This window comes from Diceros bicornis, chromosome 23 (assembly GCF_020826845.1).
Source record: "Diceros bicornis minor isolate mBicDic1 chromosome 23, mDicBic1.mat.cur, whole genome shotgun sequence".
Classification (NCBI taxonomy): Eukaryota; Metazoa; Chordata; class Mammalia; order Perissodactyla; family Rhinocerotidae; genus Diceros; species Diceros bicornis.
Genome location: NC_080762.1, coordinates 3888417 through 4032595, shown reverse-complemented (window position 1 = coordinate 4032595; position 144179 = coordinate 3888417). Strand labels below are relative to the sequence as shown.

Genomic DNA, 144179 nt, shown 5'->3' with positions numbered 1-144179 from the left:
TTCGGTGTTAGCTATTACAATTACTGGTACCATTTTCTATAGAGAAACAAACCAACAGATCAGAAGAAATGCACCAACAGGATAAAAGAGACTATCTAGGGCTATGGTGGGCACATGTTATTTTTATCTGCTTTTCTGCCTCCTGCTTTGGGAACAGCACGGCCCCTTCTTTTGAGGACTTTTCCCAAATACTCAATCCACATGATTCAGGGCAGCTGTCATTCATGGAGTTCTGCTCTCCTGGCCACCAGTGTGGGCATGTGGGCCCAGCCAGGCCAGACCCAGCACTTCTCTGGGATTTATGGATCCCAGAGTGGAAGAGAAAAGTCCCTCCTTCTTTTGAGGAAAATGAAGCAAAATGAAATTAAATAGTCTAAAATCACATTGGCCAATCCATTTGGAAAAAAATTAAGTTAGATTGCTATCTCATGCCATTTGCAAAAATAAATTTGCACATAAATCAAAGACTTACAAAACTATAAAAGTATTAAAAGAAAAAAAGAATATAATTTAGTAAAGGGGAGGCCTTCTTAAATATTATAGAAGATGCACAATCCATAAAGAAAAATGGTGGACACATTTAATTTTATCAAAATTTTAAACTTCTATATTATAAACATCATTGCAAATAAGGTTACAAGACAACTAATAGACTGGGAGGAAATATTTGCAACATACATAATCATTGGATCAATATCCAAAATTTACAAAGAACTCATAGTCCATTAAGTAAAAGACAAACAGTATGAACAGACAATCCACAGAAGAGGTTATACAAATGATCAGCAAATATATAGAAAGACGCTCAATTGTACATATATCAGGGTAATGCCAAAACACAAACTTCAACCAAATACTGTACTTTCTTTACCCATCATATTGCAAAAAATGTTAAAATCTGATAATAGTAATTGTTAGCAAGTGTATGGGTAAGGCAGACTGTATCATGCGCTATTGGTGGGAGTAAAAAATTCCATAACATAGAGTGCAATTTTAAAATTAAAATTAAAAAATTTTATGACCCAGAAATTCAAATTCTTAGTGTTTATTCTAGAGAAATATTTGGACGTGTGCACAAGGACACATGTTTAAGGTTGCGCATTACAGAATTGTATGTAATAGGGAAAACTTGGAAGCAGCCTAAATGCCTAACAACAGAGGTTAAAAGAAAAAAAAAAAAAAAAGGCATGTCCACCTACCATAACCATGAAGCAGTTTTTAAAGCATTGTGTTTAAATATCTGAGATGGAAGGATTACAAGAGACACTGTTGTGAAAAAGTGAGTCACAGAAGAGAATGTGTGGCATGATAACATCCATGTAAAACAAACAAAAAAACTACAAATCCACATGTGCATATGTGCACATAATATAACTATGGATGATATAAATATAAACATAACGTGATGCACTCTAAAAGACAAAACCAAGCTAGTGATAGCAATTATCTCTATGAGGGATGACAATTAGGGATAACGATTGAGAATCACTTTCATCTGAATTGTCTGAATTTTTATAAAAGGAATATATTCAGTTACTGCTTTTATACTTAAAATAAGTAATTAAAAATAAAGGGAAATATTGAACATGGGTTTTGATTTGTTTTTTAAAGAGAATTATTTCATTCACGTGCCCAACCCTATTCAAATGTGGGTCTCGTATAGCTCCTCTCTCTGTTTTCCCTCAGTTGCTCTCTGACTCAAGGACCCTCCTGTTGACACCTGGTTGTCCCACCTTCTTCACTGTGACTCTGAACTCTCCCATCTTCTCAGCCTTGTCAAGGCGTACCAGTCCTTTGATCCATTTCTTCAGGTGGTTAGCTAACTACTACCATAGATTAACTCCCTCCAGGGGACCCACAGTAACAGCTTAGTGTGTCACCTCTCGCAGATAAATGGTGTACTGTAACAGGGGTCTTTGATGCCTCATCTTAAAGAACAGATTAGTGGTGGCAATTTTAGGAAAGTTGATGTGAAAGATATTTGGGAGAAGAGAGATTTTAGAATTCCCTTCATCAAATTACAGAGTCTGCTTTCTCTCCTTATGAATGACCTTCATTTTATTGACTGATATATGGTAAATCGTAAGATTTGCAAAGATATTCTTGCATTATTTTGATCACTATAAATAGGAAATAAAATTTATTTTGCACTATATATATATGCATTTCCTTAGTTTTTTCAGTCTTTAAGATAGGGAGACTCTGAATAAGCTATACAGTTTATACTTATTCCTTCAGTGTGGATAAGCTTCCCATAGAGATTCTTTCAAGAGACTTAAAGCAGAATCATTTTATAACAAATACAGCTGGTACCACTTTTTTCAAATGCTTGGTATGTGCCTCTGACATTCTAAAACATCAGCATGCCCTAGAAAAATTGTGTCGGGAAGGTTTGAAGTAAGCTCATAGTTTGAAGAATTGGCTTGGTAGACCATTTAATATGGTAGGTAGTAGCCAATACACTCATACTAGTATTACTTAATTAATTTTATAAAAAAAATACTCATTGTAGATAATTCAAATGCAGCAGAAAAACACACACACAAAAATAAATATTTCCAAAATCAGACAATCCAGAATCCATCATATCTTAAAGAAAAAGAAATCAATCTTTTTTACTCTGATGAGGAGCAGAGCCAATCTTTTATCATAATACTAAGTTAGATTAAGGTACATGCACTTGGAGATTAACCCAGCCTAAGTGACCTGAGGCCCCCACAGAGGACACTGGCTGAGGTTTCTAAAGCAATGGGATGTTTTGGTTAGGCAGGAGCCTAGGGCTCAGATAGTTTTGCAAATTATCCCCAAATCCTTGACACAAGCCTCTCAGCTGTTGGCGTTACCATCCCGTTTAGTGTCCACACAGCAGCCGCTCAAGTCCGCAGTGAGTGACAGCAGGAAGGTCACTCTCCGGGTTTCCCTTCCCGAGTTATCCTGGAGAATCTCCAGAGATGCATCCGCGTTGGGCCAAGAAATGTGGTGCAGTCGTGGCTGGTCATCTGCCTGCAGCTGCTGCTGGCTCTCCTCGGCCCGTCGCGGCTCTGCGCTGACGCTCCGCGACTCAGCGACGCGGACACGGCCCAGCCTAACGCCGCACGGCGCAGCTCACCCTGCCCCCACGGCTAACAGAGCTTTTCCTACGGCCTGGAAATAATAGCAGAGAATGACGGGTGAGAAAAAGGAAAACCACCTGAAGCTGCAGGGCCCGCTCCTGGGGTCCGCAGCCGGGCCTGCCGTGGAGGGGCTCCCCAACCCGCTCTTCCTGTGGTGCCCATCCCTCTGACCTGCGGCGGGGACGACTCCACCCCCCACCTCCCCACCCGGAGGGTTATAGAACAAGCCTCTTCCACAAGGGAAAAATCAAAAGCATATTCACAAGAGGAAACAATTGCTGTGGAGTAGCAATACCCCAGGAGCATTTTTGACATTAATATGTGGAATAAGTCAGTTCCTCATTCTCTCTAACCTTCAGTTTCAGAAGCCAATCTTTTCTTTACATTTGCTTAACCAGCGGCTCTGTTAAATTGCTTTTTCCTATAAAAAGGAAATAATAAGATGAAAAAGAAAAACATGCAGCAGTAAATCCAAGCTTCCCTGTTTGGGAAGCTTGGATTGGAGAAACAGGAAAACTACTAGCAGGTTTGAAACAGTGTTTTCCTCTTGCTTATAAGGTGTCAAAAATGCCAGCGTCCAGTCTCAGAAAGATAGGTTAGGTCTTGGCTGCTGTTGTCAGGCTGGGTTGAGATGGTCCTGCCTTCCATCTACCTACCTTTATCTACAACCTTATACAGGAGTCCCATCCTGAAAAAGAGCTGGGAACTTGAACTTTTTGAGGGTCCGGGATTACCTACATGACTTACGGACTAGGGTGGCTTCTGAAAGAGAACACGTTAGAGGGGAATCAGGAGCCTGACCCAGTAAGTCAGACCCAGACCCGAGGCCTGAGACTGAAACAAGGATCGTTGTTGCAGGTACATCCTGTGGCTGATGTTGAAATCCAGCTTGTCTCTGTCCCTCTGGAAGGACAAAGCTGTGTGTATCTGAATTAAAAGAACCCAAATATGCAGGCCCAGGCTGCTGGCCCACAGGCCCCCTCGCCTCACACAAAGGGATGGGACAGTATTCCCCTCTCGTTTCCAAAGGGATAATCTGAGTATCTAGCATCTGAGGAGCGGTCGTGGTGTTAGACCATCTGTGCAATGAGGATCAAGACGAGCACTATTGTGTGAATTGGTAAAACTGCTTTAGAAACTGGCAGTGTCTACCCAAATGGAACATAAACCTTATATTCCAGTAATCGACTGATCAGTCAATATTATCTATAACTGTATGTACCTATGTGTACATACTCCCTGTACATGCAGTGGTTCTACTCTTAAGTGTATATCCAGGAGAAATGAGTGCATGTGTACCAAGAAGGGCATGTACGAAAATATTCAGAGAAGTTTTATTTTTAAACTGGAAACAACACAAATATCTATCAACACTGTAATGGGTAATCATGATATAGTCACAGAATGGAATACTATTTAGCAGTAAAAAAGAATAAAATCATATTATGCATAGCAACATTGATGAATCCCAGAGAAATATTATCCAGTGGAAGAAGCCAGGCAGAAAAGAGTACTTGCTGTTTGATTCCCTGGACACAGAGGCCACGAAACCTCTGCTGACAGACCTCATTGTAGTGATTATCTTTGGTGATTGACGGGGAGAAGCTCAGGGAGGCTTCAGAGCACTGAAAACATTGCATACCTTGATCTTGGTTGGGGTTTCATGTGTACGTGTGTGTGTGTGTGTGTGTGTGTATCCACTAATCTGTACAGTTATGACTTGTGCAATTTACAGCACGTAAGTTAAAAATTCTTTTTTTAAATAAGCTGAGGACAATGGGGAATTCCCTACAACTAGCATCTTGCCTTGAGGAGTCTGGCCTTCAGAGTAAATTGTGATTGTCCATTTCCCCAACAGATGGCAAAGGAAACTGATTCACAGACACACATAAGACCCAGGAACTCTTCAAAATGTCTGCGGAGATGAACTCCAGGAAAAGACTAGATTTCTAGTTAATCGAGCAGATGGGGGCTTGGAGTATCAAGATTTGCTCTAAGTGTTAATGTAGAGTGATCTCATTTGTAACAACTGGCCGAGCAGACTCTCTCTGGGTCAGCTAAAAATCAGAAGAACCACGTTTGACCATATCCAGCTCAGCTATAAAACTGGCTCGGCACATTTCTGATCTTTTAAAAAGCATTAGTAAGATGATTCATCAGCCAAATGCTTTCGTGGGAATGAACAACTGATTAAGAGAAATAGCTTGGTTGGTTTCTGCTTCTTCATTTACAGGTTTTTAAAAATTGCCCTTTCTGTCAAATACCTCATTTCTCTCCTTGATGTTTTTTCTTTCATATTCACTTTATGCTGCTGTAGTGTCTGACAATTTACTGAAGGAGATCTGATTCTAAGCCAGTGAACCAGGCAAAAAGTTCCTGCAATGGCCAGATGGCTCATCTTGGATACAAGGCTTCTGCGTCTTCCAGTAACTCATGTTTGTGTTTAGAGCTGCCAGGGACTTTTGTCAATGTGTAGAGACAGAGCTACTGGTCTACCTCCAGTTCCTCAGTGTAGTCATCCAGTAACAATAACGACAACAACAACAACAACAGAAGCCGCAGCCTTAGCAGCGAATCCTGTAATAAAATTGTCACTTAAGGAAGGAGGAGTTGTTTTGCAGTACCTTGTTTCTACTTGTGAGGAGCACAGTTTCTTAACCTAAATATTTCTGCATTCCAATCTTGGATCAGCCGTGCATTTATTAGTTATACGACTTTGGGCAAGTTATCTAACATCACTGAGTCTAAGTTTTTTTTTTTTTAGTGAGGAAGATTGGCCCTGAGCTAACATCCGTTCCCATCTTTCTCTACTTTAGATATGGGACATCGCCACAGCATGGCTTGATGAGCAGTGTGAAGGTCTGCGCCTGGGATTGGAACCTGAGAACCCTAGGCCAGTGAAGCAGAACATATGAACTTAACCACTATATCACCGGGCCAGCCCCATAAGTTTTTTCATCTTAAAAGTGGAGAAAACAATATCCCTCAAGGATTTTGTGAGTTGAAAGTGTCCTAATACTGTAGGCGTGTCTAGTGCATAAAAGGCAGCACACAGATATGTTTTCTTTCCCTTGTTCCAGCTAGAAGACTGTCCTGACAGCTTTATCTATGAAGGCAACATCCAACTCTTCCCCAGTCCACACTCAGTGGTACTGCTTTCAGACTGCCATAGACTCAGCTGAGGAACAGATATTTCAGGATCTTGCATGGGGTCACTGCTTGCCCCCCCAAAAGATCGGTTTGGACTCCTTATAAAGTGTATGTGCAGCAGGGTGGATGAAATTTCTGAAATATTTTACTGTATCAGACCTTATTATTTTATAAACTAATTGTAAAATGAAAATATGAAAGTTAGGAGATCGGTTTATAAACAAAAAAAGATAGGTCTTATAAACAACACATTTGGAACAAAGACGTAAATCATTAGTCATGCCAAAATCTGTGCAATCTCCAGTTTTGATGAGATATTCATTGATCTATGGTAGTTCATTCATGAATGAAAAGAAAATTAAAGAACATTTGTGATATGCTGGAGCTGCATCATTGTGTCTAAAGGCAAGTTGCAGGTAAGATTTCTATGAAATTTTTAGGTTTTTGGAACCGCCTTGTATGTGAAATTAAAGGACTGGCTATAACGACTTCATTCATCATATATTTAATTAGGGAGTCAAAGATTCCTCAATTTCGCCTCAGGTCCAATTGAAAGATGGAATTCCTCAATAAATAAATTAAAAATCTTTACTGTGGACTGACTATGCATAAAATACCCAGCAATGTTTCTCAAGAGGAAGCAAGTACCATTTTAGGAGCCATCTTGGTAGGAGAATTTTCCACTTCAGTCTCTTGCTGATCCTCTCCTGCAGACAGAGGCTGAATCCTTTCCTGGCTGGTAGAACAGCAGTAACGGCCTAAAAAAGAAATCTAAGAGGATTTACATGAATTAGGGGGACTTCTCAAAATGCCAGCACCAAATCCTCTTAGAACACTTGTCGTCTCCTGGGAAATTTGCTTCCCACTTTGTTACTGCAGTAATACAAAAACTTGTCAAAGAGAGTGAAGACAAGTTCTCAGAAGCCCCAAGTGGAGGGAGGGTCTTAAAGACACACTGGCCCATTATAGAAGGAAGCCGTGTGAACGTTCAAGGGTCTCTTAAGGAGTCCCATGGGGAGCAGGTCCTCGGCAGCAGTGGAAGAATTGAGTCTAATTGAACTCCCTTTGAGGTGAAGAGGCCAATTTAAAGTAAGATCAGTAATTTTAGCTCAGGCCCTGTGATTGGTCTCATGTGGTGGCTCAAAATTATCCTCAGGGTCGCCTGAGGGCCAGGCACTTTTCTCACCCGAGGAGGCATTTCCTTTATCCTGCGCTGGCCTGATTAGGTCTCTCTTCTTTCTTTTCTTCCTTCTTCCCCCACTAAACACAGAAATAGACACCCTTTCCCACTCCCTTATAGAAAAAGTGATTGCTAATCTAAATAAATGTTTCCAAAGTATATTCTATGGAAGGTCTTCTCCTGCCCAGTGCCTTTCATTCTCCCGAGCAACCCAGGGCACCCGGTTACCGTTTCCCAGGCTTATCAGGGTCCTCCTGGAGCAAATTCATCAATGGAGTGCACACCTTCCTTGTGTTCAGATGCAATGTGCTCACAGCTTTTGTATGTTCCAGTGATTCTCGCTTGAATCCTTCTCCCTCCAAGCACCCTGCATTGAAAGAAAACTTAGCAAGTTATTTTAAAATATTTGTGATTCTGCCCTATTTAGTGTTCCCCTGCAGAGAAAATTTTCTCCATTATGGAAGAAAACAATGTTAATTCTACTTTTGCACGAGAAACTGGCCATCAGAGTTATGAACCTAAGAGTTCATGAGTGATCACCAGCGTCACTCAGATTCAGGCCAAATGCTTCCAGGCGGAACATTCAGTTACTGGAGACTGGTGGCAACAATTCCACTCATTTCTTTTCACGGTTGTGGCACAGGCTCAAACCATTTCATATTCTTGGTTGGAATTTCTTTCTTTGCCATTGGAAGACCATGAGGACGTTAGGTTGGGAATGGGGAGCTGCCGGGCCGTCCCCTGAGACGCACGCACCAGGGAGCCTCCAGGGAGGCTAGATGTCCTTGCGCAGGGGACCATGGGCATATACCCGTGTGAGCTAATAAAACGGCCTCCCGTGAGGAGCAAAAGCAACCCATGTGCGACAGACTGTCTCCAGCTTATCAACAGGGCAGTACTGACCTTCCCCAGTGAACCATGGAACGGAGCAACCTACGTTTCTCAGACACACCATAAACCATCGAACTGTTCTTTATGAAATATGTGGCTTCACAGGAACATTTATGCAATGGGACACAAATGCAGAATTCTGGAAAACAAGCTGGGGGTGGTGCTACGTTACTTGGACAGGAATGTAGCCTGGAAAACGCTTGGAAGAGAGCACTGTGAAAGGAGATAGAGTTACCTCCATGGGAAAACTAAAATGTTTGGGATAAAGACACCAGGAAGCAAGATTCTGAAAGCCCTGGGGGGCACAAATAGACTGAATCCTGGATTGTCTTGACTGCCTGGGACTATTGTTATTATTACTAATTTAGAAAGTCCATGAGTCCAAAAAAGATGTAATAATTAATTAATATAATTAAGTTAATTCAGAATGTCAGAGGTCATTTGTAGCTGTAGCTAATTTAAATTCAGCTTTTCTTACTTACAATGACACACCACTCTTCCTTGTCTCTATCTGAACAATTTGGTCCAAAACCATCAGGTGAGGTCGAGCAAGGCGGATGTCCACACAGGGCAGGGTGGGGAGGTACAGCAGGGTGACCGAGTGTGAAGGGTGTCCACGGGAGGGAGTGGCAGCTCAGTGTGAGTGCTGGAGCCCGTGTGAGGTTAGAAGGGTGCCCCTGTAGGAGGGTGACCCGACTTGGGGCATCAGAGCCTGAGGAAGGTGAGGAGGACACCCATGCAAGGGAGGGTTTGGTAGGTGTGTACAGGGAGTTGATCCAATGAGTAAATACTTTAAGGATAAAGAGAGCAGGTTTCTCACTGTTGGAGCAAGGAGTTACAGTTATGATGGGGAGAAAACTAGAGTGAACTGAACTGGAATTAGAGATATCAGTGTAAATTTTTTTTTAAATCTAGATAGATAGATGAGAGATAGAGAGAGAGAGCCAGAGACAGAGAGGGAGGGAAGGAGAGAGAGAGAAAGTCGCTGGCTCTGTCCACTGAGAGGTCCTGGGAGCAGTGAAACCCCAGGACCTAGCAAAGCAATGAGGACACCTGGCTCCCAATCTTAGTCTCTAAACATCATTCTCCACAAAAGGAACCAGAGCTTTTTGGAAAAATGGCTAATTCCAGGGTTAGGTCAACATCTCTTTGGCAGAAAGTAAAGCAACTCTCAGAGAATATGGAGACATGTCAAAGCACATAGCAATCAGATTGAAGGGGCTCCCACATACCAAATCTGGGACAAGTGAGCACCAGAATAGATATGTGATATGTTCTAATGATAGTAATGTTACAACCTGTTAAATAGAATAAGAAACAATGAGTATATTCTGAAATGAATGAATGAATTAGAAGTTTGACGAGGAATGGTGTATCTACATAGCCTCCGTCTCCCCCTAACACATACCAAATACTTATCAATGATAAGGAATAAAGAGTAATTTTACCGTGGAGAAGCCTTTTAAAGCCACCTTAACAAGTGATCAAGTTAATATTATGAGGACTAGGACAATTTGAAATTGTGTGTCATCTAATAGAAGGCAGTAAGAACACGTCATTTCTGTGATATTCCTGCCAAAGGTGTGCAATCTGAATGCACTCATGTGGAAGCATCAGACAAACTGACAGCGAGAGATGTCCTACAAAACAACTGGCCTGAGCTCTAATCGGTCAAGGTCACGAGATTCCAGGAAGGGATGAGGAACTATTCCAGATTGAAGAATACAAAGAGATGTGACAACTAAATGCAAGACATGATTCTGAACAGATTCTTTTGCTCTAAAGGACGTTGGGACAAAAGCCAAAACTTGATGAGGTCCAAGGATTAGGCGATGGTAAAGTATCAGTGTCAATTTCCTGATTTTGGTGGTCAATTGTGGTTAGGTAGGAGAATAGCTTAGTTTGTAGGAAATACATGCTAAAATATTTGGGGGTCATGGGGCAACAAGTCAGTTGCTTTCTCTGAAGTAATTCAGGAAAAAAGGTTTTTGTATTCAACCTGCAATTTTTCTCTAACTTTGAGATTGTTTCAAAATGTTAAGGGCCTGCCCTGTGGCTTAGTGGTTGAGTGCTCGCGTTCCGATACTGGCGGCCCAGGTTCGGATCCCGGGCGCGCACCGATGCACCGCTTCTGGGGCCATGCTGAGGCCACGTCCCACATACAGCAACTAGAAGGATGTGCAACTATGACATACAACTATCTACTGGGGCTTTCGGGGGGTGGAAAGGAGGAGGATTGGCAATAGATGTTAGCGCAGAGCCAGTCTTCCTCAGCAAAAAATAGAGGAGGATTAGCATGGATGTTAGCTTAGGGCTGATCTTCCTCACACACACACAAAAAATGTTAAATAAAATAAAGTAGAATGATGCACCCAACAACAATACAAAGAGCATTCTTCCATCTTTGAGTTTTGAAGGACTGCCCAGGGTAGGCAAGAAGGCTTGAATGAAACGGCTTGAATGGATCTTACAGATTAAGTACCTGGTTTCAAAGATGGGATCAAGCTCCCAGGGAGGCCAGATTTGCTCCTGATCTGACCTGCCCTGGACCCCTTTCTCTGCAAAGTTTCTAACTGGAAGTCCCTTTACACAGGTGACAATGGAACAGTTTCTCTTTCCTCTATTTTGCCAGGTTATAAGACCTACTTAATAATTGGTCATTATTACTAAGGTAACTTTTCAACTTGAAAAACAAAATTCTCCACATACAATTTAAAAAGATTGACAAAGCCAACCAAAGTAAGTAGATTTCCACTGTTTAAGTAGCAAACACAAATGAGTTGGAAAAGAATCAAGACTGCGCTATAAGTAGCAGCGTGTCCTGGGTAAGAAAGAGCCCAGAGTGTAGAAGGAGACTCCCGGGACCAAATCCTGGCTCTGTCACTTCCAGTTATGTGACCTGGGGCCACCTACTCATCCTACCGTGTCTCAGTATTGGCCTCTGTGGAAAAGTTTACGATGTATACCCTCCTAATACGGTTTGTAAATGTAAAACACTCAGAATTGTAACTGGTAGATGGTAATTCCTCAGTAAGTATTAACTATTATGAGTATTACTATGAATATTTTAAATATTTGTACCTTAGGATTTAGCCCTTCCCCTTCTAAGCTTCACTTCAAAGAAACAGAGGAACACCCATGTACAAGAATGCCCATTGCAGCAACGTTTGTAGTAGAGAAAAATGTAACATCTTAAATATCCATACATCAGAGGTTAGCTAAAGCTCAATGACATATTCTACCATAATTTTTTATACTAGAATTTAAATGCGTAATCTTCATGTCATATTTTGAAGTGAAAGAGCAGGTGAGTACACACGATATGATATTTATGTGGAAAATACAGTAAATAATGCTATATATTTTTGTAGGTCTACATAAATATATGTCATGCTTAGAGAAGTATCTGGAAGGATGCACAAAAATTGTTAACCATTTATTACCTTTTGGAGAAAGGAACTAGATTAAAGCTATGATCAAAGGGAATTTAGCTTTACATGTAAATCCTAATTTTCTACAAGGAGAATATGTATTATCTGTATAATTAAAGCTTGATAATAAAAATCATGTCACAGTATTCCCGTGCTATAGAAATAAATCTTTTAAGCACATGAACAATTCTTGATTAGCGTCAGAAAGGGAAAGGAACAAAATACTTCTATCTGAAATATTGAGTTGGAGAGGAAATTCAACATATTTTACTCTGGGAGATAGTAAATGTTATTTGCTTGTTTGCTTTTTCTCCAGCTGATTTCCAGTTCTGCATTTTATAGAGACTAAGAATAAAAGTCGTCTTCTTTTCCTAACCAGATGCCAACAGATGACCTCCAGCCCTGCTGGGAAGGGACACTAGTCTGGGGGTGTAAACGAGCTATGGATCACTCATAAGCTTCAGCTGAAAGGTGACTATTTCTTTCTTTACTCTTTCCTGTGGCTGCTGCTGTCACAGCCCGCAGCGCTGGACCAGTAAGGTTTTGTTCCAGGCGTGCTTGTGTGGAATGACCTTTGGAAGGGAACGGGTTAGGTTTTCTCAGACAGGCTTTTCCTGCACTGTGCTCTTAGTCGCTGTGAGTACACGTTTTGGAGTAAGGAGCAAACTTGTGGTCGTGAAGGATTAAAGCTCAGACCTTGCCATATTTATCGAGTGATCCCGCAGTTGCCCTTCTGCAGGTTCTGCACCAACAACAGGAGTTCGCTTGCAGCCAGGAAGGGGGAATGACCTTGTGGCTAAAGTGGAGACCGGCCGCCAAGAGCAATGGCTTCCAGTCCTGGCTGGGGAGATTGCTTGTGCTCTAGGACATTTCACCTCTCACTTTTCCCACTTGTAAAACAAGAACGATAATAACACCGAGAAATGTAACCCGAGGCCCCATTTACACAGCACTTAGGACTCTTGGATAAGAAACAACTTAGAAAATGCCTCTGCATTACTCATTGGGATAATGGACCAGCAATCTGCTTCCTTTGAAAAAGTTAAACTAATAACATTTTTACTGGTTATTTGATCTCAATATTTGTGCCAAATGCAATGGAGATAATACAATTTCTTATGCTGCTTACATTTTTATTACTTAGGCCATAGAAAGTTCAAAATCAAACCTCTACCTATTTTTGGAGATGGAGGAAAGCAAAATAAAGCAATTATCTATATACCCACAATAAAATTACAGACTTTGACTTCAAAGAAAATACAATACTTATATTCACTTAGTCAAATGCCTTAAAATAAAACTGATTCAAAGGGCATGAAGTTGGGGAGTTGGCAAAAATTAGAGACAAGTGGGATGCCAGATTGCCTAACGGGCTCCAAGGAGAAAATGGGATGGAAGAAGCCAGAAATCAAAGGCTTCAGTGCGAAGCAGAAATAATTCATCCACAGGAGGTCTCAGAAAAGATGAGCTTGAGGGACAACAGCCACCTCCAGGGTCTGCTGGCACTGCTGCTCCCGGACCCTAAGGAATTATCCTAGATTCCTGGGCTTTTCCTCCTGGAAAATTAGCTGAGGATTACTAATAGCTTATTTTATTTTTTCTCTCTAGAATTTGGATGCAACTCAGTGCAATTGGTCTGTAATTTTAGGCACACTCAGGGCTGGCATGAACCGTCTGCAGAAAGAATGTTATGATCTTGCCACGTACTTGTGTGCTAGCAGATGAGGACTTGCTCTCCACTCGAGCCTGGTAACTGTGCCACATCAGCATCAACACGGATTTGCATCTGCAGTGACTTACTCTATCCTAACAGGGTGATCCTAGTTTGGGGAACTGTTATCCTAGTGACCTTGATGTAGGTGCTAGTAGCAGGTGTGTCCTGGCTGCTCTGGACGGCACAGAAGTGGTCCTGCCATCTGTGATTGCTTTAAATGGCCCTGGACAAATGAGAGCCTCTCCTATTTATTCTAATTATCAGATCTAAGGAAGGATTTTATTTTCAGCCAGCCCCAAGAATGAGTCCCAGAGTTTACAACCCACAAGGCACACTGTTGGGAGATTCTTCCTGTGACGAGACCCCTGCCCTCTCGCCTGTGAATTTGGGTGGGCTGGTGGGATGTGGTGAAGAAGGACAAGGGATGTCATTTTCCAAGATGTGCCCTACGCTGAGCTGGCAGATGCTGTGACACTGGTTTAGAATAAATGTTATGGGGCTTTTCCCAGAGAATTCCTTCATCCTAGTTTCCCGGAGGATTCTGCTGTGACACATCAGTGGCTAATGGGGCCTCTAAGAGGAAGGGATTCATCTCCTTGTTTCTCCTGGAGGTAGCCTCTCCGAGCAAGTGAACCACAGACGTGGCATCTCCATATCACGATTCCTTAAAATAGTCAAGTGAATGGCTTTTCCGTTTTCTTTCTTTCTAGAATCCGATCCTAGAACTCTTTCTAGTTAGTTCAAAGAACTACAAGAAAATTCATGTTTAAGTAATAAAGTTTAGGCAGAAAATTTAAATGGTAGATAATAATAGGTTATGTCTGCAAAGCACTTTTATACACCTCCAAATTGTTGTATTTTATTTTCCACATCCCTGAGAGACCAACAGAAGTGTAAAATATTTAGAGTTGGAAGAAAATGTGGGGGTTACCTGCCCAGGTCCCTACCTGATACAGGAATTTCCAGTACAGTCTGCCCCCAAATGTAGTTACCAAGTGTGATGGTTAATTTTATGTATCTACTTGAGTAGGCTACAGGCTGCCCGGGTAGCTGGCAAAAGACTATTACCGGGTGTGTCCGTGAAAGTGTTTTCTGGAGAGATTAGCGTTTGAATTGGTGGAATGAGTGGAGAAGAGCATCCTCACCAATGCCAGTGCATCATCCGATCTGCCTGAGCAGAACAGAAGGTGGAGGAAGTGTGAATTTGTCTCTCTGCTAGAGCTGGGACGCCCATCTTCTCCTGCCCTTGGACATTGGAGCTCCTGGTTCTTGCCTTCAGACTCGACTGAATTACATCACTGGTTTTTCTGGTTCTCCAGCCTGCAGCCGGCAGATGGTGGGACTTTTCAGCCTGCGTAATCACATGAGCCAATTCCCATAACAAATCTCCTTGTATGCGTGTCTCTATGTATCCTATTGGTTCTGTTTCTCCAGAGAACCCTGCCTGACGCTTGGAGCCACAGCATGGTCCCCCTAGCTCTCAAGATCTCACTCCCTCCTCAGATTGCTTCCAAGTCGGGCTCCCTTTGATTTCCACCCAGTTCTAGCTCTGTCCTGCTGCACGGCACAGCAAGATAAGGCTAACTCCTCTTCCGCACGAGATGTTTGTGAACTGCTATCATGCTCTCTGTCTGCTCACCCCCTCACTCCCCTCTCAAGCTAAATACCACCCCACACTCCTCCTTTTCCAGGTAGATAGCCGCAGTTTTTGCCGTTGGAACCTGGTCTCGGTACATTTCCCATCCTGCTCATTTTAATCCGAATGGTTTTCTTGAAATATCCTGCCGGAAACAAAACCTTCTCCTGGTATTGCCTCATCAGTAAAAAACTGAAACTGTTTTCCTTTTGGACACCGTATTTCTGTTAATCAGCCTAAGAGCACGTTTGATTTTTGGAAGCTTCATTTGCACTGGACTCATATTGAGATTGCAATCAATTAAATTGTCTAATTTTCACATGTACTGTTAAACTCAACTTTTTCGATTTTATAGTTGTGAAGTTAATTCTTTGGACTTTTATCTGAAACTTTATAATTTTTTACCAGTTTTCATCTCATTTGATTCTTTCAGTAGTCTTTTTGAATTCTGACTCTGTTGTGTATCATGTCATAGCTCCTTTTTCAGTCTCAAGTTGTCATTTCAGGCTATTGACATCCTTTGCTTATTTGTTTGTTTGTTTTGATTGACCAGTTGACATTGACCCAACTATTATCACCCCAGCTTTTCTAAAGCAGAGATGTTTTTAAAATGTCTGGAAGCTATTATACAAGTGAGTTGCTCATTCATTCATTCAACAAACATTTTTTGAGCAGTTACCATACGCCAGCATCTGGGTGCTAGCGATTCAACAGAGACGAAGTAGACAGAGTCTCTGCCTTCAGGGGGCTTATATTCTAAGAAGAGACATAAATGAATAATTGCAAAGCATGGTGTGATAAAGTAAGTGAATCTATTGGGGAGACAGAATAATTTATAGGGCAGCTATTTTAGGTAGAGTGGAGGGAGCACATCTTCACCAAAACGTCGGGAGGTGAGGCAGCCTCCAGGAAGAGGGAGGGCCAGTGGGAAGCCCCGGGACCCGTCAGAGCTGACCAATATGTCCAGGTCCCAAGATTCCAGGTCTGGTTTCCGTCCATCTGGTTCTGGCTCTGACCTTGGCCCCCAGCACAGGACTTCTTGGGTTTGCCCGTGGCTTCACGTACTGGGCGCGGTGATAAGTCTTTCCCACAGCACAGCCCCGAGTGAAGAACACTGGCCGCGCAGCCGGCCCTCACCAACCCTCACCAGCAAGTGCGGGACTCCTCTCTTAGGGGCCATTTCTCAGGGACTTTCATTTGGAAGAACACGTGGATTCAGGAATTACAGACTGAGCAGGCACAGAAATAATGCAGTGGCTGTGAGAGCTTGGTGTGTGTATGCATGTGAGTGCAAATGCTTGTGAGTGCAAATGCGTGTCAGTGCAATACATGTGAGTGCAAATGCATGCGAGGGCAAATGCATGCGAGTGCACATATACGCGAGTGCAAATGCGTGTGCACTGTGCCTGCTTTGTGGTATGTGTGTGTTGAAGGCGTAGTCCTTCCACTGACCTTATTACCTGCTGTCAGTCTTCTAATGTCACAGAGCAATGCCAACTCAGCCGCAGAGCCATCTGGAAAATTAATATCGAGGTCTAGTGACACTAGCCTCTTGCCCAGACTAGCTTTGGCTTCCAATTTTCCTTCTTCCCGTGTGTATTAAATGATGAAAACACAAACCAAGGAGGAACCACCCAGTGGGCCCTCCTCAGAAGTCCATGATGCAGAAAGAAAAATGACAAAAATGTGGTCAGAACTTCAGAAGAAAGAAATATTAATAAACACTTAGTAAATACATATTTTCCCAAAGCAGACAATATATAAAATAATATGCACTTATTTTAACAGAGCTGTTTTAAATCTAGTAAAGTTCTACTGAAAATTCTAGTAACCCTCCTAAGTTCCTCTGTAAAAATGAAGATTGACTTGAGCAGTCTTCAATCTCCTGACGCCCCGCAGAGTAGAGGTTTATGACTGCTCGTTGACGGGATGCCATAAAAGATGAAATACATTCAGGTCAGACGGGAGCATGTTCTGTTCCCATTGGTCACTCTTCTGACTGGGAAGTGATGGAAATATAAGGGCCCCTGGGGTCAGCAAGACCTGACTCGAATTCTGTGTCTGCCTTTCACAGCTCTATGGAAAAGTTATTTATTCTTGCTCTGTAACTCGGGGACCACAGTCCTCACCTGATTAAATAAGATAATGAATCTACAGGACTTAACACATAGGTAGACTTCAACAACTGTTAACTCTTTAATCCTTCCCTCCCCTCTGAGGTATTCGAGTTGTGTGTATGAGTGTGTATGTGCTAATAGGACAGAAAACTCTTATAACTGGAATAACATTTGATATATTTCCTCTGCTCAGACATACAATAGGGGAATTATCTGAAAGATTGGCCGTATGGCAAGACTTCCAACAATATTGACAAGATGTTTCTGTTAACGTTGCTTAGATATTCAGAAGTATCTGTTCTTTCTGATGGTGTCTAAAGAGACACAACCCAGAGAGTTAAGAGTCATGGGTTTTAGTTCCATTTCTCCTTTTAATTATTCATGAGACCTAAGCTAGCCAATTATGCTTTGCCTCTTCTGTCCTCTGGCCAATTGGATTTATAACACCTGCCTTCGCCCAGCTCTTGGGGCTAGTAAATGGGAATTTAGATACAGCCACTTGATGCCTTTGACACATGATTAGCTTGTGTTTGGATTCAAACATCATAATGCTCTATACTGTGTTCTCAAAACTTCCAATTTTCTCTTATTTTTGACCCACTTTACATTTTTTTCTCGTTATTTTAAACATTATGTACTATTTTTGGGGTCAGTGTAGTGTGAGCAATGCATTAAAAACATATGACCTTTGATCATTTAGGCAAAGTATTTATCACCTATTATATGCCATGCATTGTAAAAGTCATGACTTTCCCCTTTTGGGGTTGGTATTATTATTTCTACTTTACAGAAAATAAAGAGTGAGTGTCAGGGAGACAAAATCATTTGCTGAGGATCACAAGCATATTAGGGATCCCAGGATTCAGACCCAGTGTTTCTACTGCTTCACAAGGCCGTGCTGTAACACGGAGGGAGCTTCTTTCTTCCTCCCACCGACTATCAGGTTCAGACAAAAGAGCTTCAAGATCTTCCACCGTAAACCCACTGCCCCCAAACACCCAGATATACATGAGGACAAAGTAGACTCTTGCTGATTTGCAAAAAAATAAAAAACCCAAGGAAACAAATATTCCCATTTCCTGGGCTAAGTGAGGCGGCACGTTTGTGTGGTTACTTAACTATCATGTCTCTCTTGGACTGGATTGCAAATTCCATGAAGGCAGGAACCGTGTTCCTTTCCGCTCATCATTGTATCTCTAGCACTAGGCATGGTACCTAACTCTGAAAAATACTCTGTAGGTTTTTATAGAAGCAATGGTATGTGTACAAATGAATGAACGATAAGAAAAGTCTCAGATGTGGACTCAGCAATTCTAAGGACAACTTACAGGCAAATCAACAAGGAAAGAGATGTCTCCAACAACATCGCCAGCCTTTCCTCCTGTGCTAAATAACAGCTGGTTTAGAAGACAAACCCTGGGTTGCAATTCTGAGGAGGGCAGCTATATAGGGGGAAGTATTCCAGGTAAAATATGGGTTTGGGACCTGAAATTTGGCTTTTTTGGGGGGAGTAGGGAGTCATGACTTATGAAAATAAATTTCACCCGCAAAACCTCATATAAAAATTTTTTACAAATCAGAAATCTGAAAGAAATATACTGAGCGTGAGTAGAAGGCCTGAGTAACAGACATGTATGTAACACATCTAATATTGACCACCTGAGATGTTGCATAGAAACATCAGCATCATTGTGTCCACTGGGTGGCGCTGCACACTGATGTTGATGTGATTTCACAACTAAAGGGCGTCAGGAAATTGTTAGGACAGTAATTCCTTATATGTAAGAGCTCCTTCTTTCATTTGATTCTCACAGTAGCTCGATGAAGAATGTAGAGCATGTGCTGTTATCTCTTAAATACAGACCTTAGACACCATTAGACTAAGAAACTGCCTCTCAGGAGAGTTGTAACAGACTTAATAGAGCTGTTCACATTAAAATGGTCCGTTCATATTGGAGCTGCATATTCCAAAGTTATTTACTGGAGACCTTTGGTTCTTTTCTCCAGTTTCAAATGTCTGTCTCATCAAAAGGCAATCTCTGTGGAAGGGAGACTGAAATAGCCGGCCTCTGCTCCCTGGTGGTGGCTCTTGTGCTCACTGCTCGGTAATCACGCCATGATGCCGGAAGGAGGCCGTGGAGAGAGAAAAGTGGTGTCAGAAGCCACGAGTTCAGTTCTGACCCTTCCACTGACTCCACGGGAGTCTATTCATCTAAACTTTTCAGAGCCTCAATTTTAGCATATGTTTTTAAAAGAGAAGAGAAATATTTTACTTGTTTGCCTCGCTAGTCTGATAAGATGCAATGAGTTAACATGTGATGATGTCAAGTGTTCTGTGAATGTAGGTTATTATTACTTTCTCCGGAAGCTTACTCCACGTTCATGAAAATCCTTCCCATTCTTTCAATCCTGCTCAAACATGATTCCCATACAGAAGACTCTTAGCCTCTCGAACAGTATGGAGACCACCAGTACACCAGTTGAGGGGAGCTTGATATGCCTGTTCGTGAATTAGCTGATCACTGACTCGATATTCTTTGATATTTTCTTTTATCAGCTTTATAGTTTTATCTTTCAGGTCTTTAATCCATTTGATGTTTATTTTTAAAGGTTATGTGAAGTAGAGACCCAACTTATTTTTCTTCACATAATGAGCTAAATTTCCTATCATTTGCTAAATAATCCATAGTTTCTCCATTCGTCTGCAGTGTCCTAATCTCATCATCTGTATGCCATCCCTTCAGTCCTGTTTGTCCATTTGTCTGTCCAGATGCCAATAGCATGCTGTTAATGTCTTTGTAATATGTTTTAAGATCTGGTAGATCTGATTTTCCCCTCCCTACTCTCCATTGTCTGTTATAGTGGATCAATTCTTTCATGTAAATTTTATATGAACGATTAGTGGATCTTACTCTTTCCTATACATTTCACAATTAATTTTTCAATTCCTCCCAAAAAATCCTTTTAGGATTTTCATTAGAAATTTACTGAGACCTATAAATAAATTTTGGAAGAATCAACGTCTTTGCAAAGTTATGACATCCTACCCGTTGACATAATATATCTTTTCACATAGTCAGTCCGTTTAATAGAGTTAGTTTTTTTTTTTAATTAATTAATTTATGTTTTGTGAGGAAGATTGGCCCTGACCTAACATCTGCCAATCCTCCTCTTTTTTTGCTGAGGAACACTGGCCCTGGGCTAACATCCGTGCCCATCTTCCTTTATATGGGACGCCGCCACAGCCTGGCTTGACAAGCCGTGCGTCAGTGCGCGCCAAGGATCCTAACCGGTGAACTCCGGGCCGCCGAAGCAGAGTGTGTGCACTTAACCGCTTGTGCCACCGGTCTGGCCCTAGAGTTAGTTTTTTATCTGTACAAAATTCTTGTGCATTCAGTGTTAGGTTAATTAATTCCTAGACATTTTATAATTTTTGCTGTAACTATAAACAAAACCTTTTTTTCTGTTGTATTTTCTACCTTTTATTGCTGGGTAGAGAAACACATTATTGATTTGCGTAGGTAAATTCTGGATGAGGCAGCCTTGCTGAACTCCCTGTTTTGGTCTTCCAATTTGTTGATTTCCTTGGTGTTTCTTATAAATAATCACATCATCTGCATCAGTGACAATTTTGTCTTTTCTTTCCTGATCCTGATAACTCTTATTTCTTTTTCTTGTCTTTTGTGTGGCTGGGACCTCTAAAACTATGTTGAACATGTTGAATAGTGATAAGATTCATGTTATCAGGATCTCTCTCTCTCTCATCTCTATCTCTATCTGTATCTCGAAAGTGTGATTTTCAATTAAATAACACTTAAAGAACAGTGAAATAATGACTTGGATATCCTTTATTTAGTAATATCTTTTATACCTTATATTTTAAATTGCTTGTTCACGTATAAGATTTCATCATGTTAAGAATTAGCAAGATGGAGAACAATTCTTAATCTCTGCATTCAGGGATTTAATTCCTTGAAAAAGTTTCCTGCTTTTAAACGGGAAAAATTTTCAAAGGCAATTGAAATAAACATATGCATTGAGTTGTGTTTAAAAATGGGCTTCTACTAAGTAACAAAACTCTCAACAGGACAATCTATTAGGAAAGTTGTAAAAGACTCCTAGAGGCCTCAAGTCTTAAAAAACTGTGTAAATAGGTGCAGTTTTAGACGTGGTGTTTCCTGGGAAGCGAGTGAAACTAGTTGATCACGTCCCGTCAGTGAAGACCATTCTCACGCGTCGTCTCTCTGCTGGAACTTTGCGTTGGCCTGTCAGGAAGGCAGAGCAGGTGCTAGCATCCCCACTTTATGGAAAGGAGACTTACCCAGACGGCAGAGGTAGACTCTGAACCAACTTCTCTGGTTTAGATCCGCATATGCTCCCAACAACCCTGGGTTTCTTCAGCAGACGTGACCGCACTGCCGTTATCAATGATGAAAAAGTAAGAACACAGCTTCTGTGGGACGTCACCCCCCGCCTCCTTTAAAGGAAGGGTCGACGTGGTGCAGAGTCGGGCTACTGTAGCATGAGGCCGCTCTGTTTTGTGGATTTTATGGTGTGTTTAGGAAACCTAAAAGGAACTGTATTTTAAAAGTTTAATCATCCTTTGGGATAATGAGAAACACCTTGAACTCCACAAAACCAGGACATGGGAATATTGACTCAACTTCCCCTTCAGGATCTGCGTGTTGCAGCTGGAAAGGTGGACTGGCCTAAGGGCTGTTCTCTATGCTTTTAAAGATGCGCACCTGGAGGAGCTGACTGGAAGCAGTGTTTTAAGTTCTGAAGCATACAGAAGGTCCGAGTGGTCCCAGCACCCAGCTCCCCAGTCAAGTGCCAATAGCACGGTTATTTACTTACTTGTTAAATTACAACACATTTTTCTGCATCCCAACACGTACTACCTCAGACCCTCTACAGTACAAAAGAAGTGATTTTAGTCCCCACTTGAGAAACAAGAAACCAAGACTCAGAGACACAAAGAAGTGGAGCTGGGTTTTAAAAACCAGAGATTTTCCTAATTTACTCTGCTGCCTCCCTCAACGTATCTTTTCTTGGCTTCCTGTTCATTGTAACTTGGGATGGCTTGGCCAAGCTGATACCTTGCCCTTTTATGGAAGACAGAAAATTCTTCAGATTATTATAAACAGTGTGTGCGTGAGTGAGTGGTCTGCCAGAAAGGGGGCCTGATCAATGCTCCTGAGTAATACAGCTGCTTCCTTTCCAAAACTGACTGTGGAATTCTGATGGAAGTTGGGGCCACCAGTGTGTGAATATGATGAGAAGTTGGGGACAGTCGCTGTCAACCTGGAGGGATGGACCTTGTGTTGTCTAATGCCAAACGAGTGTCCTCGTAAGCCCGTTCCTTCCTTCCTGTTAACATAGTTGGGAGAAGCAGAGCTTTCACCTTTTGTTTAGGGTTTGTTTTTTGATGTGTTGCTCAGAGATAAGAAATGGACAAGAATGAAGAGAGGGAGACTCATTGAATTTTACGTAATTGCATATGAGATTAGACTAGAAAATTTGCAGATGTTTCTGGCCACAGACTCATTTTATTTGGCCAACACAGGAGTTTTTGATCTTAATTATTAAACTACAATGCTTTTGAGAGAAAATGCATTATCTATGGCTCCTACTGTCTTATTCTAACATGGTTTACAAGCCTGCCTCCTGAAGTCACTGAGGTTATGACCTCTGGACCTGGTCTTTCCCACCCAGATGTTTTTATGATCCTACGACATTGGAAAGGACAAGAGAATTGATAGGGAGAGTGACTTAAAGGAATCTGGGGATGGTTGCAAGGGAAAGGATCATTCCCCTACTCAGATAATCTTGGGAAAGCACTCAGGTATGCCCCAGGCCTGAAGCAGCTCTTTAGTGACTGGAAAATCAAGATGTTTCCAGCTGTTTTAGATAGAGTGTAGCTAGAAGGATGTTGCTGAGCTGTTAGGTTCTGAAGACACTGAGCAAGGCAGAAATCACACGTAGTTGCAAGCGGCAACTGTGGAGGCCAAGTCTGTGTCTCAGTGAGGGCACCACTGCGTTTGTTTGTTCTGCAACGTGAAACCAGACTGCTGTCTTCACTCAGCTCCAGATGAAAAAGTCGACATGCAATGTAAGAGTTAGGTTGCACCAAAAATGTTGGAACACTGGAATCACACAGGTGAAATTTTGAACTTTTTAAAAATATGAACAATTAAGATAACTTAAAAAAAAAATCAACCAGCAATCAGGTTGATTGCTGACCTCCTCTGCTCCCTCCTTTAAAATTCTAATTCTGTGTTATTGGAAGACTTAATGCTTGTATATGCATACCAAATTTCTAAAAGGATACCACCAAAAGCTTGCTATTGGTTACTTCCAGCAAGGGGAAATTGGGATGGGAATGGCTGAGAAGGGCAATTGTGAAATTATTACTCATTTCAACCTGTTGTGTTTTTACTTATTTATTTTACCATGAGCATGTTCTCCATTTATAAATAAAAGAAAGATGTAAGGAAGCATCATTCCACTTCCATTCTTTCCTCCTCCCTGATTATTTCATCTTTTGTTTGCTGTATTTTAAAAGAGTTGTCACATATATGTTTGATTTGAAAAATTAATTTTCTCTAAATTTATCCCAAAGTGTCCGTTATTATTAGGTAGCATGATCAAGCATCAGATCATTTCTGTATGTCTCTTTTTCATGATCTTACAGAGGAAAATATAATCATTGTTTTCAATTTGGATCCAAAATTGTTTCCGGCCTAAAGTTAATTAATTTAATTAAACACACTTTAATTTTATTAATTATTGTCAAAACGAATAGATCTATGCTGCACTTTGCTAGCAACACTGCAACACGCTTGGGATCAGAGGGTTTAGGTCTGGTGGGGGTGATGACTTTATGATGCTACATTAGGAGCCAATGACTAGTCAAAGTGGCAGTAAAATAATGTTGAGCAGAATGGCATTAAAGTTATCCAGATATGAACAAATTGGCAGCCATACATCTGTTTTATATATATGTATGTAAAGTGACACAATGTCTTTATGCTTATGACCCTTGGTCTGCTGTTCACCTGAAGGGATTATCTGCAAGTACATTTTCTCATGAACAGTCCGTACTTCATATATTTGTCACAGCATTGTCATCATGCCTGCCCTGGTACACTAGGTGGAGCACAGAACAGACAACACAGAAAGGAGAAAACCAAGAACCCTGCCCGTCAGAGTCTGTGGTTTCCAGGGTATCCACACACACAAACATATCTGTCTGAACACAGTGTGATAGGTAAACACTAAGTACACAGTAAGGATTGCTCCTCATCTTGCTACTCACGTCCTTCACAGAAAAGATGTGGAGAAAACATATATAAATTAAATGTGTTCTCATATAGCAAGGTGGCAGGGGCCAGAAAAGACCAGGAAAGGTCATGTGTAAGTCAAAAGTGAAGTCTCGACAATAATAATTGAGTTTTTGGTTTTGGTGATGGGTTAATGATTTTCATGCCATATGATAAAAATATTTAAATAATTTCTCCAGTTGGGCTTAATTAATTTGGATGAGTATGTGTTTATTAATAGAGGCGTTGTTCTGAGTAACAACAGGTAAAATTGAACATCACTGTGCTCCTAAATCAAGGTTGGAAGCCTACGGAAGAGGATTTTAGGAATTTTTGATGGATGAGGTGAGAAATTTCTTAACAGAATAGAGATTGACTACCGTGTGTAACATCTTGCCTGGCCTATTACACTGATTGATTATTGATCAGCTGATTTGTTATGTCCTGGGGATGTTGAAGAAACAGGTGAGCAGGCGGTCTTTGTCCTAGAAGCTATTATTGCAGCTGTGACAACCACTTCAACAAGTAAGTCAATTACATTAAAGAAATAAACTACATTAAATGTGCCTTGCTTGGGATTCCTCCTTCTTCTCCCTCTGTACCCAATAACTCACCGAGCCCCATTTGTTTGAGGCCTTCAAATGATCTCTTCTTGGGATTAAGAGGAACAAACTTCCAGTTAGAAAATAAATAAGTCACGAGGATGTACTGTACAGCGTAGGGAACACAGTCAATAATATCGCAATAACTTTGTATGGTGACAGATGGTTACTAGACTTGCCCTGGTGGTGATTTCGTAATCTATATAGATGTCGAATCACTAGGTTGTACACCTGAAACCAATAGAAGATTGTCTGTCAACTAAACTTCTACAAAAAAAAAAAAAGAACCTAGCCATATATCAAGTCAAAAAACCCGCCAAAACCTCTTCTGTCTCCTTTCCCACCACCACCGCTGGGTGACTGTCAGAAGTCCCCTAAGTGACTTCCTTTTTTTTTCTTTATTAATTCCAAAGCTCTCCCCACACTCGTAATTCTTGGCAAGAGTCACCAGAACTCCTTTTGATCACTTCTCTTTCCTCATGGAAAACCTCCAAACGCTTCTTTTAGCTGCCCTGTGAAATCTAAACATCTTTGTGAGACTCTCATGAACATCAATGACAAGGTCCACCTCCCTAGTTAGTCATTCTCCACTGCTTCTTGGTCTCTCTTTCTCCTGTACTCTAGCAAGGAGGAGGGGAAACTGAGAAAGACGATGAGTGGGGAAAGAAGAAATTAGTGAGCTTTCTTCGAATTCCAGTTCCTCTGACCTTGTCTCACAGATAGGGTGAAAAGATGGGCGCTGGCCGCATCGTCCCTGAGGACATTGAAGTAAGGAGAGGTTTGCCCAAGTCACCACTTGCCCAAAGCTAGAAGGACGATAGGAAGAGCTGAGATTCTGAACTGGGTCCGTCTGAGGCTGTTCCTCATCCTCATATCCCATCCATTGTGCTTCTTCGAGTTGTCCCTCACGCCCCCACCCCCACCAGCCAGCACCCGGCTGCCCTTCTTCCTGCCTCACGCTCAAGATCTATTTCCCAAGATGGCCTACCTTGACCCCCCAGATACCCCCAGGCATCTCTCTCTCTTAAACTACCTGAAAACCTAGCCTGTTCCCCTGATCCCCAAATTGAGTAAGATGGTCCTCCTCTGTGTTCCCACAGCATCCTGTGTTTATCATACTACATATTTTTTCATAAACATTTTTATTGATATATAACAAACATAGAGAAAAGTGTATGTATCGTAAGTATATAACTTGAAGAAATATCAAAAAGCATAACCAATCCCCAAATGACCAACCCAATCAAGAAATTACCAGCACCCAGAAGATACCCCCCTCATGTGCCCTCTTGATCAATATCTCTACCCTCCTCCCCTCCCCAAAGGCAGTCATAATCCTGACTTCTACATAGATTCGTTTTGTTTTCCCGCTTTTAAATTTTATTTAAGTCAAATCATGCAGTCTGGTTTCTATGTTTGTTTGTGAGACTTATTCCGTGTTGTTGTGTGTAGCAATGATTTGTTCTCATTGTAGTATAGTATTCCATTATATTTATTCATTTTATTAATCATATTTATTCGTTTTGTTGTTGGTGGACATTTTGAATTGTTCCCATTTTGGAGCTAATATAAATACTTCCACTATGAACATTATTGCCAGTTTTTATTGAATATATGTACACTCTTCAGGGTCTGTACCATGGAGTAGAACTACTGGGTCATCAGTTATAAATATGTCCATCTCTAGTAGATAGTGCCAACAGTTTTCCAAAATGGTTGTACTGCTTTACACTCCCACTGCACTCTCTATTTCCAGCTGTTCCTCATCTTCACCAACAACTGAGAGTGCCTACATTATCATTGCAAGTTCTCTCTCTCTCTCTTTGCCTAGCATGACACCTGGAAGGTTTCTTAGGAAAAGTCTGGTGAAATCAGTAGTGAATGACTAAGAAGCACACAACTGTTTGCTTCTTTACTCTTATTGCCACTTGGCGGGCAGGAGAGCGTAATGGCTACAAGCAAAGTCTTTGGAGCCAGACCAGCATTATTTGACTTCTAACTTCACCACTTACTAACCAGCAAATTCTGTGCTAGTTTCTTCACTTTTGATATCACAGCATTGTTCTGGAGATTAAACAGAGTATGAAGTACTTAGAAAGACATCTGGCCTATAGTCAGAGCTCAACAGTGTTGGCTATTAGTGTCATTATCCAGTCCTCAAGGCCTGCATCCCATTGAACACCCTAGAACTAGTATTGGTTAATAAGAATCTTTGGCATCCTGTCTGTGAAGCTGCTCTAGGCAGCCGGCCCCACAGAGAGCCTCTGGACTTCTGAAGTTCTCTTTACCCCTCATTCACCACGTGTCACACGCCATGGGTGGGTGCCATGTCTGCCCAAGTAGATGGCAAATTCCCTAAGCACAGTGACTGATTTATTTTCACGGTAGCAGTGGTTTTGGAGCCCATTTCAGCTTGGGGGAATCCCGATTGAGTAAGTTCCCCCAAACCCGTATTTGAGCAGATCCACAGCGGGAGAGCTATGGACACATGAATTGTCCTCTTTTGCAACCATCATGCTCAAATGTAGTTTCAAATACTGACAGGGATGTGCCCCACTCCCCTAGATAAAGGACACCCCTGCCCATAGGCTGTTTGACATCAGGGTGCTTTGTAAATATTTGCCCTTTTTTATTGACCCTGTGTTCTTTCTTGACTTCCCTGTTCCAGCCTTGTTCCCTTCCCACCCACTTGTGTTAGATCTAATCTCCTCCCATTTGTGTGACGAGGCCTGGGACTCCTCTGGCACCTTTCCATTCTGGAACAATGCTAATCAGATCTCATGTAGTGATTGACTGTAACTCAGTGAACCAAATTCCTAGCCTTAGAAAATGAATAGGTTTTGTGATCCATGACTGGCCCCTCTGGGCCATCTGTAATTAGATTATAGATTCCCAGCCTGCAGGAACTGTGTTCAAGTAAAAATGTGATTCAAGCACTTTTTGTTCAAGGAGGAATTCTTAACTGTTGTTGATAATGAGAACAAGGGGGAGATAACGCAAAAAATCTCCGTCTGAGCTAGCATCAATCTTCACTAGGAAAATGCAGGTTTAGGCTCTCTTTGTCGCTGTGGTTGATTTTGGCATTTGGATTTGGCGAGGGGCTTTAACACGTAGCTGTCTATAGGGCAGCACAGCACCTGAAATACAGCCCTTGCCCTGGGGCCCACCTTCAACAGAAGTCGTTGACTTGCTTTGATCCCATTCCTTCGGTGGATTACAAGGGAGAAAGACTGAGTGAACCCAAACGCTGTTCAGCCCTTAGAAGCCTTGTCGGGGAGGTGAGATATAAGAGCCACAACAAAAGAGAAAGAGAGCCCAACTTTCCCCAGGGGATTCCCTGTGCAAACTGAGAGGTCAAGGTGGAGGGGGAGCAGTAGGCTTCCAGGTTAAGGCAGCAGCAAGGTAGGAATTTGTGTGAAAGGACTAGAAAAGGGAAAGTCCAAACAATTTGGATGCAAGGTGATCCCCTGCCCCTCTCTCACAGTAAACGCTCCAGTGGGATGAGTTCCAGGAGTGGCCTCTGCACACCAGACCCAGTCTGCTGGCCCCGTGCAGTGCTGGGTGCACACCACCTCAAGAGGCTTCTGGTCCAGGCCAGGGATGTGCTCCTTCCAGATCCTTCTCTGAGCGGCACTGGGCTCAGGTCAGCCCTGGGGACTCTCAGATACCACAAGTCCTGCCAGCTCAGCTTTTTGGGAACATATCCATTTATGACAAAGATCCTCGCCCTTGTTAGCGGCATTCTCCTACACTTCAGACCGTTATCTTGTTTCCATTTCAACAAACTGCTTTACTGGAAGAGTCTGCCTTTTCCATCAGGCTCTGGAAGGGTGGAGGTTTGTCTGCTCTGCTCACTGCTGTATCCCCAGCACTCAGGATAGAGCCTGGCCCAGAGGAGGCCTCAAATGTTTGTCAAAAGAATTACCTGTTACTTCAGACAAGCCAAATGGCAGGATGAGCAGCCAGCTTCACAGGGCAGGCAGTAAACACAGGGAACACGGCTTCATGGCTGCCCTTGCAGACGGGTAAATTGAAAAGGATTGTCTGGATGGATTTATGAATGATGACATCATAAAATGCTGCTAAGAAGATCTGGAACATAAATTGGCTTTAAGACCACCCTCTGCTCCCTGGAGTCAGAAGCCACTGCTATTGCAAGCAAACCACTGAGCTGTAAATTACAGCAGCATTTTCCTGGTTTTAAATTTTAATCTCTTTAGTGCTGTGGAGCCAATCCCGACTCCCAGAAACCCTGAGTACAGCAGAGCAGAACCCTGCCTGATCTTTTTGCACCGTCCTCACCTTTCAGCACTATATCAGACAATGCTCTGCGGCTATTCACAGAGTGTTCATGGCCAGTTTTTTGGAAGTGGGTGGTCAGGTCCTTCTTCCTAGTCTGTCTTGGTCTGGAAGCTGTGTTAAAACCTGTCCACCCTTGGTGACCCTGCTGGTAATTGAAATACTGGTGGCATAGCTTTCAGCATCACAGCAACATGCAGCCACCACAGTGTGACAACTGACCGATGCGGGGTGTGGTTCTCTGACTGGGACATGAAACCAGGCCAAGGTGGTGAGAGCACCAGATCTTAACCGCTAGACCACCAAGGCTGGCCTTCAATTTTAAACAGACTCATTATTGCCCCCTATAACCAAAATATACAAAAGAACACACGACACAATTTATGTAAATATTTTTCAAGGTTTTATTGCAAACCAAAATTGGTTTATCACACACAAAAAGTTGTGTGATGGGGTGGGGGAAAAAATTGTACATATTATAACCAGGTTAATTACAGTACATTAAAATGGTGGTTTACATTACAAATAAGCCTGTAAGTTTAAATATACTAGTGTTATAACCCAATGTACAGACTTTCTTTATACAATACATACAATTATCAGGAACGCAAAAAAAAAAAACACACACACACATAAATAATGCCCATTTTACAGGTGACATTTGAAACAATGAGAACACTAGGCTTTGACTGACAACTGGGGCATTGGTCCATAAAAACCCTTTCTAAAAATAGAAATATTTGTAGCAGCAATGCTTTCTTTAAGCATCTGGATACAAGTCATTGCAAGACCATTTCAATAAATTTTAGTTATTAACTCTATCTTACAAAAAAAAAAGAACAGTCTACACATAAATTTATCTTCCAAATATGGAAGAAACAAACAATGTCCCACATTGTAGTGTCCTGCAAGTGTCACATTGATGCTCATAACTGAATCCGTCTTGATCAAGCACACCACACACACACCATGGTTCACACAGTAAATCCACGAGGGAAGATAAAGAAATGAAATGCTCTGCAATAGGAAAAGCTTTGGAGCTAACACGATCTCATCGGAAAAGGCACGTTTCATAATATTCGCTCTCACGGCCCAGACAGACCTCCAGAAGATCCTGCTTAGAACCACGTCTCCCTTCTAACGAGACTTGCGCATCTGTCTAAGGCGGCCCTCTGATGCTCGGTTCAGAGATAGCACCACGTTGGAAGGAAGAATAAACATGAAAACCTCATGAGCTCAGTGAGAGGAGGATGTGCTCTGCGAAAAGCTTGCAGCATACAGTGTGCAATAAGATTGCCAAGATGTGCAAGTTTTCAGAGATGTGCAAATTCTCTCTGAAGATGTCCTGTCGGCTGGCAGCTCCGCCAAAAGGCTAACTTTAACATTGAAAAACACACATAAAATCCTTCGAAACCACACCTAAGACTGTTCAGAGGAAAGAGTCCATGGGAGGTGCATAGGAGAAGCCCAGGAAGGCCTCGGCAGCCTCCTTGACACTGGCTGTGAGGAGGATGCTGTCCGGGGACCTGCCGATGGAGCTGGGGACCGGCTCTTCGGTGAACTCGGGGTCGAAGTGCCGCAGGTCGCTGGGTCCACTCTGTGGCAGGAAGGAGGAAATACACTCTGTGTCAAGAATTCACATGGATACAGGGCAGGGAAATCCCCACTCAGGCTTTAAATCCTGGGGCTCAGGTCTTTAGGGCACTGTATGGGAACTCCCATTATAATCATCCATTCGACTAACAATACCCAGAGGCCACACACAGTGTAAATAAGGAGATAATGTTCACTTTCTGTCTTTTGGTACTTTAATTCATAAATGTGCTAAAAAATTATGTGAGCTTTGTTGGGACAAAAATTTTACTTTTTCTCTAGGTAAAATAATGAGCTATGAATAAAATATCTGCCGGTTTCTTCCTCGAGGGCCCTCCCCCTCCACCACCACCACCAACTCTCACTTTAAGACATGCCCTTTGGGCCTCCCTAATCTTAGAAGAGAGAGATACTCACCACATTCGGGTTAAAAGGGGGAGTAATTTTCTTATTAATGAGATCATCCCAGTTAATTAGGGAGAAGAAGACGTGGTTCTTAATCTCCATCTGTTGAGAGGAAACACAAGATTAATTTAGACAGACAGAATCCAAGGAGGGCAGTGAGGTCCAGTGTGTGTCCCAGACAGCCCAGGAGAGCAGGAAAAATTGACTCACAAAGTCTTCCTTGGCGCCCAGCCTCTTGGTCCGGTCCTTCTGCAGGAGGCCCTCCAGGAGGTGTCTTGCAGAATTTGTAATATTTGGCTTCAACTGGAGGGGCTTGTTCAGAATGTTGTCGTACATCTCAGCGGTGTTTCGGCTGTAAAAAGGAGGCTGAGAGAAGGGGGAAATTCTTAGACCTCAGTTGGAAATTCTCCATAGTTCTGTATGGAGAACTATGGAGAAGGGACTTGCACTACAATGTATTAAGCTGGATTTGACAGTCTTTCCCTTGATAGGTTTTCTCTGCCCTGGACTTTTTAGCGTCTATTTTGCAACCCTTATCAGCAAGTAGATGCTAACAAGCCATGTTCTCCACCCTCACATAGGTTAAGTGTGATTATCTCTAGTAAAACGTGAATTTACAGAAGAAAAATTCACTCAGTACGAGTTTACCCTAAAACACGTATAAAATAACCAATATGCCTTTCTTATCAGCATTTGATAAGCTGACTGATAAGGGCAAGACACAACGACCAGGCCTGCAGTGGGGCCCGTGTGCCAGCTTAGCCTGGATTGTATGAAGACTACATTCTAGGGAGCGTCGTCAAAGCAGGGGCACTATTCCCCGATTCTACCCGATTCTCAACGTGCTACTCACCAGGCCGTAGAGCATCTCGTACAGGACGGCGCCCAGGCACCACCAGTCCACGGTCCTGTCGTAAGGCTGTTTATGAAGCACCTCAGGCGCGAGATACTGAAAGACAGAGCAGGAAAAGAGAGTTCAGAGCTCGTGACACCAGGCAATCCCAGGACCAGGCAGGCACTTTGAAAGGGCTGAGACCCAGGTCCACTTGGAGGGTATATCTCCTGAGATTACTTCCTGATGAACTGCTGGACTTGGAGGCTGACTGGCCCTTATGTGCACTGACATTCTGGAAGCTACTGGGCTCCCAGTAGGTATCTCATCTGGGGATTTAGAAATCTTTTAGGACGTGTATCTTGCAAACATCTAGTTTTAATTAAGGCAACATGAGGCCTTGGAATTTCTCATGCTGCACCACACAGCAAAGGTATTTTACTTGCACTGAATTGGACTAAGAAATCTCTGAGAACCGTTCACTCTTTTGTAGTTGAAAGCATCATTGCACTTCTCTCTTTTGGAAGGAGGGGGTGGACTGCCCCAAATCGAGAGCGCTCCTACCTCAGGCGTGCCACAGAAGGTGGACGTCGTGCCGTTGTGCTCAATGTTCTCTTTGCAGAGCCCAAAGTCAGTGAGGACAATGTGTCCCTGTGAATCTAGCAAAATATTCTCTGGTTTTAAGTCTCTGTGAAAAAATGAAGACAAAAGTAGTGGCATAAGTTAACTTCACTTCCTAAGAAATCCTCTGTAAAGATAACTGCTAGGGGTATTACAAGCATCTGAAACTCACTGTAGTTGTACAGCGAATAAAACAAGGCGCCCTTCTTCTGCTAATCTATTCTGGATTAGGCACCATCCTAGCTGGCTAGGGCTCTGGTGGCATGGAGCCAAGGCAGCTCATATGCTGGGAGAGCTGGTTTTAGACGACCAAGTTGTACATAAATACAAATTATTTTAAGGCCCTGTCAAAGGCTACGGCTGTCTCCTTTACACCCAGGAAGGGTAGCCTTAAGAGCTCCTCGGCTCACCTATAAACGATGTTCAGGGAGTGCAGGTAACCCAAGGCACTGGCTATTTCAGCAGCATAGAAACGAGCCCGTGGTTCCAGGAAGCAGCGCTCCCTCTGGAGATGGTAAAACAGCTACGGGAGACAGAACAGAGTTAGTCTGGGTTGCCAAAGCCTGATAACAACACATTTAATTAGTCTCGACATATATAGCTAAAGAGAACAATGGCAGGAAGTGGCCCTAAATAGTCTATTAACTATCTGAAACCTGGCAGGTTAAAGCAAATGCTAATTCTGGTAACTTTTCCCCCCTAAGTATCTTTTACAAACTTTCTTCTCAAACCAAAACCAAGCAGGCTGTGCGCAGACACCCAAGGGGCGGCTCAAATTCCCTCTGCTCACCTCTCCACCATTAATGTAGTCTAGGACGAAGTACAGTTTGTCAGCAGTCTGGAAAGAGAAGTGAAGGCCCACCAGGAAAGGGTGTTTCACATTCTTCAGGAGAACATTCCGCTCCGACATAATATGCTTTTCCTAGAAGAAGGATAATTAAGATTTAGTGGCAAATTTCAATTTGGCACTAAACTTCCAAGGTCAAACTCTTCAATGAATGTCTATCTCTAACCCCCACCCATCAAGCACCTCTCCTACCTCCTTCTTCTTCAGGATCGCCTTCTTCTGTAAAACCTTGACTGCATAGAAGACTTCTTCTGCTTTGTGTCTGGCCAGAAGAACCTGAAATTTCAATTAAAACATCATTTTGCTTTCCACATTCAGGGAGAATGCAAAATGAGTGCATGAAAGACTATAAATAATGAAGTCTTCAGATTTGAAATTACCTTTCCAAAACTGCCCTTCCCAATCACTTTCAAGAAGTGAAAGTCAGATGGTTTAGCATGAGGGTTGGATGACGGGCCAAGGTTGATTTGCTGAGAAGGACTTGGCTGGAAAAGAAAATGTTTTCTTTTAATATCCTTCCTTCAAAGGAAGACACTGATAATAAAGTAGAGGTAATGTAAAAGATGTGACATCTGCAAGTAACTGAGGCAAGTCACCACACATCTATAAACACATTCAAAAGTATTTTTCATCCATATATGTTAATATTTCAAATGAATAAGGAAACTATATGCCATCATGTTGTTGTAAGCAGATAAAACTTGTATGCAATATGCCTTTTAAAATACTCCACTGACTCAACACTTAAGTGCTTCTGTCACTTGTCATGCCATGAACTAACGAGGCATTCCTGCCTTGATGCTAATTTCTAGAAATGCTATTCTAATTCATCAATGTAGGAATACGAACTGACTCATTTACAGGATTCCTCCACAGAGGCATCACAAACAGAGAATACTTACCGGAGGAGAAGGGTTGGCATTCATAAGCTCAGGCTCCTGAGGTTGGGAGATTTTCAAAATGGACTGAACTTCAGGGCTGCAGAGAAGAAAGGAGCCACTTAGAATCTCTCAACTCGCCACAAGGGGGCACACCAACACCAATAGTGAGTTTCTGGCTCAACTTTTCCCCCAGAACTGAGTGTTTAAACTAAAAACACCCAAATAAATTACTCAGTTAAAGGAAAAACAGCCAGAGAAAATAATAAACCCGGTTAAATACAGAGATGAGGGTTGTTCTTTAAGGAGAGAGGGGGTGAATTACGCAAACATGAAAATTTCATCTTACAATTAGAACAAGTCAAATCAGCACATTCACTTTAGTGTTTAAAATGTTTTAAATACATTAGAACTTAAAGAGAAAAGGGATCCTCACACCCGGGGCAGTCTTTGGCTTTCTGATTAACACGCTGATGAGAACGTGTCTTTACTGCTGGTAAGTAAACTGAACTATACTAATTTTTACTGCCCCAATCCCCCCAAACTTACTGTTTGCATGCATAGGAGTTATTGGCAATCTTCTGAATGAAGTCGTTCAGGCCCATCCTCCTCTGTTTCATGAAAGCTGTGAATTAGAGAAGAGAAATAAACAGACGTTTAGACGGCTTAGTCACATCCGATGCCACAAAGACTCATGTGATCAAGGACCTAAAAAAATTTCCACTTCGCGTGTCCACGAACAGAAGCGCGGCGTGACGCGCACACTCACCGATGAGGATTGCAACCATGCCCCTCATTCTGGAGTAAGTGAGGGTGCCCCTGGCAGCCTCGGTTTTCACCGTCATCGCCACACACAGAGCGCAGGGGACGTTAGCGACGGGAGACGCGCTCAGCCAGGACTGCGCTCGGGCCGCGCCGCCCGCCTTATAAGCGCTGCCCGGCGAGGGGGCGGGGCCCGCGCGACAGCGAGGCAGCGGCGCTGCCGACCCCGCCCCGGCCCCGCCCCCAGCTCGTCCGGCCCCGCCCCCAGCTCGTCCGGCCCCGCCCCTCGCCGCGAGGCTCGGCTGGTGGCGGTGCGCCGGGTGGTGCGGCCCCCGGCGGGAGGGCGACCCGGGGCGCGGGCGGGGGGCGCGGGGCCGCGCTGAGCCTCCCTCGGCTCCCGGGCCGCAGAGGAGCAGTCGCGGGCGGAGGGGCGGGGAGGGAGGGAGTCCGCGGTAATTTTCCAGTTCTCCCATTGATTCCGCCCTGCGAGGCTCTCCAAGTCGCAGCCTCGCGGCGCTCCCCGCCCGGCGCGCGGCCACCGGGGGGCTCCGTGCCGGCTCTGACTCTCCGGCCCTCCCTTCGGAGTCCCCCGGCCCGGCGCCGACCCCTCCCCGACTTCCCGCGGCGCCTCCCCAGCCCCCGCGCGGCCGGGGTCCCTCCCGGGGCAGGCGGCCCGCGCCCCGACCTCCGGGCCCCGCGCCCGCCCCGGCCCCCTCCCGCCGCCCCAGCACGGCCGGAGCGCGCAGCCCCGCCCGAGCCGCAGCCCGCTCACCCAGCCCGGTCAGCAGCAGGGACTCGCTCCGCTTCTGCGCCTCGGCCCTCTTCTTGGGGCGCGGCCGCAGCAGGGACTCGAGCCGGGCCCGCGCCAGCGCGCCCTGCATCTCCGCGAGCGCAGCGCCGCCGGCGGGCGAGGGCGCCGGAGCTCTGAGCAGCCTTGAAGGAGCCGCCGTGACTCAGGCCGGCAAGATTTCCTGCCGAGTCCCAAAACAAACAAACGGCCCTTGTGCGCGGCCCGGCCGCTTCCGAAAACGCCTTTTTTGTGCTTTTGGCCAAAGCCAAGCAAGGCTGAAAAATCCCAGAACTTGGAAGAGGAGGAAGGAAGGAAAGAAAGAGGGAAGGGGGAGGGAGAGGTCAGGAATGTGCAGGGGAGGGGGCGGAAATAAAAGTCGTCTCTGCACTGAAGGGAAAGAAGGACAATCTACATTTTGCATTTTTTTCCCCTAAAGTAATCTCTGAGAACATTCTGCCCGTTTCGCATGTAATTTTCTTCCTTGCATTTTAATCCCCGCCATGCCAAGGACACGTGAGGAAGTGGCGAGTCGGGGAGCGGTGGCCGCGCGCAGGGGCGACCCGGAGTGACCCCGGGGCGGCGCGGGGGCCCCGATTCCCTGTGCCACCTGAAAACTCCGCAAGGTCGCCTTACATCGTCCTCAAACCCCTTAGTGTCATCGTCTTCCCTGCCCCTCCTCCGGTCTATTTCAGGGCTGACCCGGGAGTCTCCTTACGGTTTTACACCTCGTTCTTTCCGTAAGTCCCAGATACACTGACTCGGTAACTCCTGGAAGACCAGCCGGGACCCTGCGCCCGGGAAGGCGAGGAGGGAGGAGGCTCCGCAGAGCCCGCCGCCAGGAGCCGCCGGGAGCTGCAGTCCGCCCGCCGCGCCAGGACCGGCGCCAGCGCTGGGGAGCCGCGAGCAGGCGACGGGGCCGGGAGCGGGGGACGCCTGCGAGTTACTAGGATTTGCAGGGCCCGGTACCTGGCGCTGGCTGGTGCTGTCTGCGGTGGCTGCCCTGTCATGACCCCTTGCTGCCAAGGGCCCTGCCATGTTAGAGCAGCCTCCTGGGGCTGACACACTCCGAATACCGGCCAAACCAGGAATAGTCTGGGGAACGGTTTTTCTTCGGTCCTGGACACCGATTTGTTTTGCAGGCACAACCACCTCATTTGCCCTAAGATGATCTGTGGTCCCAACTGCTCCTTGGTTTACTCTGTTAGCACAGCCCCAAACCGGGTGAAGGGAACACATCTCTCTCCTGGAAAGAGGCTGGGAAGTTTTGCTCAGCACCCACTCTTTAAAAAGTATTTATTGTTGCCTGAAATTGATGCTCTAACCTAAAGCAAGGTTTAGGAAACTCCAAATCACAGTCACTGGCCCATTTCTGCTTCCTCTTGCATGGATTCTTCATAGAATATGACTTTCTTATTGGCAGTGCCCCGCACATCCCACATTCCACTTCAACTAGCCTAGCCCAGCCCAGCCCTGCTCCCACACCGTCCCTTCCCCTTTTGAGAGAGCAAACTTTGCAAAGACTGCCCAGAAAAAGCATCCTGTACCAGAATTTCTGCTTGTGTTTTTAAAACATTAAAAATTAAGAAACGTTCCATCAGAGACCCTCCCCCACGCCCTCTCCTGTGCCTTTCCCATGCCAAGTAACCTCAAATCCTCTGAAGCATCTTTGTTTTATCCATTCTATCCAAATTTCAGTAATAAAAGCAGACGAACCTTTCAAAGGGGATTTTATAGCCTCCTCTTTCATTCTTCAGGTTGCCTAGGGTATGAAGGTTGGGGATTACTTTCTGGAGGCTGGAGGTGGAGCTCTGTTATGGCTGGAGTAGGCTCCTGGTATGTGCCTATAAAGCTGGAGGCTGTGATGTCAAGGGAGCACAAGGCAGAGACAGCTGTCCCTGCTCTGTTAGGAACCCCACTTTATATAAGGCAATTTACATACAGGAAGGGAGCAAGCTGCAAAGTTCAACACGGGGCCATTTATTCCCTCCATTGCAACATCACCCAGAAAATTACAGTCATCAGCGTCCTGGGTTTATTACACCCCCAGCAAGACACACAAGAAATGTAACTTGACTGATTATCATCACAAATCAGTCCAGAAAAAATTCAAAACACATGCGCAGGGCTCATTTTCTCAAAGGAGCTCTGCTGCACGCATTCGAGGAGGAACGTGGAATTTAAGTTAGGGGACTTTAAATGGAATAGAGAAGAGGCACAACCGTGTGATTTGTGGTTGGAGCAGAAAAGGAGCGTCTGACGTGCTCCCTCCTCCCTCCCGTGCTGTTCAGCAGTTGGAGACGGATGGTCTGCTAAACTTATCATTTAACGGAGAGAATCAAGTTGTTGAGACTGGCTTTTCTTCCAACCGGATACCTCATGGGTGGAGCAGGCGCCCCCTGTTCTGTCCCAGCAACCTACTAAGACTTCCGAACAGGAAGGTGACACACGGCGGCGGGTGTATGGGGTAGGGGATGTGGACAGGGGACTGTGTGTGACGCCCGCCTGTTAACTCTGCGCAGGCTTTAGGTTGCCCTGTGGCCGCTTTTCAAACGCTTGATCCGTTCTTCCTTCCCGTCGCCAGCCTCTTTCTTTGGTTCAGATAGTCCTCCTACGGGGAGCAATCAGCCCCTTCCCTCTTACTCCCTGGTGGCAGGGTGGCCAGAGTTTCGTCACCAGAATCTGCTTGTACGTGCAACATAGAGGGCGCTCGCGTTCTCCGGGAGAACCTCTCCCCAGTGCATGATCCCCCCACTTCCCTCCTGAGGTTGAATCCGTTCCAGATAATTTCTCTACAACACTTGGTGCAAAGAAAATATAGACAGCTTGATACGAGAGAGGCCGATTACCTCCCCACTCCTCCAGCCAATCGTCTCCTTTATGCCTCATACTGGGACAACTACAATCAAAACTCCAGTGGAAATGATTTACCAAGATGCAACGTTTGCACTGAAAAAACATTTTCTAGTACCTGTGTATTTTAATACTTCAGAAAATCGTTTTAGCTCTTCTGCTATATTTTTCCTTAATGATGGACTATAAAATACTAAAATCTGAAAGCTTTACTAAGCTATGACCCTTTCCACTTAATTTTAAGGCTCAGGAAGCAAATTACTGGTATTTCTCAATGCATCAGAGGAAATGTTTTGAAAAATATTTTTATAAGAACTTAACTATGCCCGCACTTGGACTGCTTTTTAGATGTGTCAGCTGTGTTGGTCTTCACTCCCTAGGACAATATCTTCCACTGATAACAGGGCAACATAATTGTTTTGTGTTGCTCAAAGTACGACAAATCCTAGAACAATCCTGTGCACAGTTTACATTTCCATACTCATTTATTCATTAGTTGATGCTTATAGAATCCTTTCCTTAGAGCATCACCCAGGAAAGTGCATAGAAATGCCAGAAAACAAAATTATTACTCTAGAGAGCAACTGAATGGATCAGTTTTTGTTGACGCTTGTCACCAAGGGCATGTCTTTTTTACAGTATTCATCAAACAGAAAATGAGGACAACAAATGAGCTTACGCAGGATAGCTATTATGGGTAAGAAGCTAGTAGCGGTGGTTAAATAAATGTCTATTTATAGAACCCAGGGTCTATAGTGATTATTACCTTCTGTATTCATAATTGTCAAAATCGACATGCATAAGGAGATAAGAATGTGATACAGCAGGTAACTAAGAGAAGAACACATTATCTAGAATAACAGTGTTAAGAGTCATGAAGACCCACAAAATGACATGCTTTATTTATGCAGGCCTTATTTTTTTTCCAAGACAGTGGTTTTGAACAAACAAGACTATACACTACAAGAACCTTGTAGCCATCTAGTATGGAGACCTTATGTTGTTTTCTTTAACAGCATTTTTTTTTTTTTTTTGGTGAGGAAGATTAGCCCTGAGCTAACATCTGTCCCCATCTTCCTCTATTGTATGTGGGACGCCTGCCACAGGATGGCTTAACGAGCCGTGTGTGGGTCCACACCTGGGATCCAAACCTGCAAACCACGGGCTGCCAAAGTGGAGCACACGAACTTGACCACTACACCACCGGGCCGGTCCCTCTAACAGCATTTTTTGACTATTAAGGATTAAGTGATTATTGTTATTTTTCTTCTGAGTTGAGCAGATAATGGGCAAAATTGTGAAATAGCAAAACTTGCTTTTAGGGCCAAATTTTATCTCCTTCCTGTAACCCTTCTTTGTCACTGAAGTTGACTCTCATGCTTCTCCTAGTTCCTACCCGTGGCAGTGGCGTACTATGTGGTTTCCCAGACTCTGAAATATTGACCCCCGCCTTCCACTAATGCCAGCCACCACAACGCCCTGCTCTCGGCCAATTGCCACAGGAGATATTGACCTGATCCTTCCACCCGTTCGCTTTTCCCCCTCCCTTCTTACAGTTCTTCCTTCCTTCCCTCTCTCTCTCCTTCCCTCCTTCCTTTCTCCCTCCCTTCTGTTCATTCATTCATTCATTCATGCAAGCATTTAACAAGCATTTATTAAGTACAAAGATTAAGATCAAGTGACACAAATATGAGTAATCTAGTTATCTGGATTACTGAGAGAGTGAACTTTGCTCTCTCGTTCTAAGCGGGGAGACACTCTAAATTAAGATGAGTGTTAAGACAGAGGTGTGAGCAATCTGCCATAAAAGAAAAGAGAGAAATTTTCCACTGGGAAGAAGCAGCAGGCATGCAATTGTTAAGAAAAGTCTCCACAAAGAAATGATATTTGGGCTGATCCTGGAAAGACCAGCTAGGTACAAAAGAGGAAAGTCATTCTGGGCAGAAGAAATAGCATGGGCACCAAACTCTGAGGTGCTATGTAGCATCTCTGGAATAATTTGGAAATATGGTCCTTACTCAGACCTTACACCCGAGCAGAATGTGTATGGCGCCATTGCTGTTGCACCTGAAGTGGGAAAAAGGCACTTTCAAGTGAAATGAAAAAGATCCCAGCTGGCACAAATCTGCCTCTCCCTCTCACTCTCCTCCTCCCCCCTAATGAATATGGAATTAATAATGTCTTTAAAATATGTCAATTTGAAGGACTGCCGATTATTAACCTGCATAGGCACCTCTGGGTCTGGTACAGCTCTGGGCATGGTTGAAGTTCATTCATCCATTCATGGACAGATTCTTCTAGAACTCTGCATCAGACACTCTACTAGATGCAGGTGATACAGTGGTAAACATGAGCTCACACAGCGAGGGACAGACAGGTGGGGAGTTACCCACAAAGGCAGACTGAGTCCTACTGTGAAGAGATCTAAAAGCCACCAAGGAAAACCCCTGCACCAGGGCTTTTAAGTGACACATTCCAATGAATTTGGGAAAGTTAATTCAAACCAAAATGTGATTGATGACTCAAGTGTTAGTCCTTCAAGGGATATTTGCTTTTTTTTTTAACTACCATTATCTTATTAAAAATGAACAAATTTACATACACAAACATAGAAGGAAGTGTTGGAAGTTGGAACGGGGAGATTTATGTAGTTGGGAGGTGGAGGAGAATGTAGACACATGTAGGCATAGTCTTGCACAGGGAGGGCCATCTGTCAGAGGTGATACCAGCAGTGTTCCATACGCATCCCTTCTAAACAGTCAGGCCACAGGAAAGTGGGCAGGAGGGTAGGGCATGATTTTGTAGTAAATTTTTTATTTCAATCAAGGAATAAATCAAAGAAGGGAGGCCAGTGGTAGCTCCTGACATGGGAGGAATGGGAATCTAGCTAGCAACAAACTAGTGGTCTATGACAGGCTGAACACCCACCTTATGCCCCTCTTTGGAATGCTGTCAGTGCCTGACGTAGTACAATCAAATGAACAATAAATAAATAAAAATAAATGTCAACTAGAATTCAATGAAGGGCAAAGAATAGCACATATTTGACAGCTTTTTATTTGGCTTTCAGGATTGGCCAGGAAAATGAAGTCTGGGAAAGTCTCTTTATGATTATGAAAAATAATACAAGTGTAAATTGGAAAAATTTTTAAGTCAAAATTCAATATTATCTGTGACTTTCTACATACAGAGGACTATGGCCTTCCTGAAAGCCTTATATATTATCGACATAGCTTTTCTGTTTGGCATTTATGGCTTGGCATTTATTTATTGTTAGGCATTTGCATCCTAAAAGGCCTTTGTCAAGTCAAAAACATCAGCTTGTATTGATAACCATCAGGTATTGTGCAAGGACAGCCGGGGAACTTGGGGCTGAGGAGCCCTCCCTTCTCTCTGTGGAGGGTGGACCCGCATGCGCCCCTTCCGCCCCTGCGAGTCCCGCAGCCCAGCCTCGGCTTCAGGCAGCACAGGGCTTCGGAGTTCTTTGCAGACCGGATCCTTCTTGGGACACACATAGTAAAACTGTAACCTATACGAAGACAGTAGAAAGGGCTCTCATTCACCCCACGTTATTTACAAAGTGCCAATAGTAAATAAGGAGCCTGGATTTCTGGTAGACATCTTTTGACACACTAAAGTGAAAACTGAAAGCTTTAATTTGCTCCTTCTGAATCTCCCCCTACTGTCCCTCACCCTACAATCACTCTGGCAAGAAGCAGAAGACACTCAGGCCATCCCTAAGGACTGTTTCCGTAAACCCTCCCTACAAAGTTCAGCAACAAAATACGATAAATGTAACAGTAACCAGCAGTGGGAAAGCCGGGGACAGGACGGCTGGCAGAAGGTTGATGGCCTCATTTTAATGTAAAGCAGTTTAGTGAGCTTCCTTTTGAATTCAACCCTGAGTGTCAGCTACATAAACGTGTCTGTCGCCTCCCACAGGAGTGTTGGGGACATGCTGAAGGTAGGGCCCTGTGCGCACACTTTAGCGAGGCCCATTACCCGTGAGACCAGAGACAAGGTGTTCTGTAAACCTTAATCTTAATCTGTATAATGAGGACACCAATCCTTAATATAAATTGTGAAAAATAATTGAAATAGAGAATTGAGTAAGTGCCTTGCTCAAGTTGGAATCTCACGTAGAAAATAGGATGCGTCTACTTTCCTGATCCACCCTACACACATCACAACCACGAACAGAACACGTCACACAGCACAGTGGGCTCCGACGAATCAGAACAGTCACGTTATGCGCTGTATTGAAAGCACATAAACAGTGCGGGCCACCTCGTCTGCTGGGCGAGGACAGGCCTGTGCAATGGGGGTCCTATTAAAGGCTGAGAAGACGATCCACTTTGGTTTTCAAACTTCCTTCCTCTCTAGGTCTCCCCACAGACAATGCTCCAGAATGGGCTGTGTCAGAGGACCAAATGGCATGATTTCAGAGTAAAGACTTGTTTACCAAGTGTTTGAAGTAAAGTCTAAAGTTTAGGGTGAAAAAGCAGACAGTAAGCCAAAAGCTAACCTCAAGGAGTTTCTGATTGCTCATGGTGGGTGGGAAACAACAGAAGGTAGATCTGGGCCTATTGAGAGGGCGGAGGCAGTGACAGCGGGTCAGAGAAGGCTGGCTAGCACAGAGGAAGCTTTTTCTAGGTCACTCAGCGTGTCCTCCAGTTACGGAGAGAGGAACATGCTCCCAGCCATGGTGAATTTTTATCATTCAGACCTCTGCGGGCACCTCTGTGCCAGGCACTGGGCTGAGCCCTGGACCCAACAAGGATACTCAAGATGGGCAGCGTTGCCACACTCAGGGAGGGCACGGCCTATGTGTATTTTGTTAAACTGAACAGCGCTTTCCCAACAGCAAAAGTGAGCTTACTGATACTGCTATTTTCCCCAAGGCCCAGCCACATCTTCACGCCATCATAGTACAGCCTTGGGCATGCTGAACCATTTAGAATATTCACTTTTTCAAGTGAGGAATGGGCTTGCAGTTCTCCTGCAGCTTTAATATGGTACAGTCTGTGATTTCTGGGAGAAGATAAACCTAAAAGGACCTTCTGGAGGCCCAGAACCACCCCACGTGGTGTCCTCTAACAACGCCCACACCCGCTAATCCTGTGGAACCCGCTTCCTCCCCCCATTGTAGGTCTTGAGCTCTTAGTTATTTGAATCTCAGGTGCCTCCCCAGACCTTGAGATCCTTGAAGACCAGACAGCACAAATCGTGTTTTCGCCTGACTAACATCTCTGACAAGGTCCCTCTCCAGCACCCTCTCTCTCCACTCCCCTTAGCCCTCCAGGCTTGAGCCATCTTGGCTCTTGTTCCTTTTGCAGGCCAAGCTAGGTCTGCCTTAGGGACTTTGTCTGGGCTGTGACCTCTACCTGGAATGCTCTCCTAATGCTCACCTGGCTGCACCCTACCTGCTATCCAGATTTCAGAGTCAACACCACTTACACAGTAGACTTAAAGTCACCAGCTGGCCACCCTTTGTCACTCACCCTATTTCAATGATGTGCACATTAGTTTTATTATCTGACATTTTTCTTAGGTTTATTGTTTGTCTCCCCCACTGGAAAGTAGCCTCTGTGAGATAGGGATCAGATCTGTCTTATTCTCTATAGTATCCCAGGGCTCAAAAGAGTGCCTGGCCAGCAGGAAGCGCTTCATAATGAAATGGTTTACTCATATGCCTGCATGTATTGCTGGGCACGTAATTGGTTCTCTACTGAATTTAGTTTTCTTCTCTTCACCTAATAATCAAGGGCACATTTCCCTGGCAGTCACTTTACACCTCTCTATAAAAAGCAAAACAAAATCAAACCAAACCAAAAACCCTTGGGTTTAGCTATTTTATCACATATGCTACTCACTATGCTACTCAACTGCTTCAGAAAACTGAGGGCCTAGATGTCATGAATGAGAGAGAGTGACAATTCTGAAATCAAGGCTGTTCTTTTGGTCCAATGGGATCATTAAACAATCACGTTGAATAACCATTTTTCAAGAAAACTAGATACTTTTTTTTATAGACAACATTCAACGGATACTTTGTCAAGTTCAGAGAATCAAACCACTAGGAGGGTGGCCATCTAGGCTTTTGTCCACCTAGCGTGGTAAAATGCCAATGCAGCCTCTTGTTCCAAGAACTGCAGGCAGATAGTCTTCCAAGTCAGAAAAAATGTATCCTCTTTGTTCTCTCCTTTTAACGTTTCCCTCTAAATTCTTCTTTGCCCCTAAATTTTTTGCTGTCTATAAAGACAGAATTTAAAAATGAGAATCCCATTGGGTTCCATGATACCTTACTTCTGTTTTCAGCTGAAGGCCCTCTGGCCTGTTCCCTTTATGAATTCCCCAGTTTTGCGGGTGTGGGATGATTATATTCATGAGACATTGGCAGTTGACTAAGGAGGATTGCCCTTTCTTTAGAGTTTAAAGAAAGTGATAGCAAGCTATCTCTCCAAGAGTGACATAGTTCAGTCATAGAGGCAGCCTGGGGCTCTCAAAGTCACGTCCTGGCATCCTATGATCATCCCGCATAATCTGTAAAAGTAGATGTACCCTCGGTAGATGACGGTACAAAATGCACAATGTCACACTGCATTTGCAGACACACAGGAATAAAGGGAGGGAAACCCTCCTCATTAATGGTATCATATGACTTTGGTTTATAGAAAAGAATGCTGTCATAACCTGTTTGACTTCTGTCATTCAACCAATTTTCCTCCAGAGCTTCAGAACCTCTCATCAGCCTGAGGACATAGGATAACACAGCTGCCTCACAGGTGTTTGCTCTCTACCTTGCCATCATAAAGTTCTTCCATAACTTTCATATTGCCAGAAAGCCTGAATGAACACAGTACAAAACCCTCCTACTTTATTTTCTCTTAAAATATCCTTCTCTACACAATGGTAAGGCCTTGATAAAAGGGCCCTGTAGTGCAGTGCCTAGTGTGTAGTTTTGAAGCCATAGCAGAATGACCATTAGGTTGCCAGGAGTGGCATGAGCCACAGCACGTGTGCAAGTGTTGCACACACTTAGTACTAAGTTGGTGAGTGATTGCATTTCATATCGCTGTGATTATATATTCATACATGTGTATTAGTCAGGGGTCTCCAGAGAAACAGAATCAATAGGATGTATATGTATGTGTGTGTGTGTGTGTGTGTGTGTATACAGAAAGATGGAGAGATTTATTTTAAGGAATTGGCTCATGCAATTATGGAGGCTGTCAAGTCCAAAATCTGCAGGGTGGGCTGGCAGGCTGGAGACCCAGAGAAGAACTGATGTTGCAGCTCAAGTCTGAAGGCCATCACCTGGCAGAATTCCTTCTTGCTCAGGGGAGGTGAGTTTTTGTTCTGTTAAGGCATTCAACTGATTGGATAAGTCCCACCCACACTATGGAGGACAATCTGCTTTACTCAAAGTCCACTGATTTAAATATTAATCTTATACAAAACACACCTTCACAGAAACATCCAGAATAATGTCTGACCAAATATCTGGGCACTGTGGCCCAGCCAAGTGGATACATCAAATTAACTATCACAAGTCCACCCCTTGTCAACTTGGCACCCATATGCATCTTCTTGAATCATAATTAATCTCCATACAAAGACAATAACACAGTCATACTTTCCCCAACATGATACAATTATCCTGCATACACCGAAAACCTACTAATCCTTTCCCCAGAAGAGGATGCAAAGTCTTTGCTGGATGTTTAACTCTACTCCTTGATTTCCTGTAACTCAAATACTATCATGTAAAGTTCACAATTCTTAAATACTGATATAAAGTCAATACATCTCATGTTACATGATAAGGGGATAAGAGAGGGAAGAAAACAAAGATATTTACTTCATATACATATATATATATACACACACATACACACACACACAAACATATTCATAACAAATAAGGAAGAAATCCTTGTGACAATTATAGCCCTTGTTTCTGTAATTGGTCATGTGGCTGTAGATGGTATTTATAACTCTCTTCTTTCACTACCCGTTTGCCCTTAGTGAGCACCTCAACTGGTCATGATTCTTTACCTAGTGGGGTGACCCAAACTTTCATTCCTGAAGGGTCTAGGCCATTAGTAGTCCTCCCTAGATTGGATTGTTGCAGTTTTCCATTGACTTTAATCATAAGGCATGGTAATACTAAGAAACACTCTAAGATATTTCCTATCTTCCAGACATACTCTTCCTTCCTTCCGTTGTGGAATAGCAGTCCAATTTCTCCTTGGTAGTCAGGATCAATCACCCCAGCCAGCTCACTACCTCCGTTCTTTGCCTGTTGATTTAGGGGCACAAAGAGCCCAAAGTGGCCAGACAGCGGTCTTAAGTTCCAGTTCCGTGGAATCGTTGTTGTGTCTCCTGGTGGAAGCATACCTCCTTTTGGAATTAAGACCTCGGCCAGCAGAGCATAAAGTTGGGGAGACGGGAAGCAAAATTTTGCTAGTGGGTCACTAGGAGTAATAGTGAGTGGTGTCACTCCCATTTCCACCCTTGAATCCTGGACCTGTGGATTCCAGCTATGGAGAAACAGTACCATATATTGAACACTGATTCAGAGCATACACAGAGTTCTGGAGAACCTTGTCTCAGCCCTGCAAGGTATTGGCACCTAGCTGGTCCTGTATCTGAGTCTTCAAAAGGCCATTTCCCTGTTCTATCAAGCCAGTTGCTTCAGGATGGTGGGGAACACGGTAAGACCAGGGAATTCCATGAACACGGGGCCCATTGCCATACTTCATTTTCTGTTAAGTGAATTCCTAGACCAGAAACAATGTCGTGTGGACTACCATGATGGTAGATAAGACATTCTGCAAGTCCACAGATGGTAGTTTTGGCAGAAGCATTGCATTAAGGGAAGGCAAATCCATATTCAGAGTAGGTGTCTATTCCGGTAAGAAAAGGCTGCCCCTTCCATGATGGAAGGAGTCCAGTGTAATCAACTGCAACCAAGTAACTAGCTGATTACCCCAAGGAGTGGTATGATGTCAGGGACTCAGTGTTGGTCTCTGCTGCTGGCAGGTTGGGCACTCAGCGATGGCCGTAGCCAGGTCAGCCTTGGTGGGTGTAAGTCCATGGTGCAGAGCCCATGCATAACCTCCATCCTTGCCACCATGGTCACTTTGTTCATGAGCCCATTGGGTGATGATAGGAATTGGCTGGAGAAGGAGGCTGACTGGTATGGACTGAACAGGTCATCTACTTTATTATTAAAATCTTTCTCTGTCGAGGTCATTCTTTGGTGAGCATTCACACAGGACAAAGATATCTTCATGTTTTTTGCCCATTCACAGAGATAGATCCACTTTTCTTCCCCAAATTTCTTTGTCACCAATTTTCTAATCATGTTCCTTCCATGTCCCTGACCATCCAGCCAAACCATTGGCTACAGCCCATGAATTGGTATATACTCGCATGTCCGGCCAGTTATTCTTCCAAGCAAAATGAACAATCAGGTGAATTGCTCTTAAATTCTGCCTTCTGAGAGGATTTCCCTTCAGCACTGTCCTTCAGATAAGTCCCAGAAAGGGGCTACAGTATTGCAGCCGTCCACTCCTGTGATTATATGTACGTATAGATCAGTAACTCGGTAGTGTCATCCATAACATGAGGGTGTGAAACACAAGCTCCATCTCACACAGAGATAGGAAAATGCAGTAACCCACTGACTTGATACTAAGCACTACAATTTTTATTTCCTGAGGATTCTACATCTTCATCTGCTGCTTTCTCAGTGCTTAGGAGATTTGAGTACATTTCACTATTTTTAGAACATTCCTGGCTCGCTTTGATATTTGGGTTTTCTTGTTTTTCTTGTCCTCTCACTCTCTTTTTAGCTAATAATTTACAACATTCTTTGTAACCCTATGAAAATTGGGCATTGCATCAGTTTACCAAGCGAAAATTCAAAGAAAGGTTACTGTGATGTCCTAACTACACTATGTGATCATCTGCTTAACATATTTGAAAATATTGAATAAAAGTATGGAAGGCATTGTCTCAGCACTAAACAATTTTTGTGGGAAATTCAGAGGGTCACCTCAAGCACATTTCATATTTTACACAGTAGCGCCACAACTTAGCAATGTGAAGTTGCCAAACACTCCATATGCCAGGATATGGCACCTTAGTCCTTCTGACACCTAAAAAGCCCTGAAAAAACGTGACTTCTTGATATCTGTTGACTTGGGATGCGTCCATTATTGGCTACTCCTAGAAGTGCAGGAGATATGGCAGGAACACCATTTCCCCACAGCTTATCTTAAAGCTTTGAAGCTCATCCCCAGTTCTGAAGATCACCAATAACCTCACTGATCCCATCACCTCTAGCAACGACCCTCTCAACTGAGCAGGGATTTTAGGAATCTGTGCACATGTTTATACTTTTCTGGAAATCTGAGACACCAAAACAGCAGGATTATTTTGTGCCATTGTCTTTCCTCACTTCCTAACATAAGCCTTGTGCATAATTGATGTACAGTAAATATTGGACATATTTGATGAATAAATTTCTCTGCTGGGCCCACCATATATTCTATTTATCTATATTTCTCAGCTTTAAAACCTTAAGATAAACATTAAAAGCCTTGATCCTTTGCTCAGGTGACACATTTCTGTGAGAGATGTTATTCTAGACTAGTTAATGGGAGTAAATTTATTTTTGTTTTTATTATTATATCCTGGATCAGAACTTCCATGATTAGCCATCACAGCCTGATTTTCTAAGAGCATATGGTCATGCCAGCAGACACTTCTGACAGTACTATTTGTTTTTGAGTTGTGATTATAGAATCCTTTTAACAAATAATATTAGTTGTCACAAAAGAACTGTGTGATGGTTTGGCTACGAGTTTCAGATATATTAACTACTTCTGTTATTTTTTTGTATGTGATAACACCACTCTTGTTTCATAGTCACCACTTCAGAAAAGATGTACAAGAAATCTAAAAGAATGAAAATAAGCTTTTGCATAAGACCACAAGAAAATTACAGAGGAGAAATGAAACAGATGGGAGCAAAAGATAGGAATCATGAATAATGCCTCGCTGTCTAAACTAAATAAATACGGTCACTTAAAGAAGGAACTATAATGTTATTTGTTTATAAAACTTTGTGTTTAAAATTGCACTGTACTCTCTCCTCCTTTAGAGCAAATGACAATTCCAGAGAGACAAAGCTATTACTATCATTAGTATCTACAATGATTCTACTTCACAATTCATAAAATATTGCTTAAAAATCTAAAGCCTTAGGACACAAACATAGATCATCATGGTAGACCGATTTGAAATCCATTCACAAATCATGTTGTTCATGTACCTTTTATATTCCAACGTAAATCCAGTTTGACAAGTTTTATTTAATAAGCCTTGAATTTACCTTTAAAAGCAAAAGTGTTTTCCTTTCTCTCTTTACCACATGTTAAATACTATACTTTTATATCCACAAGCTGCTCTTGTGAGCATCACTGATGGCCCACTGCCTTTGGACTTTTCCTTTTATAATGGGAACAAATAACCAGAGAGCAGAAATGAGCCCAACACGCGTAATTTCCCTCTAAGCCCCACTTGCCACTCTCCTCTGCCTCCTTCTTTCTATCTCTTCCCACTTTCCATTTTCTTTCAGGACTTTCATTTTCTTTAGGATTATTGGTTTCTATAAGGTTGACAAGGACCTTGTAAGGTCCCCCAGGACTGCTATTCCTTTTCCCTCTCTTTTCTTAAAACAGTTACGGAGGATTAGAGTTAATATCACACACTTTATATTATGTGTATATATACATTATGTAGTATATTAATATTATTAAATTTTCAATATTTTAAAAATATTCAAAAGTACATTTACATAAAGATGTCAAAGAGGAACAAATACACTAGACACCAGGAATAACAGGAAAACTGTCTAACACAGGCAGCCTTGTTAGAACATGGTGCTGCTGGATCTAACGTCTTGTCTTCCCCATATGAGCCAATTATTTTTCCTTAGAGAGCAATCCTTTCTGATTTTCACAGACTACTTGCTGATAATTTATCTCACAAAGAGACTGAGTGAAGGCATGTGGCCGGATCATTTTGGACTCATCGCCATTTCTAAAATAACCCAATCGCTACTCCCCGTAGCTCTCCTGTATTCATGTGTATGAAGGGCAGTTCATAGCCAGCACACTCAATGATCTTTTTCTCTTTGTTTCAAAGATTGAAACTATTGTATATATATGAAAGTTGGGGTTTTTATTTGAACAGCACTGCCAGCCTCATTTCATGCTGTTCATACAATTGTGAACAGATTCTATTAGTATTAAAAGGACCTTAGGAACTATGACCTCCCTACAATATTCCTATAAGCATTTACTAAGTTCTTTCTTTACTTTTTCACTGGAATGACCTCCACTTCCAAGGCTATCTCTACCATTGTCAACTAGCATCAACGGGTACAATACTTCCCCAGACCACGTTCAAATATCCTCATGAAAGTTTGCTAAGGAACAGCTCCTCCACTATTCTAAAGCCAGGCACTACGGTGGTGCTAAGGACATGCTGCTAAGCAGAAATGAAAATGTTCCTCTCCGTAACTTCCGCAGTTTAGTGCGTCTATTATAATAGCTAACACTGAATGATTATACTAAGTGGCAGACACTAAGCTTTAGTGCTTTTTCTGCAGTTTCTTATTTAATCATCATAATGACCTTAGGAAAAGCTGTTGCTATCCCCTTATACATTCGTAAGATCTGAGGCTTAATGAGGAAAACCTTAGCTGTGTGACTGACATAGCCAGTAATGGCACAACCAGAATGTGCATCTAGGTTTTTCTAACACCAAAAGCTCGACTTTTAACCAGTAAAATGATCTGTCTCCCTATCTGTTCCAAGTGACAGTCCCTGTCTAACTTGGCAGCTATCATGATTCTAACTTGTATTTACACGATTTTATTCATAGTCTACCTGTGTCCGTCCAGTTTATTTACCTGAGTTTGCAACCGTGAAAACTGTTGCCTCCTTATCCACAGAACCGACCTGAGCGCTGGGCAGAAAGGGATAGGGTCTATCTCACTCCTGTAAAACAAGCCCTGTATTGGCCTTAATTTCCTCCTTTTCCCAGTTCCCCCCGCCCAATGGCAAGATCACATCTGCGTTTGAATATCATCCTTTACTTCCTGCTCCTTCCCCAACACTTGTGTCCATATTCAAGCTACTTTCATTGCAAAGCTCCATGCTTACCTTTTTGAAGCAGCAGAAAGAGAACTGGAGGCGTTTCCAGAAGATCTAACTTCAGTTTTGTGTTTTAGCATTTATGACTCATTATTTAGCTCTGGGCCAAGCACTTAACTTCTTCAAGTATCCTCAGGGTTAACACCCACTTTGCTAATCCCACAGGGCGATTGGAAAGATCAGATGAGATTAGGTATGAGAAAACTATTTGAAAACTCCAGTGTGTTATGTAATTTAATACCTACAAGAACAGTGCAGCTCAACTATTAATATAAAATTTTCCTCTAAGAGCCAAAATTTTAATCAGTGGAAAGAGCTGATTGCTGCATATTTCTGAGGAGGCAGGGTCAGGGTTCACAGAGCCAACTGCTTATTGAAGTCCATTCCAAGGGCCCCAGCTCACCCTCACCCAATTCTTTTCTAAATCCTTTTGCATTTTCTTTTCACTGTTAATTTACACCTTTATAGAATAAAGGAGTTTCAGAGTAAGAAAGAATCTTAGAGTTGATTTACGTCAATCAACTTTCATTTTACAAATAAATTTGCTAGGAGCTCCTTGCCCTAAATTCTAATTCTATTCTCATCTCTGAGCTTCCCAGGTTGACACACTCCCTCCATGTCCCTATGCTCCTTCACCCCCTCCATTTCACCCTCCATGCCTCATCCCTCCCTCTCTGCACCTGCCCCTCTCTATGCGCCTTTTCATCCCTGGGACCGCCTGTTTTCAGTATTAGTCATTAGCCTATTCTTATTATGTACAGTTTTAAAGTTATAAAGTAATTTGTCTTCAAATTTGGTAAAACTATGTTATTCAACCAAATAAAATACTTCTGTTACTAGGGGCAAAAGTCCAAAATGATTTTTTCCCATGACAGACATATAACCTGAAATATTGTCTTATATGTTTTGGAGCACGCATTATGGGACTCTCTTTTTGGGCAGAAAGAAAGCTATCAAGGGCTGAATATTTCAGCATGTTTAAAATAATAAAATACATTAGGACATTTTAACATTAGCTGCAACTTTTTAAATCTACTAGGTTTTTTTAATTTGCTGTCATATTTGGCTGATATAAACTAATAAAATGAGGAAGGATTCATTAAAATATGAGAAAAATAACATTGCTAAAATTATGAGGTTGTATTTAATCTATTTTCCTTGCATTTTTTAAGTGAGATAATTTTCTGATACTATTTCAGCCTTAATAAAATGTCCTTTAAATACTATAGAAATCAAAGATCTTAGACATGAAAAGAATGATTTGACTAAAATGGGCACAAGGAAACGTCGTGTGAAAATACTTAAAAACAGTGGGGACTCTTTTTCTGGGGAATCGGAAAATCAGCCATTGTGAAACACTGTTAATTTAGCCTTGAGTAAAACAGCAGAAATAAAAAGTAATTTTAGTCAGAACAAAGAGGAAGAGAAAATTGTGAGTTCAACAAAGAGAGAAACAGATTTTGCTCCAACTGTAAAGCTTCAGAAAGCTGAAGTCTTAATTTACACGATCCGAGGGCGCGGAGGGGGCTTCTCTGTGCTGAACTAAACTGAGTCTAGAGTCACATTCACACACTTGGCAGCAGGTCAATCATCAGTGTCAGATTTGACGAACTTTTTCCGTCAAACAGAACTTAAATGCTAGATGAGCACGACTCTCAGTATCTTTAGAGAGAGGAGTTTTGGAATGACATTTTGCTGCTCGCCGGAATAAATAACTCGTCCTTGAACCTGGAACCCTCTAAACCATTGTAGATGGTTAAAGTCATGCAAAACTAAGTGGTTTTTGCTGTACAGATGCTTGCTTAAGAAAGCAATATTTTATCTAAATGACTAGGCGATGGCAAAGGTTCTTTCAGCTTGAGGATATTCTGTACAGACGTGTCTATTTTCAGGAAGTTTATCAGTCTTGTGTCTGGAGACCCAGATAACAGAAGACAGTGAATGCTGAGCTTCGTGGTTCAGGGAGAAAAAAACAAGCTACAGGTCCAGTAAAGCATGAAATAGTGACAGTAATGACAAAATAAAACGTATTCTTCTTTCCACCCATAGTTTGTAACCCCATATAGGGCAGGGGATCAGCGTCGAGGTTTGTATAAGCAGAATAATTCTTTCTCCAAGTGAGAAGAGCTAACATAAGTTGTCCACTAGCATTATGCTACACATAGTTCTAGGTACCTGTACCTGCATTATCTGTTTAACCCTCACAACTCTCTGTGGTCTAACGTTAATATCGCATTTCTGCAGGTGAAAGAAATGGAAACACAGAGGAGTGCGATCATTGGCGCAGAGTCACACGGGTGGTGGGCGTTGAAGTTGGCGGCAGACTCGGGCGGCCTGGCTCAAGAGGCCACAGCAGCCTGTAGAGCGAGGGGCAGCTTCCGCGCAGGCTCACCGGGCAGCGTGGCCAGACGGCCTCTGATGTGAGTGCAGTTGACTGAAAGACACGTGGTCCAGGAAACTGAGGATGGTCACGGCCATCCGACCAAAGACAGAGGGAAGGAGTACCCAGGTCGATTCCGAAAAGTTTGAGTTGGGAGGACGAGGGGAAGTCAAAAGCAGCAGAGTGCAGAGTTCTCATGATGGTCCTTTCCAAAGCGTGCCTCCATTTCTGCTCCTGTGGGGGGCATAGGGATCTTTGGAATTCTTCACAGTGGGTAAGATGACTTTTATTACTGAGGTAGCCACCTTTTTGGTAGTTAGGACCTCAGTAAATGAGGCCAGTCCACTTAAAAGATTTTCATGTGTCCACAGATTTTTACTAAATGATTTGTCTCTAATAGCAAGAGGCGAAGTCTACCCTGGCCACCAGGTATCAGGCGGGAAGTTCCTATGTAAGCGGATCCTGTTTACCTTTGGTCACATTTTTCTTTTTTGTTAGATAATGCCACAGTTTGAGGGAGGAAGCATCTGTTTTCTGGATATAAATATGAGAGTGTTTTGCTTTTTAAGGAAAAAATATCTAGAAATTATGTTTGTACTTTAAAAAATCTATATAATGAAATCCTCCCTCTCCTTATATTAATTCAATGATCTAATTTTGTATATTCTCTGAAATCCTGATCTAGCTCTGTGGCCCATATGTTTTCAAACTATGAATCATTTCATTTCTACATTTGGTACATAAACTCTTACTGTTCCTGAATAAATATGAATATACCGTTTTATAGTGATTTCTATATCTCTAGTCAGGCTGAAATTTAAAATGTGATAAATCATTAGAAAATATAAAGAAACAATGCATAATCCTGAAAATGTAAGGGAAAATGAAATTATCTCTCTGGGAAAAATTTGCACAGTCATGATTCTTGCTCTTTATTTTTTACTTGAAAGAACTCCAGACATTTTGAAAATTCCAAGGGTAGAACTGCATTTTATTGTGAAAGGTGACTTCAAGTAAAAGCGCAGGGAAAACGTCAAGGAGTTATATTTTCTTACCTGGCAAACAAGTGCCCAGCTAAAATCGTGGCGCTTGTAAAAGAAGCCTTATTGTTTAACCACTTCATTGTCTGACTTCCTCTAAGGAGAGAACGGTATCTGTGTTGCCAATAATAGTGCTGGGAAAAGCACAGTCTGGAAGTGGGGGAGGAACTCATCCTACCTTGCAATTCTAATTTAGGAGAATGTTACAGGCCACTGCAGGACCAGCAATTGAAAAACAAGGTGTGCAAAAATGAACAACTCAGGTTTCAAAGCTTAAAAACAAAGATACTAAGAAAGAGCCTAAACTCGTGCAGCCTGTTTGCTAATTGTCAGAACTAGTGCTGGGAATGTATGAGTCAAATCCAATGGAAAAAGTGTGGGTGGTAGGATTCTGGGCGATTAACTTTCTTCCCTTCACTATTTTCCATGTCTTTCCTATGATGAACATATGCTACTTTTATATTATGTTAAAAAAAAAAAAAGCTTTTTAAAAATTACTTTTTTTCTCTGACTACTACATCTGCATATGGCAAGTGCTCTCGCCAGTCCTGTTCTCTGGTAGTCACGCAAAACACAGTGAGTATAAAAATCTAGGCGAACACACCAGATTTCAGGGTGGGCTAACCCTCAGTAATTCCCTACATCGCAACAAAATAATTTTTTAGTTTAACTTCTATTTCTGTCAAGCAATGTGAACTAGTTACCCCTAATGTTTAACTCTATTTAACCTATGTATCAAGAGACTACACATTAGATTAAATAGGTAAAATACTCTCTGATGATGACTGGCTTTGAGTGGAAATATTCCATTCACTGAAATATCTGTTCCATAGGAAATGATAGAGTCATTTCATCAAAATTATTTCAGGAATTGGTAAAAGTTATAATAAAATTCATATTGAGACTAGAATATTGCCTTTGTAAAGAATCTGCCCATAAAGTTGCATGCTGCAGAAGGAGGACTGTGGAGTTGCTTTTGCTTGTGTTTACACGTAACAGAATTGAAGGCATTTGGGAAAAGTTTTAGCTAAGGTGCTGTTATCCTGATGAAGAAAGGGCACACTGCAGTGCAGAAACCACAGCAGAAATGGTTGCACCCGTCAGATTCAAATTCTAAGACTACTAATAGACTAGACTTCCTAAACCTGAGAGGTCTACATCTCAAAGAACATGGATTCTGGTCTAGACACATCATAGTCAAGCTGATAAAAACCAAAGATTTAAAAATAATTAAAGCAGCCAGTGAAAGACAATATATTACATTCAGGGTAACAATAATTTAAACAATTGCTGACTTATCATCGGAAACTATAGAGGCCAGAAGACCATGGACCAATACCTATAAAGTGATGAAAGAAAAAAAAAATCATCACTCAGAATTCCATATCTAGAAAAAACATCCTTCAAGAATGAAATAAAGATACTTTCACTTATAAAGGCATATCATGAAGATAAAAGAGAACTAAGAGATATCATTGCCAGAGAATCATTGCATTATAAGAAATGCTAAAAGAAGTTTTTCCAGACAAAAGGGAAATGATCCCTGAGAGAAACTTGGATCTTAAAGAAGAAATGAAGAACATTGGAATTGGGAAACATCTGGGTAAATACAAAAGATGGTTTTCCCCTAAATACACTGTACTTTAGTGCTTATTTCATATGTAGAAGTAATAGATATGACAACCATAATGTAAAGAATGGGAGAAGGAGTGGGGTAAATGGACCCATTCAGTTTCAAGGTTTCTACAATGGTCTGTGAAAACTTAAAGTTATTTATTGTAATCCCTAGAATCATTGCTAAATCAGTAGAGGTGATTAATTAATCAGTAAATTAATCTTGAATTAAAAAAATATTCCAACAATCCTAGAGCAGTCAGGAAAGGAAGAACAGACAAACAAAGAAGGAAGGGACATGAGGAAAATGAATAGCAAGATGGTATAGTTATAGCTAACCCGGTCAGCAATTACATTAAATGTAAGTAGTCTAATCTTCCAAGTAAAAAACAGTGATTGTCAGATAGGATTTAAAAGGAAAACCTAAGAAAAGGAAAACCTTATCGACCTCTTATATGAGGTCTATAAGAGAAACACTTTAACTATAAGACACAGATAGGTTGAAAGTGAATGGATAGAAAAGACATACCATGTGAAGAGTAGGCATAAGAAAGCTGGCTTGGCTATATTAATATCAGGAAAAAAAGACTTCGAAGACTTTTACCACAGATAAAGAGGGACAAGATCTATTCAGCAAAAAATGACAACAATTATAAGGGTGTATGTGCTTAAAATCACAGCTTCAAAATATATGAAGCCAAAATTGACTGAATTAAAAGGAGCAAAAGATAACTCCACCACCGTAGGTGGAGATTTTAATACCCCTGTGTCAGTAATTGGCTGAACAACTAGCCCTTCTCCCCTAAAAGAAATCACTAGACAAAGAAATCACTTCAGTAGTGCATGGATTGGTTATTGGGGTGGATCTTCATTAGATGAGCTGCTTCAGGAGGAACACTATATCTTTGTAACCCCATTGATGACACAAAAACAATATAAAAAAATATTTTTTAAATGAGTAGATCTAAAGTATTCCTCTTACTATTTCTTTACATATTCTGCATTAGTTTTTCTTGTAACAATTTCTCCAGCTCTGAAAATGCCTGAGAATCCTTTTCTGGACCTGTCCTAGATAGATTGCCCTCCCATCCCATTATCTTTACATAATGTTAAGAACCATTTCATTTTTAATTGTAATCTTTCCTCCTACAGGGCTTCTTCACAACACATGTGCTGTAGATCTCAATGGCCGTATTAGCCAGTGGATGCAGTCTGTTGCGGTTGTACAGCTAATGGACCAAATGATGGCATAAATAGGCCAATTCACTTTCATGTTTCTTTGTCTTTCTTCAAAAGACATAAAACGAGACAGAACAATTTTTTTGACAGACGAAATTGATAATAAGTTTAGACCATAAGCCTGGTCTTTGAAAAACGGCATCAGAGAGTTTTTCACTCCCCTTTTAACCCCTCCTGCTGCTGCTAATTGGCAGAGTCTCTGATTTTCTTTTATGAAGACAAGATTAAAGCAGAGATTTAGCCCAAGCTGCTTCTCACAGGAGAGCTGCTTCCTCCTGTGATGGAGAACTCGGTCCTACTACCGTTCATGGTATTTTCTGGCCGAGCTTGAGATAAGTCAGCTAACCTCTTTGAGCCTCTGATCTCATCTCTCACCCCGGGAGAGTGAGGATAGGCTGCCTCTCCTGTTTCACAGGGTTGCCACAAACACTAAATTAGATTTTGGGGAACATGCTTTGTAAAACCATGAAGCCTAATGCAAACATTAGGTGTCATCACTGTTCTCTATTTAATTAGAAAAGGTGACAGCTCTAGTATCACTTGCTTAATTATTTTAGCCCCTTTGCTTAACATCCCTTTTCATTTCCAGTCTCTGTACTTCATGCAATTAGTCCCCATGGCTCTCAATGTATTTGTGAAACAGAATGAAAAGATGTCCTCTATCTCCTATAAGAACACACCCTACCCTTTGTCTGAGTGTAATTTTTAATTACACAACCTGACGCATATTCTCGGATCTCAGAAAGTGGCATTCCTCTGATTCTGATCATAGATTTATAATCCCGGATCGATAGTACAAGCCATGTCTGCCCTCCACTAAGCATTCTGAAGTGTCGTTCACCTTAGATTCTTTACTCCCTTCCTTCCCCTGGAAGAGAACCTTGGACCAGTGTCCTCGCCCACCTTATCCTAGTCCTGTGTGCTCGCCTCCAGGAATTAGACTCACTCCTCTGTTCCCCCCAATACTCGAGAATACCTCACAACCCAGAAAGCTGCACCTGATGGTATGTATGCTTTAGCTGCTGAAAAAGAAGATAAAATAAAAGGGACTTGTATCATAAAGAAAATGATTGTGAAGTATATTCAGGTGTCCAAGTATAAACCAACAAACAAATAAGCAAAAACAAAGACTACCCCCAAACCTTGCCTCTGTGTAGGGCTTTACTACAGTATGCTTCCAGTCCATCACAGGGCCAGAGTATATTTTTCCAATAATACCTGAATCATCATTAGTCCAGAAGGTTCTCGGATCAGGCGTGGTCAGGATGTTGGCATGATTACATGGCTCTTTCACCTTGAAAACATAAGGAGAAAAGAAGTGATGTGACAATGGCTCCACTGTTTCAGGCCTACAGTTCTACAGGCAAGATTCCAGGGCTGAACCTAGCAGATACGGCACATCTGAGCCCTGATTAGGGTGACCAGCCCTCCTGGTTCGTCCAGGGCTGTGCTGGTTATGGCACTGAAAGCCCCGTATCCTGGGAAACCATTCAGGCCTGGGCAAACTGGGATGGTTGGTGACCTAGGCCTGATGCAGCCTCATTGCCAGGGGTCCTGGCTGAGGAAGCACACGGGGGCTGCAGCTCAGCCCCCAATCCACACCCTTACCCAGTGCTTTTTGCAGTACGCAAACTGCACAGCCATCTGCAGAGGCCCTGCATGATTAGCAACCTTATAGTGTACAGACACGCATCACATAAATATGTTTTGGACTTTTATGTAACAGAAACGGTAGTTCTAGAATAAATGCTTGGGAAAACACATGATAAGGAAGAGCTCCTTTTAATTCAGTAGCACTTCAAAATGAATTCTTATTTTATAATCAGAACAGCATCTGTATTTCTAAATAGTAGCACATGCATATATGCAGTAGGTATTATGTATTTAACCAAAGGGCTCTGCCTAGTGCACATCCAATGAATAGATTCCTTACAAGAAGCTTCAGGGAACAACAATGATCTGCTTTTTATGCAACTTTATACTATTGTGATGTGTGGCTTTCAAACATATTCCCAATCAGGGAAATATAAATCTTAGTGTTAAAAAGGACATTCCATACATATATATTTTGTAGTGTGATAATTTGATTCCTGTGAAGAGTCTCTAGTATTTACTATTTAATGGATGAATTCTTTCCATTGCAGTGATAGTCAAAGTACTCAAGAATGTCATCAAGACATTGCTTAGTTCCATTGAAAATTTCATTTCACAGAAAGTCTTTATTGTTGAAGGAAGCAGTGCATCCATTTATAGTATGGAACAAGCTCTTTCTCTTCTTGTGAACTAGTATCAAGGAATGTGTGGAAATCAGGATCTCAAAGAGTTATTTGCACCCCTATGTTCATTGCAGCATTATTCACTGCACCATAGCCAAGATGTAGAAACAACCTAAATGTCTATGGATGGATGAATGGATAAAGAAAATGTGGTATACACATAAAAGGAAATATTATTCTGCCTTAAAAAAGAAGGAAATCCTGCCATATGCAACAACATGGATGAACTTGAGGACATTATGCTAAGTGAAATAGGCCAGACACGGAAGGACAAAAACTGTGTGAAACCACTAACAGGAGGCATCTAAAGGAGTCAAACACACAGAAGCGGGAGTAGAATGGTGGTTGCCAGGGGCTGGGAGAGGGGGAAATGGGGAGCTGCTACTCAATAAGTATGAAGTTTCATTTACACAAGATGATTAAGTTCCAGAGATCTGCTCTACAACATTGTTCCCATAGTTAACATTACTAGATTGTACACTTAAAAATTTGTTCAGAGAATAGATTTCCTGTTAAGTGTTCTTACCACAACGAAAAAAATCTAGGAATAGATCACCATCCGGTCTGTTAATACATCATATAGGCACATAAAATATTTGATACATAAATATGTAAGTGGTCTACATTTTATTAATTGAGTTTTCTGGTAATGTAATGTTTTTATAGGAAACATGATTTTAGAAGTAAAACTGTGGTAAAAAAAAATATCATTAAAACATAAATCTCAAGGGAAAATAACAGACTGTGTGGAACAGCACTGCAAAACTTCCCTCAACCCCACTAAGCAGTCCCAGTATACATTCCTCCAAAGGAATGACCCATTCCACTGAAGTACTTCTCCAATTGTTAGGAAGTGCTTCATGAGTTGAACAGAAATCTGGATCCTTGAAACTTTCCTCACTGGTTCTAGCTTATTCTTGAGTTACATAGCACAGAGCCACTCTCTCATTTATAAAATAATGCCTCAAATATGTGAAAGCAGCTACTACATCTCACTCTAGCCTTCCACTCCCAGGTTAGCTGGCCCTCTTTCCTTCCACAGTTCTCAGGAAATGGTTTTAAGCCTCTTTACTGAGGTCGCTCTGCCCCAGAAGTCATCCTCTCTGGCATGTGAGCTAATCCGCTGGGAGTTCCCAGGCCAGGGCCAGATAGTTGCCACTGAAATAAGAAACTGGCTTTGAGGGATAACTCTCAGGGAGGATTACCAGCATTATTTCTGGATGTGAGTAATTAAAATGTTTCCAAGGACCTATAAATCTAACATATTGTGAAAGTAAAGAATGCTCCAGGGGCTGGCCCGGTGATGTAGTGGATAAGTTCGCACATTCTGCTTTGGTGGCCTGGGGTTCGTGGGTTTGGATACTGGGTGTGGACCTACCCACCGCTAATCAAGCCATGCTGTGGCAGTGTCCCACATACAAAATAGAGGAATATTGGCATGGATGTTAGCTCAGGGACAATCTTTCTCAAACCAAAAAAAAAAAAAAAAAAAGAGGAAGATTTGCAACAGAAGTTAGCTCGGGGCCAATCTTCCTCACACACACAAAAAAAGAATGCTCCATTACATAGCCACTTTTTTATTCCAAAAAGTCCTAATTGATTTTATAACTATAGACCCATTTGGGAAAATTGCCCCATATGAGCGTTCTTTATCCATTAGGGTCTAATTACCTTGTGTCCTTGTGGTATTTGTATCAAATGTCATTCCCCCAGATCTCATTTACTTATGAACCATCCCTTATCACTATTTGTTTGAAAAATTTTCTACACGTTGAAGCTGCTCCTGTTAAATTCAGGTCATCAAGAATTCCTTCTTGCTCTTTGTGTTATTATCATGCAATATAACAAGATATTCTTCATGATTCCTAAGTACCAAAGAGCCTACAGCAAATTGTCTGCAGAGCACAGAGAGTGGATTTTCAGCACGTTCCTATAAATCCATTAATAACCATATATACCTCAGCAGCTTATAAGCAATGCCCTATAACTAACTCCTGTAGTTTTAGGTACTTCACAGAAGTGAGAAACTTCATTATCAGATGTCAATCCTACTGAGTCTGCACGAGGCCCTGAGGCTTGGCAGAAGTCAGAAGCTGAAGAAGTGACCGGCACCCTGGGTTTGACTCCGGCTAGATCCGCAATGGGCTCTTTGGTTCTTTCCCTGGAAAAGGATGGACAATAGGATATACACCTTGGAAGTGTGATTGGAGAGGGATGAAAAGGTGATTATGTAACAAGAACAGCAGAAGAACATTATGGAGCTTTTAAACATTTTATTATGGAAAATTTCAAGCATACACAGAAGTAAACAGTATTATAAACCTCTATGTACCTATCATCCAGTTTTAACAACGATCAACATTTTGCCAATCTTATTTCATCTATCCCCCCTTTTTAGGCTGGAATATTTTAAAGCAAATCCCAGATATCATGACACTTCATCTATAATTTCTTTAGAATGTGTTTCTAACTGATGACATTTTTTTATGTAACCATTATGCCTTTATGCAACCAACAATTTCAACAATAATTGGATTTATTAATGATTAATGAAGGTTATTAAAGCTTATTTATTTAATAAATGACACATGTACATTCTGAAAAACAGAATAAGTACTTGCAGTGTTTTGCATACAGAGCAATTTGAGACTGATGATTTAAGAAGAGATTCTTTACAATTGTGAGCTCCAAAGAATCAATAGAACTTATCCTCACTTATTTAAATCATTATAGATATTTTTGGGGAGGGAGGATCTTAAAAAATCGTTTTTCTAACAAAAGTGGTATTGTCTTTCAACTTATTTCTCATGTGTCCCTAGAGGGAAAGGATGTAAAATTTCCTTGCCTGATAGAATTGAAAAGGTTGGCATGTGAAGGTGAAGGGAAGGGGATGGTCTCTAGAAGGTCCCTGCTGAATGCTTCATCACTATAGCTTTGAAATCTAGAATTACTTTCATAAGTTACTACAACACTAGAACATTAGAAAGATAGGGGTATTTGAATAAGGATGGAAGGACCTGAATGTGGGAAGGCAGGGTACGTCAGAAGATCACGTTTGGGGAGAAGTCAGACGTTCAGAAATTTTGGACATGAACCTGGGAATAAATTATTAAAAGTTCCACTGACATGAGAAATGAGCTAAAGTCTTAATTCTACAAAATGCCTCCAATTAATGGCAAGTTGGAATATTGGTGGGATTGCTAGCAAGAAAAATTATGGTCATCTTCTCCATCCATCTCATCCTGATTCAAAGAATGTTGGTCCCAAATAAATAAATATACATGTGTATATAAATAATTTAAAAATCACCTGTGATGATGATATAGGAAAAATAAAATCAGAACATACAACTTTCTCCTTGATTTACATTTGACTTATTCGTAATAATTTGTATATGACTTTCCATAAATCACTTTAGCGGTATATGCTGAAGTCATTAGTTCGTCCTAAAACATGATAGAAATTCTCAAATGCTTGTCTCTTATTAGCCAGGGAAGTTGGTTCTCTCCCATCTCAGATTACGTTCAAAGGAAAGCAAGAACACTTTATCTCTAGGGAAATGAAATTTTGCTTCTCAAACTGCTTTAGTGAGGCTTTAGAAAATGTCACCATTACAGGATGTAAAGCCATCCTGCAAATATTAATTTTGAATTCAGTTCTGTATATTCAAGAGGAAGAAAATTCATCCTGGATTGTTTCTCTTAGATGGGTTTATTACATCCAATAAGCATTTATAAAGCATTTGTTTAAGTCCAAGGTGCTACCCTGGCTGTCACAGGGACACGAAGGACACTTGTTGATCACTGGGACTTTATATTCTGATTTGGGAGCAGGACGTAGATATCTGCAAAGCGATATGGAAGCTGATATTAACTACCTCTAAACCCAACGTGAAGAATGTGGTATAGCTATTAAATTTCATCAGAGTTAAAGGAGAGAGCAACTGTGTGGGTGGGGTTGCAGAGCAAGGCCTCAAGGAGGAGGGCGGACTTGAACAGGTTTTGAAAACACTGACAACCTTTGGATTGGTGGGCAGGCAGTAGAAAGGATCCAAGGTGGGCGGGACAATGCAAACAAAGGCATGGGAGCAGAACGTCACCAGCTGTGTTTGTGCAACATGGTTGAACAATCTCATGGAACAGTAGGCTCACGGGAGAAAGGATTGGAAGTGAGGTAGACGCCAGATGGCGAAGGGCTTTGAATGTCAATGAGTCCTTCACTCTGAGGGAATTCAGGAGCCTTGGCCATTTGTATTCAAGACCAAAGTCAGAGAAGACCAAAGCTGAGGAGATGAGGAGGAGGCTGCTGTACCTTCGGAGGAAAGTTGGTAAGATCATGACGAGCATACAGGGACGGTGAAAATGGAAAGGAAGGGTGGGCGTGGAGCGCAGCGGGAATGATTTGGTAAGATTTGATGAATGACAGAAAATGAGGGAAGATGGAGGAGTCCAAAATATTTCAGAGTTTTGGAACTTGGTGACCAGGAGGATGGTCAAATGGGGTCACAGCTGTCCACAGTCTCCAGCACCTAAAGGAGCTACTCCGTACCGTGCTTAAGCTACCACTTCAGGCCTGCAGGGCACATGTGGGCCCTTGTGCATGTGCTGGGCTACCGTCCGCCACTTCACACTTGGCAGGATGAGAATCCATCCATGCTATTTCACTCCAGCAAACATCCACATAGTCCTTGTATCTGGTGTCACCAAACTCCACCCTCATAAAGATGAGGGTTTGGACAAGGACAGCAGGAGTCTGGTCAAGAGCTTAGCTGAGGAATCGCATCAGAGATCACAAGTCTTATCATGTTGGTTTCTGTGAGCTAATGATTTATCCTCGTTCAGTTGCTTAACATTAATTACATCCATAAAACATGGAGCATGGGGGCCGGCCCATGGCTTAGCGGTTAAGTGCTCACGCTCTGCTGCTGGTGGCCCGGGTTCGGATCCCGGGCGCGCACCGACGCACCGCTTCTCTGGCCATGCTGAGGCCTTGTCCCACATACAGCAACTAGAAGGATGTGCAGCTATGACATACAACTATCTACTGGGGCTTTGGGGGGAAAATAAATAAATAAAATTATGGAAAAAAAAAAACAAACAAAAAAACATGGAGCATGGGGACTATTCTTGGCCCCTGGAAGAGACTGTGATCCCAAGCAACTAGACAAATGTTCTTCCTTTTGTGGCTTTGTTTCACCTGCATTCTTGTTGGTTTTAATATTTTTCAGTTTGGCCCTTGTGACCGTGAATTGCTTAGGGTATTTACCACCCAACCCACTTGGCTTATTTATGTTTCCTGTCTGGCCCAAGCATTTGAGTTTTTAACCTCTGGTGTACATAAAGTCAAGATATCCAGGTTAAACCTTTATTAAATCAGATGTTTTCTAGATTCTACAGCAGTAGTAGAGTCCAGAGGACCAGAGATTTGAGGATCTTTTCTCACCTCCCTCCTTGCTTTATGGATGAGGAAACTGAGGACTAGAGGGTAACATAGCCTAAGTTAGTGACTGGTTAAGGGCTAGCATCCAAATCTCAACTGTTACATGTCAAGATGTCAGTTGAGAACTGATATGAGTTTCTTAACAATTGGATTTACCCTCAATTTTGAAATTAATTCAGTTATACATGTCATTCAATAACTATTTGTGGATAGCCTATTGTAGAGTAGGCATAGTGCTAGCAGCCATGGGCATAGATGGGGACTAGATGGATGTGTCCCTGCCCTCATAGAACTTCTTTCTAAAGCTGGAGATTGAGATGAGTGCTATAGAGGCAAAAATTGAGAGACATGACTAGGGAGTGAGGCGATACATAGTCATTTTAGATGCTTTAAGGGAGTCTATCTTACATATTTTTTTGATACTATCACCAGAATCAATGATCACACATCTGTATCTGTAAGTTAAAACTCAAAGCAAGGTAGGCACACAGAGTTTGTTTGACTGGAATCTAAGTCAAACCTTTATATATTCTATACCAAAGCATACAATTAAATTCTTAAGTAGACATTGTTTTGGGGCATGAGATTGTGCTTGGCTCAGAAAAGGCAATCAATATATATTTACTGACTAAATCATTGATTTGGTAGAACTCAAAAGATGTGAAAGTGGCCCAAGTTAATATATCACAGAATAATAGTATTTTGTGGGGAGAATGGATTTAACGGATGATTTAGTTCAGCCTTCTTATTTAATAGGTGAGAAAACAGATTCTGAAAGAGGTAAAGTTACTTACAGAAGGTTACACAGATAGTAGAAGTTATTTATGTTGTTTATAATACATCCATTCTGGTTAAGAGATGCTGCTTTGCATATATTTTAGATCAAAGTTGATAGAAATAATTAGATATGGCTGTTGAGAGCATGGGATTTGGAGTCAGATAGACCTGGAATAAAATATGGCAGCCCCACACTGGGCCATGTATGTAACTCTGGGCAGGCTATACAATCTCTCTTAGCTTTAGTCTCCTTATTCGAAAAATTGGCTAAGTTAGAGTTAAGGTTAAGGTAAGGGTTAGGGTTAGCTCCCTCTAAGGTTCAAGAATTGGGAGGAGTTATTATTATTCATGGTCATAGAACCAGACATGTTAACAGGAATATTATGACTAAGAATGGAGGCTGGAAGAGATAGACTCTTCTGATAGAAAAAGTTTGCTCTGTTAATTGAATTATCTATATACAAATAATATCAGCAAAAGTAAAAAGATTTCTTTCCAGGCATTGTGCTTGCTGAGCACACAGGCTGGAACTTTCTTTGCTCAGATATCTGCATAGCTCTCATCTCCTTCAGGTACCTGCCCAAATGTCACGTTCTCAATGAAACCTTTCCTGACACCTGTTTAAAATGGAAACTACTCTCTCCCTTCCTGCTTTATATTTCTCCATGGCACTTACCACCTGCATATATATAATTGTCTCATTCATTTTTTTTATGGTCTCTGGTAAACTTCATGAGTCCTATGGGGTGCTTGGCACACAGTAGGCATTCAATAAACATTTTCTGAATGCTTGGATTATTAATCCCTAAGCAATTAAAAATGAAGGCTATAATTCTCACTCAACTTAAGTTATTGGAATTAAAGGAGACAGTCATTATGCCAAAATGTTGTGGTTTAACACTGTGTATTCCTTTCTTCTAGAGTTTTAAGCCTCCTGAATTCTTGGTGTTAGGGTGCTGAAATGATTTAGAGTGGGGTTAACCAGAGTACTTGAGGCCTCCATCAATGATTGGGGGTGAAAGAAGTTACACCCCACAGAGGGTAAGGCTGGGACCTGACCTGATGTTTGGCTCCTGACTTTGCCATTCAATGCCCCCTTTTTTTTTTTTTGCTTAAAAATGTGGAAAATTGTTTAGGCTATACTCTACTATCAAATGTATTCATCAGAAACAAGTGTTAATGATTGACTGTTTTTGTCTTTCTGACTGTTGTCTATGACTATAACACAATATGTGGCTGAAAAAAAATAATCTTCAAAATTGTTTGTATAGATTCAGGCTCAGTTCAATAAATCATTTCGATTTATCCATGACTAGTCCATGTCTAGATTTTTCTTTCTTCCATCTAAGGCACATCGCTTTTCAGTGGTTCTCAATCATGACTACACATTACAATGAGGAACTTAAAAAATAAACACCAGTGCCAGGACTTCATGCAAGGGGAGAGGGGACTGGGGTATGAGTATATTCTTAAGCTCTCCAGGGATCTCTTGCTTAAAGCAACTTATGTCAAACAGAAGTAGTATAGATTAAGCAGTATTTATCCGCTGGTTATAGGGAAGAAACATGGCTATTTCAGAGTCATTGTACCATACAGGGGTAATATAAGGAGTGATTCCCAGGCCCAAGTTAAATGATGAACAAACATTCACTCCTAGGCTCTATGGGGAAAAGAGAAATGTTTCAAATATCTCTCATTGCAAAGGACAATATAATTTTTAGTATTTTTCTCCTTGAGCTTACCTCCAAAAAGGTATTTGACAAGAGGGGAAAAAAAATAGAAATCTGGATCTGGATTTTATGTTAGGTTCTAGGAGAAATGTTCCTACTGCTTCTCTATACAGAAGTTAAGTCAGATTTAAGGCCAGTGTAATTATAATTTTTTCTATGCTATAATTCTTAATGTTTAACGTTCTTCTAATTAAAAAAAGTCTGATATTCAATCTTCCAATAAAACTTTAGCCATAGAGTCTAAATTGTAGAATGCAATTGCCAACAAATGCACGGTTTCTTTTTCCTCTGTGAATGGAACTAGACATCTCCATTTAAATACCTGCTGTTTTTCTCATGCAGAAGGCTGACTGTACAGTATTTAATGGTCTACAGGTCTAAAAATATTTCTTATACGCCTTGGCTTGTGCAGAGTGCTCCTGCAAAACCAGTTAATAATCTGGCCATCCCAAGAGTCCAGAATGTTGAGTTAATTTTTTACAGAAGTTCCCAGATGTGCTGGAAGACTCATTCATAGCAGATCCAGCCAACATTTTTTTTAGATTTCATTTGACCTTTCTTGTATCGGATACAAAACACATGTTAAAAACAATACCTGACAATTAAGAAATGCATTTTTTTGCATGAGCAAAAACACCATGAATACATCTTTTACAAAGTTTTGAATGGCAGGGATGGAAGGTTTCCATTGTGAAACTGCGTAGCATTTAGCCAAGTTAATCAGACATCTTGACAATGATTCTTTATCTAACGTCTCTTTGGTATTCCGTGGGTAGGTCGTTAGGCGCATGAAGAAATAAGTGGGAGAATGTCCAGGGAATGACAACATCTACAGAACATGTGGAGAAGCAACAGCTTCACTCAGGACTGAACTTCAACGCTAAGAGGAGCAGCTTCTGATTGCAGCCGGATCACGTGAGCTCTAACTTCCCGGAAGAAGCGGAGCCACGGTGGTGAGACTGCGCGTGTTCCGTGAAGACAGTGTTACTTGTTTCCTGTTGCAAGGAGTTCCCATATGCAGTCTTTCTGTCTGTCTGTATTTTCCCTTCTATCTGTTTTTCAGTGGGCTCTAAGAAATCCCTATGTGAATTGAGTTTGTATTTTATCATTCTTAAAAAGATCGTGTAATATTTATGAAATATCATTGTGGATCCAGAGCTTGGTCAAGGATTGAACGGACATGCCAAACATTTAAAGGCAAGAAACTGTTACTCGGGAATGCACGATGCTACCTTCAGCTGTCTTAAAAAAGGAAGTAAATGCCACTGCAGCCGGTGTTGAAGTTTTTCCTAGACCTAGAATATCAAGCATTTCCAATCACACTGTATTTCAGCATAATAACCACTAATAATCTTTTTATGGAGTGTTTACAATGGGCCAGGCACATTGATTACCTCATTACTCAGTTAATCCTCAGAGCAACCTCTGTGTACTCTTGTCCCTTTTTGGCGGGAGGGGAAGTATGGACACCTTCACTTTTAAAATCTTATCCAAGGAGGTGACATCAGCAAGATGGCAGAGTAGGCACTGCCAAGCTCCTGTCTCTAGACAGGAACATGGAAAAGCACGCAGAAATTGTCAGAACCCAATTTGTTAAAGTTATGGAGAACAGTCGAAGGTTTATGGTAACCAAATAAAGGCTGAATCCAAAAAAGGGGGGGCAACCTAAAAATGGTAGGAAAGCTTTGTGGGGTTCTTGCCCTTACCCCACCCCTCCCCAGCTCAGTGGCAGTCTGCAAGAGTCGGCCCCCGGCCCCCCAGTTCCCAGTCCCTGGTCCGGGAGTGTATGCCTCTTCGAACCTGTCTGGGAGCTACTGAAGGACGGATGCGAGGGGCATCACTGAGCCGGGCCAGAAAAGCAGCAGGCATTGCAAGAAAATCTAGTAAGGTGATGAACAAGCTGCGGCCTTCTAGGGTAAAAGACTACACCTAAAGCCCAGGAGGAAAAGTGGACTTTTCTACGTGCTTTGCATTAACTCATCACTTTATACTCGCAGCATCCCTATGAGGAAGTTATCATCGGCATTATCCCTGTTTTACAGATGGGGAAACTGAGGTGACTTGGAAAAGGCAAATGCAGCTGGCAAGCCCAGGCTTTTAACCACTACACACAATGCCTTCAAATACATATGTACTTGGAGTCAAATGACTTAGATTATAACTATTATCCATGAGTATATTAATAAACTCTTATTTGAAAATTTTATGTGAAATTTATTCTCTTTAACTTTAGGGCTTTTTTTCTGCCTTATTAACCCATTTGAAAGTGAAGAACAAATAGAATTCATTCTTGATAGCATCATTGTTCACTTTCTTCCTGGATGGTGTAAAATGCATTACTGTTTTAAGTATTAGTTTGTTGTGGGAAAATAAAGATGATAAAACAGTATACCTTTTCACAAAGCAATGATTAAAAATTAATTAGGGACAAACCTCCACTTCCAAGAAATAGAAATGAAAAAGAGGAGGGACAAAAGGTACAAAAATATATACTTCCTGAATAAAACAAAGCCTTTCTGTAGCTTATTATTCATAATGTAGATATTCTTAGACTGTAAGCTCTGTAGAAGAACGGATTGTGTCCTGAAGTATTCACCCAGACCATTTCCAGTGCCTTAGCATAGTAACATACAAGCATCGGCGTAGAGCCGATCAACAGATACTTGTTAAATGAATCAATGATCAACGGTGGTTTTACTTTTGTATAAATCTTACTGTTCAGTTCTGCTCAAAACCAGAAGTGTGTCACAGACACAATTGGTTGCTTATGTCACGTTATTTTCAATGTATCCCCAGGTCTCCCGTGGGGAGGTCCAAATGCTGTAGAGAATGAAAACTCAAGTCTTGTACTTGCTGTTGCTATAAATCACTGGGACTGCAGAAGAGAGATACTAGGCGTAGGTTTATGGCAAGCCTTTGTCTCACGTATGCTGTGCTTGTTAGTTACCTCGACGTAGTCGCCAAACCTCCCTCGCTCTTTCCAGTGAGTATTTTAACCTAACAAGAGTAACCCTGTAGCACTCAAGTGCATAAAGGAAAATGAATCTGAACAGTCTATTACTTAAACATCTGCTAACGTCCTTCCAGCCTGTTACATTTACTCGACAACCATAGGAAAGTGCCAATTCCATTTACATTGGTCACATATGCTTAGTTTCTTAAAGGAAATGGAAGAATATCTTTTCTGAACATTCGTGGAAGTGATGCATTTTTTAACTAGATTGATTTTTGCGGGGAAAGGTAATTCCTGATTATCTGATGAAGTGCCTGGAGGAGAGAAGGTCTGTCCCCAGTCCCACATCTCAGTAATGACCAGCAACAGTTTCTCATGGGTTCTTCCAGGAAATGCCCATGCGTATATCCACGAACACATATCTGCAATGATTTCCTCTGTGTGGGGGGCTGTGCTCCCCAGACATCTCTGGGCTTTGCTCTTCGTAGAGAAAGCAAGAAGGAGGCCTCAGGGTCAGGAATGGAAAACCAGGTAAAGAGAAAAGGAAAAGTCTTGCTTAAAATCTTGATCATTTCTTTCCTGAGCTCAACATTTCTTTTATCAACACTTGTTCCCCAGTTGAAGCCACGACAAGGTCTATGTGCAAAAAGGCATTGAGTTCAGGGCATAAGAGCTTCATGTGATAATTAACAGGCTTGACCTTGCAGTAGAGCTGCTGAGTAAGGTGGACGAGGGACCGCCCAGAACGCAGCAAGATGACTCCTCAAGATGAATTAAACTCTAGCCCTTGATGCTATGGAAAATCTGCCTCACAGATGATTATGGCAGATCGTATCTGAGGACAGTGCACTGGTTTATCCCTACACTCCTCAGATAACCCAGGCTACTGGCTGAAAATCAAAGTGGAAAATGCTTTGCCCATATATTTTAATAATATATATTTGACTCTTTTTTCCATGTAAAAAGACAGGGTTAACAATGATGGTATTTGGTTAGGATATACATGTTTGAAAAGAAAATTATTTTCATAATAATATACAGAATTAATTTTAAAAATGGCAATATTCAATACTAGCAAGGGTTTAGTAAAACTGGTGTTCTCATTGGTTGCTCATTGTATTTTAATTTCTAAAACATTATCTGAAAGCTGTTACAATATATTTTAAAAGCTTTAAGATGCTCAACACTTTTATCCCATTTATCTCACTTTAGGTAATTTATCCTAAATAAATAATTCATAAATCTTTATACATAAAGCCGTCTTAACATTATTTATAATTACGAAATGCTGGAAGCAACCTAACATTTAATGGGGAAATGATTGAGTAAAGAATGGCATACCCACTATGCACATGGTGCCTTTTAAGTGTTCATAATAGTATGGAGAAATGTTACTCATATTATGTTAAATAAAAGAAATCACAATATAAAATTGTATTTCAGTTGTGTATAGAAGGACAGACGAATGAAGCAATGTTTATTGTTTTACTGCAGTGGGATTATGGATGCTTTTCTTTTGTTTCCTATTTCTTTGATTTTTAATAATGTTTTTATATTATCGTTATAATTTAAAAATTATCTAGCATCTATGTCTATAAATCTATCTGTCTCTCTATCTATCTATCTATCATCTTTCTGTCTAATCTACCTATCTACCTATCTAGTCTACCTACCTACCTACCTATCTATCTATAATCTATTTTAGTGCAAACAGAACTGCTTTGTCCATATCTAGGAAATGGAGTAGAAGGGTGAATGTCCTAATGATTGGAAAAGGCTCTGATATAAAGTGTTACTATAAAAAAATAAATGAATAAATGGTATGCATTTTGAGGCTACAATCTCATACTTCTTCCAGAGTAGAATTATTGATGAACTTGAATGCATGTGTACCTCACCCCCCGTCTTCAATCCTAGTGTGGTGTTCTTGAGTTCCTCTAAACTCACGCAGAAACCAGGTTCTCTGGTACTCATCCATGACAGTTCATTTTGTGTCATTGGCAAAACGGGGACAGGGAGGATCAAGGTTCCCCCGTGAAGATTTTCTTTTACGTCCTCTGGGCCTCGATCACTCTTTCCACTGTTTCGTTTCCCCACGAGCCTGTTCTCTTCCAAGGTAAATGAAAATCCACATGCCAGGGCAGCACTTCGTTGAACATCGGAAAGACTAGTCCTGAATATGCCAGACAAGGTTATCAATTCTGAAGACTTGAACCTTCAGAGGGATTCATGAAATTAATGAACTACAAATTGCATACTTGCATTTGTTGTAATCATTTTGTCTGCTTTCCAAAAAAAAAAAAAAGAAAAGCAATAAATGTGGGATTTAAATACAATCCATGCAGAAATAGCCCAAAAGATTCCTAAAGGCTCTAAATTTGTTCATAATCACACTGATGCCAAACTAAATTGGCGTAGTTATTGTATTATTATAATGCAGCTAGTTTCTGGTTCTCTTTTTGTTGGCCAGAAACTTGCTGGAAAAACATAGAACTGGAAAATTCATCCAAGACTAAATAGAGGAAAAATATTAGAAAAAAATATTAAATAGAAATACAATAAAACTATTTTAGCTGTAGTAATAATTTTTATAAATGTTTCTTGGAGAAATCTTACATATGTATCAGTGCTGCATTAAAATGTCTGCTCTATATAGACACCATTATCTGAAGCCAGTTGCGTTAAAAACAAATCCAAATCTAGACCAAAAAAAATTCTTTTTAATAATAGGACACTTAAAAAGACCAATATAAAAATAAATAAATTTGGAATGAGAGTGTGATGTGAAGAAGCTGTTAGAGAAACTCAACTTAGTATTATTCTGAAAGGTGAACTCCTGGACTCCATTTTAAAGACTGATTGGAGAACTTGGAAATGATTTTGAAGACAGCCACAAAGATGGCACAATGATTCAAGTGTTGGAAAATAAGACCAATGAGGAGAGGTAAATGGAGGCGGTCGGGGGCTGTTATTCATTTTCTTAAAGAGAAGACCAGATGGCAATTGAATACATTCTTTGAGTGTGTGGAGAGCTTTTCATAAGGAGATGGTTGGCTACATGCATTGAGTAGAAAACAAGGGAAAACAGACGGGGTTGCAAGTATGAAGGTTTTGGTTAGACAGAGTAAGAGTGTTTGTGGGTTGAGGCTGTGCAATCTTGTCTGGAGCCATAAAAAGTAATCTTTGTTTGGCATCTTTGGGTGGCTCTGCCTGAAGGTGAGAGATGTGTCACATTCCTTCTGGGCCTGCGATTCAGGTCCCTGGAGAGAATCTTCTTAAAGTCAGGGAGTTAATGTAAACTCTGAAACCAAATGAGCTGAACATGGTAAACAAAAGGGGGAGAAAGCAACTAAGATCAAGATGAAAATGTAGCTCCAAACCCTTTTTAGAAAAAAGACAATAAAGGAATTCCTTAAAAATCATAAAATTCATTATAAAAGGTTTACAGAAGTTTTGGAGGGAAGCGGAAAAAAATTATTTTAAATAAAGAGCAAGATCAAGTGTTTCACCTAAACTGTGAGTTAAGTATTTCTAATCAACTCATTTTTCCAAACGCATTAGGAAACATCACTTCAAAACCTGGAGAGTTCAGGTCAGCCTCCACTCGGAGGCCCCGTGCTAGTGTCGCACTGGCCACTCCTCAGTCGGTATCATCTGATTATTCCATTAGTCTCTGACTTTTCTGTATGAATTTTAATGTAAAGTGAAAGGGTTATAGTACTGGCAGGTTTGTCTCAAAATAGATTGTGAGTCAGTTATGAAGGAGAGATTCCAGGAACTAGAATTTAAGAGTGAAGTTAAAAAAATTTACATATGACTCAGTTCCCACACATTTTACATACTATTGGGTACTTTCACTTCCTATAATTGCTTTTATGCTTCATCCCTGGAGTTTCTTGTTTCCCTCAATAGCTCTAGAGAAGTGATTTAAAAAAAATCATCAAGAAATAACTATTTTGGGGTAGTTTGTTAGCAACACAAATATCTGAAATAGCCTTATTTTAAGTATTGAACGTTAAAGGTTCTTGAGATAATTATACTAATTCAGAATGGAATGGTTTGTTGCCTTTTGAGTTCCAGTTTTCTCCTTCTCAAAAATCAGGAGGCTATTAACTTCCAACTGCTAATGGGATTCAGGTAGAGGCCCCTGCTGCTATTTTCAGTTTCCCTACCCCTCCCACCAACACTGCAGTTGAACAACAAGGCACCCACAGGGAGCGTCTTCAACACGGCTGCTGTATTATCAATATGAATTCATTGTCGAGTGAATGCATTCCACTTGTGGAATTCATTTTCATTGGTCTTATTTTCATAAAATAAACTCAATTTCATTTGTATACACTTTTTAGGAAGGTGTTTTCTTACTAGCTTTTTATTTTGTCCTATTGCGTAGTCTGACTCCACTGACTTGCCATCAAAATATTCTCTTCTCTCAAGCAAAGGTATACTGAAGGTAGGAAACAAATTATGTGCTTGCAATCCCCAAAGATCTAAATTAGAATAAACTTGCCGTTGAGAATAATGCACTGCAAATAACTCACAAAATTTTGCACCAGTAAAAGCATGAATAGAAATCTTACTCCCGAATATGAAGGCTCCCTCAGTTTATGTGACTTAATAATTCTTTTTTTAGAGTATAATTGTTCTGGAGCTCAGAAATTTAAAGAGATTATCTGCATCTCTGGGAAAGGACTGCCTTCCAGCTGGAAAGATAATCTTTCTTCCATTCTCTCACCTTTTGCCTAGAAAAATAAATAACTGACTTCCTGCCTAAGCACACCTGGATTATTTCTCATGAGAGCAAGAAATGGGTTGACTTATGAATTAGGAAAGTGACCATAAGGTCTTAGAAAATTATTGACTTTAGGTGTAGGAAGGATCTTGAAAATCTGGTTTAACTCCTTCATAAATGACAAGAAGTAGACATGAAAACTGCTTTTGAGAAGCCTGTTAGCATCAGGAGTGAGGTAAGTTCCTTTTCAGCATTAATTATACTAACTGCTATTTAAAGAAAGGGGATTCTGGCAGCTACTTCCCACATGGCAGAAATCCAGAACAAACCTGAAACTAAAGAAGGAGGGACGAAAGTCAAATGAACTGACATAAAAACTTTTTTTTAATTGGGACTAAGAGTATTAATTCTCTCACATGATTCCCAAAGTCAGTCAGCTTTTTTTCTTAATTCCCTCAAAACTTTCATGCATCAAAAGATGGTCCTGAGACACTAGCATGGAAATAATTAGTACTTTTAATTAGTACAACTGGGAAATAAGGCAGACCAGCCTTAATAAGGGTCTCCAATCTGGAGCACATTAAAGTAAAACCATTTTTTTCCCTAATATCAAAGTACATCCTACTGACAAACACCCAAAAGGAGTTACTTTGCAAAATGGGAAGAGTATAATTGGATTCAGAACAAGTTCGACGTATTAAGAAAGGAGACGCCTCAGAACTCTGGGACCTGGGAATGAGGTAGTGTCAGATGTTCACCAATACATTTCAAGAAAGCACTATTCATATAGCGGGGTTTTTAACTACTTAAACTTTAAATATCTTTAAATACTGCATAATGCCTATTTTGAGGATCAAAATTGAAAATGAAAATTGTCAAATAGGTTAGAAGCATGCCGCAACATGTCTGAATACAGTCTAACAGTGAACACATACTTGGCAAGAAGAGAGCTGCGGTCACGTTGCCCCAGATCGACAGTAGCAAGCACATCTGGAATCCTAATGATCCCAGGAGCTTTGGGGCCTTCGGGGGACAGCCATCTGGGGCAAAGGAAATCTGGACCAAGTATCCCACCCAACAGAAAGAGACTCATTGTGCTGCTCTGAAAAGCAGTTGGCTCTACTTCCCTCTGATAACACAGAAGCTTCTCAACGAGGGAGCAATCACGAAAAATATATATGCACAGGGTGTTCACTAACAGACTTCGATCTAACACCAAGACAACTTGGGAAATGAGAAATATCAGGGCTACACTCGTGAAATAAATCCCTTTTTGAAAGGCATAGGCAAATTTTGTTATCTTTATCTAATCTTTCAGTAATTCCTGTCGATAATGTCAGTTTATGTGCCCCTCTGGGCCTCAATTCTTTATCTGCAGAATGAAAGGGTTGGGGTATATGAATTTTATGTCCCCTTCTAATCCTATCATCCCATCAGTTTGTGATTTTACAGAATATATGCTGGGCACAGAGAGAAAGACCTCAGAGGAACGAGGAATGACAGCAAACATCTGAAACTGGTTCTGGGAAAGTGTGTTGCTTGACGGCATAGGATCGTTGGGGAAGAAGGCTGCACTCAAAGACGACCTCTCAAATGATTATACACATTATAATGTGTTTTCTAATCCTGCCAGCAAATTAAATCGGTGTTGTCTTTGCTCTAAGCTCTCTACAGCTATGCGCAGCCTGTTGGGTCCACCCCACATTAAACACACTGCAGGAATCTCTGGTAGCTGGAGAGGATGTGCAGCTTCAGCAGACAATGATGGTGTCCACGTGACGAGGAGCAGCAGTGGAAGGAAAATGACTGGAGGGTGTGAAGAAGGAGAAGGGAAGGCAGGGACAGTGAGGGAGGAAGCCTTAGTCAAGAGGGAACTGCGGAGTTTAAAAACTTGGAGAAGGAGCAGCTGAAGATACAAATAAGATCCAACAAATGGCCATGTCTGTAGACTGATGAAAGAGAGGAGCTCAAGAGGAGTGTGGAAGGGTCTGAATAACCAGAAAGCAGGGAAAGACATTCTGGATCAGTTAAATAAGGCTCTGAAGCCTGGTTCTGCCACTTAGTATCCGGTATGTCCTCGAACGTGTTAAATAATGCATTTTTCTCGTCAGCAATTTGGAAATAATGATATCTTTCTTTTACAATCGTTGTGGAGATTACATGAGATAATGCATGTCAAGTGTTAGAGATACTTGCTGGTGCATAGTAGACATTCAAAAATTATATATTACTTATGATTATTATTACCATTATTTTTATTATTAGCTGAATCATGAGTGTGAACAATGAATTTGCCCAGAATGATTGCTTGTGATAAAGTAAAGAGGAAAATTATTACATCAGGCACCAAAGTGATTAAAGAATAGGAAGGACTGTCTTGGAGGTTAGTAGATGATGACAATAAAGGTTTACTGCGGTTGAGTAAAGGTGGTGAAGTTCTTGAATGCTAAGTTGGAGAGTGCCTGCCAAGCTCTTGACCTCCAGGCAGAGGAGGCTGGAGAAGAAGCCATTTCTGCTTGAGGTCATTGGAGAAGATGTGTCATCTTTAGTAGAAAAACAAATATCAACCAAGGCAGCATTTTCCTAAAGATGTTTCTCTAAAAGAGATTTCTGGTTCAATGTGTCTGGGGAATGCTCAGGCTCTTCCCTCTTGCGGATTCAGAGCACGTTGCCCACATGAAGGCTCTGAGAAATCTAGCCCAGCTTTTTCAAAATGCACTTGGCCAACCAACCTTGTTTAATATTTGGCATATATTACCATCTTGCGTAACAAGATGAGAGGGCAGAAGGAGGATTTTGAGGAAAAGTTTACCGATTTAATGGAGTTTACTGACAACAATCCCAGAGGCTGCTGTAGAAAGGGAAAGCAAGGCGATTAGTGGTGCCCCTGAGTGGGAAAAAGGACAGACCAGAGAAGAGTGGGATTAGAACATGGGGAGGGACCATGCGGTGCTGATATACAGGAATCACAGAGTTGGAGAGGGAGAGCAGTTTGAGGAACATGGTGGCAGTGGGATGGACTGTTGATCTCGATGTCTCTCCGACTCCATGTTGAAATGGAACTTTGAAGTAACCATGAGGGACATAGGTGGTCTGGGCCAGTGGTGGAGCTATTGCAAACATGAGAGATTTATCCAATGTTGTTTTATAACCCTTCGTACGTTGACAATTTTCTTTTATCTTTAAAACAGTAATCTGTCCTCAAGTATGAACTAGACTGTACAGTGACAGTCTGAATAGATATTTCAACTAGTGATAAAAAAACGTTAAAAAGATTCTCATGTCTTCCAAATAAAAAAATACTTAGAAGTGTTGTCATAGATATGTTTTCCTATTTAGCTTTTGCCTTCTGGTAAAGGAAATGTAGAATCAATCATAATGGATTTATATGAGGAAAATAAAGGATCTATGCCATCTTTAATATACTAATGATTAAGTTTTATTTCTAAATCGCCCGCATGGAGGCATATCTAAAAGTAAATTATAATACAAACTTATAAAAAGTATAACTGAGACAATTCATTATGTACCAAGTTATAGCCTTGTTATTTTCATTGTAATTTGCAGTTTTAATGTACAATCGTTGAAGAAATTCAATTGCTAGAGATTTTCTGATCTATATTATTCATGAATGCCACACAAAGGAATAGTACTGTCTAGCTTATTCTCTGAACGCTCAAGATGTGTCTCATCAATTTATAGATAATTGTTATTTACGTTTTTAAAACTCTATTGCATTTTTATCTTTATAAGCGAAGGAAAATTAAGTCTTGATGAGATTAAAGTTTAAATTAATAAAATTGAGTTTTAGAAAACTCTAAAAGACAATAAAAAACTCCAGGAGCTGTGGTTTTATCTATGTTCTAGGCCTTGATAGTTTAGTCTTCCAGGCAGCAATTATCTCCTAGAACTAAAGATAAAGACACACCTGCTTGAGATACCTTCCCCTGAGATTATAGGCAGAATTTGCCCTTCCAGAGGGGGCTGCAGTTCAACGGATGAAATGCCAGTGGAATTATTCTTCTCTGAGAACATTTCCGGTCACAGCGTGGATTGCAAACAATCTGTGTGTTTTTGTCAATCATAGGTATTCAGGGGAGATCTAACCTGCAGAACTGGGGGTGAGAATCTTAAAAATTTCACCCTGGAGAAAGGCAAACTCGAAGATCTTTCCTCTAGTCTTCCCACTGGTTTAGCTCAAGAGATTCGGAAAGGAGACATAACCACCGAGACTAGAAACACATTGACAAAATACCTTGACCAGTAAAAAGCTCACTTGTTCTACAAAAGTCACACGGCTGCAAGCTCATTAAATAATGTACTTGCTTTGCCATCTCTACTTCCTCTGTTAACTCTCTTTTTGCTGAAGAAAAGGACACAGGACATGGGCTTATGATTAATAAGTGTGGTATCCCATGGACACACATTACGAGGAAGGAGAAGCAGTAGGTTGGGCACATCACACGCAGTTCAGAATCAGCACACAAGTTTCATCGTGTGGATCTGTCTGACTTCTTTTAGGTTTGGGAAACTAGGGTGGGCTTTGTGGGAGGATGGGAGCAGAGAGAAATGAAGTAAGTATCCATACATTCTCTCATTTAAACCTCACAGCAACCTGTTTACTTTGTATTATTATCCATTTTATAGATGAGGAAACAGGAGACAGCTGGTAAGTGTCAGAGCCTGGCTTTGAACCGAGATCTAACAGCAACACCATGCTTGATACATACGTGGGGTAGTGATAAATTTTTTTAATATTGTGTCATATCCAACAGCATGCCCAAGACATGGTGGGCTGACCAGAGTGTTCGAGGGGTCTTGTTCTCACTGGCCCTTCCATACCCCAGTGCTTGAACTCCCTCTCATTCCCTATTTCCACTCCCTACCCCCCAATATAGTCACCCATGACAGGGCAAATTGTTAACTGCTCTGAGAACATTTTTGTCCTGTAGAGTTGAGGGAGGGGAAGGAAGTAACGTGTTCCAGAGCAGAGGGGAAAATCCCTCTTCTGATGAGACATCCTGTGTGGCAACTATGAAGCCTGGATTTCCCCAAAGTGAGGTTAGGGTAGCATGCTGCTGCTGGTCACATGGCCTCAGTTCAAAGTCACACCTGCTGTGGCCTTTTGTAAATTTACCTATGCGTGGCCCACACAAAGCCACAAACACAGAACCCAAAAGGGCATTTGCCTCTGAGATGCTCAGCAGAAAGAAATAGTACCACTTTCATGAATTAAGTGCATGATACATGCCATGAAGAGGAAATGAACCCTGTGAGCTTAAACCTGCACATCCTCTTAGTACTGAAAGACGAATTTTGGTGGCTGAGGTTAATAATATGGTTATTTGTATTTGGATACAAATGTAACTTGATTGATTGGGAAAGCAGGTGCTTGATTGAGGCACCATGCCTGAGATCCACGAGTCATGTCACTGATTGATAAGAGTCCTTATCGCGACAATGAAAGCCAGAGCCAACTCTGTGTTACACAATTTATGCCATTCACTGAAATTATAGATAATTTCTGCCTGTGCATTTGCAAAATAGTCTATGCCATTTTTGCTTTAAACATCTTTTGTACTTGATATTTCTGACTTGTCCAAACAAATATTATCATGCATAACAACCATTACCAATCCATTACGAGCCTCCGTGAAAGTACACACAGCTTTTAGACTTAATCCATGAAGTAAAGCCTTATGACTTCTGCTTGCGTCTTTGATAAACAGCCGAGTTCTCACAGCTGTTATGATTTCAATTATTATGAAGAAAATTGGAACTTTTGCAGTCTTCAGTGGCTCAAAATCACTCCAAAAAACACTTCTTCAAATTGTGTTATTTTGTTTTTCCTTGTGTGTATGGCAAGCCATGGATCTGATTAGTGTAGCTGGTTACAGCATTGTGCTAGAAGCTGAAGGCCCTTTTTTGCAGCCCAGGGAAGTCAGTCAGATGAACCCTCCAAGTCTATTGAAAATGTGTCCTATCCGTCTTCAGTGCGATTAGGCAAGAGAGTGTAAACAGCTCAGAAGAAATCCAGTCTTTAGTGCTGAGAACCTGCTCGTGTTGGTAAGGGTCAATAATGTCATCTTCTCATGCAAAGACTGATGACACCCACAAAGAGGCATTTTAGAGACATCCGCTCTCCTCTGCCTTCTACAGCATTCTGCTTACTCACCTACCATCAGTCCCAACAGACAACTCCCGGGCTGGTCTAGCTGGGCGCTGCCTCTCCAGCACCTTGCTGGCTTTCTCAAGTCACACACAAAATGCAGCGTAGCCTGCAATCATTTGTATCACACCCAAAAGTTTTCCTCTTTCTCTCTGTGTCCCCCTGTCCCTCCAACTACCATCCTCTTTGAAGCTTTTCGATGCTCCCACATCTTAATTTTACATTTTCTCTTCAGTCACTAAATAGTGAAAAACTTGGCAAATGACAACGTGTGTTCATGGTTTCAGACTCCTCTTTTTAATCATTCTTCCCCATTTCAGTAATGAGAGCTCTTTGGTTAATATTCCCCTTTCCCAAATCCGGAATCCTTGTTTCTCTTCAAAACAAGAATGGAGCTTATTGTATTAAATCTCAAGCATATTTATCCTTCACAGGGTCAAAGCCATAAACCTTAATCTAAAGCCATAAATCTCCAAGGAAAGAATTTCTGGAATTTGACTCTCTCCTATGCATTCTTTATGCCGAATGATAACACTGTTGTGATCAAAACATTTAAACGGACCTTTGTTCCCGAGGAGAGTATATAAATTATTTAAAGTGCCTTAATGCTCTGAACTCAGTTCAGCTTCATTTTCCTTGCTCCAAATTCACTCTGTCACTTCAGCCCTCCAAGCGTTTGCTTATTTGTCCCATCTGCCTGGGCTTCTCTTCCCCACCTTTCCCTGCCTCACTGATATACCCATCCTTCACTTTTTAGTTTAGATTTCTATTGTGCTGAAGCCTTCAAATAGTGGGCCACAGGACCTCTTGCACGCAGCCTACACCCTCCCCGAGGGCATGCGTGTCACAGTGCATTATAACCAGTATATAACACTGGTAACGCAGTATATGATACTGACAAGTCTTTTCAGTATTTCCCCTCTCCTGGAAGCAGCACTGTGTGAGATACTGCCCGGCCTGTGATAGAAACTCTCAGGAAACACTGGTCGAGAGAACAGACCAGCTAGTTTGAGCTGGAAGGGAATTTGGCCTTCTGATGTCCCTGGTACCATTTTGCATTGGTGGTTCCTACCTAAAGGTCTGCTTTCATGCTGCTAGGAGATTGCTCGTTTTAAAATAATTCATGCTGCCGCTACATCCAATTCTAAGCCAAGAAGGGAACTGTAACGGTCACCAATTCCTTTCTTTTCCTTTTTCCGTACTGCTCAGTTAATGCATTTAGCATTTTCTAATCTACAAATATTTTTAAGCCCTGCTCCCTTTGTCACTTAGCTAGGGAGCCATGTGCCTGCTACTTCTCTAACCCGGCCAGAGGTGCTAAATTCTTGCATTTTCCCCCAAGGAGAAATCTGGCTGAATCTCTTAAAATGGTTATTTTAAAATCAACTCAAAAGAAAAACCAGAGAAGAGAGTGAATTGGGAATAGAATTGTGTATTTATAGTTATCAAGGCTGATGGACATTGGAAAAGTAAACTAAAATTATAAATAGCAAGCTGTGGAGTTTGTCTCGACTTCAAAGGGAGTTTTAATATGTTCTTATATCAATATCTGCCACTCAAGGTCAATAAGAAAAGTTTAACCTTCTTATGGAAGACAGCTGAGTCACTTACATAATATTGGTGCACTTCTGCTGCTTGTGATGGTTATCTCAAGAGATGATGTCACCCAAATTGAGCTTTGCTAGAATTTTGCTTAGAAATAGATTGATTTATTTGCTGGCTCACAAAGACAAGGGATCTAACATTAGCGACAAGTGAAAATAGAATGAATTATTTATCCTGAACACCAGGGAAAAATGTGTGTCTCGGTACATTTAGGTGTTTATCTAAGGCTCTCTGTGTAAGCAGAATGAATGAGAAGCAATTTACTTTATGTGAATAGGAAATATCAAGGTGATAGTAATCATTTTTACTTCCTTTTTCTTTAGAAGGTTTATAAGAAGAGTCGTTTCAGGTCCCCAAAGGTAAATTTTAGAATTGTTATACTATTTTAAAGAAATTATCATTAAATCTTTTCCAAAATTCCTCATATTTTTGTTTAACTTGTTCTTTACAGAGTAGATTATGGTATAGGAATGCTACTTAATAGATGAAATTCTACCATTTCAATAAACAATCCAAGAAAAATATATAATTGTAAACTTTGAGAAAACAGAGAATGGCCCCCCAAAAATGAAATGGCACACAATTAAAGTTTGCTTTACGCCTTAAATTCTGTTCTTGCTTGTAAATTTTTAGTAGTTTGTAAAACGTTTTCTTTTAAAATTTTCAAAGTCTCAAAACTACTGGGAAAGGATATTATTTGAGTGGAAAATGGCCATATGGTTTCTGGGAAGGACTATACTAAAAGGAGTAAGTTTAATTAGAAGCAGGAAAGATTTGGTTACATACAGCAAGAGCCAACGAAATATGCTCCAACCCCAGGGTAAGTGTAACCACTGGCTAGAGATTTCCAGGAGAGGACAGGGAGTCGCTTTCCTGGAATATTTTATGTCCTAAATGGTCTGGATGGATTCCCTCATCCCTTTCCAGACTTATCGCCTAGGAAGGAGGCACACTGCGGGGATGTAACCCAGAGGAGAGCTTAGGTAATAACAATGAACTGAGCTATGAGTTGGGCATAAACTTGTTTTACCCCAAAGTCTTGACTCTAAAATTTAACTTTTGTGACTTGAATCATGTCTTTAAATACACCAGAAGCGTGTGAGCAACACTTTGGTCAGTGCCTAGAGGGGAGAGTGGGTGACCTGGAGTCCACGCTGCTTCCTCCGGTGCCCTGGATCCTGGTAGAACTCCCCTCCAGATTGCGTCTGGAAGGTGCAGCAGTGAATTGGATGGAGATGGCCTCCTGGCTCTGAAAGCCCTGGAAGCATGGACCGGAAACACAGAAGTGCTCCTGGAAGAGGAGGAGCCAGCTTCCTGGTTATCAAGCTGTCTGGCTGGACACAGAATGTGCACGTGGCACGTACGGACAGAGAGCCACAATCACCCAGGACCTGGCATCCTTTCCCACGCTACCCTTCTGTTGGCAGCAGGGCTGTGCTCAGTACCTTCTGGGAGAAGGAGGGAGTACTTATTTTAGCTTTAAGCTAATGTAGATGTTCCCGCTCTAATCATACAAAAAGCAGACCTGGTTCATTTTTGAGAATGTAATAACCAAGACGCAGATTGGGAAAAAATCTGCCACAGATAGAATTGAAAGAGAATTTAAATCTACATAGAAATAATTCACTTAAATTGATGAAAATAAATGCAAAATTCCATCAGAGATGCAAGGATAGAACGAGACAATTCCCATGATGAATTACAAGTAATAACTTAAAAAATGGAAAATTTTCTTAATGTTTTTGGTCATCAAAGAAATGTATATCACATCGCTGAAGTACCATTTAATTAAATTAACAAAAAATAAACCATGTCACTACCTTCAAACGATGAAGAGCTAGTGGAGCATGTTTAGCCATATAATGCTGGTGGCATTTTTATTGATTTGATTGTTTCTAAATTGGTCTCAAAAGTATTTTGACAAGAACTGTAATTATCTTCAAACTCTATTACTGGGAATTTATACTAAGGTTCAATTTATCCTCAGGTTATTCAAATTGAGGGGAAAAATCATTTGCAACCTTTACAAAAAGAGAAAAAAATTAATAAAATGAAAGGGTTCATAGTAGATATATGGTTATGTAAAATGATATCAATTGGATGCACTAGTAACCATAATGATAATTATTAAATTCATGTTACAACATACAAATGTTTCCAATAAATATCGAGTGGAAAAAAGGCAGCTTCACTATCATATACACACGATGACAACAATCATATCCAAAACAAATGCACTTGGGGAAAAACTCAGAGGACACGAAAAAGTAAAAACAACTGGTATATAAGGAAAATAGAGTTATTTTTAAATGTCCTAATAGTGCTGTTGTATTAATTCTTACATAATTTTTGAAAATCATGGGGAAAAGTCAGGAAGGAAGTGGATTTATGTTAAAAGACACATGAAATCTAAAAATAGAAATCTCAGCTAACCAATAGCTCTTAGCAGGACTACAGGACAACGAGGCATTTCTTCCTCTGGCTCTTAGCCAAAGAGAAGGGCTCGATCGAAAGCTTCTTAGGACATTTCAAATTACTGTAGAACAAAGGAAAAAAATATTGAGAACTTAAAAGAGAAAACAACAGAGTTTCCTCCATTTTACATAATGCTGCCTGAAATAAACATTTTTTTTTTTTAAATGCTGCCTTTCTAGGGGAAAGAATTCCAAGTTTCTTTGGGTAAAACTATCTTTTTTCCCATTCTGCCTCAGTCTTAGAATAATAATATTCAGGTAAATAATGGCAATAGTAATTACAGGGATTTTCATTATCCTAAGAGGGCAACATTCTAAGTCATTTTTAATGTTTCCCAAGACATATTATTTTCCAAGTAGTGTTCTGTATTCTTATCATCATTATCATTTTAACTAGGAAAGCCTGGAAATGTGATGAATGTTTTCCTTAAGACTGATTTACTTGCTTTAAAGTCTTTTCAGCTTTTATTACCCCTAGGTGTATTTGCCAACCAACAATGTTTCTAATGCGTTTATGGGTGTTTTAGGATCTTCCACATGTGCCCTCTTGTTAGGTCCCCACCCTCTCGTCAGCCAGGTGAGGGGGCAGCGTGTTTGATTCCTCAGGACTTGCAGATGAGCCTCAGGAGGTCACGTGACATGTATAAGGTCATGTGACCCACGTGGCAGCGTGGGGTGTAGAACCCAGGTTTTCCAGTTCTGGACAGAAGGTTTGTCCACTCCGTCACATTCCAAGTGTACAGAGCAAAAGAAAAAGGGCATTTTCTCATCGCTTCGTGAGTGTCTAATCTTTTGTTAATGTGATGAACGCTTTCTCAAGGACTGCTTGGCTTAAAATTTGGTGCAGAACAAGGATTATTGTGGGTGATAAGCTTAGAAATCACCAGCAATCCGCCAGAGACCATAATATGTCATGTCAAGAGCAGAAAACTGGGGGAAGAGGGCAATTTGAGACACTATTATTGTATTCCCTGTGAGCCTTCATAAAAACCATTTTTACTATGGAAATTGAAAGAAACCAGAAATCTATAATGCCATCTGGCTGATTTAAGTATATTTTTTATAGCCTCTTCTTAAGAGTGATCAGAAAAACTCAAGACGATTTGAAAGTCAGTCAGTCTGGAAACTATTCCTCAGCTGACCGCTTTACTACCAAGCTCCCTGGGCTTCAAAGAACAGCTCAACGATTTTGAGAAGAAATCCAGAGGGAACGGTGGGCTAGGGGATGGAGGCAAGGCATCTAAAACGCTGAACGAGTCAGGCGGGCAGGCTCCCTCCCAGGACTGCATGAAGTTGGCTTAGCTAAAAGTGCCTTCTCTCATTGCCTTTGGTGATTTGCTGCGGAGAAGAGGCAGTGACGTTATATTTAATCATGTCAAAACGCAGTGTTAATTCTTGCGTTTGTAGTAACGTGGTTAATAACTTCTCCAAGTTGGACGGCTCCTTCCAGAGAACTGACTGCATGAGGCCTTAAAAACAGCTCACAGTGCCCTGGCTTTAGCTGCTGGTCACTGACTAAGCACCTTGCGAGCTGTCTTCAATTGACAGACAGAGGAGGCTGAGGAATCCTCACTCACCAAATCCATCGCATATGAGAGGGCAAACTTAATGAGAATCAGCCTGAGCCCCCAGCAGGCAGCGCCTCTGGAACGCACGCAATTTATAGCCAGCACAGGTTGCAGTTTTCTTAGTCTCTCCTATTCTTGTTAAAAAAAAAAGGAAATGGCATGAACAAAATTTCCATTTCAGCTAAAAAAGGCAAATAGAAAAAAAGAGCACATTAACTTTATAGCATGCATGCAAGGCCCTCGGAGGTGATAGGAAAATGAACCCTTTAGATTTAGCGACTGCGGAAGCTTAGAGAACACGTGGCCATAATCACCACATAGGGCAGTAAAATAACTGACAGGCGGAAGTGGAAGCAAGGCGTCGAGGGAGATAAATAGTGGGTGGTTTCCATTTTCCTCCAGTGCCCTCTGTGTAGTGATGGAACGGTCTCATGGCGTGAAACCATCTCTGTGATGGTGCCTGACTTTCTACCAAACGGATTGGGTTGTAACTTGACTTCCTACAAGTGAGTTTCCTGGTGGGCACGGTATTGTCCCCAACCCACAGGTAATAGATTAATATGGTCTTGAAAAATTCAACCAGTAGACAAAGCTAAAGTCCTTCTTGAATACTCTCCCCACCTCATTACCTCTCAGTCCTAATCCCTGGAAAGTCAAAATTCCCATTTCGATTTAATATATATACTTCCAGATATTTTTATTTGTATTTGTACATATAGACACACACATGTGCACATACACACTCATAGATACACATACACATACACAGAAATGGAGAGAGAAATACAAAATTTTTTAAAAATGTGATGGTGCTATATACACGTTTACTTTCAATTTGATTTTCTAACTTAATATGCCTTGGGATATGCCAGTACATATAGATCTCATTCTTTTTAACTGCTGTATAGTATTCCATTGCATGGATCTGCCGTAATTCATAATTCCTTATGAGTTTACAATTTTGTTATCCACTGATGTTTCTATTTTTTTTACCATCTCCAATATTGCAATGGATATCATTGTACCTGTCCCCATTATCACATAAGCAAGTAGGTATCTAGGGTATAGGTGGAGACATAGATTTGCTAAGTTAAAAGATGTTAGATTTTAAAATTTTTAATAGAGGAACATTGCCAAAAAACCCTTCCACCAACAGTGTTTTGGCCCATACTTTTACTAATATGACATTATCAATCGTTTCAATCTTTGACAATCTGGTGGATTAAAAAAAATGGTATTTCATTGTTTCAATTTGCATTTTCCTGGTGGTGTTGTAAGCACTTAAAATAGTTTTAAATTTCCTTTTTTTAATTTCCTATGTAAGCTCAGAGTTATAGGAAGAGTGTTTGTGAATTCCAGGTGGGTGAATTGGCTGGGGGGGTGGGCAGTTGGCTCTCATATTGTTGTTAGTTTCTAATTTTATCAAATTGTAATCAGCTATTGTGGCCTGCATGATTTCTGCTTTTTGGAGTTTGATGAGATATGCTTCATGATCTAATTCTTTGTCAGTTTTGTAACAGTTCCATGTATGCTTAAAATAATGTGTATCTTTTATTAGATACAAATCTCAACATAAATCATATTTGGCTAATTGTCTTATTAAAATCCTCTACCCTTACATATTTTCAGTCTTCTTGAACTGGCAATTTCTGGGACAAGTATGATAAAAATTTCCCTTTATGACATGAATTTGCCAATTTTTCTTTGTATTTCTATTGGTTGTTACTTTAAAGATTTCCATGTTGTTAAGTGCATAAAGTTTGGTGAATGTTTTATCTTCTTGGTAGATATCTTTCATTAATGTGAAATATTCCTCTTTGTTCCTTTCAATTTTTTTTGTCTTACATCGTATTTTTTCTGAAATTTATATTGCTAAAACTACTTTCCTTTCATTAGGCCTTGCCTGGAACATCTTTACTTTCTAGCTTACTGGGTCCTTTTGAACACGTCAGCTTGCAATGTGCCCATCTGGGGCAGCAGTTCTTCCATGGGATCATTTTGGACTGTGGTTTCCTATCAACCTCATAATCCTGGCTGCCTTCTGTTTTTCAGAGATCCTTAATTACCCCTTATGCATACAATGGCACACCTTGTTTTCTAGCACTGCTATAAATTAAAATGTGTGTGTGTTTTCTGTCATTTAAGGAAGGAAGGAGAGATGGCGTTCTACGGTCCGGCCACAGCATTGATCTAATCCTATGCTTTCCTTAACACCAGATTTCTTTTCCCATTCTCACTCCGAAACACTCTTTTCCTTTCCTTCCAGCTCGGTTGATCTGGATATTGAAGGTGCTGTGAGAGAGATGTTGCGGAACAGAGTTTGTGAAGATGCTTAGTCAGCATGCACCCATTGAGAAACTACTTTGGTTTCCATCTCTTTATGGCCTACGAGTTAATTTCAGAACGAAATGCAACAACTTGAACTCCACGAGCATGCATTATTCAGTAACGGCTTACTCAGCTCTGTGATATCATCTTCCCATCTTATTCCCAGTAAGGTCTGTTTAATTTATCAACAGTCCACTTTAGACAGCACTACTAGTAACACCACAATATTGCTTTTTTTCTGGGTCATTTATTGGCAATACAAAAACCCCAGTTTCTTCCATGGGAAAAACGTGTTTAAAAGCCACCAATTAGATTATTGGCGAGGCCTGGCACAAGCTAACTGCAATATAGAATTTAGAATGTACTATTTTTAAAGTCAGAAAAAACACTCCACAATTATTCATAAAGGACTTGTACTTTCTTTGCTTTCGTATTTTATTTAGAACAGTCTCACCTCATTTTCTACATTTTATCTTTACACATCAAATACAGAGTTTGTTTTCATTTAGAGGTCATCAAATTCCAGTCGTAGGATTTCAGACTAAAAAGGGCTTTAGAGTTAATTAGGTAGGCTCATCATATGATGTCTGAGAGCTTTGTGATTTGCTCAAGTTCATATGTTGACCTTGTGGCAGAGCTGGCACCAGAATGCGGGTTGCCTGATTCCAGAACATTCTTTACAAAAAGTTTACCTTTACAAAAGATTTTTAAAATCCCATCTCATCTGCAAATCACTGAAAAACTCACGGAAAGAAACTCCATGGCAAGCATGAGTGATCTCAATCTTCATAGGAGAGAACATTGAGCGGGAAGGTTGAACTAACGACTTGCTTAAAAGAATCCACATCAGGAGCTGTCAGGGGAACCACCTGGAATCTTGACTACCAACCTCTGCATCTAATAGCCTCTCCATCTTCTCCTCACACAACTCTACTTCCTAAAAGGACAGAGGTGCCTTCTCAAGGAACTATTCCATGGTTTAATTCCTATAGGAATACAAAGTATAGATTTGTTTTTAAATTATTAAAAGATAAGTGTCTTCTTGATTTGTGGTAACCTTAAAAATAAACCCAGCAAAGTCAGAACCAGGTAATCCATTTTAAATTGGAGAATGATTCACCTATTATCCCAGATAAAGTAAAAGGATGAATCACAGTGTTGCTTTAAATTCCTTCCAGCTCTTTGTTTATTGTTCCTCTGGTGTGGAATCCCGTTTGCTCATTGATCTTTCCCCAGCTCCTGACGGATGGGCACACAGGAGGCCCCCGGGTAAACAGTCAGGACCAGGCACCGGTGCTCTGTGTGGGATTTGCAGCGCCGTCTCTCTGCCTCTAAGTCATGAATAGTTCTTCAGACTCTAAGGAGTTGGCAAATTCCTCTAAGACTCTAAGAGTCTGTAAACCATGGCTGGTGGACCAGACACATATTTTTGTAAATAAAAGTTTTACTTGAACACAGTCAGGCCCATTCATTTGTATATTATCTGTGGCTTCTTTCCCTGCAAGGGCAGAGCTGAAGAGCAGGGCCAGAGACCATATGGCCTGCAAACACTGAAACACTTAATATCTGGCCCTTTATAGAAAAAGTTGCCAATCCTTGCATTTAGAATCTATTTATCTTTTATGACCAACCTAGAGTTGAGCCAGTGTCTAGCGAAACGACGAAAGCCCCACGACAACTGTCGTTAGAGCAGCAAAGTGCTCCCCTGGTCATGAAGCCTAACTCAGTGTCACAGACTCACAGCTTAGCTGATACATAAATCTGTAAACATAAGGAATAATGGCACTTTATAGATTATGAAATATTCCATATGTGTTATCACATTTGATCTTTCCGATAACCCTAGAAAGTAGGCAGGCAGGTGTTCATTTTTCATGAGGAAACAGATTCTGAGACATTGCATATCCCAAAGTTAAAAGGAACTCAGATTCAAGTATTTTCAATCTTTTCTTTTAGCAACTAAAATGATCCCTTTATCTCTGGCAAACATCGTTTAAGAAAAAAGGAGGAGAGAGTTACTAACATATTGGATTTGGAATTTGATGAGATATGCTTCATGATTTAAAATAAAATATTGGAAGATCGCTTACAATGAATTGCACTTTGTAATAACATATTCTATCATCTTTTGTTGTTGTTAGTGCTGGCAAGTGGATTCTGACTCTGAGTGACCCTGTGGAGAGCAGAGGGAACGCTCTCCAATCTTTTTGTGCCACCCTCTCATCTTCTGGGGTTCTATCAGACAACGCTCTGTTGCTAGTCATAGAGTTTTCATGGCCAGTTTTTTCAGATGTGGGTGGCCAAGTCCTTCTTCCTAGTCTGTCTTAGTCTGGAAGCTCAGTAGAAACCTGTCCACTATGGGTGACCCTGCTGCTATTTGAAATCCCAGTGGCCTAGCTTTCAGCATCACTACAACATGCAGCCACGGTATGACAACAGACAGACGGGTGGTGTGGTTCCCTGACCGGGACAGGAACCCAGGCCACCTAGGTGAGAGTCCTGAATCTTAACTTCTACCTCTAGACCACCAGGGCTGGCTCTATCCTTTTAATATTGTGTTTTTATGTCAATAAGATGGTAATAAAAATAACAAACATTTAATCTAATAATTAAAAAGTCAAAATAAATATGAGCCTAAATGAGTTATAAGTTAAAAATACAACCTTAAATTTTTGAAATCTTAGACCTGCAAGATAAGTCAGTTATCTGGCTTTCTTGGATTAAAAAAAATTAAAAAACCAAAAACAAAACTCTTAGGGTGGCAGAAAAAAATGCCTTAGTAAAAATATGAGTAGATATGAAAAATATGAGCAGACATATATGGGAAAAATGGTGAAAATTGATACAATGCTCTTTTATGGGCCAAGTCACTTGGAGCTAAATATTTCAGAGGAGGCTACAAACCTGTAGATGACCCTTATGATATATTTCTCACATCATACAAGAATTAAATTCTGTGTGATCCAACAACTTAGGAGGAATTTCTAGTTGACCAAAACACTGCTATATCAGTCTTGGAACAGCAAAAAAAATGAGTACAACATACTATATGATTCCAACTACATGGCATCTGAGAAAGGCAAAACTATGGAGACAGTGAAAAGATTAGTGGTTGCCAGGGGTTGGGGGGAGGAAGAGATGAACAGGTGGAGCACCGAGGACCTTTAGGGCAGTGAAACTACTCTGTGTGATCTTCTAATGATGGATACAAGCCATTATAAATGTGTCCAAATCCACGGAATGTACAACACCAAGAGTTAACCCTAGTGTCAATTATGGACTTCAGTGATGATGACGTGTCAATGCAGGTTCATTAGTTGTAACAAATGTATCACCGTGGAGGGGGGTGTTGGTAGTGGGGGAGGCTCTGCATGTGTGGGGGCAGGGAGTATATGGGAAATCTCTGTACCTTCCTCTTAATTTTGCTGTGAACCTAAAACTGCTCTAAAAAATAAAGTCTATTTCAGAAAGGGGGCTAACAAAGGCCACAATTCTATATTCTCCTTGGAAGCTTTATAACTATGCACTAAAAAATTTTTTTTGGCATTCTATGGCATGAATGCAAGAAAGACAAAGGCCTAGAATCCTTTCGGGAGAACAGCTCCAGAGCAAAAACGAACTTACTTCACACTCGGACTGAGTTTCCCAGGAACATGACTCCTCCTGAGGGAGGCCCCCTCTCTGGAAAGCGTGGTCTCCCAGGCACGTCTGACACAAGGAAGGCTCGAGGTCTCGCTGCCCTGGAGGCATGTGCACCGCCGAGGGGCCCGCGTACTGCAGGTGGGGGCTCTGACGCTTGTCCACACTGGCCACGGGGCTCTTGATCCATCTTCGTACCTACAACGTGCAAAGGAAAAGAAGAAATGCATTTGACTTCCTCTGACGTTTCGTGGGGCTGTGGTGGGAAATTTCGGGGGATGGACACTCGTGAAAGGGGAATTCAGTCTCACAACTTCTCTATCTTTCAGGTTTTAGCATAAGCCGAATTGATCAATGCTGACCAATGGCTTTCCAGGAGTGTCTGTTTTTGGTTGGTCATGTCATCTCGCTGAGTCTTGTCTCCCCACCCGCAAGACTGGGGTAATAATATTTCCTCCCAAGTTCTATTTTTTTTTTGTGAGGAGATCGGCCCTGAGCTAACATCCATGCCAATCATCCTCTTTCTTTGCTGAGGAAGACTGGCCCTGGGCTAACATCCGTGCCCATCTTCCTCCACTTTATGTGGGACACCGCCACAGCATGGCCTGACAAGCGGTGCATCGGTGCATGCGTGGGATCTGAACCAGGAACCCCGGGCCGCTGCACCGGAGCACGCACACTTAACCGCTTGCGCCACCGGGCTGGCCCCCCTCCCAGGTTCTTGTAAAGATTTTACAATGTTTTTAAAAGTCCAAGTGTTTTGCCTGGCACACTGTTCAGTAGAAGGTGACTATTTTACTTCAACTCTTACTATTATGATTATGCCCACAGAATGACAGTTCCCAAATATCTAAGGTGGATGGCTAGTTATTCTAACTAGACAAAATACTAACCCCAAAATACTAATTAGGATCTAATTGCTGCTAAATGAATTAACATATATTTCACTCGCAAAAACTTGATTATAAAAAAAGTTGCTCTGACTAAGAAATTTATCTCGTTTGTTTTTAACATTCTAAAACTCACCACTTATCTTGCTTGAGTGTAGAATCCTGTAAGGTGCCAAAAAAATATAAAGCTCTTCTAATATTAAGAAGGATAATATTTATATAGTACTTTAAATACAAAAGGCACTGTTCTAAGTGTTTGACGTGCATTGTATTGTTTAGTCCTCGGGACAGTCTTAGAGGATAGGTGCTATTACTAATCCCATTTTACAAATGAGAAAACAGAGGCACAGAGAGAGGAAGCAGATTTCCCTAAGACACAGTGCTGGTATCGAGCAAGGGCAGGACCCAGGCGCCTTGACTCCAGAGTCAACTCCTTCACAAGCCTGCAATTTGAAGAAGTGTTGGAGGGCGATGAGACTTACGGTCGCCAAATGCTTGAAATTTATCTTGATGTAATATGTCTTTTCCATGCTCTTTAGAACTCTTGAGGATGCTTTTAGAGTTAACCAATTAGTGAAATTAACATATACCAGAAGGAGGAAGAAATAAAATCAAAATATTGAATTTTAGTTAGTAATGCTACCATTAAATTTTTTTAAAAACACACTGAGAATAAACCAAAACTGCAATAGCAAAAGAATGTTTAAGCTATTTGATGGAATATTATGCCATCACTAAAAATAAATATTGTGAAGACTCTGTGGCAATATGGAACATGTTTAGAACATAATTATATGAAAAAAAGCCAGATATAGAATTGTTCAATCACTATAATTACAAATGTAAAAATATATGTACTATCTATAGACCAAGCAAGAAAGTTAACAGGCAGACTAGAAACTGTTGTCTTCACTGTCAGGATAATGGGTGTTTAGTTTTCCCTTTTTTTTTTACAGTGTCTTGTCTTTAATTTTTTTAAAGAATAATTTTTTTAAAAGTTTATAAGCATCTCCAGCAATTAAAATCATCATGTATCTTTCTTTGGCTCCATATGTTTTTTTAATTGCTTTGTTTGCTTTATTTTTATGTACTCTTTTCAATAGTCATTTAAGAGATCTTATTGAGTCGACTCTAACTAATGCTAACGTTTGGGAGTTTTCCATCAGTATTTCTGGCACCCTAGGCCCCATAGGCATTAGTAGGTGCACTCAGAGGATTTATTTGATTCATTAATGAAAGTCTAAAAGTTTGAGACTACAGTAGAGTCTCTCCTCCTGATGTTACTACCAAATGTGTTTTTGATCAATCTAAAAATTACTAAATTTCATTAGAGATGGAAAATGTTTTTTATTATTCTTATTCAAAGGGTTTGGAGCTTGACGTATGGTCATCATTCCTGCTTACTTGCCAATCTTGTATTTTAAAATCCATCTTTTGTTCTGGCTCACTTTCCAAGTCCCTTTTGCCAAGTCAATTTAACTTTGAAGTTACTATGAGTAGAATTTTAAACAGATTTTCTTCAAGTGAATTTGTATGGCCTGACTGATTAAGAATCTTGGTATATTGAGGGGCTGGCCCGGTGGCGTAGCGGTTAAGTGCACGGGCTCTGCTTTGGCGGCCCAGGGTTCGAAGGTTTGGATCCCTGGCACGGACTGACGCACCACTTGTTGAGCCATGCTGTGGCGGCGTCCCATATAAAGCAGAGCAAGATGGGCGTAGATGTTAGCCCAGGGCCAATCTTGCTCAGCAAAAAGAGGAGGATTGGCATGGGGTGTTAGCTCAGGGCTGATCTTCCTCACACACAAAAAAAGAATCTTGGTATATTGAAATGTAAATCTTATATTTATGGACCACAATATTTAGAGCAAATCTTATACAATATCGTCTGACAATTATTCAATTTATAATGGAAGAATGTCCGGGCAACTGAATCTAAATTTTCATTAGGTTATAGAGAAAACAAACTAGTTTTGTCAAAGGATAAGAATTTAGAGACATTATCTCTCACTTCAGAGTATACAAATATCTATAACCTTAAATGATCTGTCGGATATTGGAAATCATAGGGATTAAGAATCACATAAGGAATTGTCATTTCATTTGATATCCAGCTAAGAATTCCCAAAGTACTTCAGATGACCTTGAGCAAAGGCTGTCAAACAACCAAGAGATGTTTTTATAGAATTTCAGAGTCAGAAGAGAACGAAAGATATTGGTAGCCCAAAGTCACACTGTAACTTATCATGTGGTCAAAACCATAGGTTTAAGCAAATCATTGAAAGAGCTTCTACTGGGGTATGGGATGGCAAACTCAACGCCTTCAGAGATTGGCAGGAAGAGGAACTGTGTGCAGCTGTATGACCAGGGTATAGAATAGGAGGTGGTAGGGACTGGGGCAAACTGGGATGGCATGCTTGCTAAGGGCATTTGAATTTAAATTAAAAAACAAAAAAAACCCAAGTGTACAAACAATGCCAGCCAAACAAAACCCTAGTCAAATCTCCCGCACACCTTCAGGGTTCTGCTCTTGACACTCGAAACTATTCCACCAAGTAGAATAAAGTAGAAATCTATGAAGGAGAGATACCATGATTTGATATTTTCTAACTTTTTTAAAAAAACAGTCTAATGCTTTCAACATCTTCCCTTTCATTCATTCACTCATCCTTCGTTACTGAAGACCAGCTTTGTGCCAGGAACAACATGGGCACTGAGAATATGGCAGTTAGCAAGACAGATGCCTAAGGGAATAGATTATTTATTTAATAAAAAATAAGTAAATTATAATATGTAAGGGGGAAAATAAAGCAGAGATGAGTGATCAGGACCGTTGGGGGTGGGAGTGTTCAATTTTAATAGTATGAGAAGGGAAGGCATCCCTGAGAAGGTGGCTTCTCAGTAAAGACCCGAGAGGTGATGAGGCGGTAAGACACCCAGGTGAGCTACAGAGAAGCAGCTGGATCATCAAGTCTGGATTTCAGGAAAGATTCGAGCTGCAAATATGAATTGGAGACTTAAGACAAATAGCCATATTCTACTGAAGTCTTCCGGGAAACAAACCCAAGGACTTGTCTGGATGTACTTGTGAAGCGCAGGGGTTATGCTTATATTTCTGGGACTTTGATTATTAGAATCTATTATGTTTCACTTAAACCTACTGAAATACAGGATTTACTCAAGTCTCTAAGAGTGAGTGTGTTTTATGCCTTAACACATCCCCCTGGGGGTGAGGTGTGAGGGGGTGACGTTTCATTAGAAAGGCCCATGATTTCAAACAACCTTCACTGAATTAACCCATTCTGAGCCTTATGGACATGGGGGTGTTGCATTCCCTCTCTTTCCACAGAGAATGTGGCCAGCGAAATTTAGAAATTCCTTTTCTGCAGAAGCGTCAGGGAGAAAGGTGTTACAAAAATAGACAGACTAACATATGTTGTAACAAGACTGTGCTGCATTAATTGCATGCGTTGTCCTGAAACGCTGTGTCTCCTTTGGCTGAGTCCTCAGACCGGCTTCAGTACGTCCCTTCCTCGCTACTCCTTAACGCACTGCCCTGGCTTTGCAGCCCCCCTCGTGGTTTTTAGACCCGATTACTGATGGGGTTTATGATGTTTACTTGAGTTGGGAGGGTGGCTGGGCTGTGAGTGAATGCTTGGGGCTCTCCCTCGCCTGGGAGTCAGGCAAGGTGCCCTCTAAGACTGCTGAGTGGAGAAACGCTCCCTCTGCCCGGAGGGAATTCAGGCGACAACTGGCGCATTGTGTTCCTGCAGGCGGTGAAGTGCTCTGCTGGAGGGAGAGCTGACCACGAGTGGCTCCGGGAGCCCCTCAGAGCCCAGTGACAATGGCCCTTGGAAAGCTGTGGCAGCTGTGTGAGAAGAATGAATGCCCGGAAAGGAGCCGCAGCCCTGGGTCCTGGAACACCTGGGCCTAGATCTTATTCAGAGCCACACATCTGCACATGGAGACCATCGTAAACACACACAGACCAGGGAGAGACATCCTCCCTGCCCTGACAAATCCAGAATCCCCTAGCTTGGGCTTTATAGGAGCCTATTCTCCAAATGGCACCAGACTTTTAGAAGCAATGACCTCTCTAGACATCGGGGTCAAAGAGCAAGGCCCCTCTCTTGACCATGCAGCTACTGTTACTGAACTGTGTGCACAAATAGTCAACCAATTTCTTTGCTGCATCCAGTGTGCCCTGGTTTTATTAATTTCTTTATTTGAAAAAAAAAAAAAAGATATCCAAAAGCAATCATCCCTCAGACTAGAGAATAGCCAGATGTGATTAAAGACACCGGCCAGCTTGGAGGGATTTTCCACTTGTGGTTTTTTCCTGTTATGTAATAGTAAACGGATATTACTCTTAATTTAAAATGGCTTAGCTGATAGTGACATCAACTGATACAGAAAAATTATAGTGTCCAGGTACTTATTTGTGAACTCATGAGGCAGTGCCTGCTTGACTCATCCTTCTTTTTGTTTTCCAGGAGAGAAGAGCTGGCTTTTCCTCAAAATCCAAGCACACTTGATGTTGGACACAACTTTTGCCATTTCCAGAGGGGCATCTTTGCATTATAGAAAACTGACTTTGTTTATCTGGTGCCACAGTAACTTTCAATTTGGTTATAGTCAAGCAAGTTTTCTAGTGAAATATTTGGATAACCCAATTGGTTATGAAAACAGACCTCCACACCTACTCCTTTTCCGGAGGGTGCCTGCCAGCAGGCTGGTCATGACATTAATGGAGTTCAGGGGAAGGCTCTTGGAAGCAAATTCCTCTCACATGGGTGTCTGGGGCTCCTTCATAGCACGGCTCCTAAAATGTCCCAGTGCAGTCAGTGATATTAGTCTGATTTCTTCACCTCAGTGGTACATGGTCACCATACAGCTTTCTTTCCTCTGAACATCTGTAGTGTTCATAGCTTACATAAACCATAGGACTTTCATGCTCATTGGTTGTTATTATGCCCATGTCATCTTCCCAACTGGACCAGAAGGGTGAGGACAGTTTCTTGGGCTTTTTTTTTTAAATTCTCCAGAGGCTGGCATATGGCCTTAGAAATAGTAAGTAACAAAAATAGGAATTTCTTGATTATTTTTGACAACTATATTTATTCATTTATAGATCTTAACATGCCATGCCACCATCCTCCATCAAGATAATAAATACTCTCTGTATAACTATTTCCCTTACACAGCAATACCTCCCTGGAGCAGGTGCCCTTAGAAGACTGAGTGGCTTTTGGAATTCCCCCTCTTCCATTGCCCTTGGGATTCCCCTATCCTTTCCTCCCAGCGTTGACCAAGGCACTTGCATCCTGTTCTAGATTCTCAGGGTCTAAACTTGTGTTTCCCCAGGCCTAATGTGGGTGATAGGCTGGTGGGGAGGACCAAAGAGAACAGGCAGGAAGGAGAGGGCACACGTCGCTCCATCCTTTTCTATGTTGCTGCTCACAGTGGGCAGCACCCCCAGCTCTACCTCTCACACAGCTGCCAGCCCCTCCCCTCCACCCCAGCATGTTGTGAGGACTTCACACCAAACACAGTCCTTGCCCTGTACTTCCAGCTCCGTCGATGTAAAATCCCCTTCCTCCTCCTCCCCCACGAGGCACCCACCCTCTACCACCCCAAAGTGTTAAGTAGAAAAAGCTCGGAATCCACTGACCTAAGTCTTTTTTTTGAAATGAAGGTAAAGGTTTTCTCAGTCCTTTAAGTTATGAGACTGATCCTTTGAGTTTGAATTAGTCTTTCCTGGATTTAGAAAATTAAAAAAAAAAGATAAAAGAGGAAGTAGGAGAGAATTATTTCAGGTAATATCTCTAAGAGACCATATGTGTTATTTGCTTTTGAAAATGAAAAATAAGGCTCAGGGAAAATAGCCCTGCTGGGCTGGTCCCTGGGAAAGAACCTGGCCAACCATCCACAGCTAATCCACCAGGGCTTCAGAAGCTTCTCTCCTCTCTCCTTCAGGAAATTCCCTTTTCCAGTGCCTTTAACTGCTTCTTCTCTCTTGGCTACGGTCTCTTAGCATATTCAACACGGTGTTCTCGTGTTCTCGCAAGGTCTCTAAAAAGCCAGCACACTGACTCAACCCATAACACGCCTTGTCACCCACAAACTTCCTGTTCCAGCAACGCTCGTTTTCCACCACCCCAACTCCTTTCCTTTTTAGCCAAGCTTTGTGAAAACATGAGCTCCATTTCCTCACCTCACATTTACTCCTCAACCCACTGCAATTTATTCATTAAACAATATTTATGGATCATCTAATATTTGCTGGAACTAAAGTGAAGAATGTGACAAAGAGTCTCACTCCATTGAATCAAGTTTTCATCAAGATGCCAATAACCTCATTGCCAAATCCAGTGGACATGTCTCGGTACCCGCCGGGCTTGCATACCCTGCAGTATCTAAAGATTTCAACAAAAGTTCAACAAGTATCTGCCTGGCATTACATGGGTGTGGGGACCCAAACGAACGTAATTGAGTGAACTTTGAGTGAAGGTGCTTGCGTTTCAGAGGAAGCTGACCCTTGGGCCTGTGGTTTATCACAGCATAGTAAGTGTATGATGTAGCAAATGGTTCAAAGCCTGTGCTCTAGAACAACAGTCCCTAGCTGAAAAGCCCAGTACCGCTGCTTGGGTGGCTGACTAAACCTTCCCAGAGCTCAATTTTCTGCCCTCATAAGGTGGAGATAATAATAATACCTACCTCATCAGGGTTTTGTGAGGACTAAACAAGATGACCCAAGTAAGCCCAGCCCCTGGCACTGGGTGAACACCTGGTTAATATTTGCTGTTATAGTTATGGCTCCAAGCCATGAGACAGTTTCATACAAAGTGCCATGGGGGGTAGTTGGCCCAGTTGGGGGAAATCAGGGAAAGCTTCCTCGAGGAAGTGATGGGTAAACTGAATCTTGAAGGTTGAGTTAAAGGAAGCCAGGTGAATGAAATTGGGAAAGACATTTCCAACAAAGAGCATGGCAGAAGCCAAGATAGAGAGGCAAGAGTCTGCATAGTATGTGTAGAAAATGAGCCCAAAGAGGAGAGGCAGGCACTGAAGCTGGACCGAAGGGTTGGGTTGTGGGGCAACGCGTGGTCACTGAAGTGTTCTAAGCAGGAGACTGCAATGGTTAGGTGCGTCTTTCAATGCAGCATGAAGGATGGATTTAAGATGGTCAAGAACGCAAGCAGCTAGATGAGTCAGGAATTGATCATAAAAGAAATAATAAAGGACTAAACAAGAAGAACAGCAGTGGGAATGGAAAGGAGAGATGAATCATCAAATCCATCACTTAGCTCTCAAATCTTTATCCTTTTCTCCATCCAAGTATCACTATTTAACTGTCTTTTTTTGGATTCGTAAAGCCGTCCCTAAATGACCTTGTCCTTCACTCTGTTCTCACTGACGCTGCAGCATCTTTCCAGGCGCAAAAGCTGATCTTGTCCTAGCTTTAGACTCTTCAGTGGTGCCATCACCGGCAGCAGCGGCTTTCCAACCTGTGTAATGGGATTGATGCACTGTAAGAAAGCCCTGTGCACATGCGCATTTATAACAAATACAGAGAGGTAGAACTGAAATAGTCGGTTCCACCCCCAAATTTACCCTTTTTACATGAAATTCACTGACATTTTCTATTCTAGTCTATTCCTTTAAAATGCTGGCTGCAACCCACTGACTTGATTTCATGACCCACTTACAGGTGCCACACGAATTGGAGAACACCCACCTAAATGGCAAAACCTAAATTCCTTGGCCTGGGATCTGGATTCTCACCTCTCTTGTGCCCTCAATGCACCCAGATCTATCATTTGACTTGCTGTTGTCTTAAAGACTGGTCTCCTGGGTCTTCAACTGTATACAAACTCTTCCCTCTGACCCAGTTTGTCCATCTGGGAACTCCTGCTAAGGGTCACACACTTGGGACAGTCTTCTGTTATCCAGCTTCTCACCATGCCTTGACCCATTTGAGTATTTATTTGTTCACACGGGAACACACATACATTCTCTGCTTTACTTGCCTATTTCCTCTATTAGAATGTGAGTTTCACAAGGACCAAGATGCTATTTTCTCTCATATATCCACTAATGGGACATTTGCAGAGTGTATTCCCTCTTCCTAGTCTATTCCCGCCCCATTTCTTGTCCACCCTCGCTTTGAATTGAAGCTCCCAAGGAAAGAGGCAAACTGTTATAGCCCAGAACTCAGCACAGCTTCCAGTATTTAGCCAGTGAGGAGGAAATATTTGTTGATTGACTTAATGCCAGGTACTCTTCAAGGCACAGGGAATAAAAAATAAGAGGCAATTGTCCTTAAGAACCAACTAGGAAATCAATGGTTGTAAAACATGTTAAAGCTCATATGAGTTTATCTTTGGGGACACGTAGGATGGGGCTGTGCTGGGGAGGGTTTTGGGTAGAGAGGACAGCGTGTTTAAAGACATGGTCTTAGAGAAGGCTGACTGGAGGCAACCTGGGCTAAGCATGGATGGCAAAGAGAAAGCCCAAGAGGTAACCGTGTCAGAGATCAAAGGGACTTGCGGGATTAAATGCTGAAATCTTACCCTGAACTCACAGGGAGGGAACCTGAAGGATTTTACACTTTAGAGTGATCCGACCCGATCTGCTGTACTCTGGATGGTATTGGAGTCGGTCCAGGGGAAGGACAGTCTAGACTAGAGGAATGAGCCCTGTGTATGGGCGTGGTTTCAGCAGGCCCATCTTCTCCATGCATTTCCAAACCCAGGGGAGCTTTTAAAAATTGGAGGCTCACCAGTGGCTTTTAAAATTTTTTAATTTTATTTTCAAGCTCTGTGACCTGGATGAAGGTCAGGGAAAGCTGAACGGAGCATGAGATGAGTGGGGCCTTGGAGGTCTGGGGGCCAGTAGGACAAGTAGGAGGTCACTGGGCAGACCCCAGAGGGGCAATGAGAGGGGCCCAGCCTGCATGTAACACAGAGCGGATGTGCCATTCCACACCCCTGGTGGAGCTCTACAGCGCTGTCCTCCGAAGACCCTCGCCTCCCTTCCATCCACCCTCCCCCACATCCCCAATCTAAAATAGTGTCAGAGCTTTATTATGTCATAGGGCTGTTAAATTCCTTAATCTCCTAGGGATATTATGAAATTTCAGATTTTTATGGTTAAGGGTAGGGTCAGGTGTGGCACATGAAAGGTTACTAAATAGCAAGTGTGATCTTGTTTCTCTGTTATTCTCAGGTTAAGCAATCAATTTACAAGTCATTTGGATTTCCTCACAATTTACTGAACAAAAAAACATTTAAGATAAAAAATGACTTTTTACAGAAATGAATAATGAACTGGATTAAGAGAACTGGATTCTAGTTCTAGCTTTGAGACTACCTTGAGCAAGTCCCTTAACCCATGTGAATTTCATTGCCTTTATCTGTGAAATGAAGGGCTTGGGGTGGGTGAGCCTTGCCAGCCCTGAAGCCACGCCACAGACTCATGGCTGTTTAGGCACGGGAGTTCTGCCAACACGATTTGGATCCCCGACTTCTACCATGTGCCACACTCGGCACGAGTTTATTGAGTGAAAAAATGATCAAGTAACATTGGCTCTACCCAGGACATTTCTCCCTGTTTGGCATTCCAATCACATCCTTCCCTAACTTTGTATTTCTTCCATTAGATAAACTGAAAAAACCCCCAGGGCTTTTAAAATAATCTTAGGGTCTTAAGGGCAGTTGGAAAATCCATTAAATCGTGATGATAACGATTGAATGAAAGCCTCATTATTTGAACTGTGTACATGACTTAATTAAATTGAAGGCGCTAAATGAAAGAGGAAGATGGTTAACATCCAAAACGGAGGCTTATTACTACTCCCCACTGTTTCTGCTCCTTCGTGGAGTCTTCTCATAAAAGAAGCTGCACAGCACACTCAGGTCCAATTGCATGCAAACACCATCTTTCTCCAAATGCTGCTTGTGCTGTGTTGGTAATGGTTTCTATTTCGGTATTCTATTATTTTTTCTCCCTTCATGTTTCATAAAGAAAATGATAAGATTAATTGTTCTTTGAAAACAAGAAGAGAGTCAAAACTAATAAATAGATTTTTACTAAGTACCTACCATGTCCAAGAATGTATGGGGTTCTGAAAACGTGGAAGATGGGAGAATGGGTTGAGAATGAATTGCAGATGTTGGAAGATCCTATGGAAGTTACTGAAATCAGAAACCTCACTGTGACCTCAGGACAACTGGAACAGAGGGAAATTACTGTTAATATGAGTCTGTGTAAGTGGAGAAGGAAAAAAAATTTCAGGACTGATGCATTTTTGTGATATGCAAATAAGGATAATAATAATGTTAAAGCTAAAGGGTCAAAATCAAAGAAAGATCCCGGCAGGGAATATCTCTGATAAGCCTGCCTCCCACTCTCCTGAAATGTGTGTTCTGCCAATGGAATCATTACTGAGCAGGATGAGCTGACTTGTCAAAGAAAAAAAAAAAAAAGAAAATGGGCATGTAATCCAGAAATACACATTTAATGCACTACATTAATATGGTCCTCATTAAAACCCGAAAGGAAATAGCAAACCCTTCGGCTTTATGGGGAGAACTTCAATATAACATTTTACGTGAACAGGTGGTTTATAGAAACTTCTTATCATCACGCTGTGCCAATCTTTTACTAGAAAACCAACACTCAAACAAGTCAGGGTTACATACAAATTTGGAGTCAACAGTTTTCAGTAAGCACTGAAAAACACAAACACTCAGCTTTGCTAAGGAAGTCTAGTGCTGGGTACATTCATTGTTTTTGTCATCTTGGCACCCTTTGCACTCCCCACCTCCACTTTCTCATTTGGGAACTACTCATCTCAAACATTATGCTTTGGGGGCCTGCCAAGCGTAGTACATGAACTCCTGAACAGGACAGGTGTGTGATTCAGGCAAAGACAATTATGAAACCTCTGGCCATAGTGATTGGTCCAAGGGTGGGCATGTGTCCCCAACAGAGCCAATCAGAATCCTTCTCTGTGATCTTTTTTTCATACTGAAGCTGGAAGGTGGAGTCTTCTCTTTCCTTTCAGATCCAAGCTCTAGGGATGTGCCTTGAGGAAATACCAGTAGCGTATCTCCTGTTAGGTGGAAAGGCCTGAGATAATAGTCCACCTATCAAGAAGCAGAAGTGACAGTCAGAGACATATTGCAGCCAGATTCCAAAAAGAGTGTGCATTTTTTAATGTGGACTATAGTGTGGGTAGATGCTAAGAATGAAATTACATGGAAAAGAAAGTTGCTTTTGGGTATATATTAATTCAAAATATTTCACAAGCTGAATAGCAGGGGCACAGAGCACAGATGTTGGCTGGAGGACCCAGGCAAGGTCCCTTAGGGTCCCTGCTGTGCCAAGCTTCACCCCTTTGCTTGCTGTTTGTGGAGAGTTCTTAAAGAGTCCCTTGGGACATGCAGGAACAGCTGGGTTGGTTGGGGGTAGGGAACACTCAGAGGGTTCTGGACAGTGGCTATTTACTAACCATGATGGAAATATTTCAATATTTCAAAACCAGTATGGCTTACCAGCATACCAATTGAACACCAGCCCTGGTTTGGGGGAAGAGGAGATGAAATTGGGGCTGTTCTTTGTGGAAATCACAGAGTAGACTGTGTGATCTAGATGGCACAGGGCCATAAAAACAGTCAAATTGCTTGAACTCAAATTGCTCTTACATTCTGGATCTTGTAGTCTTCATTTACATCCTAAATTGATGATGACCAAGATTTCATTTCTTGCCACCATCCGGCTATGCCTGACCACTCCACAAAGAGCCAGAACGTAATAAAGAGTGTAAAAAAAAATACTTTGTCCATGTCCAATGTTAAATAAAATAAACACTTAAATTTCCTCAGAAATGCAGGGCAAATGTTCTGAGCATAAGGAAAACTAATCCTAACTAATGGAAAAATAGGGAAGAATTTTCCAAAAACATGGAACAAAATTTCTTGGATGGATTTTTGTGGGTACTTTGGCTAATAAATCCACTAACACAAAACAAAAACTGAGCATATTAATGAAAACAAGAGATTTGAATTCCAGGCCTGTCTCTAGTGACCGAATATTAAGGAAATGCTGTTGATTGAATGAGGACTACGATCAGCAGACAAGAAGCTCAGTAGTACTTTCTCTTCTCAGTCCCATAGGGAACATTCTTTAGGAGCCCAAGAGTCACAGGTTAAGTGGTGATTAAACACCATCACAGCAGCCTACTCATTTCCCTTCCTTCCTTTGCCCCCTTCCAATCCACCCTACACTTTGCTGCTAGATCCATCTTTCCAAGACGGTGTTGATTATATCACTTCCTTGCTTAGTACCTTCGATGACTCTTCATTGTCTACTGAATAAGAGCCAAGCCACTGGGTTCAACATTTCGCCTGGACTCTCTCCATGCTCTGGCCCCAGCATAGTTTACAATCCTACTCCTCACGGCTTACCTACCTTTGTGCCACATACTAGCTGAAACAGATTATTTGGTCTTTTCCTAACAAATACTATACTTTTCGACCTTTGAGCATCTGGCTGCTCAGTTTCATGGCAAGAAGGGTGATTTTTATTCCTCATCTCATCTCAGTTTTGCTAGGCCAAATTTTATCCAAACTTGAAAACTTGGCTCTAAAAACATCTTCAAGAGTGCTCATCACAACGCCATGAAGTATCTTCCTCCTCGAACCCCCACTTAACTTCAGACCTCTCATGTGAATCTATTGTGTTGTATAGCACCATGATTGGTGCACTCTTTAAAGATTCCAGCTAGTGTTTATTCTCATGAGCGATTACCATGAGCTATATTCCCCTCCTGGGATTATGGGAAACATAGAAGAATTTTTTGCCATAATATCATGCTAGAAGGGTTAGGAGAAAATAAGTCATAACACATATATGAAAAAGGAAGATTTCTTTGATACTCTGAGAATTCCCTGAGGGTCCAGTTTGTAAAACTAATTTCTTTGCCACCACTGTTGCTATTCTTTTTTGTAAGAGGGTGGACGAGACCTTGAGGGCTACAGTAAAACTTCTAACATGTCCTTGGACCAATGATTTCCAGAGAGTTTATTTGATTTTGACATTGATTTGACTTGAGGAGTGGCCAATGATTCACTTTTAATTTCATCACCAGGTGCTTCCCGCCTTTCCACTCACTGGTATTAGTTTTGCCTCTTTGATTATATCAGGCATTAATAGTTTCACTTATCACCTCCTTGAAAAATCATTGGTCTCGTTATAGCTGTTGCCTGCCTAGTCATTTTCCCCCTGGAAACACACAAGGACCAGCATGAGAATGTTGGGGGGGTAGGAGTGCTTGGCCCATTTTACTAGAATCCTCAACTTTATTCTTCATCATTTTCCTCTCTTAGGTGAAGAGTTTCTTCCAGTCCCATTCAATTTTCCACATGGCTTTTCTCTGTAGAAAAACGTCTCTACTCTGTAGAATATACTTCCTATTACCATTTTATTACCTATATCTCATTCATGACTGTCTGGAGGGCACATAGAAATTCCTAAGTATTTGTGAATGAATAGATGGGTAAAAGAATTGGTAGATGCCCTATAATGTAATTTAGCTTCTCAATTTGTGTCCCTTACTAGATTGTAAATTCTCTATGGATAAAGATTCCACTTTGGACATCTTTGCGTCACTTGTCACCCCCAGCAGTGTCTTGCACGGATCAAGTTCAGCAAACATTTCTTGTATTACTTGCTAAGTGTGTCCCTGTCACCCTGTGGGGTCTGAATGAAGTAAAAGACCCAATCTTTGGAAATTTCACAGCCTTATTTTCCCTTACAGCTTCCTTGAATCTAGACCATAACCATATTTTTAAGGTCCTGATCCAAATTTTTCATCTACCTACCCATTCACAGTTTTAGCTTCAGTCCTCTTCAGTGTTTTATCTCGGTATCTTGGCACTGTTAGAAGGTCTAATTTCAAGTGTTGTTTCTACCACTTCTTAGATGTGTGAGTTTGAGCAACTAACTTAATCTCTGTGTGTTTTCTCTGCCATTAAGAGGTAATGACCATACTTATCTAAAAAGTGGTGAGGATTAGAAGACGAGTAGATGGTAGTAACAGGAAGGCATGCAAACCCTCCGCAAATATGTAAAATGAATATGCATGAATAGGGTAATTAATTTCATAATTATTCACAGTTAGCTTTCCAAAGATGAAACTGGCTCTCAGAAGAGACAGGAAGTCACTAAAGTCACTTCAGAGAAAGTTGCAGGCACTCTGCAAGCACGGGTAGAGTGCCTCCGGACTCAGCATCAGCCTTCCGGCTGCCCTATTCATTTCAGACGTGCCCTTCCCACAGTCGCGTGAGCCAATTCATTGAAATAACTCTTCATATACGTCTCCTAACGGTTCTGTTTCTCTGGAGAACTCGAAGTGATTCAGAGATCAATCAAGAAAGATGGAGATGAAGAACGCAGGAACGCCACGACAACAGTTCACAGGATTTGAACAGCTCTTGTGTGAAAGAGGAACCCGTGGGTGGAGGTGACAGCCAGGCATATTTGGGCACCCACACACCAAAAGTTAAATGGGGCTTTCTCTCGAAGAAGGCAGCTGCCCCTCAGAGGGCACATCAAGACGAAATCTGACCCATCTTTCACTCTGTGAAGTGCCAAAATCATGCATTTTGGGGTTCTAGGCATTAAACAAGTCCCTTTCTTCTGATACCGAACCTCTTAATCTCAAATTTGTGTGCCTGATGTGCAGTAAGCGAATCACTGAAACATCAGTGCTTGGAGATGAAGAAAGGTTTATTTGAATTGGCCAAAATAAGAAGGCAGGAGGATAGGTTTTCTCAAATCTGCCTTAACAAGAGAAGAAAGCAGGGGGTTTTGTAGAGGCAAGGGGCTTGGCAGGAGGAGTTTTGGAGAAACAAATGGGGAAGCTGTCATTCCAGATAAGCCCTTGGGCAATCTGACTGCTGGGTGTCAGTGGCAGCTGGGTCTGGTTATCTGGTGATTGCAACTTCCCTGCAGGCTTTCTTTTTCTTCTGTCAAAAAAGCTCATAAATCCTCGTGACTCTTGAGTCACCCCTCAGATTAAACAAGAAAATACCAAATTGACATGATTAACTTCTTTTCATTTATGTCTGTGTTGGGAGCAAGGTTGAAAGGTAATGTTACTGAATATTTACAGTAACCCTCAGGTACCCAGCTTCACTTCTAGCTCATATATATATATATATAAAATTTATTTTTTGGTGAGGATGATTGGCTCTGAGCTAACATCTATTGCCAATCTTCCTCTTTTTGTTTGAGGTAGATTGTTGCTGAGCTAATATCTCTGCCAATCTTCCTCTATTTAGTATGTGGGATGCCGCCACAGCATAGCTGACAAGTGGTGCATAGGTCCGTGCCTGGGATCTGGGCCTGCGAACCCTGGGCCAGCAAAGCAGAGCGCACGAACTTAACCACTACGCTACCGGGCCAGCCCCTTCTTTTATATATTTTTTATAGCTCTTTGACATTTTATTGGCGCCTATAACTATTCTTCCCAGAACTTCGCCGTGGTTCATAGAAACAGTATTTCTAATTCGTGGACCATTGTATTAAGCCCAAAGCTCCTAGATGCATATTTATCCACTGAATGAAGCTGCTCATGTGGTTCTCATTTTGTAAAAGATAAAGCTGAGGCTTTGCTGCAGTCATCTAACCACTCTGGAACAGATCAGGACTTGGAGATGGTTAGCCAATTTGTAAACTTTCCACCCGTGTTTTTCTTATCAAATGAGGCAGCATCTCTCAGCCAAATGGTTTTAGTGATGTACAATTTCCATAAATTTTTCTGTGAGATTGTAGCCAGAAAAACAAGTTTTGAGCTAGATAAGCATAGAATCAAAATCTGAATTTTTAAAAAGGCTGTCTTTGAAATGCACAAATGGCATTGTTATGTTTAATGCCTAATGCTACTGTCTGCATCTCTCAAAACGATTGGGTGGATCGTACAAAAATGACTTCAAAGCTAGGAAGTGACTAGAAACCAGCCAACTATGCCTTTGAAATACAGACTTCAAGTGTGCCCTGTGCTCCCCAGTCTGGGCGCCACTGTGCAAGCATGTGGTCGCGAAGGGCTTTGCCCTGAGTTCTACTCTCCCTGACGTACGCTTCATGGAATTGCTTGCTATAATTATTTTTTCTACTCTGCAGCAACTTTGGCTGAATTATGGAGCCAATATAAAATATAATTACAATATAATAATCATCCCTTGCCACTGGAGACGAATATAATGGATTCCCTCATTTAAAACAAGACACCTTTTAACTCTAATCATTAGTTCTCAAATGAAAATTATGCCTGTTTTAAGTCTATGTCTAGTTACGTTGAAGGATTTTGTATGTATTCTGGTACTGGTTAATATAATCTTATTTGTACTTATATATCTGCTTATTTCTGCTTTTTTCTGTATAATTATATACAATTATATTAATTAGGTAGGAGTAGACTTTGAAATATTTTAGAAATGAATTTCTAAAAAGAGAAAGGTATTATTTTATATCAATCTGAAGACAAATAATAAATCTTAGAATTGGATATATTTTTCACTACTTTCCAGTTTCTAAAATCTCCAGGGTGCTCTTAATTAGTTGCTCTTTCTCGTTTCCTTAGGAATAAAGAAATTTTTAACAAACATATTTAAAAATTTCCAGAGCCGACATGTGGTAAAAAAATATTTTTAGTTCTTGACTAGAAGAAAAGTTCATTCATTTCGAATTTGAAGTTATTCTGAAATTCAAGTGCAATTGATATTAATTTTCTAGTTAACCTGGGTTTTGAGACCTTGTTTCAGAATTCCACATATAATAGCCTGGTGAAGAAAGCATATTTCAGAATGGTGATTAAATGACAAATTCAGGTTACAGCGTATAAATAGGCAAGCAGAAAAATATTAGCTATTCTTTCTAAAGTACATCATAGTCAATTTTCACAGAATTTCTTGCTTTCCTCTCAAAGATTAGGAGATTTCAGAAAAAATAAAGAAAACAAATGATGGTCTTATTTCTTCTCAGCAGGTCAGTAATTTGAACTAGAGTCACTTAGGTTGCCCCTCAATAAAACTGTGAGTGGTGACTTGTCCTGGACACTCATGTGGATGTCAGGGACAGCGCCTGGGGCTGCCTGAGGCCTCAGCCAGGCCATCTGACTCTACCCCACTGCCAGGGGCTCAAGCTCCAACCCCAACCCTACCCCAAATAGCGCCCTGGTCACCCACACTGGAAGAAGGCTTGGAGCCATTTGTACAGGAAACCCCAGGTGGGCGTTGGGGGCGTGGTCTACAAGGTGCATTGTCTACAGGTGCGAGGCCTACATGGGGCATGGTCTACAGGTGAACAGTGCTCTGGTGACTGTGGGTCGGGGCTTCAGACACGTTGCTCCCCACAGGGGGACAAGGCCACTGGTGGAGGCATTACATAAATGCCCCTGTGCTAGGGGCTGTACCACCACCAGGGCTCCCTCCCACCTCATAGGCTGCCCCCAGTCCTCTTGACTTCCACTAGGCCAGTGGCTCTCAAACTTAAGCCTGCATCAGAAACACAGGGAGGGCTGGTTAAAACACAGATTTCTGGGCCCCATCTCCAGAGTTTCTGGTTCCGTAGATCTAGGATGGGGACCAGGATTTGCATTTCTGTCAAGTTCCAGGTGAAGCTGATGTGGCCATTCCGGGGACCCCACTTTGAGAACCACTGCCCCAGCCCTCCCACAGTTCTTATTTTCCTCTCAAGGGTCCTTCCCCTCCTCCCTCAAATAAGAAGGGGTTTTTGCAGCCCTGGTACTGTCTCTTTCCTCACAACAAAAACACATTTTATCTCTTCACACAGGGCCAAGTTGTCAGCACTTTGAAAAGTGACTCTACTAATCTGATTAGCTCCTTTGAACGTGTCCCTGCCCTCAGGAGCCTGTTGGTGCAAATGAGCTCAGTTTAAAGGTAACAGTCAAGTTAGGTCTCTTAGTCGCAGTCTCCCCTCAGAGTGTCCCCAGAAAGAAATCCAGTTGTGTGTGTGTGTGTGCGCGCACGCATGTGTGTGTTCTTTAGCCCCATCTGGGCCTCCCGCCCTCATGTGTTTCCTGGCTCTGCACGGCCACCTTTGCTGGTGACTGTCTGGCACCCATGTGACGATGCCTCAGCTGCTCTGTGTCCATGCTGGCGTGAGAGGACGTTGATGGGGGCAGACGATTAGGGGCTGGAAAAGACCCTCTGCCCAGCTCTCTGTCTCATGCGGCCACCACTGGAGGCCCCAGTGGCATGCTTCATGCTCCGAGTTTCCAAGCCACTGGAGAGCACTGCCCTTCGGCGTCTTGTCCTGACGTCCCCTTCTCCACCACTGCGCAAACGTGTCTCTTGTGGGCAGGGAGACAAATGCTACGAAGTTCTCTCCAAATCTCACCCTCTCAATCTCAGGGGCCCGTACCCTCAACTACTCGCATGTGCTGTACAGTGCCTTCCTCTTCCTTCAGCCAAACCCCAAAAACACACGTGCACATTGTTCAGCGTAAGGAGATACTTACAGGCCCCCTCCTCCAATCCTAGATGGAGCTAGATTTCCAGTTTAGGATTCTACTGGGACATTGTGTTATATTATGAACACGAATTCATTCCTTTATATGTTTGAACATTCTTGAAGGCTATTATTTGTTAGGTGCTTGTTGAAGCACTAAAAATGTACAACTAAAATGTCAGACAATTAACTGTACTAAAGGCCAGTAATTTTTTCAGTGATACAGAGAAGAAATTTGCTGGGAAACAAGTATCAGGAGCCATGGGTTCAACTGGCTGAGAGGAAGGAGTTGCCGAAGGGGTTTCTTTCCAAAACAGACAGCCCATTTTGCCAGCAATTTTCTTAAGACGAGGATGCCGCCGACCTCACCTGACCCAGAATTGACTCTAATGGGTAAAATGGTCAGGAAGGTAAACCAGGATAAGAGGCCACACAGGCTGAAAACCGGCCCGCAAGAGAGAACTCTGACCCCGGCTGTAAGGTCAGAGGACCACAGGACCCGAGGGGGCACTCAGACCCTTCTTATAGCTGGGGAAAATGAAGGCTCATTAAGGTAAACAATTCGCCCAAATTAAAACAGGCGCACCGTGGTTACAGCGAAAAGAGCTGATGGTTGGAAATTGGTGGGCTGGGATTCAAAGTCGGGCTGAGGGCCGGCCCTGTGGCTTCCAGGTTAAGTGGGCGCGCTCCGCTGCTGGCGGCCCGGGTTCGGATCCCGAGCGCTCACCGACGCACCACTTCTCCGGCCATGCTGAGGCCGCGTCCCACATACAGCAACTAGAAGGATGTGCAGCTATGACATACAACTATCTACTGGGGCTCTGGGTGGGAGGGGGGGGAAAGTCGGGCTGAAAGACTTGCTGTGACCTGAGTCACGGTTACTAAACGCCCTGAGGCTCGATGTCGTTTGTTGCCAAATGGAAATACTGTCTAACTGACAGAGCTATTGCAAGGATCAAATAAAATGAGTGACAGTTAATATGCACCTACTTAATTTTAGTTTCTCACTTCCCTCCTTCCGTTCAGATTGAGGATTAGAGCCAAGACTCCAGCCTCCTTGGCTTCTGCTTTCTTATACTTGCAAACTCTCCTCCACTGTGGGATGGTACTATTGTCTTTCCCTGATCGTTATCATTATCATCGTTATCATCTCCAGGACAGAATAGTCACGGTGAGGATTAATTAAGATAATGTTTGTGAAAACACTTTGTAAACTGTAAAGGCTTATATACACGTACATTATTATTAAAGGCTACACTGATTTACCACAAGGCTGTCATGCTGACTACCAAATACACTAAAATCCAAGTGATTGACTGAAAGGCTGTTTCGCTTTGTTTTCCTTGGATATTTGGCGCCATATCCAAGGCATATCATATCAATGACTATGTAAAATGTAATAAGTTTCTGAATGATGTAATATCTGAGGTTATAGAACCTGAGTTTGATGTTTCTCCTCCATTCTAGATTTGTAAATCTGCAGTACTCAGTAAAATAAGGACTCTTATTTCAGTAAAGATGAAGTCAAATTTCTACCAATGATTCCAACAATAATTCCCCAATACATTAAAAGCAGCTTTGTATTATTGAAGGCCTAGTGTGTCCCAGGCACTGTGCAATTATCACCTCTTATGCATAATACCCTACGAGCTCAACATCACCATTCTATAGAGGAAAAATACTGAGGCTTAGAGAAGTTGGTTGACTTGCCTAAAGTCACACAGCAAGTAAGATGCAGAATCCAAGTCTGATTTCCTTAGAGTCCTATCTACTACCTCCTGCTGCCTCTCCACAGAATTGCTGGACCTCAACAACAAATATACAAGCACATTTTTATCCTGGCACCTGTCATGTACAGTATGAGGAATATAATAATAAATTATTTCTAACAAAAGGCCTTTGAGCTTAGGAATAAACAAAATGGCATTCACATAAGTATAATATATGGTATATTAGAGAGGAGCTTGTTGGTTCCAGGTGTCTGCCACACCCTCCACTCCTTCTGAGGAAAAACCAATAATGTGACTTCATCATATTGGCCACGATTACGCCCAAACTGGGCACCTGGCATGGGCGCAGCCTGCTATAGGCTGCTGTTGCCCTGTGAGAGCGGCAAGTATGAGAATTCTTTCCAGACTTGATGTTCAGGAGCAGTCTGACAATGTTTTGTGGGGAGTTTGACAGTGAGAGACTCAGAGAGAAGCCTGGGTCAGGGGCAGGGTGGAGGTTGGGATGAACACAGAGAAGCAGCAGGCATTTCAAGGTACAAGGAGGAGACAGGTGCGGTTGAAGCAGAAGGCTCCTGTGGGAGAATGACAGAAAATGAGCTTGGGGAAAGGTCTAAAACTAAACATCTTTTCTAGGTATAAAGCATAACGTCCTCGAAATCTGGTTTTCCAACTGGCAAAGAGGTGTCCCTGACCATCTTATGATTAGAAATACATTTGTTCATCCTCAAAGGTCCTTTAACAAAAAGAAGAATGTATATGAATGGTCGCCAGGAGGGAGCCTCTATGAACCACAGGAGAATTGCCCTAAACCAGAAGCCAGCCAAAACAAAACAGTCCATAAAATTACAGATGTGGTGTTAGGAAGCCTGAAATACTTTTCCTCATACCAGAAATGCTCGGTATCCTAATACTGTTTTCTCTGTGTTATGTTTTCTATACACTTAATAATTTCCCTTGGTCTGTGTCTCATCATTAAAGAACACTAGATCTAGGTCAACACTAGAAAATGTCCATTCGCAGGAAACCACATGTGATTCCATCACTCGTGAACCATCATTCGTAATCATCAGTGTCAGTTTAGTTATAGCAACAGATGTTAAAACACACATGGTAACTACAAAGGCTCTTTTAATGTCAGTTTAATTTAAACCTTAACCTCAGATTTTTTCCACAGATACAGCGAGAAACCACAAGGATCTTCTTGTCCTAATGTTCCTTCCATACACTGCAATAAAAGTTCTTGTTTTGGAAACAGAGAAACCTTCTGAATCAGCAGTCAGGGCCCCTGCGTTTGCCATGGTCACACCACATGGTCCCTACATTAGCCTCCTTAGGGCCTGGGGGGATGCGCGTCCATTATTTTCACTCTGGGGTTTGGGCTACATATTTCAGATAGAAGTGGGTAGTGTACTAGAATTGCAAAGTACTTTTTAGAAACTTTCAGAGAACGGCAAGGAATTTAAACAATATTTACCGAGTCTTTACAATGGACAAACTAGTGAGTTCCTTAGTTAGGGGGATAAAGAGATGCATAATTGCATAAGCATTCACCACGCAGGAAGTGTACGATCTAGAAGAGTGTTTTCCAATAGAAATATAATGTGAGCCACACACATAATTTTAAATCCTCTGCTAGCCACATTAAATAAAGTAAAAAGAAACACGAAGTTAATTTCAATAATATAATTTATTTAATGCAATATTTCCAAAATATTATCATTTCAGAATGGAATCAGTATAAAATTATCAATGACATATTCTACATTCATTTTTTTGGTACCAAGTCTTTAAGCTGTGATATGTACTTTGCACTTACAGCACATCTCAGTTCAGACCAGCCACATGTCAGGTGCTCAAAGGCCACTCGTGGCCACTGTATGGGACCCTACACGTCTAGTACTTACAAGAGATAAGACCATAAATGGCTGCAGTACAAGCTCCATTTGGGTTAGGGAGAGGAGGAGATTCTCCACGGAAGAGACAGCGTTTGACTCTGGTGTTCTCAATAATGGTTATGAGTTGGAGAGAATGAAGAGTGTCGTTCACACTGAAGGAATCACGGAGACAATATCTTGGGGAGGAGAACTGCAGGAACTGCAGCTCCTTCAGCCAGCAGAGCTGCTCGTTGTGCTTAAGACGATGACACCCTCCTTGAGGAGGTCTGTGAGAGCCTGCGAGTTTCTACTTTACTCTCCAAACCTATCTCCCATTTCCAGGCTCCCTGCTCGAGCTGCAAGGTCTGTACGCCACCTCTCATAAACTCCTTTCTCCCTCCTGGCCTTTATGCAGCAGCGCCCTGCCTGGAACTTGTCTGGTTTGGCTCATCGCTGCTTCTAGCACCTGGGATAGTGCTCAGCAGAGAGTCAGTCCTCCGTAAATATGTTTGAATAAACAAATGAAGGACTGCAGGAAACATGTAGGGAAGTAGAAGATGGGAAAGTGGGAAAGGTCCAATCGAAGTCTTGTTGTTAGGGCCTTGGGCACTAGCTTAAGGGCATGCAATGAATTCTGTGAGCAAGCCAGTTGCACACCTGTCCCCTACATATTAAACGTTTGTCTGCAGCTCAGCCCTGTGTGGGATGGTTTGGAGTGAGGAGAGATGGGCAGTGGAGAGCCTGTTAGGGGCCTTTTGAAGGAGTCCAGATGAGAGACAATGGGGATCTATGCTGTAGGGGAGTGGTGGGTGTATGTGTTAGTAAAAAATGACACCAAGAGAACAAATCACTGTGCAGAAATTGTATACTCTCAGAGGTGAAAAGGACGTTTGCCATCCAACAGATGAGGAAAGTGAGACTCAGATAAGTTAAATTACTTTCCTTTAATTAAACTTTCGAGTTCATTACTCCGCACAAATGGATTTTGTTACGAAAATGAAGCCCGAGTAGATTACATGTCATAGGATAAGGGATCATTTTACAAACATTATATTAAGCAGATACAGAAAAGTGGGGGGAAAAGATGAAAAGGATACAAAATCATTTGAATAATGAAAGATATGGCTTTAAAAAGTTTTCAACACTAGACATAACTGACCTTAAAACACTGAAGCTGCTCATGTGTTCAGTGAAGGTTCTAGTTTAGCAGTCACTTCAATATTTCCATTTTCTAAGAATGTTAGAAGTGGTACCAATACATCTTCACAATGATCGAAATGTCAAAGGGTTCCCATTTGACAGAATAAAAAAAGACCAAGAGGGAAATTAAATGGCAGCAGCACAGTGAGGGGAGGTTAGTCTGTGAGTCATGTCGTCTTCATAATTGGATAACTCACTTGCTTCTAGGCTGTGTTCTCAGCTAAACTCCATGGTTTTTGTGTGAGTGTCTCAGAAGAAGGTGAGAAGAGGGAGAGAATATTTTTAATTTTTGAAGCATTAAGCTCTGGCAATCCAAACTTTAGGATCTAGACAATATAAGATGGCTCATAACGTGCTGGTTTCTAATAAGCTGTAAAAGTCTCGCTCTTTCATTGAGAAAGATTTGTAAATTTTTAAAATCTTAAATAGTTACAGCTGACTAAGATAACATTACAAAGGAGTATTAGACTGACTATTTCATGAGGCTTTGCTGGTCGTAGTGTCCTTAAATGGTGGAACCTTTAGGGTAGAGGCAAGTAAGAGTTTTAGAAGATTTGTGTTTATTTATTGCCAAACTACCATTAAAAAAAAAATCAGCTAGGCTGTACGGTTGACATTGCAAAGCCAGAGCAGCCTTGATAGGACAGAAGTTTCACTTTAAAACCAGCTGTTTTGATACTGTGCAGATCAAACCTTGATATAAAACCTTTAAACCTCAAGATTGGATAATATTTATTTTAATAAAAACTTGTATTTTAATGTCAAAAAGAACAGAAGTCAGACCGTTTACTAAGGGATTACAATCAGACTTGGAATCCACATTAACTATCTTTTGTGAGTTAAGAAAAGTAAATAGTATAAAGCTAACTCAAGGAAGCATGGATATTAATGTGATTTGTGGAGACATTGGAGACATAAATCAGACATAATTTTCTGATTTTCAAAAACTAGTCATCTTCACCTCCTCAAATGGTCTCATAAATCTTTGATGACACATGGCAGAGAAGGGCTTACGTCAAACCAAAACGTGGACAAGGAAAGATAAACGGTAGGTCCGGCAAACGATTTGAGATGCCAATATTCCTCCTGAGGACTTCATTCATTAATTGTATGCTTTCTCCAGGAGGCACGGGGAATGAAAGGCATCTAGTTCTCAGGGATTTAGCAACATACATTACAAAAGCTCTACTTTTGTCCCCATTGATAATCAGATGGAAGATTTCCGTCTTTCTGAATCTTCTTCCAAACATGTGGTTACCTGTAGCTCAGGTCCTGACCCCAAATATGGCAAGCAAGCCTACAGCAGTGAGGGCCGTCCTAGCCTCCTACCTCTCTGCCCTCCCTCTTTATTTTTCTTCATCACATTTCCCATCTAAGATAGCATGGGTGACTTTTATTATTGTGATGAAATATACATAGTATTATACATACATAATGTACGATATAACATACATAACACACATTTCCCATTTTAACCATTTTTAAGTGTGCAGTTCAGTACATTCATATTTTTCTGCAACACTCACCACCACCCATCTCCAGAACTTTTTCATCTTCCCAAACAGAAACTCTGTCCCCATTAAACAGTAACTCCCATCCTTCTCCCCCCAGCCCCTGGCATCCACCATTCCACTTGCTGTCTCTGTGAATTTGACTCCCCTAGGAACCTCATATAAGCGGAATCACACAGTATTTGTCCTTTTGTGACTGGAGTGTTTCACTTTTTAAATTTTGTTTATTGACTAGCTTGCTTATTGAGAACATAAGCATCTAGGGCAGGTGTTTCTGTCTGTTATTCTCCGCTCTATTTCGAGCGTCTCGGAAGTCTCTGGGACCTGTAGATTCTAATAAATGTTGTATGAATGAATGGTTCAGGATGGGCCACAGGGCTACGATGGGGTGACTGTCAGTCAACATTGCACGGGGGACTACTGAGCACTGGCTAAGTGCTGGGCACAGTGGATACACCAGGGTTAAAGCCACAGGCTGGCCTCAGAGAGCTTGTGTCCGTGCTAAAGTCCAATGAGTGAAAGGTAATTGCACCCTAGTGAAACTAGGGTCGTGACTGAAGGAAGATCACTGCTCAAGAAACAGACAGGAGGTGCTCCAGTCTTGGAGGAAGGGGAACAGGACTTTCAAACCTCCCCGAGGGGTGAGTGGGTGTTGGCCATGTATGGAGTTCAAGGCCAGAAGAACATTCTAAGGAAGGGGAACAACCACAGGGCTCTTGACTGTTCTGAGCCTTGAACCTTTCTAACAGTCTAGTGAAGCCTAGGGATCCCCTCCTAGAATAAGTTTTTAAAGAAAAAAGTAAAATACATAGGATTACAAAGGCAATCAATTATATTAAACTACAGTTAGCAAAATATTTTTAGTCACATATAAATATTCTCAGTACTATGTGTGATTCTTTGTTAATGCACTGGATGACAAAGTCTAGATGAAAACTAGTAACTACTATAAACTTCTCAGTAATGATAAGCTGGCACGATATGTGGTGGTACCTTCAATTACTGACATGCGACATGAAAATATCTGTGATTTCTATTAGTGACAAAATCACAGGTCCTGGTAATACTACTGCAGTTGGTTGGCTACATTCATAATTGGAGGAAGTACTAAATTTCAGTTAGAGGTTAATGAAAATACACATGTACTTTTTTTCCATCCAGGTTCCTGAATTCCATCCGTAGACATCTTTCTCCCCCCAGAAGGTCTGCAGACGCCAGGTTAAGAGCCCCTGAGCTATGACAGGACTGCGCAGTTGGGGAGGAGTAAGCTATTCAGCATGCTTGGAATTCAGTGGATGAGGAAGGGGAAGAAGGAGAAAGGGAAATAGATGAAGGGTAAGAGAGGTCATCAAGGGCCCCATCTCAGGAAGCTTTGTATGCAATGCTAAGGAATCCGGACTTTACTCTAAGAGCTATGATGAACCTTTGACCTGTTTTAAGCGCAGGGGTATCAAGCTCCAACTTGTGTTTGAGAAAGCTCTTCTAGATTGCAGTTTGGAGGACTCTGTGGGGCAAGACTGGCTGTGGGAGGCCAGGTAGGAGGTGGTGGCAGTTCTCCAGGGAAGGACGAAGGTGGCCTGAGTCAGGGAAGTGGCAGTGCAGACTGCCAGTAAGTAAATGGAAGTGGGAGCCAAAAGCTCCATAGAAGGTAGAATGGACGAAAGTGGATTCCCTTTTATTCCTAGCCCACAGAATCTGACAATGCTAGCACGAAAACAAAGAACTCCATTTCAGTTTTCTGAAGTTCCTAGGGTAATAGATGGTGACCACAGAAGGCCCAGTGAAAACCCACAGCAGCTGCCAGAGAAGTGATGCGATGTAATGGAAAGATACCCTCCAATGTCGTCAATTGACGTGGGCCTCCTTATCTGTGTGACCATGGGCAAGTTACTTAACCTTTCTGATACCCAGTATCCTTGTTGGTGAAGCAAGGCTAAGGACACCTGCATTCCTGAGTTGTGAAACACAGGGAGAAAAAAAATCATTGAACATTTTCTAAATTAAGTGCTATGAAAATGTTACTTGTGCTAATATATTATAACCAATCAATAAAAGGTAATTATTACCACAAGTCAGTATTTACTAAGAGTTGAAGAGGCATTTGAAGAAAGCAATCTGTGCAATTCATAGCAGCTGAGGAAGCATCATGGATCACATGTAACTAAGATGGCTGTGAAAAAACACGTAGAATTGAGCTCAGTGTGGGATAGGGGTCAAGGGTGAGCAAAAGGAGGAGTTTTCAGGTAGAAGAAGTAAGAATGAGGGGTGTGGGCCCAGTCTATTCCTGAGACAGCAGAGCTGGAGAGGTATGCCCGGGAGAGTAGGTGGTAAGGTGAAGTATGCTGATGTGGCTGGAATATGGGGGACTTTGAAAACTATCCAAAGTGGTTGGTCAACATACAGTGAAACCCATGTAAAGGATGGTTTCTAACATTATTATTATACGCTGACTTAGTAAACCACTTAAAAAAAAAGATTTCCAATCTGGAAAAAAGATTTCCAATCTGGAAATACTCAATGTTTGGATATGTCTGTTTATTCTAGTTTCAAAGAAAGAATTAGGCCGTGTCCTTCTGACTGGGGTTTGCAGCCCCTGGGAGCTTTTCCGATCCTTGTGACTTTTTTTGCCCTGAGGTAGGTGGGGATAAATGATGTCATTTAAACTAAAGCATATTAGTGTCAGCTATTTTCAAGAGGGCCCAAATACCTCAATTCTTCACAAAATAAAATGCTTCTTAATTCAGAAAAAGAAAACAAGAAAAAGAGAAAAACAGAACAAAATAGTCGATATCTGAGAGAGTGAAAAAGCTTATTGCCACAAAGAAGGAACCTGGCTGCTCATGTCAAGGTTGCCACCACTCTATGTGACGCTGGGGAAATTCTCTCTTCTTTCACTGACTGTTTCCTCAGGAAAAACAGAACTACTATGGGGAAGCTGTTGATCTGTCTAAACTGCTGTGATTTCTTCATGGGAAAGTCAAGGAGGAGAAAGGCAGGGAAGAGCGAGAGTCCAGAAGATGGTGGTGGCTGCACCAAGGCCTTGGAGCTAAAGAGAGGGGGATTTTTAAAAAAATTGGTTTTAGAGGTAAACTCAATAGGATGTCCAATAAATTGCACTGATGTTGGAAGAAAAGGAGGAGGACTAATCGCTAGGTTTTTCGTGCTAACAAATCAGTAGATGGCAGTTTCATTTACTGAGATGGGGAAAATTGGGGAAGGGACAAAATTAGGTCAGAAGAAAAATCAAGAGTTCAATTCTGAGCAGGATTAGTTTAAGGTGTCTATATGCCATTTCAATGGGAATATTCAGTAGATAACTGGGAATAGGGATCTCACATTCAGAGAACTGATAAATTTAAGGAGGACACATGGATTGTATTTAAAGCACACAGGAATGAATGAACTTGTGTGTTGCTGGGGAGGAGGAGGGAGAGGATGGAGAGTGTAAGGGAAAGCGAGAAAGGTGGAGAACCAGAGTGAGAGGGAAAAGAGACAAAGAGCTGGTGAGAGGGAGACAGGCCAGTGAGCCAAGGTTGGAGGCTGAGCCCTCCCTTATTAGAGGTAGGACAGAGCAGGAGGAGCCCAGAAGCAGGAGGAGAGCTGGGCAGTGCTGGGCCACAGAAGCCACAGCTGAGTTTTCACGGGGGGAGTGGTCCACAGGGAGGCACGCTGAGAAAAGGAAAGTTAAGATGAGGATGGATAAGTGTCCATGTGACAAAGGAAATACAAACAAAAGAGCTTGATCTTAAAGAAAACAAGAGGGATGAAATGCCCTGCAATACCAAGTTTTGAGCCTTTAATAAATATTTTCGTGAAAGTAGAGCAATAAAAGGATTTTAAAGATCATCTCAGAGTGTTCATGAGTTACATATGTTACACTTTTGAATGTCAAATGGATTTCAAGTCTTGGCAGTGCAAGGAGATTGGAAAACAGAACTTGGCGCTAAATTCAGATAGAATCTCAGCAATAACTTGATTATCTCATCAATAATCAATGATTCTACGTTGGGCATAAGGGTTGGGGTATCCATTCCTCTCTCACTGCCTTGTGCACATGGAACTACAAAAGCAGAGTAATTTGGTGTCATTTGATTTAATGAGATCCTGTGCAAATGAAAGACCACTTCGGCAATGAAGCCAGACCATTGCAAGTATCTAGAGAAGATAAATTAATTACCTTCACTAGTTCCTGAGCCTCTGGAAACAACTAAATAACTCAATAAAAGTGTGAACCTACTGGCCATGCAGAGGTCTTTTGAGAAACAACCTTTACACAACAAAATCCAAAAGCAAAGAGGTTTTATAACAGCAGGTCTACAAGTAGACTCATGGGTAAAATTACAGTTTATACCATGATGGAAAGTGGAGAAAGGAGGGCTAGAAAGTAGGTCACAATTTTGAACTCTGTCTTGGTAACCTCTAACATGTTTTGAGTGCTAAGTATGCACCAGGCACTGGGGCTAAATGCTTTCCATGCATTATGTCACTTAATCCTCACAACAGTTCTATGAGGTAAGTGTTGTTATTAAGCCGTTTTACAGATAAGCCATAGACTTAGAACATTAACTAGTTTGCCCAACGTCACAAAGCTTGTAAGTAATGTAGATAAGAGTCCAACTGGGTTTGTCTGACTCCATATTAGGAGTCCTTAATATCTTTTTCCTTTAAGGGTTTGGGTGTTCATACGTTTTGAGTGTAACCAAAAATGTTTTGACTAAAAAAGGTTATAGATAAATTCAGTACCATTAGATACAATTTGGAAAATTATGCAATGTTTTAGTGGAACAAATAGAAACATTCGATAATTTCACTTTGCCACTCTTCCCATTGAGAGGTGCAGTTTGTTCTTCCTCCTCTTGGGTCTGAGACGGCCCTGAGACTCCTTTGATGAATCAAATGCGGTGGAAGTGACACTGAATAACCTCCAAGGCTGGGCCTTATGAGACCTGCAGCTTCTACTGCTCTCTTGAAGCACATCCTCTTAGAGCCAGCAGCCTTCTAAAAAGTCTGACTATCTTAAGACTATGGTGCTCTGAGGAAGCCCAAGCTACACAGAAAGAGAAGGAGGCCGATAAAGAAGCAATGAGTTACCAGACATGAGCATCAAGCTTTCTCGGACTTTCTGGCCAAGCCAACAGCTGAATGCAACTGAGGAATGTCCCAGCTACCGTCACAGAGCAGAACCATCCTAACGAGTTAACCCGAATTCCTAATCCATGGAATCATGAGCGAAAAAAAAAAAAAAAAAAAGGTGGTTGTTTTGATCTCTATGCTTTGGGTATTTTCTTATGCAACAATAGATAACATAGATTTAGTACAGTAGGATACAATTTGGAAAATTATACTGTATTATAGAGGGACAAGCAGAAAACACTCCTATAGTTTTACTTTGAGTCCAAGTGGCTTATGTTGTATATCTGAGACGATAAACCTGCAGTTTAAAAGTTAGCTCTGATCCAGTGGTTAATTTCATCTGGTCTGAGGCAAGCATTTTCAAGAAGAAAAGCTGGTAGAGAAGCACTTTATATTTTAGAACTATATTTCTGCTGTGTCATCACAGTAATGCATCAGTATAATGATCATCTACTTTTAATATCCAGAACTAGCCCTTGGTGGTTGCCTTTGGCTTTTTTCTTTATACTATACGCCTTCTATCTTCCTTTTAAAAATATCCGAGGCAGGTTACAATGAGATACACATAACAAGAGAGTCAAAATAAAAGCACAAGAATAAACCCAAATTTAGCAATTGAGAAGTCATTTCTAAAGATTTGTCTAATTTGTTCACTGAAATTTACCTTTAAATTTAGCTTTGAGTTTCCTGGCACTGAGGCAAATCTGTGGGGTTATATCATGCTAAATGTGACTTTATTCTGAAAAGAAAAATCTTTAACCTACTGCTAAATTATAAGAGCAATTTTTTATGTAGATCTCTTCACAGGGAGCAGTAAGTGAGAGAAGAGACAATGGCTTCAAAAGAGACGTCATTTAGACAACAAATGTGTCTCAGACATGGAGTCCTAGCATCTGCCCCTGTTTAAAACAAAACAGAACAAAATTTAAAGGACTTTTAATTTCTATGTGGGTTTTTAAATGAACTCCTCTCTCTTCTCCCCCCATAGATCAGAATTTCATAATTTCCTCTTTTTATTTGTTTCAATGAGGATTTATTGACAACCCTCCAGGAGCCAAGCCCTGAGGGTATAATTGTAAGCAAAAGAGAGAGAGAAGGTCCCTGCCCTCCTAGAGATCATAGTCCAGGAGGATATTAATTAATGTTAAGGACATTAATTAAATAGCTACTCCAATATGTGATTATAAATTGATAGGTGCCATATAAAAAGAATAGGAGTAACAGGGAGACATGATCCAAGTTCCTGGGGATGGGGCAGGATGGGGAGAGGGAGGGAAAATATAATTTCTTATGTCCCCATTCCTCCCATAATGCCTGACACACACATAGGTGCTCAATTTGTGTTGGCTGTTGATGATAAAAATACAAAGAAAGGGGAGTTTCAACACTAATTCTGAATCTGTTGTTTGAAGGATAATGACATTAGGAAGGAGGTCACTGTTAGAAATTTTCATTGCTCTGATTTTTGGAAAGGAATAAAATGTACAATGCAAGAGCTATCTGTCCAGATACCAAATGAAAAAAATCACACGTTCTGAAATTCCATCTGATTGAGATTATGTCTGAAAAGTTACCCTCAAACGCCTGATTTAATGCGTCCATTCTGTGCTGGAAGACTAATTATTAGCAATGGCTTCACCATCTTATTAGCGGCAATGTGAGAAGGTGTGGGCCCTTCTACGTAAAAGTTGACTAATAGACAAATAAATTAGATATGACTGCTTTGCCAAAGCTGATAACTAAGGCCCTGTGTACAGTAAGTGCCAGGTTCTAGTTCTAACTACGTAACATTTAATATTTGGGGTCAAGTGGCTGAAAGAGAAAGCAATTATATTGTTGTTCTTTGGAAATTCATTTACAGATCGCTATTCTTTAGTTGCAAGCTCTTAAAAGCTATATTAGGCACCCTATCATCCATCCAGCTCCTAAAGCTTTATTACATAACATGTAGCAGGAATGTTTTTCCAATTTCTACTCAGTTCTCCCTTCTACCACATTACCATCTTTCCTTTTTAACCTGTTCTTGTCTTGTCTACTCTACAGTGCTACAGATTTCCTGCAATATTTTATGTTTCCCATAATTTACTAATAATTTTAACAAAGTAAAGAATTCTACCTTAGAATCCATCCTATTGGGGATGTTCCACTTCAGATACAAACGAGGCTTCAATGGAAGGGAAAAACCTCTGTTATGGGATGAATTGTGTTCCCCCAACACTTGTATATTAAAGTCCTAACCCCAGAACCTCAGTATGTAAACTTATTTGGAGATAGGGTCTTTATAGAGGTAATCAAGTGACAATGAGGTGGGCTCTAATCGGATATGACTGGTGTTCCTATAAGAAGGGGAAATTTGGACAGATACATGCAGATGGAAGATGATATGAAGATACAGGGAGAAGGCGGCCATCTACAAGCCAAGGGGAGAGGCCAGGAACAGATCCTTCCTTCACAGCCCTCAGGAGGTACAAACCTGCTGACACCTTGATCTCAGACTTCTGGCCCCCAGAACTGAGAGACAATAAATTTCTGCTGTTTAAGCCGGTTCGGGCACTTTGTCGTGGCAGCTCTAACAAACCAGAACAACCTCTATTTCCCTATGAAAATCTAAGATAGTTTTTGGAAGCTTTTCCGACTTCTCACCCAAAGATGGGCTAGAAACTCTGGAATTTACCTCCGTGAATGAAGTGTCAGAGATGCCTTTGATGTTTCTTAACTCCTGAAGCTTTATAATCCCATTAAACATATTCTTCAGTAAACCATGAACATTTTCATTAACCTTTTCCTGTTAATCATAGTAAAATTGATGTAAAAGATATGAATATTCATAAATCAAGCCCTCTAACTTGTTATAAGGATTTTTCAAAAAATTATTTACAGGGCTAGCCTGGTGGCATAGTGGTTAAGTTTGCATGCTCCGCTTCAGCGGCCTGGGGTTTGAGGGTTCGGATCCTGGGCGCCGACCTACACACCACTCATCAAGTCATGCTGTGGTGAGGTCCCACATACAAAATAGTGGAAGAAGGGCACAGATGTTAGCTCAGGGCCAATCTTCCTCACCAAAAAAAAATATATATATATATATTATTTATATCCAGTATCATAAAAATGCCAAACTAATCATCAAAATAGAACCCAGTTGAGAGCTTATTGCTCAAATCTAGTTTCTACCAACCTACCCAAACAAAAATGTCATTTCGTTACCCACTTTAGAGCATATTAATTCATTAATGCATTAGTTTCTAATTCTTCCTTGCTTTTGTTAGTTGGAACACCAAACAGCAGTACTTGGAAGCAGTGGAAATCATGCCAAGATTTTCTGTAAATTCTTACCTCCTCTCTTTATCAATACCCTTTCTGTCTAACCAGGTAATTATATTACAATTACACACAACACCTCTTGCCCAAAAGCCTCAATGAAATTGTTTTTATTGATTCATTAAACATATATTATTGAGTGTCTACTACGTGCCAGGCACTCAGACAGAGTTGTGAACAAGCTAGATCTCTGCCCTCAGGGGGTTTGTGTTCTAGGATTCAGAGAAGCTCTAGGAGACTGCAGAGAGATTTCATTTCTAATGTCTTATTTTTAGACTAGCTCTCCACTGTTTTGCTGCTGCGCCTTACTCCCATCTTTTTAACCTCCCTGGAAGCTATATACTCATAGTTTTCTTTCCCATAATTTTTTTCTACAATACAACCTAAATTAGTACTGGTCCACAAAAATTCAGGATTAAAAAAAAAATCAGTCAATTTTCAGAAAGATCATTCTGTGGAAAAGATTATACTTGTGACTAATAAACTTTGAAAATACATATTATTACTTATTTTTAATTCTTAAACTATTAACTTCAATTTTTTTTTCCCTCCTTGGCATATTTTAACGTTGGTCATACAAGGACTCGAGTCTCAAAATCTTTAACTATTTTAGGACCCTTTTTATCTTGCTATTTCCAGAAACTAAAATCTTTGATCTGTCAAGGTCTTCCATACTGGTTGATTTCACTCGAACAGACTCAGAGATGGCAAGATAGTCCTGAAGCCACTGGATCAGAAGAACACGAGTTCTCTGTTTCTACGGGTCATGAGTCTAGGGGTATTTCACTTCAGGCTTTTCTCTCTTTTGCCTTGAAATGAGCTTATCCTCCAGAGACATGAGAGAGAGAGAGAGAGAGAGAGAGAGAGACAGAGACAGAGACAGAGACAGAGAGGAGAAGGAGGAGGTGAGGGAGGGGGAGGAAGAGAGGAGAGAAGGAGAACCACATGACCAGTCATTTCCCCAAGCAAATGGCAATTTGGGTGAATGCCCTGACCCAGGAAGGGAGAAGAGATCAAGGTGACCCCAATGCTTTAAAAATAGCTGAGTGGACTCTTTCCAGAAAAAAGTCACAGCAGGCTCTGGAAAGCAATTACAGCACTATTTTGGCATCTTGCTCTACCAAAGGGAACATTCTCCTACCGCGCTAGTTCCAGCCTTGATCTTCATTTCCCTTTGCTGTAAATACTTATGGAATCATTTTAGAATGCTAAGAAGAAATAGGTGTGAGAGTAAACAAACCACGGTAGTAATCCTCTCTCCAAACGCGGAGCAGCTGCCGAGGAAAGCCACAGCGGCCGCCAGCGTGCCTTGCTGTCTGCTCCTCCTCTTGTCCTCTTCCCCTCCCCCCTCCTTCTTCTCCCACACATAGTCTTTTCACATTTGCCAGCCTGACTGTGTGGTCTGCCAGAGAAGCCTGGCCACTTGCTGGGCATGTATGCCCTTAGACCCAGGCTGGGTCTAAGGGTGGGTATCTGCAGCTGCCCTGCTCATTTCTGGGCAGGAGGATGCCCTGAGACTAAGAGCCATGGCAGCTGGCTTTCCCGAGGGGAAGGACATGGGTCTCCAGAGAAGCTGTGCATACTCCTTCAGTTAAAGCCCTTTGGGAAAACTGTCTGTCCTGTGAACTTAACTTTCTTAAACTCCACGGCAGGGGTAAAATTCTCCAACCCCTCGCTGGTGAGGAGCCAATGATTCCACACCCTGACAAGCTGCCACGCTGGAACTAAGGCTCTAGTGAGCAGCAGGAAACAGCACCCCACTGGTAAGGCAGGAGTCTTCTCCTTCTCTGCCACTGTGAAGAATGTTGATATCTACTATTTAACTTTTTGGACTTACTTCTAAAAATTAACTAGTAGGCACTTAAAAAATCACATTTTAAAAATATGCCTCCACAGTATTTTTTCTAGTGAACTCTCTTCAGCTCTAATTCAGACCTAAATTACTGATTAAACTTTTCTATTGATCCAATTCCCATAGAGTTCTTCCTCTTGTGCTTTTATAATCAGAAATCTCCAACTGGCAACACCTCTTTCAATGGCTCCCCACCCCCCATTTCAGATTTGCTTTATCTTGTTAAGCATTTACAGATCATCAAATATGGGTAACCTCAGAATATTTCTTTAGGCCCAACGCTTCAGCACCAGTTCTTCAAAAAATGGAACTTTCAAGGAACTCTGCTACATTTTCCATTCACAATATTTCCCAAGTGCCGTAGCAGAGTGAGGGCTTTCTTGAGAGCTGCTGGGGCGACACAACATCTACCACAGGAGGATGGCTCCTTGCCGCGTTCTGTGTACTGCCGGGTAATCCCCAGCACAGCCGAGCCCAGCCAGCCACACGCCCCCGCCCCAGTCCAAGCCCTCGAAGACTCAGTGGTCAACGTGGAAAAGGCATCTTGACTTCAAACTTTTCTTCACACTCAGTGGCTTCTAAGACCACATTGAAAAATGAGGAAAAACAATAACTGGAAAGATGTTTTCAGGATTCTAGATGGGAGGATACATAATGCAGAACTGTATAGCATTGAAGTCAGTGATTTATATCAACATAAAATAAAAGAGATTAGTGAATCATTACTAACAGGAAAAGCACTAGAGAGAAGTTGTGGTGTGGGCATCGAATCAGGGAACAGGCTGAGGCCCAAGTTCCCTAAGTACCCGCCAGCTATGTAGAGTAGCGACAACTTGTCCTTTACCAGATTTGAGTTATTTCTCATCTCCATTTATGTGTAATCCATAGCCAAACATAGAACTAAAACACGTTCGATTCCTAAGCCATTAATCTGTTTCAAGAAAGAAGAAGGGGGAGGAGGAGGACAAAGCAATGACTGAGGGACCAGTTAATACAAGGATTCCTTCATTCACTCGCGTCATGCTCTCCTTCAACAGAGATGGTTTGACCAGGAGGGGATCTAGTGAATGAGGTAACGGGGTCTCTGTCCTTAAGGGCCTTCCCGCCCTGTGGGAGCTCCGGGTGAGCGCAGGGTCCTAGCATTGTGGTGCAGTGGGCTTGGGCCAGTGCTGCGCTGCTGGAGACACACGGGAGGGACTGAGACAGCTCAGACTGCAGCTACTTCTGAAGAAGGCACAGTAGAAGCCACTGGAGTCTCCATCAGGGTTCCAGGAAGTGGGATCAAATACATCCTGGAGAAATCCAAGACCTCTGATTTGTTGGAAAGCATTCCCACTGCCTTCAGGAGTCACTTGGAAAATGTGACTCTCCATAGCTATGGCCAACCCCCCCCCGCCCCCCGCCACGGTCCTCTCTGGATGGTCTTCACGGGTGGTTTCCAGAGGGGAGAGCCAACTCGGCAGCTGTGTTAGCCTCAGAGCAGCTCACTCCAGTGATACAAACGGAAAGACTCAAGCTGACTGCCTAGGTTTGCATTCCAGCTACACGTCTTCCTAGCACTGTGATCTTGGACCAGTCACTGAGCTCTCTGACTCTCAGTCTCCTTGGCTGTAAAATGCGCATAATAGATGCCTATGAGGATTACACTAAGAAAGTGCTTGGAACCGTGCCTGACCCTTACTAAGCACTCAGTAAATGCTAGCCCTCTGAGCAGACATCGAGGGTTTCACACAAGAAAAGGACCTTTGTTATCATTCCAATTCAGATGCTGTGAGCAGACTTGAAAGAACAGTAAAGGGAAATGAAATGTAAAGGGATGCTGTTTACGGACGAGTTGTGGAGAATAACCACTTCCGAGGAGCTTAGTTTCCTTGCTCAGCTCTACTGGAGTAAACATCATAACCAGGCTGGAAACCTTTGCTTTGTCACCGTCATTTTCAGAGAGAGGAGGAAGCTGGGGCAGTCAGACCTCTTCCCTTCTCCTCTGCTCACACTGGATGTGTAACGTCAGCAGGCAGGATGGACTGGGCTTAGGGATATGGGCTCTGGAGCCGGGCGCTTCCATCCTGACCCTGACCAACAAGCTGCATGATTCAGGGCTGGTTCCTCCACCTCAGCGTGCCTCAGTTTCTCCATCTGTGAGATCGGGATCACCGTAGTGTCTACCTTTGGTTTCTGCGTGTGAGAATTTAAATATACAGTATCCTTAAGCCTCTTGGAACAGGGACCAGCGATATTAGTGCTATATAAGTGATAGTAACTATAAAATGTATTGTTACTAAAGAACAATACAAGGAATTGTTCAAATGCACAAAATCAAGAAATACTGAGTCAAGACAGAGGTGCCTTATAGTCTCTTATTTAGCTCTATGAAGATGAGAGCTGGAGTTTGTTTCTACGCTATTTGTTAGAAAGAAGAATGAAGGAGGCGTGAAGCACTGGTCCAGTCTGAGAGCATAACGAAGAGCAAAGCCACTGGATCTGGAAGTGGACCCCACCTGTCAGGGTGGCTTTGCCCTGTTCTAACTGGAGCAGGCGATTTACCTTGGAGGCACTCAGTTTCCTCGTCTTTAAAGCAGGGAGGGCAATGAGAGCATTGCGGAGGTTCATTCCAAATCCAAAATTCTAGATGGCTCAGTATTTGAAATTTTACAAAAGGTAATGTAATTATGGCTTTAGCGTCTTTTTTCATACCTAGTGTATTTCCAAAAAGGATTATCAAGTTGAAGACAATGTCATTTGTTTGTGTTTTCTGAGTCGTAATGCAAAAATCTGAACCATTGAACAAATCTTTAAATCCGTGAAAATGGATTATCTTTAGCACAATTGATAACTTTTAAAGCTCTTAGATTGTGAGACTAAAAGTGATAAGGACATTTTTCCATTCATCTTAAATGAATTTTTAGAGACTCTAAGAATAAAACATAATCCATAGACATCTGATGCTGACTTAGAGAGTGAAAGTGGGACTCTTACTGAGGGTAGCTCAGCAATTCTCAACTAAATGAAATTAAGCTGATTTAGTTGAGCTTTTAAAACATATGGGTAGAAAGCATAAGTCCAAAGGATTTGGGGGAACGCCCCCCAGCACTGCCTTTCTTCAGACTGTCCTCCTGGAAGCCGGCTCCCCCAGAGCGGCCTCTGTCACTGTCACCACTGAGGGCTGGAAGGAGACTTCAGGCTGTGCTGCCTTCACAGGTTTGATGAATTGGGTAGTGGCATAAAGATTTCACTTGGGAAGAAAAAGATTCTGTTGTGGAAAAAAAAGGGAAGGAGGGCGATTTGAAATAAAAAGTCTAGATTAAGAATACCGGCTTTGGGTCAAAGAAGGTTTAAATTTTAGCTCTGCTACTTTTTAGCTCTGTGACCTTGGGCTGGTTGGTTAATCTCTGTAAGCCACATTTTCTACATTTAATAATTTTCTGACTTCCTAGCATTACTGTAAGGATTAAATGAGATAATACATGTAAAGCGCTAGGCCTGTAATAGCTAGAACACAGTCAGCACCCAATAAATGGTGGCCACACTTGCTCTCCTAAATGAATGACGGTGGCAGATAATCTGCACTCTCTTTTGGTGAGCTTCTTGCCCTCCCTTTGGAATCTCTCAAAGGCACAGGAAGCACTAAGCTTTCTGCCATCAAAATTTGGGTCCAAACCTCAGTCTTTTTAGTGAGCCCTAAAAACCTACGGGTTTTTTCCAAGATCTGTTCATGGTCTCATGTGGGCTCTGGACAAAGCTTCACTTTGTTAGACTGTCCAGCTAGGTTAAAAATAAATATGCAGAAATGTGTGGAACTTCGACAATAGAATATAGAAAAAATGGATTATTCTTAGCTGAAAACAAAGGCATTCTAGTATATGAATGTGCATGTAAATGCATAGGAAAGGTCTGGAATGAACAGACACCACCATGGTAACATCAGTTCCCTCTGGGGGAGGAGGAAGACAGGGGAGGAGGTGGGATTTACCTCGGTATTGTCTTAATTTTTTACACATTTATGTACATATTAGTTATGTAATTAAAAACCAAACCAAACAAACAAAAAAGCAAAACTCAAGCAAAGTCATGGTACGAACTGAAATGAACTTTTCGAACAAGAACTTGTGGACGACACCAGTAGACAAGAAGCAAGGAATTTGCCCCCGGGGCTGTCCATGACTTGACACAAAGTCTTATTCTGCTGAGTCTGCCATCCTTGAGGAGCAAGCAAAGCAGGAGGGGGAATTTCTGATCCTATCTCCAGCAACGAAGACCCATATGACGCTGCCTGCCAGCTAGCTCCGTGTAAACTTCTCTCTCTCGGCATGCACTCAGGTAAGACATCAGTACCCTGGCTAGTTCTTTCAAAACTCAAGGTCTACAGAGGCGCCAACTGAAGGCTACTGGTAAACTACGCTTTTAAGCAAAAAGAAATCAGATGATAAATTAGAATACCTATTACTACATTTCAGTGGCAAAGAAAATAAGAGACAACTTAAAAAAATCTACTTGACGGCTCCTTGTTTGATTAAAAGATACCTGACTGAGGAGTTTTAAAGTATCACTCTGGCCCCTCTCCCCCCAATACCACCAAATAAATTAATGAATTAAACCAGATAAAGAGTTTAAGTACCGAATTATGGGCTACAGCATTTTTTATTAGTGAAACATTTGTTTACTGTCGGAAATTAGTTTTCACAAAGGGCCCTTTCCTTGGAAAGAAATATTTTGCTACAGGGAAAACTAAGAAACCTCCCGGAGCTCGGAGAAGTTGCACTGACTTGCTTTGATTCGACTGGCAGTCCCCACGAGAGAGACCTCCCCTGGTTCTCTGGGCTCCGTGAGCAGTGGCCAGGACAGGTTGGTTTTTCTTTGGTTTTAATGCAAAAGTTTGGCCCATGGACTTGAGGGAGGATTTTGCTATACTGATGAGAACTCTGTCAAAGGCCCTCTGGCTGGGCCTGAGATGCTGTGTCCGGCTCAGCTTGGACACTCAGTGCAAGCAGGTAGTCCAGCCCAGCGTGAAATTCACTGTGTTCTGCTAGTGGATTAAGTGAAGGGCTGCATTTCAGGCACAGCTCAGAAAGAACCTGAATGAAGGGCGAGAAGAATGAATGGAGAGAGCCATTTTGATGGAATTGCCCTAGGGCATTAAATAGGCTGGGGCAGCCGGCGGCTGAGGGAAGCTTCTGCTGCTTAAGAAACTCTCCCCAAGAGTGTCAATCATCAGTGGCTTAACAATCATTCATTTCTTACCTCCCACTTGTGTATAAATGTGCAGATCTACACAGACCACCAGTGTGACCATTTCAATGAGCTGAGTTTATTGTGAAATACACAAAAAAGAAAAATGTTTTTTTTGGTCACTTATAAGCAATGTAACATTAATACTATGAATAGAAGCACAAGCAATTTAAGAGAGAAACGTAGACGGCAGGATAACCCCATGTACTCATTCAAATTTAGACCACCCACTGCTCTCTCTTTCTGAAAGAAAGGTGGCTCTACCAAGCAAAATTGAGGCAACTAGAAATAGAGGAACTAAAATGCAGGATTCCATCATTTCTGCAAAAGGTCATTCTAGTCCTTTGCTATTTTTACCAGAGAGAGAGACTCAGCAAGTTATTGGCTGAATGGATTTGGGAAGCCAGAAGCTGCTGCTCCTGACAGTGAAGATGGTACTGCAGCACTCCAGGCTGTGTGAATGAAAGGTGTGCAAAAGTTGACCCTTTCAAGGATAGGAGAAAGAGCTGCTGAATTAGACCCCGACTAAATTACTAGCCATAACTGTACTCAGACCAATTCTCCTTGAAACTGCCTGCAATCTTGTGGCTTTGATTGAGAAATCCCCATTCCCAGCTCAAACCCTCCTTGAGCCTTCCCAGCCCAACCCCCTCCTCGCAGAGCCACTCTTCCTCGGCGCCCCTACCCGCAAATTTGCATCAAGGCAGGTATATTTCCCAGCTGGACCACCGCTACAGAAGCATGGCTTTCATTCAGGGCTCGGTTACAGAATCCTAGGCTTACCTCTGGCGAGCAATCAAAAGCATTTCAGAGAAGAGCAGAAAACAAAAGAAACAAACAAAACCTGTCCTTACCCGCTTCTTAAAAAATTGGAAGGCTGAGCATTTCTTGACTGGGAATCCATTCATGTCTTTGTTTACCATTATTCCACAGTGGGGAGCTCACAGTTATAGATCCAGGGTGGCCACCGCCGGGTTAGTGTATCTGGTTCCCGGTGTCCCTCCTGGAGACGGTTAACCAAGACGGAGCGGGATGGAGAATCCAGCGGGCTCAGGTCTCCACTCACACATTCTGTGGCACCGGCGATTGCAGCAACCTCTCCCAGCTTTCAGTCGCCCCAGGCAGTGGCTTTTCTCCTTCCATCACTGCTCCGAAACGCAGGCATCACCGCGAGACAGGACCCCGGGAAGCAGCGGATTCCGGGAGATGCTCCTGCTGCCGCGAGCGTGCAGGAGAAGGGCACCCCCCGCGCGCCCCCAGCTACCTGGCGGCGCTGCGGCGGGCGCGCCGGGCGAGCTCTGCCCAGGTGATGTGCTTCTGCAGGCCGCTCGAGAGGAGAGCTGTTTTTGATTGTGCAAGTTCCAGTGGGAGCTGTAGTTAAGCAGCTGAGAGGAGTAAGAAAGAGCAGAAGCCAGAGGGAGGGAGGGAGAGCCGCGCCAGAAAGGCAGAGGGAGAGGGAAGGCGATGCTGGAAGACGCAGCGATTCATGAATATCTGAGCAGCGATGGAGAGCCCTCACCGGCCCAGGACCCACTGAAAAGCAGTTGACTCCCCTTGGGAGGGCTACTTTAATAGCTCTTTTCTTTTCTTTTTGCTGTTAGGACCATTTAAATCAGTTTCGTATGAAATGCAGACAGTTTTTATCTCATGGTCATTGAAATTCTTTTGCTATGTGTTCCTAAAATAAAGCCTCTCGATGGAAATTCAATCAAATTTATTTCTGATCTGTCCAAATGTGGAGAAAAATGAAATAAAGTGCAAGAGTGGGTACAACAATACATGATCTGTCACTGTGTAGACCCTCTTCTAGCGTCCTCTCCCCACTTATAAAGTAGGGGACAGCAGTGAAGGTGATGGTGTCTTTTTCACTAAAGAAGCCTGTTAGAGAAGAGCACAATGGACATTTACAAAGTGTTTTGTGCAAAAAACAGAAAGAGCGTTACCAAAAAGTATTAGTGACCCCATCTAACGAAGAGGAAAGACTCTCGGTAACGGAGAAATGAAACCCTTCTTCCTATCAAGGGAAAATCTCCCCCAAATTCCTTACTCGTGTTACTGTTTGCACATTAAATTCACTTTAAAAAGGCATTTAATTTGTGTGTGGCCTATTTTTCCAGTTTTACTCTTTAATGCTGATATTTTGGGGGGATTTAAAAAAATTAGAATGGATAGCTCAATGGACAGAGCAAAGAAATAAACTTGGCATCTGATGGGGTCCTGCTAGGACATCAGTGGGTGGCTTTCTGCCAGTCGCCTGACCTCCTGGGCCTCTGAGACGGTGCCTCATCCACGAAATGGAGGACCACTCATTCATTCCTTCACTCATGCATTTAGTTACTCATTCCCCTGTTTGCTGTGTCATTCCACTTATCCATCAAATCACATCCAAGTGTGGCAAGTGTCCCCAGGATGGAGAGCATTTTCACAGTCACCACAAGGGAATATGATGGATAAATAAGGGAAAACACAATGTTTTCTGATAAAACTGATGGCCAGCTCATCGAAAACAATAGATCTAACCTTGTTAAAATATTTATATGAGTCTCTGTTAAGAGGAGAAAACACAGGTTAACTGGGGAAAAGGTGCATTGATTTCACTGAATTGTAGTATAAATCTCTATAATTGGACCAAGTTTTTTCGGGAATAACAATGAAATCTTTGCTAAATGCTTCGAGATTTCCAAAAATGCAACACAACCAAATGATAGTATTATCACCAAGAGAAAATAAACTATTCACCTTGGAGAGCTATGTTAAGTTGTGCAAGATGCAAGGATACATTATTTAACCTATAATGTCGATGGGTTTTGTGGTTCTTCTAGAAAGTTCCTTTAAAATTCTGGTAATTCCAAGAGAATTTTTGTAGATGATAGAAATGTTCTTTATCATGATTATGGTGGTGGTTGTATGACTATGCATTTGTCAAAATTCATCAAACTTTCATATGAAAAAGGAAAATTTTGCTGTATATACATTACAGTCCAATAAGCCTGATTTAAAAAAGTCACGGCCATTCAAATTCTTTCCTGTTCCTCACCTTGCCTCTCCCCCAAAAGTATTTTAACAAATATTTATTGAGTCTGAGTGATAAGAGGAGGGGCTCTCTAAGCATTTGGCGGGAAGTGGGGGCTAGGGGCCTTGATTCCACTTGGCCTAGTGTACATTCTGGTTTCACTACACTGTGTGTTTATTTGGGGCAAAGAGGGGGTGGTTAACAGAAACTATGGGGGAGGAGGTAGAGATAAAGTTAAATCCCATCCCTGCTCCCGACTCTATGCCACCCAATGGAGATGCTGCCACTGTCACCTAGTCAATGGCAGATCCTGTGGAAGATCCTTTGACTACAAACATCAATAGTTTCTGTCACTAAGGATGTCAGAGCGTAGGGGAGAAACACACACTGTGGGAAGAATTGTATATGCGTGTATATATATATATATATATATATATATATATATATATATATGCATTAGCTCCAACTCGGTTTGGAGGGGTGGCAGGGTTGGGGTGGGGAGGAGGCCCAGGAAGTTTCCTCAAAGGGATAAAGTTAGTGCAGAGCGTTAAAGAACGAGTAGAGGTCAGCCAGATGAAGGAGGAGAAGCACAGGGCCGGGGCTCTGACTGGATCAGGCAGTCCATTACTTTGGACTACATTTTGGTCACTGCAAGAAAAGAGAAATGTGTTAAGTACACTGTATTGGCTCCTCGGGGAAAAGGAGGCATCTCTCATCCACTCATACCTCTATTTTCACAAACAAAGCTGCCTGCAGGTAGGCCCAGAGTGACTCCTCTTTACTGAATATCTCCTTTGCCAGGCTCGTTAATACTTACAAAGGAGCATAGACTGCTGCTTATAATAAAAAGGGAAATAACCCCTGGGCTCTTACAACATCCTGGGCTCTTACAACATCCTGTTTGCACATTAAACTTGCTTTAATTAAATCAATTAATTTACTTCCCTCCTTTTCTCATTAAACACCTTTATCCTTTTTTGTAGCCCCAGCACACAGTGGAGTGCCTGAGCCAGGCCAGGCAGTCAACGAATGGTTTTCAGATAAATTAAACAAAAAATGATGGACAGTGAACATCAGCGACCCTGGCACCAGACCATTCGTAGGAACTGTTAAATACCTTTGAGATTCCTAAATGATTAAGTAAACTCCCATCAAAACCAATGTGCTGAGCTTCAGAGGGAATGACCTCTATTCTCACCGTTTCTTCTTCAAGCCTCAATGACATTGCTGCGCTGGAATGACAAATCCTTTTTGCAAAAACCTCTGGTGTTAAAAAGAGTCCCTTGAACCTCTACTTGCTTATTTGTAGTGTACTCACTTTTCCTCCCAAGAATAATGTTTGAGCTATAACACAATGAATAAAATAAAGCAAGCAGGTAGGACTGGCTACAGCATATACAGGAAGGGGAGCGGGCACTGTGCTCATCCTGAAGATCTGGTCACTCACCTGCCTTCTCTAACTGTGTGACCTTGAACAAGTCTCTTCAACTTCCTGAGCCTCAGTGTCCTCCTCTGTAAAATAATCATAATAAAATGTATCCCATCTACATCGTAAGGCAATTGTCAACACCAAATTATATGTGAAAGAGCTTTGCAAAACAATCAGTAACTCTCCATTGTTGGTTTTATTAAAGCAAGAGACACAGACTGCTATAGTACTGTTTACAAAGTTTATCTTTCCATAGATTAAAGTGTTTTTTTGTGATATGTTTAGTTGTTGAATGGAATGTGAATTTTTTTTTCTACAGCAACCTGGAAAACACAAAAGATAATAAACAATAAAATATCTGTCTAGTGACAAATGTCCCTAAAGAGAAAGGGACACAAATAGACCACGTCATGAGAAATGTTTTGCATTCCTCTCTGGCCAGCATGACTTGATCATATGCTTACAACTCCAGCCACAGGGAAAGTGATGTATGTAATTAGGAATCAGGAAAGCCCACCGGGGATTCTGGGTTTGTTTTTGTACATTTGAAAGACCTCTTTTTTTTTTTTAATTAAAATACTTTGGTTTCAACAAAATGGATTTCTTTTCACTTAATTCATGCATATATCAAAGAAAAATTAGAAAAGAAAAACCAAACCTCAAATATCATTTATTATATTTTTTATTTGAGAGAAAGAACTATGTACAAACAAAAAGAATCAATACCGAACGGATTCATGGAGTTTTGTAGAAAAGGTGCAAGTAGGAACGGATTGCCCTTCCTTTTATAGATAAGACACTATGTAAGGTTGAAGGGCTGCTTCAGTTTGTTTTCCTTCTCACTATGTTAAAAAAAAAAGAAGCAATTCATAGCCCTACAGCTTTCTTATAGAGTCAGTATTTATCAACTATGTTCTTCTAATTAGCAAAAAGGTCAAAAAATATCTCCAGTGTTAACTGACTTGACACTATTTATGGAATGTCACGTATGTGCTAGTCTATACACTTATAAGAAAGAGAACAAACCAATAAGAAGACCTGCATTCATCTCGGCAAATCCTACCTCAAAGTAGTATTTAATTCGTATTTAAGGCATTCTATTTTTTTCCTGGGTTATGGTTTTAGTCAGATCACTAAATACACTGGACTTTTCTTTTTCTCTATTACTTGAAATATTTTTAGCTAGAATTACAAAATTTAGCTCTTTAGTTTACGAGAAGCTGTAGCAACTGGTTAAAAGTTCATGCCACCTCCCTAGATCTCTGTCATTTGCTTCTTACCTGGGCCTGCTCACCCACACTGGCACACACACACACATACACACACACACATACACACACATTTTTCTCTTTGTTTCTTCTCTCATTCGCTCTGGATAATAAAATTGTACCAAATCTGTTTAAGACATAGCCTCTTCTGACACAAAGGCATAAAGAAATTCTCTTTTTTGTGGCAATGTGATAAAATGTAGCCCAAGGGGACAAATCAATTTGTTAGTAATTGCTCATTTGAATATTAGTGATAATTCATTCAACATAAACAGTCAATTTTACAGCTCTCCCAGATTTCACATTTATGCATCTGTTTCTATTCCCTTGTTTAAATTATACAAAGGAATTAAAACCTGCAAAGATTGTTTATTTTAAAGAAAATGTATTTCTCTAAGCTCCCTTTTGACCTGACCGTCCTTATTCTAGTTACCTTTTGTCTCCTCAGTCACGATATTTTCAATGTTGTAGCAAGACTTTGTCATTGTGTAACTTTCATTGATGGAGACCAGGCAAACATGGATACGCAGTTACGCACACAAACACACAAACATACACAGTCAGTGGTGACAGAGCAGGTCAGCAGAGCATTCCTCAACGGTCATTTTATCTGTGAACTGGATTGCCTTTTGAATGACTTTGAGAAATGAAGTAGAAACTCTCCATGGCAATGGATTTTATGGCCTTTTTATAAGATCTATGTGGGTTTTTTTTTTTTTTGTATTTTTAATGATTCTTCTCTTTTTTCTTTCAACACACAACCTTTGACATCAGGTTCAACGTAATTCCTTAACTGAGGCCAGAAGATCATATTTTCAACTTGACTTGTCCAAAGACGTCCATTAGCTGCTTCTCTGTGGGCAGCACAAATGAGCCGTGGCACGAGGGGTGGCTGCTGCCAATGCCTCACCGTGCTGTGTACGTGATGAAACAGGCTACTGTGATTGGTATTGATTGAGAAGACACGAGAGGGAAATCAGTAGCCCGTCCCAGAGTCCTGTGTTCTCCACTCCATAAGCATGATCTTGGGCTTTATCTCTATGTACACCCTGAAACGAAAAGGTGAGTCAATTTCTCAGATAATTCAAATCAACTGAGGCTCGCAGAGCAGGGCGAGCAAGCTGGGCAGATACCTCCAGCAGCAAGAGCAGCCCCAGCAAAGAGACAAAGAACCACCCAGGAGCTTCACGTCTTAGAATTCTAGAAAATGCTGTGCCTTCATGATCCCTGAACATGATTGGCTGCAATTGAAACTCTCTTGAAGTTTACCTAGGGTTTATCTGTTTTGTAAATAATGCTTATTTAAATTGAACACAATTTCATCTCCTCTGGCTTGTTTTGTTTTCAAGCAAAATCTTCCTCCATGAATAAGGTGTCAACTCAAAATTATTGGAGTGGCAATAATAAGCATTGAAACTAACGGGGTGTCCCTTGAAGTCAACATGGTTAGTAGAATTAGCATGGCTTTGCTGTAGATGGATTTGAACTCTGGCTCTACAACACTAGTTATGTGGCCCTGGGCAAGCTAAAATAGACATACTACTACCTATCCAATTGATTTGTTGTGAGGATTAAAGGAGATTTAATATACATGCACACACATGTGTACATATATCTATATCTATTTATATATTTAGTTTACATCTGTATGTGACAGCTTTAAAACATGTTGCAAATTCTTCAGCTCTACTCCCATTGATAAGTGGGGTTTATGATCCCTCTCCTTGAATCTGAATGGGCTTGTGACTGCTTCAACCAATATAACACAGTGGAAGTGATGCTCTGTGACTTCTGAGGCTAGGTCATAAAAGGCCATGTTGCTTCTGCTTTGTTCACTGAGATACTCTCACTTGAAGCCCTGAGCTACCGTGTAAGAAGCTGGACTGCCCAGAGTCTGCCACGGTGTGAGAAAGCCCAAGCTACATGCTCCGGCTGGTGATCTCACCTAAGCCCAGTGTTCAAGTCATCCCAGCCCAGACACCAGACATGTGAGCAGAAAAGCCTTCAGAAGATTCCAGCCCCAAAGTGTGTGGGTCATCTCACCTGTTTGAGGCTTTTCAGCTGAGGTTCCAGACTTCAGGCAGCAGAGATAGAATCTGTGAGCATGGGAAAATGGTGTTGTCTTATGTTACTGACTTTGAGGTAGGTTTGTTATACAGCGATAGATACATATTCCTTGTACCCCTCCCCTCACCTCTGGGAGCATGGCCCAAGCTCAGTAAGTGAGAGCACAGGAGACCTGGAATGCCAAAAGAGATGCTCAGTCAGTAATGGTTAACAGTTTGGATGGAAATGGTTAAATAGCCATCAATAATTGGTGATGAAATTGAGGGATGCTGCTCTCTTTTAGGCAACACTGTCTCTGAGCTTTCTATATTGTTATTGCCTAAGTCTGCTCCAGCTGCTGTAATAAAATACCGTAGACTGGGTGGCTTAAACAACAGACATTTATTACCTCACATTTCTGGAGGCTAGAAGTCCAAGATCAAGTTGCCAGCATGGTCAGTTCCTGGTGAGATCTCTCTTCTTGGCTTAAAGATAGCTGTCGTCTTGCTGTGTCCTCACATGGCAGGAGGAGAGAGAGAGAGAGCAAGCTCTCTGGTGTCTCTTCTTACAAGGGTGCTAATCCCATTATAGGGTGCCACCCTCACTACCTCATCTAAACTTAACTATCTCCCAAAGGCCCCATCTCCAGATCCCATCCCACTGGGAGTTAGGGCTTCAACATATTAATTTTGGAGACACATAATTCAGTCTACAGCAGCTATTTTGTGATGTGAAACTATTCTTGGTACTGGTACACTCTCAATTTCCATATTAATTCTAAAAAATGAATATTATTATATTGAGTATTTCATAAATAATAGGTAGGAAAAGTTTTCAAAATTCTTGTCAGTCTGTGTGACAAAGGGTTGATACAACTTCTATACAAAAAAATCCTATAAATTTATAAGAAAAAGACAAATAACTTAATAG

The 144179-nt window shown here is 41.6% G+C and overlaps 1 protein-coding gene across 3 annotated transcripts; it reads right to left on the bottom strand.

Moving 5' to 3' along the window:
- Nucleotides 1-29770: 29770 nt before the first annotated feature.
- Nucleotides 29771-136504, bottom strand: SGK1 (serum/glucocorticoid regulated kinase 1). Of its 3 annotated transcripts, XM_058566242.1 has the most exons (14): nt 136348-136504; nt 94214-94426; nt 59757-59832; nt 35181-35256; nt 34656-34731; nt 34134-34238; nt 33946-34029; nt 33697-33828; nt 33317-33429; nt 32850-32973; nt 32307-32402; nt 31664-31819; nt 31466-31555; nt 29771-31052 (listed from the first exon to the last, which is right to left on the bottom strand). In XM_058566242.1, exons 1-14 carry the CDS (start codon nt 136414-136416, stop codon nt 30885-30887), a joined length of 1578 nt encoding a protein of 525 aa, XP_058422225.1. In that variant the 5' UTR covers nt 136417-136504; the 3' UTR covers nt 29771-30884. The 3 variants fall into 3 exon arrangements, with proteins under 3 accessions (XP_058422225.1, XP_058422223.1, XP_058422224.1); XM_058566240.1 differs by lacking the exons at nt 59757-59832; nt 94214-94426; nt 136348-136504 and adding an exon at nt 36166-36477 and having other exon boundaries at nt 29791-31052; XM_058566241.1 differs by lacking the exons at nt 59757-59832; nt 94214-94426; nt 136348-136504 and adding an exon at nt 35401-35527 and having other exon boundaries at nt 29797-31052.
- Between the last annotated feature and the right edge of the window lie 7675 nt (nt 136505-144179).

Coding starts and splice junctions, on each gene's coding strand:
- SGK1 (XM_058566242.1), bottom strand. CDS start 136,416: ATGGTAAACAAAGACATGAATGGATTCCCAGTCAAGAAATGCTCAGCC. Junction 34,732..35,180: donor AACTCCTATGCATGCAAACA/GTAAGTTTGGGG, acceptor TCTTCTCTGCAG/CCCTGAAGTTCAGTCCATTT. Junction 32,974..33,316: donor TCCCTGAACATCGTTTATAG/GTGAGCCGAGGA, acceptor ATTTTTTCACAG/AGACTTAAAACCAGAGAATA.